Genomic DNA, 127,246 nt, shown 5'->3' with positions numbered 1-127,246 from the left:
AATGGTCATGTAGTCCAAGTCATTCCTGTTGTAAACAGTTTAATATTCAACTGAAAACACACACAAGGAGTGATGATATCAATGCTAGGGAGCATTTAGACACTGCAGCCCAAAGCAATATTTCCCAGAGTGTATTTTATGATGAACAATGAAGAAAGAGAGATTTGAGGTTGGTCTTGAAAATTATTCCAAGGCTAACCAGCTTAGTAATCTCAGTCTATTTGGTAAAGCTTTTAAATATGTATTTCTTTTAAGGTAGATTCTAAATTTTTGTCTATGAATGAACTAAATTAATTATTTGAAGGAAGCCTGAGCAGAAGTGCTTTTACTGGCTCAGGACCAGCTTATTAGGGAGGGAAGAGGACAGTGATAAACTGAAGAAGAAAGACGTGTTGGATGACAAGAAACATGACTGGGGCAATGCTGAAAATAGAATCATTGCAAAGTTTAAAAATTCAGATAACAAAGAAAGTACCTCTGCTGATGCTAAGTTCTTGAATCTGCAACTAGATTCTTCTGTTAACCGTTATCTGCGTAAGTTCATTACTGTGAGCTCTGGCATGTGTGTATGCATAACAGGAATCCTAGAAAACTTGTCAAAGGAAAAAGAAGGCATTTTCTTATACAGCCAACATAGCAACTTCATCGCCTGACACTTGTATTGGTAATGTGCCAGTGTGATGTCTGTAACAGTGCACCTTAGATCATTAACTTAATATGTACAAAATACATAACATCTTATACATTATTTAACAAGATGATGTTATCTCAAATTGCTTTTGGAAAAACAGTCCAGGGTGGACAAGAGGCAAGTGGATAGAAGGTTGATTAAGATAAAGGAATAATAGCCTTAACTATTTTAGGTAACTAAGTCAGGAAGAACAATCAGAAGTGTTAGCCAAAATGTGTTAAAATAGGTGCACGTAACTGCTTAGATGTGAACTGGAAATGAAAAATCATCTTCGAGTTTTAAAAGTTGTTGGCTCCAGACAAAATCAGAAATGTTTTTTCTAATTGTATCCAATCCCCCATCTCAAAGGATCACCTAGAAGAAAAGCAATGCTTGTGGTAGCCTCCTTGGAATAACAAGTAATAATAAGTGTGAAGGGTAGGGCACAAGAGAGGGGAAGCAGAGGTTGAGAACTGAGGACAGCTGGGTGGGTGGATGCTAACCTGAACCAAGAATTACCATCTCTGACACTTAGGGGTTCTTAGCCATGTTTTATAAACTCAGATAAACAGTTAGAGAAGAATCTCATTAAGCTTAAGCTAAAATTGCCCATTGTATCTGATTTATTACAAGGCTTTTCCTTCAAATTGTGGAGCTAAGAGATGGAAGCCTTTCTTAAATGAATCCTCTGTGCTGTACTGTTAAGCCTGTCTGTATTGTCGGCAAGGTAAATCTGAGTAAGCCCTTTAAACTTATGTTGCTGTATTTGCTATCTGTGCAGAGATAGAGCATGAATGTTAACTCTAAATAAAGCTGTGAGCAGAACTTGGAAGTTGGGAGAAATTTCCCTGCAAAGCTTCAAAGGTTATTGCTGTAATGCCAAGTGCTGAATGTTTGGAAAGAGTTGCCTTCAGCAGATAACACCCCTCCTGTAAGGAGCAGATGGCTGAGAGATAGCTTGCAGCTCTAAGCAGATCCAAAATTATCAGAGAAGGATGAGTTCTCTTGCACTTGCACTTTAATGGTTTTAGTTCTTTCTGTTTGTAAAAATAATTTCTCTTTACTTGTATCAGTTCATATATGTGAATGGTAAGTGAACTTATCCTTTCCAAAACAATAAATTGTTAACATTCTTTCTCTAATCAATTCTGTCTTTAAAGTCAAATTCCAATCTTCCTTCAAATTGTAGGTTGTGTCACTTTTAACTGAGCTAATGTTCATCTGATTTAAAACAACTCTGAAACTAATACCCAGAAACATCATTAAGGAATATCATTTTGTGTAGGAAGACACAAAAAGACACTTTGCTAGTTCCACTTCAGAATGAGATATTCGATTCTATCCCCCATCCCTATTTTTGACACCAAATAAATAGAAATAAAGAACCAGTAATGGTCATGTGCATTTCTTTGTTTCAGTCATTCTGTGTCTAACGTTACAGCATCACGAGAGGTTAAATTTATTCTGCTGGCAGCTCTTTCAGAAAACTGAGTGGCTTTTGGGTGGCATTTGTTTTCCAAAATGCTTTTAAAATTTTTAGAGGGTATTTTTTAAACTGCCATGTAAATGTACTCAGCGTTGACAGCCTGTTTAACTTTCAGGAGTAATGACATCTTTAGTATATTTTAGCCCTTAATTCTCTTTTATATTTGACCTCTTGTATATACTGTATTTGACTTATGTAGTAAAGGACTTTGGTATAAAAATCTAATGTAATTTGGTTTTGATAAGCAGTGTAAGGTTTAATGTAAATCATAGGAAATTGATCTCCAGGGGTTATTTAGAGCCAAATAAAATCAGTCTTAGGCTTTCCATTAATTGTCTTCGGATCAGTCCCTTACTCTTTTATTATTCTCAAGTATTTTTATATTCTTAACTCATAGTCTATCAGCTGTATTTATCCAGAATATTTTGAACTCTGAGAAGTCCCTTGGCTAGTGGAATAGTAATGGAATAATCTTTGTTTTACCCATACTGAACTGTGGCACTGACATGTAATTACATTGATCAGTTGAGTGTGATACAATTCTCAATTACTATTTCTTCTCTTTCTGTCTCCCATGCTGTTTCTCTTTGTGTGTGTACAGTTTATTTACTTGCAATTTTAAAAAAGCAGGACACCATAAAATTTGTTCCTTGGCTTTTATAGAATAAATGTTACTTGAGTAAGGTACAAAATATTGATCTTATAGGTAATAGTGTACATCATATTCAGTCTTCCTTACTTTCACCTGTTTGTATTTGCATTACTATTTTTTGATACTTGTGAAATAAAAATTCACATTCCTGAGTAAAAGCCTTGACTAAGTTATGTGCTCTTCTAGGATGCAGATGAGAAAAAATATTCTTAAAATATATAACCTATTTAGATGATGAACAAATAATGAAATATTTTTCTCAAATGCTTGCATTACCTTTATTAGTATCAAAGGCTTTGTTCGTGTAAACATTAAATCATGTTTTAGTAAAATCCCTCAAGAAGAAGGGGGATTAAAAATCTCCCAATCCTAGTGCTAAAAGCTGCGTTCTTTCTTTCTGGGCCTATATTTTCTCTTTCTAGCTTTTACTTTATATATGGTAACAGCTTACTAGGTAGCAAGTCAGTAAGATCACAGAGCAGCCAACTCTAGCTGTGTCCAAATACATGGCACATCCTTTCCACATTCCATGGCTAATAAATAACCTTGGCTGTCTTGGCAAGTAAAGATGCATTCACCAAAGCAGGAAAAGCACATTCTTTGCCTTTTTTTTATGAAAAGATCTCTGTGGTCTCTCAAGGAGAGAGTTCACAGCTGAGGATCATAACAGGAAGCAAGTACAAGCAGAGGATTCCTCAGCTTTTACTACTGCAGTAAGTTAGTCTGTGTCTTTCCGGAAGCCTTTGCCTGCGTTGTAGGGAAAAGCAGTGTTTACTGACTTAACGTAGGTTGGGATGGTAAGAACTGATGCACTCTAAAGGAGCAGAAGCACAGATTATCAGTTAGCTTTATTGACTGAGAATCCATTGGTTTTTCTGAGGATTTCATCCGGCATGACTCTTTTCAAGTGTATCTTTATATAGTAAGAAAAAACTGAGAAGTGTCCTCATAGAGAGAAGCAGATGTGATTGTTTTCCCCCTTTGCAGTTTTCCACTGGGCTTTGTTGAGGCTTTAAACAAAAATTTTGAAGAAAACAGATTCCCCTGCCTCACACTAATGGAATATATGTTTCCTGGCTGCTCCCCAGACAAAATTATGTCTTTTCCTCGGACAGGAGTAAGATATCTCACAGCAGATAGCTTTTTCTTGGCACTGGAAGTTATGAAAATGGTTTTTATCATCTGTAGTTTGAAGAAACTGGAAGGACAATGTCTGTCTAGTGCCCTGTTAACTTCCCTCTCTGATGGTTTGGCCATCTGAATTTTCAATTAAACATCATTGGTTTTTAACATGCTTAAAAGAACAGAGCATGACTTGGTCTGACAGAAGTGTAATGACATGGGATCAAAGCACAGCCCTTTTTTTGGCATAGAAATGAACAAAATGTTCAAAAACTCTTTTACAAAATCAGGCACAGTAGTGTTGCTAGTTGGATTTCTAAAAAAATTGACTCGTGAAAATCCACTATAAAATTATTACAGTAGGACACCAGATTTAAAATCCTAGTGCTAAATTAATTACACGGAACTATTTTGAGGGCTGAACTATTAATTTCAAGAAGTGTTAAACATGATGCAGCTACAGTGTCTGGCTCAGGAAAACCAAAGCATCAGACTGGACAAAAGTGAGAACAGGACAAGAAATTATTTCACTTGTGTTTTCTGTTTTCTCTAATCACTCTTTGGTCACACTCAGGCACTATGGAGTAATATATAGTTTGATTTTTCTTATGTTCTTAATCTTTATTAAAAAGTGGAATTGCAGAAAAAAGGATGCATAAAATTACAGGGTAAATAGCTACCTAACCATTGCCAGATTTACATGGGAAACCTGGTGAATCTATAGCTAAGGTTTTGAAGCTAACAATAGGAAGGAACAGAAATATTATGAAAGAAAAGCTCTACTGAGAGAAACAGCAAAAAAAAAAAATCTAAATTAGATTAGTTTAAAATATTAATTCCCATTTTATTGGCAGTATAAGTAACTTTGGTAAATGCTATGCAATTTTTTTTAATTGACTGTCTTTTTGGCATAATGTTGATTTAAGTACTCTTGCAATACTATTGAAACAGGAAGATGCTGTTTCATTACCTTTCTTCCTCTATAGTTAGGAATTTTGATGTGAACTGTATGAGATAATGAAATGGTTTATGGGGACAGACCTTTGAGTAAGGATAAAAAAAATTAACTTCTGTATTCGGATGTTTAATATTGTTAGTCATCTCAGAAATAGATCATAAATAAATCCGAGAATGAAAGCCAGATGGTCAGTGGGAGAACAAATAAGTCCTTATGGCATCTTTTTTTATGATACAAGTTTTGTTCCAGTGACTACATAGGGCAAGAATGAATCAAACAATAACTTCATCAATAGAATCTAGACAGACATAGTCCTACTACTTATTTAAAGAAAACCCAACAAAACAGCTACTTGATTTCTTCATCTACCACAAGGCTGTAGTGTATGGGTTTCCCCAAGTTGTCTCTCCTACACAGCCTATCTGTAGGCATTTGTCTCTGCCTTAATCCTTCCCCAAACCCTATGATTATAACATAATTTCTTTTTTTTCTAGTTAAAATGCACCCTTTCTGTACCACAGTTGTCTGGCTTCAGAGCTGCTGTTATTATATCTATGGTCCTGACAAAGGGAAATCATGGCTGACTTGTTACATTTGGTAGTGTATTGTTTGTTTTTGAGAAAACATGTAAGCAGATGAGTTGAGTGAACTGCTTCTTTACATTCCTTAAGCAAAGACTCATTCCAGCCTGTTGTAGCAACTTACCTCCTTTGTTGTAAAGAAGATTTTAATTTGACTTCATAAGTGTTACTTGTATAGTGCACTAAATATTTTGTAGGGATATAAACCCCTCTGTTTTCTATGAAGAAATAGCAAAGTATTACTTAAATAAAACTAATTATTAAATAAACTGATATATAAGTGTACATGTATGGATATATAAACAATAAAGAGAAAGATATTGAGTGCCATTGCTGGAATGGTAACATTTTATTTTACAGTATGTTACTTAGTATCATACAACACTCCTTCAAACTTGGAAGTATTCAGAAGTGTCAGCAGCTTGTGCTTTTTGTGGAGTGGAAATGTATTTTGACAAATATGTGAAGGTTTTGATAGGTGAATAGAACAAAGCCATGAACTCCTCTGTCTTTTCTGTCAGCAGTGGAAAGGCTGCTGAAATACAGACTTATTTCCTGTCATATCTCAATTTTCAGTTAAGTGAAATTCATCATCTGGAAGAGCTTTGAGCTGCTGTGCTTTAAGGAGCTACAAAATTAATTTTACTGTAAGTCATAGAGCATCATACTCTATTCGTATTCTAAGTGTTCATCTTCGTGAGCCTGAGGTATGAAAATATAAAATTAAATAAATGTATCTTTTCAATAATAATCTCCTATTAGACCTTTTGGTCTATAATACTGTTCAGTTTTCAACTCCTTTTCCATATGTCTCAGAGACCACCCATGGGCTTTGGGAATACTTTCAGCTGGTCATTCCTGAAACTGTCACATGAAATCAACATAAAAGATACCAGAAAAAAAACTCTGTAAAAATCAAAGCCAAATCATATTGTTAAACTGCAGCAATGTCTGATTGCAAGTTGGGGGAGAAAGGTTGAAAAGAATGGAAAATATTGGTTGTTGTAATAGTCCCAGTTACACTGGTGGGCCTCACTGAACTACATGACTTTGTACTGGTAAAAGTTGGCTGTAGGATTTATATGATTTTTATGCAATTCTAGTAATTAGGAAAAGAAGGCTTTGCATTTAAATGGGTTTTGTTTCAGTCCTGCCTGTGTACTTTTTGTTTTCCATTGCATATAATACTATTGTAGAATCGACTATCATGAATTTAAAATATAGTCAACAAATATAAAAGTAAAAAATGAGCTCATGAAAAGCACTGGATAATAAAAGTTCCCATATCTTCAGTAGTCCTCAAACACCTGTTAAAAATTTGTTTTGTAACCTGCCCTGAAATGTGATGGAAATGAATGCTTACTAGTCCCATGTGAAAATGTAAAATATCACAATTTAAAGCTTCACGTACAGATTGATAGATGACATGTATCTCAAACACATCTACTGTGTCCCACCAGGACTATTCCAAGCTGATGCCCTCTGCATTCCAATGAAAAGAATATTATTCTGGTCAATGCTGTTCTTTAACTGTCGTAAAGCAAATGTGATTTGTTTAGTTACGAAACTAAAGTGATTATTGCTCAGAAATGAGGATGTATAGAAGTAAAATCAATCAATACAATGAAATATTTCCTTTCATTCTGCTGTATTTAGACTGGTGTAAGCTTACATATATAACAGGTTTTAAAATCTGTTCATTTTTGTCTTCTTCATCATAGGAGAAGAGACTGTCAATTAAAAAGAAGAAAGATAATACCGGCGAGGCAAAAAAATTACTCCATCATCATCGTGGCTGGGCTTCGCGAATGAAGATTTAGGAAGGCTCTATCCACGTTTGTTACAAGCACACTGGTGGCTTATGAGGCCAATACGAGACAGACATATCCGATTGCAAAAGGCACAGCAGAAAGACTCCTTAGGTGGTGTATTCAGCAAGACACGATTCTTTCTGCATTGTCTTTTCTCCTCGAGAGTGATCCTGCGTGCGTTCTCAAAGGAAACGGCAGTGTATAGTGGCAGTCTCAGAACTAAGAACATATTTTTAAACAGGAGATGTCCTCTGTAGCATTTCTTTCCCTCCCAGTCCCCAATAACCTGCTTGGCTTCTTTTTTCAAAGTGCCCCCACATATGTAGAAGCCAGCTCATCTGTATTTTGTGGATGAAGGGTCATTTTAAACTTCACAATCCATTAACAGGAGGTTTAATTAAGTTAAAACATTCAGTCTTTAAGCCCTCTCTGCAAAGGCAATGTAATCAGTCAGACCTTATTTCACGTCTTTCCTCTTTGATGATACAGATTTAATCTAGAGTTATTACACTTGATGGTTTGTAAAACTAGGAATTCCCCTTCTACGGATCTGTGACTCTTTGTGATGTTCTTACCTCCCTGTTTCCAGACTTGCTGCTATGCTAAGAACAGACATCCTGCTGTTCAACTGGAGCCTTAGCATTGTGTATTTGAAGATAATCCCTAGACCACCAGCATCTTTTCGGCATCTGTGAATATAAAGGTTATGACAGTTGCCCCTTCTGAGTGTAATCTTTGGTTTTACAAGAATTCTACTAAAAGATTTTCAAGCTGTGATTATCTTATCCTTCTTTGTGTGGTATTGCTAAGGAAAAAAATTGAAAGTTTTAATAGCAATACATTCTGCTGTGTTTTAAGACCTCCAATTTGCAATTAAATTATATATTTAGCTTTACACACTTGACTTCTTCAGACTATTTAACAGCTTACACTGCAGCATGTTTTAGTGTTTGCAGGATCAAGATTCACATCCTCTCTGTGCCATTAAATGTTTTGCAGTTGAAGAGTGGCTAGATTCCCCAAGGGGTTGTCTTTTATATATAGATGGAGAACATCCATGGCTTGCATCTGGGATTTATCATCTTGTTTGAGTGATTGGATCTCCTTAGTGTGTATGTGTGTACTCATGCACTCACATATGTAGACATGATAATAGCAAGAATAAACTTGCTTGGGGGGGAAAAAGTAAACAGGGAAAGAAATTGCCAAATATTCCTTAAAACATTTCCCCCCATTTTGTGAAAATTTCAGAATATTTTACTTTCTGTCCAGCTCTATAAACTATCCACTGCTTCCCTGTATTCTCTCTGCACAGCAACACTCAGGCCTTTTTCAATATTCCGCACCATGTACCAGCATGGAGTGTACAAACTAGAAAACAGTTAAACCCACCAAATAATCCTTTTCCTTTCATTTTGTCATCTTAAATTCCATCTGTACTTTTCTGTGCCTCCATTTAGTGTAGGTCTGAAGCAGTTCATCATAACTTACATGTGTGTATATGTTTACAAATTCATTTAAAGAGTATGTGTCTTTGTGTGTCTGTGTAAATACATGCACGTGTATCTTTCACATATAAAGGATACCTAATGATATTAGTGGATATAAGAAGTTTATTGTTTTGTCCTATGGTTTAAACTGCAAATCTGCCTAAAGCATCTATGCACAATTTTTACTGCATGATGCCATGCAATTTTGTGTTCAGTGTAAGTCATGTTACAGACACTAAATTTTAATATATATGGGGTATTTTTCTTCATTTGTAACCTGTATCATCTGATACTATCAATTCTCTGCAAAGATCTTTTAAGTCCTCCATAAGAAAATTGCTGGTTTTTACTATGCGTAGGCTTTAGGAACCACAAAAAGGTTACATGGAAGGTATTGTCCAGTCTTATCACAGAACAGAGGTAGCACCATGGAGCCAGTCCAATCTTCCTCTCCTTGTTACTTGCAGTCCCACAGGTTGTCCACTCTGAAAAAGTTCCCAGATCCTTGGGTTTTAAGGGGGTAATGCTCAGTTAAATGTCTCTGCAGAAAACAAATTTAAAAGACTTCCAAAATGATCATGCTAAACAAAGGAGAGAAATAGGTCCTCCACTACTGTTTCAGTGTTTGAGCACTGTTAACTGCCTGTATTTCAATTTGTGTCAATTACTTCTTGTCCTTTCTATAAGCACCATTGAAAAGAGTCTCATTCTTTCTTCTTTACTCCCAGTCTATCAGGTATCTCTACACATGGAAATTTCCCCTGAGCCCTCCCTTCTCCAGATTGAACTGTCCCAGGTCTCTCATACTCTCCTCACCTCAGATACACCAACCCCTTAATTATCTTCCTGTCCTTTTTTTGACTGGACTGACTCCAGTATGTCCATGTCTCTGTTGCATCAGTGAGCACAGAACTGGACCCAGCACTCCACATGTGTCTCACCAAGTGCTGAGTGGTGGAGAAGGATTACCTCCCTCATCCTACTAGTGACACTTTGCCTAATGCGTCCCATGGGCTGTTGACTGCCTCTGCCACAAGGGCATGTTGCTGGGTCATGTCTAGGTTTTTTGTCCGCCAGGACCCTCCATGTCCTTTCTGCAAAGCTGCTTTTCAGCCAATTGTTCCCCACTCTGTACCCCCTAATGGAATTATTCTTCCTAGGGACAAGACTTTTGCATTTCCCTTTGTTGAAAATGAGATTCTCATTTACCCATTTTTCCCCAACCTGTTGAGGTCCCTCTGAATGGCATCACAAGATCTGATCCATCAAGAATTCTTCCCAATGGAAAGCTGCTAACAGTGCGCTCTCTCCCATCATCCAGATCATGAATGAAGGTATTCAACACTGCTGGCCCCAGTGTGGGCCCCGTGGATACACCACCAATCAGTGGCTTCCAGCTGGACCTTGGGCCACTGATCACAACCCTTTGAGCCCAGCAGTCCAGATAGTTTTAAGTCTTCATCACTGTTGTTTATCTACCTCATAATTCATAATCTTGTCTCTAAGGTAAAAGGAGACAGTGTTGAAAGCTTTGCTAAAGTTGATGTGTACAAAATCCACTGCTTTCCCTTTGTCCTCTGAACTAGTCATTTTACTGTGTAAAGCCACAAGATTGGTCAGGCATGATTTCCCCTTCATACATTCTTGCTGACTATGTCCAACCACCTTCTTGTCCTTACTGTGTTTGGAAATGGTTCCCAGGATGGTTGGCTTCGTCACCTTCCCAAGGTTCAAGATGAGACTGACCAGCCTGTACTTTCTGGATCCTCCTTTCTGTACATCTTGAAGACAGTGGAGACATTTGATTCCCTCCCAACTTTGGGAACCTTTCCTGATGGCCATGATATTTGAAAGATGATTGGGACATTGGTCAACTCCCTCAGCACATCTGGCTGCTTTCCACACAGTTCCAAATTATTTATGTCCAGTTTATTTAGGTGTTCCCTAACCTAATCTTTTTACTGAAGAGTGTTTATTCCGAGTGATTCGACCGGTTTTATTAATTAGATTTTCAAAATTCAGCATTTTTAGTATTTTCTACATTTTTTTCTGAACCTTTCAGTATCTTTAGTAGAGCAGTATCAGTTGTTGCAAAGCAATCTTACTGATGTTCTACAAAAATCTTCAGGTTTCTACTTCAAAATTTCAAATACTGCAGTTGCACTGTCCAGTGGAATAAAAACATTAAACCTGTTGATCCAGAAACCTTTCTTTTCAGCTGTAATTTTACACTGGAGCTGTTCTCTGTACAGTAAATACTAAGACTGCTTTTCTAATCTGTGGAAATGTATCTAAATAAAAATAAAATGCAGCTAATAAGATAGTGTCAGTCTAGTAGGACATATTAGTGACTTAAAATGGTGAAAAACTTTACTGTATGTAAATGCAATAATCAATCTTTATATGAGACCTTTTGTCTCTTTCCATGGCAAAATCCACATCTTTCAATGAACACAGGGAATTGCTTATGGTTTACTGTGAGCTTAATGTAAAAGTGTAAATTCATTTTAGTTTTAACGATGTGTATAAATCTGATTTTTCTTAGGTATTGAAGAATAGCAATAACACTCTAGGCAGATCTTCATGAATGAAAATGAGATACTAGAATACACCTGAAAATGCTTGTTTTTAAATAAACTGATCATAAATCTGTGGGTAGGTTTTACAGATTTTCACTAACATAGGCACAATGAATATACTGTTTTACCTTCTCATGAAGTTTTCGTAACCATAACCCACGGGCTCTAAAGGAGCCAAGGGCTTAATAGATATAATCAAAACTATTTAGAAAAACATTTCTCAGCTGCTTGGGAACGGCACGTTTTGTCAGCAGTTCAGTATGAAGACGTGCTTTCTGACCTTGGCTCTGTGTTCACCTTACACTCTGTAGCACATTTGGCACTGTGGATGTGATTGAAGATGTCCCACACTATAACTCTGCAGGACTGAGAAGGCTGATGTGTGTTTGTGTGTGCGTGCATGTTCACTGTTATTTCACCATTAGTTGAGGTAGTTTTCGGTAAAAAGAGTTCCATAAAAGCTTACTGAATAAACATTACAGCCATTAAAAAAACCTTAGCTGAGATAGCTGTAAGCCACTGAGACTCATTTGCACTAGAACATAAAAAAAAACCTGGGTATATGCCATTGCTCATAGCAGTACTTCAATGAAATAAAAGCTACATTTCTGTTACTGGTAGGATAGGGTTTTCCTCCTTTTAAAATGTTTGTCTCCTGTGTATATTTATCTGTAAAAAAATGTAGGAGATAAAAGAGCCTTTCAGACAAGAAGGTTAGTTGTCTCTAGGAGTAGTTGCAAAAAAATATCTCAAAGACAATTGTGTCATGTTTTCTCAAGTAGACAGAATGCTATAGGCCCAAATTCTACAAAAATGTAAGAGAAACCATTCTAATTGCAAACTTTCCAAATCATATAAATCATGTACAGAGCTGCAGCAACATTCTGCCATGAAATATTTCTTCCTCCCTTCTATATATTATCTCCTGGAGGATCCTCAGGCTCTTTAAGAGCTACCACAAACCTGGAAAAGTATCTGTGGGTTTCACACACACACACACCCCCCTTGGTATTTAGATTATTTCACTGTAGACAGTTATGGAGTAAAATATCCTCATTTAAAAATGGAATATTTGAAAGAATCGTGAAGACCAAAAATCACATTAAACAAAAATCTCATCTCTCTCGTATGTGAGAAAAATGTTTTTTAATTTTATGACTCAGCTTAAAGATAAGATTTTAAAAGTTTCACAGACAAGACCTCTATTAATATACGTATAGGAATCACTCTAATTTTGTGTGACTTTCTAAACTAGGTACAGGTGAAAGCAATGACTGGACACGGAAGTCAACCCATATAGTGATTTCCTTTTTCTAGGAAGCAAAAACATAATTACTCTAATTGAAATTGATTTTTATTAAAGTCTAAATACTTGGTGGATGTGAAAACCATTCCTTACATATTATAACATTCTTTTACCTAGATGTCAGTACTTAACTAGTTGAGGACCTTATTCTTAAAAAAAAAAAAAAAAAAGGCACATCCTCTGACAACTTTTCACATATCTCAAAAGCTCCTTCTAAATAGGACTAAGTACAAATGCGGAAGCATGGGAATGTAAGGATTTGGAGCACAAATAGCTATTTGTGAAGGATGCAATTTAAAAACTAATTTTAATTATGATCTTTACATAAGAATGGTGGCTTTGAAACCGGCTTGTTTTTCTTTACCCATTCAAATGCAGAGTGTTGCTCCAGGGTAGGTGTTTTCAAATCATCTCTTCTTTTGGCCATGAGAGTACAAACAGACTAAATGGCAGTTTGCTTCTACCGCTGGTGAAAAACAGTGTGCTGATGAGGGATTGTAACACAGGGCTTAACAAGTGGGCAAACCTTCTTACTGAATGAAGCAATGTGATACTTCACAGCTTATCTTGCCATTCAGCTCTTATTACTCCAAAGGAAGTGCATCTCTTAGTCACTGCTTGCCCTTATGACAACACCAGCAGCAACTGAATTTATTGAGGACAAAATTTTGTTCAGCCTCTGGTGCCCCTGTTAAAAGATTCTATGTATTGTAGTGCTTGTTGTCTCCACGTTATATAGAGTCCCTTAAAAAAGAAAACTGTTCTCCTGTTGTGCCACTCATGGACATTATAGGCTTAATTTGAATTTTGCAGCAAATATAATCTTAGAAATATCAATGGGCAAGTTAAGTCCTTTATCTGCTATGAGTCTAAGAATATCTTTTACCTATATATATATAAGAAGAAACACAAGCACACACATACAAGAAAAAGCAAAGTTGTACAAAATACATCTTCACATTTCTTATACATGCTAAAAAAAATGGCTTTAGAGTGAAACTGGAAATAGCTGAAGGGCTAGAAACAACTGTAAAGTTTTCTGTAGCCTCTACTCAGCCAAAACTTCTCTCTGATTTTGAGTTCTGTGGTAAAATAAAATATCTTTATGGAAACCTGATTTGTACCTTTGTTTGTAGATGGCTATATACTTCTCTGTCTTTGAAATCTTTTGGTTTTATTCCTGACTTCAGCTTTGGATATTTGTATTTTAATTCCACTTGGCCATCTTAAACATGCATCTGTTGTCGCATTCATTAGTAATGAATGCATATTCTTGTATATATTTCTGTTTGAAAAAGAACTTAATTAATTGTTGCTGTATGTGATTCATGAGGACATACACAATGTGGAGTGTCTCCTTTGTTAGAACTGTTATTGCCTTTCATATCCAGAAATGCGTGGAAGGGGAAAAATCAGACCCCAGGACATCACTGCATGTTCCTTCATATCTGGCATGGGTGGGATGGCAGTGGGCTCAGAATTTTATTGGCCATAAAACCAGATAAAATATTCTGAGGGAATGACATAAAAGTCCAATGAGGTAGACATAACTATGCCATATTAATTGTAAGGCTCTCCAAAATATCAACATGGTCAGATCTGTAATTATGCTGTGATTAAGTCCCCAGCCGTGCCTGTTTTCAACTCATTCCTTTTCCAGGAGGTCTGTGAATGCATGGCACAAGAAAATCTAGTCCAAATTAGAGCAGGTTTGCAAAACTTCCAACAAAACAGTTTGCCCTGATCAAAAATACCTTAATTCCAGTGAAATTTTAGTGAAGCATTAATCTGGTTCTTTTTCTGTCACGCTGCTTAGGAGACAGGTCTTATAAGTCTGTGGTCCCCCAACAGTTTCATCATGACTTCTTCTGAGACTGAGACTCTTAAATAATAAAACAGTGAAGCCAGAACTACAGAACTCTTTTGTCTAAGTGTGATGGGTTGACTCCAGCTGGCAGCTAAGCCCTTCCCTAATAGGGTGGGGGAGACAATCAGAAGAACAGAAGTAAGAAAACTTGTGGATAAAGACAGATTAATAGGAGAAGGGGAAAAAGAGGAAAAAAAGAAAGTGATGCAAAAGCAATCACCACTAGCTGACTGATGCCCAGTCTCTGAGCAAAATTTACATTGGAAAAATTCTCTCCAAGTTTTATTGCTGAACATGACATTATATGGACCCTCTAGCCAGTTGGTTTCAGCTGTCCCAGGTGTGTTCCCTCACATCCTCTTGCCTCCCGCAGCCTACTGGCCTTTGGTGGGGTAGCTGGAGAGAGAGCCTTGACACTATGCAGGTGCTGTTCAGCTACACCCAAGGCATTGATGTGATAACACCACCACTTCAGTCACAAAACTAAAACATGGCACCATAAGAGCTACCATGAAGAAAATTCACTCCATCCTAATGAGCCCCTGTACAAGAGGATTTTTAGTAAGTGTTTGGCCTTGCATTCCACAAAACAAATGCCTTGTCAGTTATAACTCTTTTCTAGGGAAGGCAGAGTATTTTTGTTAACATCTTAACTCCTTGAGAAAATACTAAGATGTTACATCAAAACACTCTTGCCAAGGGACAGCTTCATATTTGCAAATGACCTTTTTCTCAGTCATAATTTCTCCTCGTACATGCAAGATAGGAAAATGTTCTTATATTTACAACTTTTAGGTTTAGATGTTGTATGCTATTTGCTATTTTCCCCCTGCCTGAGTTTCCAAAACCCTTTTTTACATATTCACTGTGTAGCTGCATAACTTGGCAGTGTAGAAAGGGAAGGAATGCAGCATGAGTCATTTCTGCAGAAGTCAGCATGAGGCTTTTATATCATTAAAGTTACAGACGGATGGCTTAATAGGACTTAAATGTTGCACTGGCTTTGCACTGGCTTTCACACAGTAGAGACTGTGGGACAGACTCTTAAAATTATAAATATCTAGCTAAATATAAATCCCTAGCTCTTCACTGAAAGTTAAACAGCTTCTGGGGATTTTAGCATCTCATTTATTTTTGTGTCTTAAACATCTGGTACTATGCGGCTTTCAGATTTGGGATGTTAAGATTATTGTGTTCTTATCTTAAAGCAGAATTAATCTCACTTGAAATCTGGTGAAGGCAGAGGTGGCTATTTAATTTGTAGTTAATTCTCTCTCTCCTTTCCTGAATTAGGGGTTATTGCACCCTTTTTAGGTATATACTAGCAACATCTTTTATAAGAAACAAATTGATGCTTTGGGGTTTTTTTAAGATTGTTTTGTCAGAGAAATGAAGCTCACAAGTGTGTCACAAACACACCCTGCAGATGAAAGGCTCTGTGTCAGCTACAGATGCATTGCCAATTTCCCAGGTGAGCAGCCAATTGCACGGGGAGAAATGGTGGGTGGCAAAGTTAGTTTGCTGCCTCACACACCAGCTTGGCTTTTCATTCTCTTTATAATTATATATGAGAGCACATTATAAAAGCAATCAGGCTCAGGGGAACTCCTCTTATTTATTACCTGAATAAAATACATTGACATTAAATAACTACCATGAAGAAGCAAGTCATTGTCTCCCCCAGGAAAGCAGTTCTTTTATCTTGTCTCAGAGATTGATCATTTCAGAGCCCACAGACAGGTCTCATCTTCTTTTCCATGTTTTTCCATTTACATATGCTAATGGCTACTCTGTAGATGGTACCATTTTCCTAAAGCCATTCCTACAGAAAATTAAATTTCTCAGAATTGATTGATGACACAGATAAAAATGTAACTTTATTAAAAAATATAATTAGTAACGTGAGCTAACCTTGACAGAAAAAAATACAGCATGAGGAGTAGACTTAAACAAGTACATCACAAAAATAAGGTAATATAATACATGGAGTTACATTTATTATAATCCCTCAGATCCCATACTGGATGAACAGAACAGCTATTCTACCATTATAAAGATGATGAGAGTTATTCTCCTCAAGGAAGATAAAACTAGTCCTTGATTCTCGTAAGTGGAAACACAACTGTCTACTTCAAGTTTTATAAGAGTATTTTAAGGTTTCTAGTGTGCTGGTCAGAGATGCTGATACAGTTTATGTTGTTGAATGAGGAGGAAAGAAACATAATATGCAGAAATGCCTCCTTCACTACTCTGTAATGTAATGTCATGTTTATTTCTTGTGGAAAATGCTGTTCATTAGGGTTTAACCTTCTCAAATGCATATCAAAGAGCAGAAAAAGAGGAAAGTAGTGTCTCTGTGTACAGCTGAATCTTCTACTAAAACTTGTATGGCACATACATGAATTTCCAGAGTCCAAAGAAGGTGTTGGCATGGAGAAGATAAAGTATTTAATGGCACTACACTTCTTCCATCTGTGATGATTTGCTGTCTACAGCTCTTATATTCAAGTCTCTTAAGTTGCCCAGCTCTACAGTTGAGCAGGGTCAATAACAGATTCAACAATATTTTCCTCTTGACTTTGCCAAGTGCCAACTCAATGACAAATCAAAATTATATTTTATTTATGTACAAAAGCTGAGTTTGTATTTAGAATCAAGATAGCAAATTACAAGATACAGGGAAGAAGAGAAAGTTCTAAGAAAAGAATAGATAGCACTGTGTAGGAAATATCCAGGGAATAGAAGGAAGAGGGGACAGGTTTAAACTTACATCTAGAGCTTCTACCAATCTAACATTACATCTACGTGTAAATGGCATGAACACATTTGAATTAACCAATCCTGAAATGGAGTCTCTCAGACAAGGTACTTAACCAGGCTGGTCTTCATGTTCCAAAGGTGGATGTTTGTAGATTTAATCATAGAACCATAGAATCGTAAAATGGTCTGGGTTGGAAGTGACCTTGGAGATCAGCTAGTTCCCACCCCTCTGCCAGGTACAGAGGCAGCTTTCACTAGATACATTACATATTAACACAATATTCCACATCCTCTCTTTGACTGCATACATAACAGATATGGCACTATTGATTCCGGGTATTTGAAGAAATATTAACACAGTTTTTATGGACACTAAATATGAAATAAAGACACTACTTCACCTGGGGCCTCAATCAAACACATTTGAGTTTCTTTTGGCTATGGCTTACTGACTGACAGTATTAGGAACATGGAGGTTTTAGTGTTCACAGAGTGGGCTCCTTTCTTTAGAATAGAGTTGCCTTACAGGTCTAATTGCTGCAGGGAAAGTACAGCTTGTAGACTTCACTAAGTTGCCAAACTAGATATAAAGAAAGCTCAACAGTCTCTGTAGGGATTACAGTCTTTGGCAAAAAGTTTATTTAGCTCTTCAGGAGGAAAGTGAGTTCCTAGATTTTAAGGTCACCTTCCACATCTTCCTAAAGACAATATTTCCAACGTTTCTCCTCTGTGTCTAGGTCTAAAAGTGTGTTGTGAATCTTGCTGAAAGAAAGTCACTGCTTTCACTTCCTGCAGTAAGAAACTAGAAACAAAAAGTTAACCCTCATGACCTGAGGTTTAGAGTTTTTTGTCAAAAATGCGTAGAAAAGTTGTTAAATTCCAACAGTACTTCAATGGAACCTCATTTTTCTCAGCTGTTTTTCTCATGCAACCTGAGGCAAATAAAGTTCCAACACTTCATTGAATGACAAATTTCATTTTGTCTATAGTGAAGTATGGACATATCTAAGAGTACTTTCTGCTTGCTGTTGTTTTTGTTGTGAGGCAACTTTTTGGATTTCAATAATAAAGTAGTGTTTCACTCCAGCTTAAATTCACTCAGAGTGAACCTAACAAAACAATTACTATAAAATTGGCCCTAGTCTGGATTTAATTTGAGAGTAAATGTCAGACTGCATCATCAATTAAAGGAGGAAGGAAACTTGAACAGACCCCACCAAGTTACTGTATTCCCAGATGCTGTGTGTCGGCAGGTAGAATTTGTCTTAGGAGCTTAAGGCACTTTCTTTCCTGGTTATGCCTTTGTCTTAGTTAGTGACATATGAGCACTAGCAGGAGGGACACTCGGAGTTTTTAAAATAGCTTTTCACAAAGGTGTTTTTGTATCGTTTTCTTCAATGTGTGTCAAAATTTTCTTCAAAAATGAGTGTCAAAAGCCAAAAGCCCCAAGGTTTGACAATGCAGGAATACAAGTGACTTTGTTCAAAGAGATTAAGACAAAGTACTTGACAAAATGAGTTAAAGTTGTTAATCTAACTCTAACATACACTATCCTAGGAAACAAGAACATTGCAGATGAAAGTACACAAGACATAATTTTACATCAAGATGCTAGCATGTGTATTTAAAAGTTTATACTATTTCACAGGCTGAATTCTGTCATACTCATTTTCCCATAAAAAGTAAAAATGGTCAAGAGATTGGTTACCCAGAGTGGGGCCACATATTTGTCAGCAGCATTGAAAACTGTGAAAACTAGGGCTCTTTTCACTGTTCAACAGAATTTTCCCTTCCGATGATGTTGATAAAATTAAAGTTGAGTGCTACTGCTAAAAGAAGTTTAATCCTTTTTGCTGCATTGCATTCACATGGCAAATTTTTATAGCTATAACTACTCCTGCTTTATCTGTTATCTCAGCAGGGCATGGCTAAGATATAACAATATTGCACAGCAGGACTGTCTCTTTTCACAAAACATTTCATTGAGGCTTTTGAGCTGTCTCCTACTAATCAGATTTCTCACTGAGGTGCCCACCCATCCAAATCAAGTGTGGTCAGTGGACCTGGCAGGTTACCACGTTCCAAACAGTTTAATGAATATCTACCCATTTAATTTTGCTTAAGAAGATCCAATGGGGTGGCTTCATAGGGTAGGATTATTGCCTCTGCATCCTGATGTTCTTGACTGTAGGTTTAATTCCTGCTTCTCCAATATGAGTTGGTAATTGTAATCTAAGATAGCACAATTGATCTTGCTGCTCCTGGCAATGGAATCCCATTGAGCCACCTACTCCAGAATTCTATGTGGAGGTTTCTTATAAACCTAAATGTTGCCTGACGTAAAATAGCCTATCCAACTGCAGAGCAACAGCTGGCATATTGAGGTTATATTCATTGGCAACCTTCTGCACTGCCTCAAGCAGATAGTACTGTACATAAAAGAATTATAAAATGACATTAAAAATATTATTTGTAGTGAGGGTACTTGTTTCCACAGCTGTTTTCAGTCCTCTTTTCTTGTTCATAACATTCTGCAGTTTCCTTCTTATTTTTGTTTCTCTGGTAGTACCGGTGATACAATTTTAAAACTTTCATAAACAATGTTTGTTGCAGAATCTTCCACGTAGAACTGTAACTTGCTTTATAGCTGCTCCAATACTTACTTCTTAGTAAGTATTAGTAAGTTACATCACTTACATCTTAGGCATGCTATCAGAAAGCTTTATGATCTGAAATATCATGAAGTTAAACAAAAAGCTGATGAAAACCAAATAGCAGATAACTTGGATAGGGTCTGAAATATGAATTATTTTACTGTCTGCTTTATGCCTTACACAATACAAGGCAGCCCAGAATTCAGTCTCTTCTCTGTCTATAATTGTAGTTATTTTTGATAGCTGTATTTTGACTTTATCAGTAAGGACTTGGTTCTGCAATTGCTTATGAACAGAGTTCCCTTTTAAGTCCCTGAACATGCATTCAGATTACAAAAGGGAAAAAAAAAGCCTCTAAAAATACGATTGCAAATACATCTATAAACAATGGGCTGCTAAAAGAGTAACAAAAAAAAGGGCCATTAGCCTACAAGTTTTCATCTGATCACAGGTTCCTGTAATACAATAAGAATGATATGGCTGGCTTGCTTGCTTGCCTACTTGCTTTTTCTTTTTTTCCCCCCAGACTATATGGTCCAATTACATTTATCTCCACTGTATCACTTGTTGTGGGATTTGCAAGTAGTTTCTTTACAGGCACAGCTCACAGGCATTCCTTAGCTCATTGTCTCATGGAGAGAGAGTTTGCTTTATTTGTGACTAAATATTAAATATTAAATTATTAAATTATTAAATATTAGAAAATTCAGAGCTGCACTAGACCTTTTAACTGCCACAAGCAGCCCTGAAGCCCTGATGCAAGAAACATTGAAGCTGCATGGAGAGCAAATTTATCATCTACACACTGATGAGATCTGCCTGAGCTCCTTCTCCAGGCTAAACAGTCCCAGCTCTCAGCTTCCTGTCATATTAAGGATGCTCCAGTCCCTTAATCATCTTCATGGCCCTTCACCGGACTTGCTCCAGTGTGTCCACGCTTCTCCTCTATGGAGGACCTCATAACTGGACACTGGATTGTTAGTAATAATTAGAAGGCAGATAGGAAGGAAAATATAAGAGAAGCTTCAAAGCAACTTTTCAAAATGATCACATGTGACCACTAGAATATATCAGAGCTGTGGTTTCAAGGACTGCAAAACTTACACACAAATGACTATTAGAAAATGTGAAATAACTGGCTTTTTTTAAGAGAAATAATTGCAAACCAGAAATCTGCTTTTATATTTGGCATTATCTTTCCAATAGAAATATTCTGAAATTATATTATAGTGTTGTGGTGCTGCAAAAAAAAATAATATTTTAATCAATCTTTTTACTCAATATTTTCCCTTTTCCATGTGCAGGGGCCGAGAGCTAACCTACTGTACTCCAGGAAGCAAAACCTGAGAGAGGAATAAAATGGAGTTATTCAATTAGTTAATGAGTATGCTGAAAGCATCTGTCTTTTCATTCTGTTTATAATTTTTCAAAAGAATGCTAATACATTTTGATATGACAGAATGAATGAATAGAAAAAACAGCAACACTATTGCACTGGCAAAAAGGAAACTCGAATCTCAGGAGGAATGGGAAATGCGAAATTTTCATGTTCTTCCATAAAGAGAATCACTCCATCTAAATTCCGAAAGCCCATATTGAAAAGCATAAAGTAATACATTCAATTTCCTGGCTCTCGGTAGTGGCTTGTAATAGACCATTGTGGGTTGTATTTCCTGTTCATGTAAATGTTGAGCTGCTGGAATAAATCAGTACTATTTTGTCTCCCCTTCCAGGACCATTTTCAAAGGAGACTATTGACAGATGATGTCAAATTTTAACGTTTCTTTTCTCAGGACTTAAAAATCAAACTCTTTATAACTGCATATATCATCAGGGGGGTAAAGATAATGAATACCAAGATTTTTAAGTTCTCTTGTTTAAGAAGTAAAGCTGAATCTTTCGAAGTCCAAAGCTTTCTAGCTTTCTCCTGAATGCTCTGTTCAGCATCAAGGCAAATCCCAAGTTAAGCTTTCAGAGACAAAAACCAACAATATTGTTGCCTTATCTACAATTTTCCTTCAGAAGATTCAGAAACATTCAGTAAACATTAACAAATTTAAGTCATTCTCTGTGATGAAGATAGTCAGAATTTTCAAAAGTCTGTAAGCACCAGGAAATCCATTAACTCTCTGTTATCAAAGGGCATTCCAACAGTAAGCCAATGAAAAATAGACTATGTTAGAAGAAAGCCACAGATTACACAGACTCTTACTGTCAAAAGAATGTAACTTGACAAAGAGCTGATGTATGCAGTTAGTTTCTTTCTTTTTAGGTTCTGCTTAAGTGCTCATTAGTGTTGATGGGAATTCTCTCATTCATTTTCAAGAGACTTGACTCCCACACTCAGAAAGATTTCTGAAATCTGATTTGTTGATTATGATTAGAGCATCTGAAACGGTGACATTTTTTGAATCTAGAACTGAATTCTCACCCTTTGTTGTGTACAGTGGAGTAGTGACTTTGAGGTAGGAACCTTCCAAAATTTTGAGGTCTCTTGTGTGCAAGCCTCTGCTGAACTTCAATCTTTACATCATGATCAGACACTGGTTAAGAGAAACTCAAACACCCATCAAATCTCACTGTTTATATAAAATCAATAAACAACTTTTTAACCTGGAAACTGAACTAAGTTTCAAGTCTTATCACTTATTGTTCTTATTGCACATTTCCTTGATGGGTGGCTGTTTAAATTCAGCATCTGAAATCTTTTAGCACAGTGTAAATAACCTCTCTAGTGAGCTGTCATTAGACATATTGGTTTTACTCCCCCACTATACCTGGCTGGTATAAAATAACACCATCAATCTCGTAAAAAGCACCCCTTGTTTTACTCCTCCAGCCCAGTTACCACTGCTGTCTCTCTGTAAGTCATGAATACTCCTTGCACAGCAGGAACACATTAATGATTTATTTTTTTCTGGGGAATACCCTTATTACAAATTATTTTGTTACCTTGCTGGGTACTCTCACTGCAGGACATTGTTGCTAATAAATCCCCTGGAGCATTTGCAGCCTACATTCCTCATTTAACTGGATCCCAAGTGCTATACATGTTAAATACCTCATCTATAATCTCTTTAAGCGTGAGATTTCTGTCTCAATCTCTTTTGTTGACTGGGCAGTTTCTTGCAGCAGTAAAAAGAGCAGAAGGCTTTTCTAAAATTAGTGGGAGAAGTTGCTAGTTGTTGTTATTCATTCACAGTTGCATGCAGCAATGGGCTCATATTTAAGGAGAACATCAGTTCCAGTACCCCTTATCTCTGCCACTCTGTATGACTTTTCAGCTTTCTGAAATACTGGATCACTTCAGACCCTCCTATTATTTTCTTTTACATCTCTCAAATTGTGGCAAAAGAGATTTGGGCACATTAACACTTGAGTGAGTTTTACCATAGGCCGCGGTAGGGACCAGACTGATCACTTTTAAAAATTCCTAGTTTTCTTGCCTTCTGCAAAATTTTTTTAATAAATCCCTACAAAAAGACAGAGGAAGTCCTTAATTAGCTGAAGTAAAAATTTCAGAAGTAAAAGAACATAGGAAAAATGTCTGGATGGGTGGTAGGTCTGGCATTGACACAGTCCTGCAAATAGTGGGGTGCCCTGGATTTTGCAACATGGAGATTCTCTCTGTGCTGTTGAAAGGAAAGATCAAAAAACAGTAAAATGTCATTTGGGTTGGGAATGAAGAATGGCTCTGTGTTGTGGTAGAGGTTGGTACCTGCCTAGTAAACTTCGAAGTTGCTATGTCTTTTGCTGGTTATATAGCAGGTGTGCAGAGAATATCTAGCCAGTGGTGAAGTGTTATGTACCATGTATATGGAGCAAGAATTTGGAGCATACAAGCCTTTTGGATTGTATCTCAAATGGATTGCAAACCTTGAACAACCTGGTCTAATGGAAGGTGCCCCTGCTCATGGCAGGGGGAGTTGGAATTAGATGAGTTTTAAGGTCCATTCCAACCAAAACCATTCTGTAGTTCTATGATTCTATATTTCTTAAGGAAAGTAATGTTGTGAAAGGTCTGTGCTTTATGTCATTTTTAATAAATAAACATAGAGAAATATTATTTTTGGAGATACCTGAGAACTTACTTTATAATTTTTCCCAGGGTACTTCTTTCTTGTCTATTTTATTCTGTGCTTTTGCATACTCCTATATAACTCTAATTGTAGATTGTAGATGACGCTTGTGTGTGATTAGTCAGGAATGAAGAACCAAGTTCCACTAATTTTTTGATGTGCATTCTTCCAAAATAAGTTCTTAATAAATCTAAGTAAAACTATTGGAGCATGGTTCTATATTGCTGGACATGTTGAACGCCTTGCACTTTTTCTTCCTTTTTATAAAGAATTGGAAAATATAAGATTAATTCAAAACAACTATGGGGAGGTATGTGGAAACAAAGAAATACAGATTAACATCATATTGGCACTATCTATAAACAGAAACTGAATGACGGGCCTTCTGTTTTTCCAAGTAGATGGTAATTCAAATGACCTATTCTGGTGTTTAAAATATGGCAACACATCTGTTTGTATACGGAGAATAAAACATAAGGTACCATGTTTCATTCACAGTGTAAACAAGAAATATTATAAGGAAGACTCCTCAGCTTTGCAGTTCCCACTGAGAAATTGCTTCCAAGGTTGTCTGGGCACTTTATTTCTGAAGTCCTTATACTCTACAACTTTTGTCTTGCAAAGACACAGGGAAAAAACCCCCATAATCAAAAAATCAAATGGATTGTGGAGCTATGGAAAGCTGCCTAAGAGGAATTCTTCTTGCTTGTATGCATAATTTACAGGTTTTATGCATTCCTTTAGAATACATCTATAGGGTATACAGCAGATGGGCCTCATATGTCCTGCCGAGCATTTTCTCTCGCTTGCTGCTCTGAGCAGATAAAATAGGCAGGAATGGCTGGCAAGAGAGTGCACTGCTGCTCAGCCAGGCAGCTTGCAACTGGGCAGCCACAGCTGATGGCAAAGCAGCTGAGTCAGACAGTTCTGTCTCTGCATGCTGCATAACAGGCAGACCTCAGAGCTAGGTGACTTCTGTAGATGAAGAGGAAATGGGCAGCCAGCTTGCGGCTGCAGGGAAGGGAGGGAGGGGCTATTGTATTTTGTTGAAAAGAAAGGTAGTGACAGGGGGGGCTAGCAGGTACTGCAGAGGGTGTTAGCTAGAGACATGGGAAAGAAACCCAACCAAATTACTGCATCAGATCACTACTGATCTGTGAAATTTTCTGACTCCAGAACAGCAGCTCTTTGGGGGCTGTTACACAATAATATGTCTCAATCAGGAACACCTAAGCTAGGATAATTCCCTTTATGGTTGTATTTCTGTAGCGGTAATTATCCAGCTTTCTTTTCCAACAGAAATTATTTTCCTATCATTAGTTAATTTGCAGTATATTTACCTGATACGTGCTAATCTGCAGTTTCTGAAATGCATCACAGTCACATGACGTCACAAGCTGTAACCACAGAGAAGCTATAATGGCATTTATGCACCATCTTTACAAACAAGGAGCTACACTGTGGAGCTCACTGGAACTCCAGGTGTTGGTACATGTCCTGAAACCAGGATAGTAGGTCAAACATATACTGGTTTCCTCCTAGACTCAGAGCACATAATCTTTAAATCATTTTGTTTTAGTACCATTCACTAAGGTCTCTAAATCTTCGGCAATATTTGTCGTTTTTTCTCATTCATAAGAAAAGCTGATCTACAAATTGTATATATTATCCAAAAATTGAAGAGTATTGATAGTGCCTCAGGTATATAGCACAGCTTGGGTCCCCCAGCTCCAAAAATTTAGTTGGAAAAATTGTACTGAAATAGAATGCAGAATAAGTTTCTTTTCTGAGATGTCAAATACACTGGCATTATTGAAAACAAATCTGCAATTCTGCACTTATCCTACATAAGTGATATCTAATCTCTATTTAGTGAAAGCAGACATTGACACCGATGGCAGGAAGGAACTTAATAGACTAAGAATGTTTGGTTTGGATTAAGGTGTTTTTTGACTTTTGTATAACCTCTTTACCAAAGAAAAGGCTCATTGCGTGAGTAATGTTTGCTGGGACAGAATCATTCTTTTTGGTTGAAGATGAAAGAATGAAAGGGATTAACAAAGTAGATGGACCCCATGGTTCTCAGATAATGGGTCTATTTTACCAGAATACCACAAGAGTCTACAGCCTGTTGGACAAACAGTATTTGTTCCACTGAACCGGGCCCATCCAATGCAAAATGTAAACATTTAAAATGGAAATTAGACTTTTTAACATTTTTTGTAACATTTAATAAAAAACAGCCCCTCGAAACTCTGACAATCTCTATTCCTCTTCCCTTCGGTACTGGTTTCATGTTTCATTTAATGTTATGCCAGCAGGAGAGCAAGCACATCTCTGCTTCCATCAAAAACATTGCTCTTTCTAAATGGAATACAGGTAAAAGGTATAGGCTAAACTTCTGGAAATCAACAGAGTAACGTAAGGGTAACCCTGGAATACTGCTGAATGCTGTCACAGTGCTGGCTGTGGCACTGTGCCTGAAATGTCTGAAAGAAAAAAAACACATGACTCTTCTGCATGGGAGCCATTCATTGAGCTTTGAGTCACTGAGAAACACTGAAAACAAAGCTTTGTCTGAAAAACCTTATGATTCTAGGGATTAGGTCCAAGCCTGAGTTTACAGCCGATGATTATGTTAGCGCTCACTTGAAAGCACCTGCTCCTTGCCCTGGACCTTCCATTACTTTTTGTCCCATGGCATACTTATCATCCACATATTTATAAAACAAGAAGAAAAAATGCAAGAATACCTTCATCTCTTAATTTGGCCCCATACTGAAAGAAAGTGAAATCTGCTACTGAATTTTAAAGGAAACCATGTCATAGAAGATTATTAGGCACATGTGAGAGCATCTAGCAGATAAAACCACCAAGATTATATTGATTCTTAGTGGTGTAGGTGTATTGATTCTGTGTTGTGGACTCTGATTTGGACATCCAACTGATTATTTCCAAAAGGAATGGGAAAATTCTGACATAAATTTGTAGTCTTATTGGTGTTTGAAGATGCTTGGGCACATAGGAGTATGTGGTGATTGAAGCTGAGCGCAGAGGTCTTGTGATTGATGTTCTGGTCCTAGATTCAGGGGTTCTTGCAGGAACTGAGGTTTTTATGGAATAGCAACAGTTTAAAATAGTTGAAAAAACACTGCAGAAGTTAGTTATTATAGGAGGAAGAGGTTATCAGTGAGAAAAACAGAAAGCCACACAGCTTTTCAGTACAAGAACAAATGAGCTAGGAAAAAACCAAAGTGAATAGGAAGATGACAATTTGCTGATCATACGAATAATTCAGGGTAGTCAAAATGAAATGGACCATGAAGAAATATAGGGATTGTCTGGGTGATAAGCTGGTGGATGAAATTTGGTTTTGACACATGCAATGAATGAATATGGGACAAAGCAATAATCTTAACTGCATGTGAAGAGCTCTTCTCAGTTATTGCCTCTCAGAAAAGAGAACATATTATTGCAGATGGTTCTCTGAAAACATACTTTTAAGGCTCAGTTGCAGTCAAAAAGCAGCAAACAGAATGCTTAGCTTTATTGGGAAAGGAAGATAAAACATTGCTGTGAGCCTTCATGAGCCTGTGGGGTGTGTGGGGTGCCCATGCATTTCAGGGACTGTGTGCATTTGTATACAGGGAAAGGTGATGAAGACACATGTGATAAGGAGTGGTTTCCAGATCAGAAAAGAGCCTCTGTGAGGCTAAGACTCTTCTGCTTGGAGAAGTGACTCAGGTGAGGAACATGATAGGGATTTGCCAAACTTGAGTGGGATGAAGAAAAGATATAGGAAAAAAGAATTCTTAGAAAACAAGGACTAGAGAGCATTTGGTCAAATAGTAAAGTTTCTAGTTTAAAAAAAAAAAAAAAAAGAAAAAAAGGTCTTTTTTTCAAACTGCATAATTAAAATGAATGTTTGGCATACCAGATGTTTAAATCATTCAAAAAATGAATTCTAGAAAATCATCAAAGAAAGACATCTGAACATCATTAGAGATCGAGATCCGAAAGATATCTGCAGCACCCAATGCCAAAACTAGGAGGGTATACCAAGGAAAGTGCCAGTCTAAATTCATCCCACTCTTTTTTGGTTTTTTTAATGCAACTTGTTATTCCTGCTAGAAACAAGACTTTTCTGCATATATCTTTAATCTTCCTGAAAACTTACTTTAAACCTCACCTCACTGTATGCTTTCAACTACTTTACCTGACCATAGCATTCTGTGTCTCAAGTGCCTTTAAGTAAAATGTAGGCAGAGATACCCTACGTTGGAGTTCCTGGTGACAATAAGGTGCGAGACAGTCAGACACTACGGTTGGAAACACCAGAAGTGAATGAGCAAGCCCACATGGCTGCTGTTTTATTCTAATAGGGATCCAGACTTTGGTTGAGATGATCTTTGGTGAGAAAGTGCAGATTGTAATCTCAGTGACATGTGATAGGAGGTGTCCTGGTGAGACGAGAAATGCCCATGTGTTGAAATATTAAAGAGAACGGAAAATGAGTGAGTCTAGTTCTGGAAACCCTATAGTGGCGCTAGTGTGATGCTCTCCTCAATCCAAACTATTCGTGGTATAAGTTAGGCACCTGTGCTCCCTCCAACATTTACTCATAAAAGCAAACAATGGCTTTCAATTTGGAAATGAAATTTAACATTCCCATTTTTCCTCAGACTTCCTTTTATTTTCTCAGATATGAAATTATTTTAATATGATCTGTATTTTATTTATTTTATTTATCCATTTGTAAAGGAGGATAACACTTTTTATTGAGGTAGCTCACCTTACAGTAGACACCAAAATTTTCTAACAGAAAATACAAGTAGCTCGAATAGGTAGTAAGAAAACAAGGAAGTTCTTGAGACCTATTTATGTAACAGGTCAAATTAAAGTGGCTTCTCCTTCCGTTAAAATACAAGCATGGTTAAATTTTGTAAACACAGCTGGAAAAATAGACATTAGAAAAAGGAAACTATGTTGTTACTCTACATAATTAAGATAGAATTAGGGATATATTAAAGATATATTTATTTCCAGAAATCACCAATTCTTTTATACAAAACTAAATATGGCTGAGTTGTATCTTAAACTGTATTTTTCTTGTCATAATGTATGTCTGCAACTTTGTTAATAAACTAAAAAGTGGCCTCCGGAAGCTGAGAAAGCAAACCACAGATGTATCATTATTGTCACAAACTAAGTTCACTTTTAACAGGTGTTCCAGGTCAGATCAGGCAGGGATGTTGGTTACTGAGAACTAATTTTTGAAATGCCCTTTCCTGTGGAGCTGTAAAAAGCTTTCTGATATACACAAAGCTTAGTTATGTGGATTTCAGCTATGTAGACAGATATTCAAGAGCAGAAATTATTCAGCTGTAAACTGAAGTCAGTTGTGAACCAGTGACCTGTCATAAATCTTTTAACAAAAATAATTAATTTGAAGGTCTTTGACATAGGGAAGTTTTGACTATTCAAGTAATCATGATACACCTAGAGAACTTTTTAACTTTGAAAGAGAATGGATAGTTGATCTATTTCAAAATTAACAGTTTTACACAGAGTGTAAACCTGTGTGAATTTTAAAGGAACAAAAAGGTTTTATTTTGATTTCCGGATGTATAATTCAGGACTTGGGTTTTGCCACAGATCTGAAAAGCACAGTCCTACATGTATGCATGTAACTTGTCCTTAAGAGTATTCAACTGAAATACGTTGTGTGAAATTCTGGATTTATTAGTCAATAGAAAGGAAGCTGTAAGACTTGTGTGACACGAAACAAGTTATGCTCTTTTTAGAGTAATCCTGTTAATTCCTGATATGGTAAACCATAATTTCATGATATGTTGACTTAATAAATTCCTGCCTATTCAGTTATTTGAGACAGCTGTTTGTGGGATCTGGTTAGACTATCTTGTTTGATTCCTATCTATCACTGAGTAATCACATGGGAAACATATTTGACTTAGAACTTGTGGTGGGCACAAGAGAAGGAAGGGAAATGTTTCGAAGGTGGCAAGAAGCGTACGAAAGATGACAGAGACATTTGGACACTGACTGATGCCTTAAAACCTCATCATTCCAGACAAGATAAACTGACTTTACTAAAGGACAGTTATAGAATTGTTAGTGCATGGCTTGAAAAGCTTTGTACCCCAGTTTTATCGAATTCTAATAGGTTTATTCCCTCATGTTCTATTCCTTTTTTCTGATTGGCTAGAATTTACTGCATTGCAGTATTTCCTTATTTGGTATTGTTCCGCCCCTAAGTGCCCTTGTTTGGGTATTTCTCCTCCCCTTTACCCTAATAAGTCCTGAGTCCCTCCTACCTTTTCCATATATGGTGTGTCTCCACCCCCAGTTCTGGAACCTTCCCCATCCTACCCTATATAAGTGAGTCCCTGACAAGAATACTTCTACTTTGCTCGAACTCCTGTGTGCTGTTGCGTGATCCTTTCCCTATTCCGGACCGTGGCAAGAAGTAACACAAAGTCCTAAACCTTGGACCAGGAATAAACTGGTTTTGCTTAAGCACAAATCTTTAAAGAGCTTCAGTTCCCTAACCCACATTCTTTTTACTGCACTTGTATGCCTGGCTGGGACAGACACAAGAGGAAGAGCACAAGAGAAGGCATACCCTCTGGTGAGGCTGAGTAATGGGCATTGGAAAAGATTGCTACAATGACTCATATGGAGAAGTGGTTGTGGTAAGAGGACCCACAATTCCGTCTCCCAGGACAGTGACCTTCACTAACTGATGGAGTCAGCCCACTACTTTTTATTCTCTAACTTGTGGTTCTTCCAGGAAAAATGATTTCTTAGTGGTCACGCTTCACTAGAAGTAACAAATAGCTCTTCTGCTGCCTTCTCGTGCAGCACTTCTCTAAAAATTAGGAACTACAGCTTCAGCTCTGCTGTTCTTTTCTCCCTTCCACGTGGAGTGGGTGCATTACAAGTTCTTTGGTGGATGCTGCCTTTGGTCTTTATGTGCAAGTCAGCATCACATCTGTAACTGCACTTCTGTCTTGAGCTGAACATGGCACAGAGCCAGGTATGAATGAAATGAATTAGGTAAGCTAAGGGTCTCCGACCTTCTGAGAGGCTTAATCACAGCGTTACATTCCTCTTCACATATCTCATCATACCAATAAAATGTGTCTTCAGACTTGAGAATCCTGTAGCATACATGGGATGGGAAAGTGAGAGAATACCCCTACCCCAAAAAGAGGTAACATTTGTTTTAATCTTATGACTTTTTTCAGTTTTGTTAGAGGTCAGGATTATGTTCTGAAACCTAGACACCAAGGCAGGAAATTGGGCAGAAAGCAGACTATTAACAAACAGACTGAGATCAGAAGTCAGTACAAAAGGGGTTTTTGTGTCTCTTTTAAAAAGGTACAAGCTGATTTGGAAACTCAGTCCATCTCTAGTTTGCTTTTCAGGATTTATAGATGAGGAAAAACATCTCTACTATTCCCTGTAAGGAAGATACCAGCATTAACCCTAGGAGGTAGCTGGAGGCAGAGTGATACCATGTGATACCATGTGGAGCAAAGTCCCTGTCAGTCTGAAGTAGATCCTCAGGAATACTACATTGACCAAACAATAAAAGTAACTTTCTGAGGTGGAAATAAAATCTATCTGGCCATTGTTAAATTAAATCAGTATCAGTCATGTCATTAAATGAATTTATTGTCATTATGAGTTATGATTGTCATTATGAGTGAGATTAAGAGACAAAAAAGATTTTCCTGTAACTTCATCCTGGCTATTCTGAGGTATCACAATTCTTCCAGAATGGAAGGTAGCACATTTCTTCTGAATGTTTATAATATATCTATGCCCTCCAAAGTTATCATCCAAAGGAAAACTGGACCTTTCTGCATCCTTCAGATTTGTGATACATAACTTACCTGTGTACTGTCTTCCATAAATACTGCTAATTTCTAACTCTCTGGCGTCTCTACTGTTCTTCTGTGCCAGTTTCCTCTGATCAGGCAATGCATTTTTTCCTCTCAGAAACTAAACACCATTATTCTTGGGAAAGTGAACTAAAAATAAAAATGAGGCTTTGAGGTATTAGTATTCATTCTGACAACAACACTTAACCACATGGCCATGCTCACAGCTCTTTTTAGCCAGCTCTCTCTGCAGGCGTACTGTGCAAATGAAGAGTAGTTAATCCAGTCGAAGAGACCTCAGCACAAAAGTACATAAAAGAGCACTTTCACCTTTGCTAACTTCCACTCTCTCTTTTACTTCATGACAGTAGTTGTGTTTCCACTTCATCTCAAGATGGAAGCATCTGGCTCTTTTTCTTCAAAGCTCTGTCAATAGCTTATCCATCTGTACATTCAGTTGTCCTGATTCAAAGCAATTTGAACTCAGAGAGGCTTTTGGCAGTGTTCTCTGCCTTACCAATCCTGTTACAGAAGTTCTGCATAAAGCCTGTCATGAATTTCCAGATGGTTATTGACATGTAGTGACTTCGTTGTTAGCGTTGCCACCTATTTTTTCAAGATGCAGCGCTGGGGAAGTATTCCAGAATATCTGCTAACTGAGGGACACATTTGAAGCGTCCCAGAACAGGAATTGCTTGTCTTTTAAAGTGAGGGGTATTTGGAGCTGATCTCTTGCTTAAAGAACAGCAGCTCAAATTATGTCTAGTGAGGGATATGCACCCGGATAAGCCTTGCCTGCCAGATGACACATCCCAATCTGGATTTAGGAGTTACTTTCTTGTGGTTTTACTCCTAAGCTTTCACTGAACTCTGCTTCACTGCCATGGTGTTTAGTATCTAACCCTCTGCATCAACCCTTGCTAAGGGAGTTTGTCTGTCAGTCAGCTGTATAAGATCTAAACCTTCTTGTTACAAAAGAATCTTGATTTTTATTTTGATCTGTATTAGTATGAGCATGTGTCATCATTTGGTTTGCAGTGGAAAATTTTAACTTTACTTTCTGGACCATAAATATGCAGTACTGTGAGTGCCAAAGAGGTTGTACTGTTTTATTTTTACATAGCTAGATTTCATAAAGTTGCAAAAATAAAGATGCTCACTGGATAGCTCTTCCTTCTGAATTTTTCGCTACCTCTTGGCCAAAACAACTAAGAGTCAAACCCTAATGTATTTCATTGCATTTGCAATAGAAGAGTTGCATTTGGAACCAGAGAATGTACCTAGATACCACGTACAATATGCTGTTACCAGATTTGGCACAGCTCTGCACTGTTAGGTTTTAATGATGTACCACACAGGTCCATGTTTTAGGTCAAGCATCTCAATTCAGTAAGGCCCTTATCGATATAAGTAAACTTATACTATGCAAAGAGTCTCTTAAGCACATACTTACATTTCACCAAGCAATGGGGTTGGTATCTCCTTTCTCAAATTGGTGGCTAATCAATCAACCCTTAGATAAAACAGTGGATAGTAATAAAGTCTTTTTGAGCATGTTGCTGTTATAATCAAATCACAGACTACTCTAACAAGTGGTACCTCCTTTCAATGAGAATCAATGCAAGACATTTAAAGGAGGAAAGTCAGGAGGATACAAGGTGATGGTGTAGTAGATGCACAGTTTTGTGTACAAAGCAGTATGTACCAGTTCCATGTGACATCAACACCTTTGAGATGACATGAAGAAGGATTGAAATTGAACAGTTTCAGACAAAGTTCACTTGGGAGAATTGTAGAATCTGGGTCTTCCTTTGAAAAAACTGCATTGAACAGGACAAAATAAAAATGTGCTACGAAGAATGACTTCTTGCTTTCCCTTCCTGCATCTGCAACAGTCCCTGTACAGTGGGCCATAAAGACATGTACTCGGGAGCAGTTCACTAAACAAAGCTGTACGTCTCATTTCTCAACATTCAGCTTAATCAAGAAAAATGATGTCCAACCTCTGCAGAGCCACCAGCAGATGCTATACAATCCTACCAGCCCTGTTGTGGGGGAGTATAAAGGAAAAGGAGAAAAAACCAAGGGACTAAAAAAGAGACAGAAGAGAAAATAAAAACATAAAGAATGAATAGATAAACATGTTAAAATTTTTATTTCAGCAAAGGGTGGTAGAGGCTACACAAAGGTCTAGTTCATAAGTGTGAGGGTGCTTTCACCAGAAAAGCAAGAAAAATAAATTGAAAATATGACAGAGAGATATTTAAGAGAACAAAAACAGCATCTAGGTGTTGTTAGATAAGTATTTTCTTTTTTTTTTTTCAATTTATTTTATGACTAAATAAATAAAAATCAGGCTTCTTCATGTACTGATCTACCCACATCAGTCTGACTCATTATTGTTTTCTGTTTATTTTCTTGCAGCTAAGCATATTGAATAATGAGAGCAAACTCCATCCACCTGAATATATTTCAGGTCCCACAATGTGACATATTATTGTAATATGGTGGTTGAATTAATGATTTCCATTTATAAATGAATCTGTGATTTAGAGCTGCACATATACACAATCTATTTGAGCTGATATTCAGTCTTTGGAAGCAGTGTATATTTATTAGCACCTTCGTAGTAATGCAAATTATATTTGATTTGGCTTCTGAAACACCGAACAAAGAATCTTGTGAATTCAGACTTTAATTTAAATCTTTATTGTGCATTTTACAATCTAGAACTTTAGCAAATAATTAGTCAATTTACCTGAAACAATCCTGGCTAATTGAAATAATATCCAGTCTCTAGTTGCAGAATTTTTTATTTATACTAAAATGCATTCAGGATTGCAGATCTTCATTACAAAGACAATGATCATTTGGCTGTTTCATGAAACTATGCTTAGCTAAAGGAGTTTAATGACTTAAATGTATTTGGCAGAGTCAATATAATAATTCTCATATATTACAGAAATACAGGTATTACTGGAAAATTAATCTGTAAGAGGAAAGGACTTATTATATAATTAGAGAATTACCTTTATTAAGCAATTATTGAATTCTAGTAAATTTTGTCTGCTGTTTAAGAAATTAGTTTCCTACTAGGAAAAAACATCCTGTAGAAAATTGCTTTCATCTGTATTTGTCAAAAGACAACAAAGTAATGACTGAAAGTGTCTTTCAAAGACAATTTGCTTAGAACATTTATTAGGTCCCTACTTATTCACAGAGGACAGAACCAGTAGGGTTCTTGTGTTCACTGTCTGCAAGTCTGAAGGTAGTGCTAATCAAGACCAGTCTCAGTTCCTCCTTCCATATCATATGTCTATGCCTATGATGCTCTCTGGGTCATGGCCACTCCCCTTCCCTTGTCTTGCAACTCACTCTGTCCTCCCCCAGTTTGCAGCCTGTTAAAGGTACTTATAAGGACACTCTTGTGTTGAAAAGTTCCCAGGATGTATCCAACAGAATGTTTTAGGAACCATTTGCATAACTCTCTGATGCCTCCAGCTTAGGTAGCCAGATATAAAAGTGATTCACAAGACTGAGACAGAGCATATTGAATAGGGAGAGTTGAATTCCTAGGATTCAATTTGCAACTACCCACAGCAAAACTAGATGAGGCTTTTTGTTTTGTGTCATAAAATATCTTAAGGTAAACTACAGTCTAGATGTTTGAAGGTGTAGCCAGATAAAAGAAAAAGTCTATAAGGACTCAAATTTGACAAGTGTTGGTGTTTGTTTTCAGGTTTTGGTTTTCATTATTGTTTGGTTTGTTACTCTAGGTATCCTAGCTGTTTTTCCTGTCAATTGAATTTTTAAGAAATAGGAATTGTCCCTGCCTAGCCTTTGAGACTGTTCTCTCTTTCCTTCATCTCTATGGAAGTAGTGATGATAAGGAATTGTCCTCACAACTCCTTGTGTAGTGCAGAGAAGCCTAAAACAGCTCTTAGCTGGCTTCCATTTCTCAACTCCAGCACTTGAATGCAACAGAATTAGGTTTGCATGACACTGAATATGAGGACTAATTAGTGGCAATGGATGTGTCACCTTGACCTTGGTCCATAGACATTGATCCTGGAGTTAGCTGGGTTATTTCAGAGTTGTATTCCATGGGGCAGACATGCTTCTTATTCCCTCGTTTGACTAACTACTCAGAGTGAGAGAAATGAAACAGTTATTTTAGTGTAAACCAGGGTTTATTCTACTCAGTCTCTAATAGGATTTGAGAAGTAAGAAGTGGATTTATGAAATCTGTAGGCTTGTTCCTTACTTAAATGAGTTATAGCAGGGAAACACTAAGCCACCATTTGCCCTCAAACGCCATTCTATATCCTAGTTGAGGAATAATGAAATATTACCCTGTTATCACATACTGATCAACATTTTACACAGTAATGCAAACTTCTGTGATGTAATCTTTCTTTCTGTTGCTCCAGTAGTGGTTTTCAATAATTAATTCTGACTCACACTGCCTTTGCACTCACTTCAGTGGACATACTCAAATTCTGCAGGAATGCAAGGACTAAATCAGAACTGCCAACACCTAGTCACACTTTCCTGATTTTTTTGAGTTATTGCTGGAGTATTACTATGATATCCCAAATGAGGACTCTGAACTTTTTTGTCCTAGCTGACACAGAAATACAAGAAGAAAATAGGTCACTATCCCAAAAAGCTGAGAACCTGAGGAAAGGAAAGATTCTATTTCTAACATAGGCTGGAAAATGGTGATAAGAATGGTCCATTTTCAAAATCAGAAGTAAATCTCCTTTATTCTTTCTTCCTTTTTTTTTTTTTTTTTTGGTTTTGCTTTCTTTTTGACTCTTTGGAATCAATGTAGCAGAGAACAATTCAAGTTTAAAAAACCCTAAAAATTATTGAAGAACACGACCTGCTCAAAGGGTCAAGATAATGCTCCTGTTAAGCGATATGTATTTCTTTCTGTGCTAATGGTGATTGAACAAAACATTTTTCATCCTTTTTTCTTTTACCATCTATAAATAATGAATGGGAAGGTTTTATTTTCTTTTTTTTCCCCCCTATTTTTTCCTTGTTTTTTTTCCTCTTTCTCTCTTTTTTTTTTTTTTCTGAAATACCTTCTATCAAGGTATAAAGCATAGATACTGTTGGCTACGGTTTTCAAGGTTAAATCTGGGTATAATATTCCATCTGTGCTTGCTTGTCCCTAAGACGATTCTGCAGCTCAGACTAGAATCCTGACTAGCTTTACTGCTTTTTCTAGCTTGTACTCTTAAGGTCTCTTAATCTTATTTAAGTCTACAAACAGCTTACATTTAGCTGAAAACATGAGGTGGTTTTGTGTAGGAAAATGTCAAGCCCTCATCCGATGCTACGATAGAGCAAAAAGACTTGCTACTCAGCTTTCCTGGGTTTTAAAACTCTCTTATCTTGTAAAGTAAGTAACATGCTGCCATCTATTGGCAATGAGAAATTATTTTATTTCTTCAAGTGATTTAAGGAATTCAAATCCTCAAATTCTTAAGGAATTTTGTTAGACGTTATTTTCTCTTCAGTCAAACTACAGGTATCTGAACAGCATAAACTTGCAAAGGACCATCCAATTATATCTTATTTACTTTAGGATCACAATGAGATCTTTCTTGTTTGAACTGATACAAAGTCCTACCACAAAGCTCAACTACAATCTCCAAACTTTTCAACTAAAGGCCTAAAGAAATGTCAATTTCTTTAAAAACAAAGAAAAGGTAATGTAAGAGTATACCCTCTCAAAGGGTTTTGAATGTCCTTCAAAACCAAGCAAACAAATGACAAAGGTATTTTCGCAGATAGTCTTCTGGTCCTGACTCTGAGCAACTGGAACAACATAAATGTTGAAGCAACTGCATGGAAGTGCTGCAAACTTAGAAATATTTGAGAAGAGAACTTTTTTTTTCTTTTCTTTGTTTTCAAAATAGTCCATTTGTTAGAAGAAAATCAAAGAAACAAATGTGATAACTGTTCAGGGGGCTCTAGGTGATTTACACCACTGAATTTTGTTTCCTTTTTCATCTCCAGTTAAATCCATTATGTACACAGTCATATCACACAGCTGAAGAATATCTCTTTATGATTTCACGATGGAACACTGAAAAGGAAAGAAAAAACAACCTCTTTTCTCATCTGAGAACTATAACTTTGTTCAAACTTGGCCTACCTGGCTGGAGTGCTGGCCAGTTTCAGTGGTGCAGCGACATTCTGCAACCAGAGGGAAGAGGTTTTACAGTGAAATAGCTGATTGAACCAATGTAATTTCCAACAGCATGTAATGACCATTTGTTAAGGTGAAAGGGTATATAACGTATTTATAATTTATACTTCACTTGCACATCAGTAAATGTAGAAAACAGTCTGTGTCCATGTGGTTAAGTAGTTGCTCCAGTTATCCAATCCATGCCATTTTGAGTGACCATTTCAGAGTGCGTGTAGCAACTATAAACTGCTCTGTTGGTACAGTGCTTGAAAACCAAAATACAAATGGAAATTAATTCTGCTATCCTGACTCTTGTGTTGTCACTTATAATGAACAATTTGAATATTTAGGATACTAGTGTAAATACTGATGCTGCTTTGTATTCACTTGTTATAGTCAATATGAACCTACTCAAAACACAGGTCAAAACACATCAGACCTCACAGGTCACAAAAGTATGTTTAGTAAAACACAGTTCCACCCCACCCCTTAGGATAATTGGTGATACACTACCTCTGTTTTATTTTCAAATTACTGTTTTCTTTGTCTCAGTCGTGTATTTTCTTTTTAAGCCCCTTGTTTTCTAACATGTAAGAGAAGCACAATGAACTTGTAGTCTTGTTGCTAGGCTTCAAGCTGCATTTATGCAGTCCTGTGAGACACTATTCTCGTTTTTGAATTCTGAATCAAGTCCCAAGGCAACAGTGCCTTGTTTCTTAGCAACACAGATGGGTAGATTGTTTATTCCAGCTCTTTTCTACAATGGAAGAATAAACAATTCTCTGAGTAAGGGTGTGCTGCAAATTTGTCCCTTCACTTAACTTCCCCTAGAAGAGAGGGAAGAGAACCCTTCTGTGGTAGAGCATATGAAGTCTGTCTGGAAGTCCCCGTTTTTGCAGACTGGTGAGTCAGTCTCTATCTTTTTTTGTTCTTTACTTCTCTTTTGTGTCCTTATTCACCACTGTGCGTATGGATCTGCAGGTATTTTGGATCAGTGAGTTCTAGTTCCTAGGATACAAACATATACATGGAATATCAATAGTAACAAAGGGGGCAGAAGTGGGATGTGTGAAAATACACAGACTTTTTGCTTTGGTGAAATTAATGGAGAATCTTAGAATAGCTTTAGAAACTTCCTCTGCATGCAAAACCTTGGCTTTAGGAAGAAAATCAGGGCTGGAGAAAATAGGTTGAGGATTGAGAGGTAAGGAGGAATGGGTATTCATGTAACTCGTAAATTAGTAGTGTATGTTACCCAGTGTATGAAAAGAGTTTGTAGGAACTTAATTTATCTCCAGTGAGCTGCCTACCCAAATCCTTTTTCAGAAACAGGTTTGTTGGTAGGGACACATTTCCGTATGTTCTTATCCTTCAATGGACCAAAAGCTTATTCCATAAAAAAACTCCAAAACATTCTATCCTCAGAATGAATAAGCACAAAGTAGAGGAAGTTGTAATGTTATAGCTTTCCTTCAGGTTTCCTGAGCATTGAGTATTAAACAAAGTAGGAAAAAATTGTTTGTATTGTGTTGGGACCTGTTGCAATATCCTTATGGTCTATGTATTTCTTCCAAATTTTTGGGGTGTACAAGGAACTCTTGTGTAAGACAGGTAACAGAGTATGGGAATGGCTTTTAGATCATAGAGACAAAACAGAGATAACAGATAGCTTGTGCAAAGAGTTAAATACTTTATTGCCTATTTAGGGTGTTAATGCTGCTCCAGTGGTTTTTCACCCTGCCCAGAGGCATCCTTGGGTGTAGGAAAGGGCCTCTCTGTACCTCTGGGCAAAAGGGTGAAGCTTGAGTGGCACTGCTGATGAGATAGCCCATGGCAGGACATAACACCTGGTCCTATACCAGGATAGCAATGGGGCAGCTCTAATGAACGTTGTGGCCTGGGTGTGCCCAGGAATGCAGAGTAAGATGAAAGTGCATCAGGAAGCATGGAGACCAGGCCTTCAACATTTCTCTTATTTAAGGTTCATTTGTTCACTTCTACTTGTGCAATGTGAGACTAGTGTGGGTCCGCTGCTGCCCAACTAACCCCACCCCTCCCTGCCATGCTGCCCTGCATGTGCACAGGTTTAGTCTCCTGTCAAGGTTGTACTGCTTAATGAGGCAAGAACAAAAATGTGGAGAGGGTGTATTTGTGTTGTTACTTAGCGATGGGTATTTCAGACAAAATGAAAGCCAGAGCTTCAGTTCCTACAGGCTGGAATGAATGTGTAAATTCCTGAACATCCACGCTTTTGGCTTCAGATGGGTTTTCTCTAGGTTACTTCGCAGAAGTGAAAGAAGGTATCAAGAAGCAATACTTCATCTAAGCACAGGGACAATATAATGTTAAAGTACAATTACACATTTATCTTCAATGAATGCACTAAGTTATGCAGACAGGACTAGCTACTGAAAGCAGCAATCAATAATAAACATTCTGTTGTATATGTGTGTTCATCCTCCACCAAGAAGAGAGAAAAATTTTATTTGAAAGTCAAAGCAAACTTTCTTCAAGCCTTGACTAGCCTTTCTCCCAGCAACACACTGCAGTGCAGCAATCCAAAGCCAATACAGACATATGGCTAAAGCAGCCTCCTAATTTTAGCTTCCAGCTCTATAGATCATCCAACACTTCTCAGAAGCCATAAGGAGGGAGGAAAGAGGAACTGAACCCAAAAAGTACCTCTGAGACCATAACCATGCAAGAGCTTTGCGGCATTGGTCCAGGCTGCTCCTTCCTCTTCCAGAAAACAGAAGAGACTCACTCCAGCTTGTCACTCGCTTTCAACGGATCAACTCTTATGAGGCCAAAATACTCTTTGTGAAGAATACCAAACATAAGCCTGGTGTGTATGAAGACCCCAAACCACACAATTATAGGCAGGTAAAGTGTCTGCCTCCCAGACTTTTATAAAGCAAATACACTGAAATAAATACGTGCTTGAGGATTGGTAAATGAAACCACTAGATGTCAGTCTCATTAGCAAAAAAAGTCTTCAAACCCTGCAGTTAATACTGCAGTTGAGATCTAGCTTTTGATAGTTAACTGCGTTGTAGGCACACATTATTTGCCAAAAGATTCCATAGGTATGCTGAAGAATGCAGCCTTAGAGCTCTATGTTTTAATGTACTTTGTAGTTTTTATTTGGTAGAGCAGACTGAAATAGGGCTAATCAGTTCACCTTTACCTTGTTCACCACGACATGTCTGCCTGTACTTTCTGCTTTCCTCAGATAAATAGGTAGCAGTTGAATTGCTTGACATGCTGGATGGAAGTATTGTATAGTAATTTTTCCATTTAGCAGCCCTAACTGAGACCAGCATCTCACTGTGCTAGATTTTTGTTCGTAATATATGGCAAGAAACTGTCCTTTCTTCACGACACTGATTGTGTACAAACTGCGTACAAAAAAGTTGACAGGAAATTTAAAAGTTCAAGATACAATTTGAATCAGTGCATTCCCTCACAATCAGTGAATTTAATGTTAAATCTGCTAAGAAAGAGAAATCTTCAATCCAAATGTGCTTTTTTCATAGCAGTTATTTGGTTTGGTTTATTTGTTTTTGTAGCATCTTTTAAAAGGAGATTCATTTTTCTATCCATATTCAGTTAACCTCTCACTACGAATGTTCCTATCTCCTCTCCTCTGAGCCTTTCAAAGAATCCTACTCAAAGAGCAATTCAGCAAACTTACTATTTCTAGAATAGGAAAGAAAACTGAGATAGTAAACAAAATCCTTTCTGTCCTCCAAAGCAAACATTTATACCTGGACATGTAGTTTATTGAAGAACCACACAAATGGCATATGGCTAAAACTACATTTCCATGGAAAACAATATTTTCTTCCCCCTTCTGTCTTCATAAGAATATAAATCTATAAATCATACCTTTATTTACTTGCCATCTGCTATAGCAGGATTTTAACTTCCTTGTTTTTCTACTATAGCAGGAATTTAACTTCCTTGTTTTTGAGTTTACTTAAAGTAATCAAAAACAAACTTCTAGTTAGCTGTTACAGCCAAAAGAAATTTGTCCAGTAATACTCTATCTCAAGGAAAATTTTCTTTATTTCAAGATTATCCAATTTTGATAATAGCAATTAGATGCTAATTTCTCTTAAAACCTACCAAACAAAATTTTCTCTTTAAGTAAATATGTCTTTTTTTTTTTCTCAAATCTTGACCAAAAATACAAATTTGCAAAATCAGCAGAAGGGAAAAAAAAAGTATATTTGTCCCACAACTCCAATGTTGTGTTTTCTAATATCACCAATTGAGAGGGCCTGACTATAGCAACCATATCTTAGGAAATGTTCTCAGGGTTTCAGAACCTTCCCCACTTCATATCAGGAGAAAACTAGTGCTTTAATAATTTGAGTAGCTCCAAAATGTAATTCCAGAAAGTCCAATAAGTATACAACCAAATTATTTAGCTGTGCATGTGAAATAGAGTTTCAGTTTCATGTTATGAATCAGGTACTTTAGGAGATTTTAGTATCACCGATCACTGCTCTAATCTCAGGACTAATGGTTTTTTGGTGGTTTTTTTCTATCTGAGGGAAAAAAGTAATTACAAGTCAGCATTTCTGAAAAGAAACAAGAAAAAAGCAAAAAAGCAAGTTGAAACCAAAACTTCACAATATAAGTTCTGATAACAACAAAACATTTTGAGGTTCTTTTCAGGACTTTGTCCAGAGGTAGTGCTGATTTTCCCTATGAGGTCTGGAGGAAAACTGTATGTACTGTCTAATTGCTTTGACATACCATTAACTTTTCAGCTCACTGAAAAGTTCAGGCTATGTAACTTTAGCAGGCTGTAGACTGTACGGTGATTACAAACTCAGTAGAACTGAGGACTTGCCTCTACAGGGAATTTAACACTGTATTTTCACCTCCACTAAAATGTCCCCTTGGGAGAATCCTTAGTGACATATTGCCAGGAGTTTAAAAGAAATTGATCAATCTCACTGGAAGATCTCTATGTAAAAAATGTACCTGAAGACTAGCTGCACTTGTCCAAAATTCTTAAGTATAGATTTGATCTTACATACACAAAAAAAGGCAATTTCTATGTTCGCTTAGAAATGTTCTCACCCTTCAGGCCAATGGGAAACGCTTCATTAAATGGAAATCAGAACTCAGTCAGAAAGAAATTAAAAAAGGCAAGGGAAAGGCAACAAGTAAAGTATATAAATTACCAGTGTACAATATTTTCTCCTCCTTGTGGCATTCTCTCCTATGCAGTTCTCATGTGATCACATCCATCAACCCACAGTTAAATATTCATTACAATCAAATATTCAACATGTAACTTCACACACCATTTTTGTTCCCTCCATGGTTTCACAGGGCATTCATCCAGCTGCCTAACCTTGCCATTTTGATTTTATCTTGTTCAATTAATCAAGGAAATATATCTTCCTATTCATGCAGATGATGCTGATACCTCCAGAACATGATGGTTATTGATTTTCCATCTTGTATCTCAGAAGAAACCACATAGGTTAGTCCTTGACAACATGCACATTCATTCTGTTAAAGAAATTAAGAACCTGTGCTTGAACAGTAGGGAGCAGGAATAAGAGCACTGAACCCATAAAACTGGCTTAAATGCCTCAGGTGAAGCTTATAGACCAAATATCAGTTTTTCCCCTCAAGTTTCAACATCAGGGAAAGTCCACTTCCTAAAAATAACAGACTCAGATTATAGAAAATAGTTCACTCATGCAAAGACACTTAGATTTAAGATATCTGATACAAGCAGGATTAGTAGCTGAACTGCTTGTCAATGTTAATGTTTCTGATAAGACTGCAATTTCAATCTTGTAATGGGGGTTTAGTCCCAGGCAACTGATTCATGTCCAGTGTCTGCTGTCATCATGGTAGATACAACAGTCTGTGGTGGATAGTTCACAATGGGATGCCTGCCCTTTAGTGTAGTTTCTATAGCTCCACCTCTTGTAAGGATAGCTTTTTAAAAAATAATTTACTACACACTAGTTACAGTACACAGACATACATATCATGTAGCATAAAACACTACTTTCTTTGTACATTCATAGCAAAGGCATGGACAGAATATCTTTTTGTTATGATGTTTACTGTATATGTCTTTGTGTTCCTTTTTCTAGATCCTATCTGATTAACAATAAGCATAGCTTTTCAAATCCTAGAGTCCAGACAGTTTTTCCTATAGCTTATAAATACTGTTTGCGTAATATTTTCAGATCCTGGACTTGATTCACTGAAAGGAAAGCAAAAGGACTCTGATAGGAGTTTTCTTACATACAAGCCTTGTGCAAGCAAATGGGATTCAGAGCTGCTACTGTTAAAGAGTCCCTGACCATCTAAATCTACTTCATTTACAGTTAGTGACATTAAAACAAAACTTCTAGGTTTGTCTGCTTAAAAATATTTTGAAATAATAATAGTAATTCTTAATTATATTTCTTTCCTGATATTTTGGATCATGCAATCTTGAGAGCACAGCTGGCATATTCTAAGGGAAATGTCATTTTACTGGAGATCTAGAAACATGGACCATTAATTTCCTTTAGATTTTCAAGAATGTAATTCTGTTTCCACCTCTTGTTGACTTTTATGGAGTTGGAGAGATAGCCTCTTGGGGAACATTTTCTTATTTCAGCCTTTAGCAGAAGATTATACAGCATCGTATGTGGTAATTCATTTGTAGGAATTAAGATGTCCATATTAGACTGTTCAAAGACACAGACTATTTCAGAATATGAAGGTATTAGGTGCATGCCTTAATGGTTTGTATATATGTACCAAACACTTAAATGTAGAGATCTCCAAAAGCAGAATACCTCTATTTTCATTATAAAACAGCTGCCATTTGGATAAAAAATTAAAATGTTTGGGGAACTGGTGTAGACGGTGACAGATTCTGAGTTGTGAATGTAACTCTACCAAATAGCAGCAAGTCAATACGCTTGTTGTAAAACACATGAATTGGCTGAACACAAATGTCTCTAGGCATTTCAACATGTTGTGCTCTGATTCGACTGAAACATGTCTGAGAATGAATTCTTTGATAAACTTGTTGAAGATCATCCGTATGACAGCCACTCCTGTTTTATTTTGTAGGTCTAATGTACCTGTACTTCTCTGCCCCCAGCAGCACAGATGGCAGCATTGTGCTCACACTGTGTTCTTGGATCGTGTGGAGGAAAAGCTTTGCCAGCTGCATCAGGCAGGTAGAGATGCAAGTGTTCACTCTGCTATGTTAGGGACACTGGATCTAGCATCATCCAGAGGGCAAATTTAGATAACAAAGGATTGATGGGTGCTGGCAGAATCCATAACTCCATTGTTTGGAAGGGTTAGGAGGACACTGATGCCCAATTAAACTGACTAGACCCAAGCCTTCATTTGAGAGCAAAAAATGGAGATAGCTGGGCTGGCTTGCACTATTGAAAGGTTACTACCAAGTGCAGCATCCAGAGTGATCCTGGCTTACATGGGCTCAGGATATCCATGCAGGCAATGCAGCATTATCTCAGAATCTGAGTTGCAATGCTGATAATCTGCATGAGATGAAAAAATGAAAATGTGCTGGTCACAACACTGACCTTAGCTGGAATAGCTTGTCCTTCTTGGAAAAATACACTTGTCTGAGCAGAGTCCTCTGCTGCTATAGCCAGAATCTATATTGCTGATTGTCAAATCTCTAGACAGAGATCATCCTGGGGAATAACCGCTACTCGAAACAGGGTCACGGTGGGTGGCTTTCTAAGGCAGGTAGAAAGTAGGACTGCTTTTAAATGTGTTAGGAGACACTTTTTTAGCTTCCAACACACCTTTCTTTCAGTGTTCCTGAGCGGCTGACACTTGACAGTGCCCTCCAACAGTCCCCATGCCTGGTACCCAAAGTCCCGGGAGAAAAAGAAAAATATCCACAAAAACCAGAATGTTCTGCTTCTATCTTATCTAAAACAAACTTCTCATGGGGAAAATCTTCATCTTTTCTCCGATGAAACCAATTTTCTGTAAAACTGCATTTTCTCCCATCGTGCCTGATGTGACCTTACAGGATGATGACTATTTAAATGCCAATGTCTTTCCTTTCACAGGAACTCCAGTCTAAGCAGCAAGAATAAAGCAGTGTGATATGGACTCCACGTCATTATCCACAATGACCTACCAATTTCTCGGTCCCAAGAAATGTGTTCATCTGAATGTGCTACGGAAGACTAGTGGTCCTGAGATGTGTCTTGCGTCTATCCTGTGAGTCAGGAATGAGCTCTTTGAGAGACCTGACACACTTGTAACAAAGGAGGCCTAGGTCCTTCAAACAGTACAAAACCTGGCACAGACGACAACAGCCTTTATCAATGATGTTCAAATGTTTTAGCAAATATCTGTTTCTTAGTGTAAATACCAGCATGGAACAAAAACATAGTAAATGCACTTTGTCTGGTTTATTAGTATTTGTTCTCTTCTCCTTAGGTCCGGATTTTTGAAATAACATGGAAATTAACATTATTACCTCTTTCTACTTAACAAATTCCTCCCTATATAGATTTCTCTCTATTGCTAAAAATTACTTACCAATGCTTCCAATTAATTAATTTTTTTTCTCTAACCAGTCCCTCAGCCATCTGTAAGTAAAAGAAATGGCACAGCCCATCACACCTGGTAACTAGAGGTGCTGAATGCCATCATGAGCTTACTTTGGAAACTCCCTGTCCTCTGCACTCAAGAACTGGTGATTAGCAGACTATGCCAAAATAGAAACAGCTGCTTTGCTCTTGACTCTTAATTACTAGGAATTGACTGCTGAAAGATCGACACAGTCAGGTAGTTTCAATTTCTTTTCTAAACATAGTGTGTGGATGTTGAGTGTAGCAGGGGGAAGCATTTTTTTGTAATAGTCTGCATTGCTGAGGGCTCTGGAGGTACATCCAGAGCTGGATTTGGACTCAAACCTCTAGACCGAAACTGTAAGTAAGCTACATGGTAAATGCACACCCAGATAGTGATTTAGCACCAGAAAATTGCATACTGGATCATTTTGCCCCTTCCAAAAGACAGTGAGTTACATACCACATTGGAAAGCTTGGGATACTAGTAAGAATCCCTTAAGCAATGATCTTCTAGCTCTATCTGCACTGTTGTGGAGTTCAGTGTTCCTCATGGATTTCTCAGATGCAACACTTGTGGGAAGAAAAATGTGTAAGATGTTGACAAAAACAACATGTTTTATGTTAAAGAGAGCTTCCTGCCAATTGCGTTGTATCTACAGGCATAGTTTGAAGTTTGCAGTTCCCCAAATTTAGGTTGGAAAGAATAAAGTCCCCAGTCTTCCTGTAAATTACCCATTTTCTTAATGCCAGACAAACCCAGCCAAGTGAAAGCTGCTTTCTCTGTGCATGGCAGATGAAAGACTTGGGACAAATAAAATTTCAGAGGTTGTTTGGATCTGGAGCTCTTGTTGGTGGACATAATCATAATATAATAGCGTTGTATCTATACTAATCATGGATAATGATAACATTCTAGCTGGGCTTCACCACAGTAATAGGAGTGACACTCTAATGAAGTGCCACATGTAGCAGTCCTTCAAAGGAATGCTATTGATCTGGTCTTTTTAGAGATGGAAAAAGGAGACACAGAGCTGGTAAATTGATTGGCCCAAAGGCATGAGGGAAGAGTTAGTTTCAGACAAAGTCTTACACGTAAACTTGATCTCTTATAACACATGTGAAGGCACTTCCAGTGTTCCCAAGGAAAAGAGGAATGAATTGGTCTTTAACATCTGTACATGACACCTCATCTTTAAAAATATGGATGTCAGAGTTACGTCTTTCTTCTGACCCACAAGATGGGGGATGCCTCTTGCACTTGCCTGCAGTGGGGAGGGAGACACACGGACGTGTTATAGACACTCATTTCCTGGCTTAGGCATCTTCACTCTTTCATTAAAGAGTCAGGAAAAAAACACAGGGCTACTCTGCAGTGAGGAGAGTGCAAGTTGCTAGAGCCTCTAGGCTGCTAAGGAAAAAAAGGTACCTGCAGTAAACCTGTGCATGGAAAATCCTCTTTACTGGCAAATATATAATAAGAGATATCCTAAGAACCTAAACTGAGAGCTGTGAACCTAAGAGTTTCTTGAAAATGTTGGCTCAATTTGTTCACCTCTTTTGAGTGGCTATTATATACTAAATACCTTTACCATATGTGACATATATAAGAAAGAACAGCTGTTCCTGTTAAGAACACCGTGAAGAAGCATAAAGGGTTTTTTTCTTTGAACAGCACATCCTTGCAATGAAGCAGCTTAAAAAGCATTACTGCTAGTGACAGGACAAGTACATTCCTTCCAAATTCCTACATGGGTATGACATCCAGCTGTAGCTGTTGTGAAAGGCAGCTGTAGAGCTCTGTAGTGGGTTGACCCTGGCCAGATGCCAGGTACCCACTAAAGCCACTCTGACTCTCCCTTTGCAACTGAATAGAGGAGAGAAAAAAAACAGCGAAGGATTCACGAGTTAAGAGCTGATTACCTTACTGATTATCTTCATGGACAAAACAGACTCAAAGTGGGGATATGAATTAAATTTATTACTAACAGGATAAGAGCCAAAGAGTGAGAAATAAAACAATCTTAAAAACACTTCTCCCCCCCCTCCTTCCATGTTCTCCCTTCTCCCTACCAGTGGTGCAGGGGGACAGGGAACGGGAGTTATGGTCAGTTGTTGTTTCTGCTGCTGCTCAGGGAGAGGAGTCCTTCCCCTGCTCCTGTGGGGTCCCTCCCACAGGAGACAGTCCTTGATGGACCTCTCCGGCATGAGTCCATCCCTCGGGCAGCAGTTCTTCCCAAACTGCTGTCCTATGGGTCACTTCTCCATGGGGTGCAGTCCTTCACAAATGAGCTGTACCAGCGTGGGTCCCCCCACAGGGGCCACAAGTCCTACCCGGGATAAACCTGCTCCAGCGTGGGCTTCCCTCTCCATGGACTGCAGGTCTCTGGCAGGACCCTGCTCCATCTTGGGCCTCCCACGGGGTCACAGCCTCCTTGAGGCATCCACCTGCTCCAACATGGGCTCTTCCATGGGCTGCAGGTGGGTCTCTGCACCCTGATGGTCCTCCATGGGCTGTAGGGGCATAGATGCTCCACCATGGTCTTCACCATGGGCTGCAGGGCCTCAGCTCTGGCACCTGGAGATCATCCTCCCCCTCCTTATGCACTGACCTTGGTGTCTACTTTGTTGTTCCCATGTTCTCACTCCACTCTTCCCTGGTTGGAATTCTTTCTGCGCAACAACCTTCTGTTCTTATATATGTTACCGCAGAGGCATTAGTATTTCTCCTGATTGGCTTGGCCTTGGCCAGTGGCAGGAAGTCCATCCTGGAGCCAGCTGACATTGGCTCCATGGGACAGGGGAAGCTTCTAGCAGCTTCTAACAGAAGCCGCCTCTGTAGCTCAGCCCCCGCCCCCCTGCTACCAAAACCCAGCCACAGAAACCCACTACAAGCTGCCATCCAGCTGTTCAGCTAGAAGCCCCCATTAACCTCCCAGGCTTACCAGTACAGTGCCTTGATCTGAAGATGCTGGTGATGCTGCTATACAATATGGAGATTTAGCTCTCCAAAGAGCAGTTCTGTTTCCACTGCAATATTGGCTTGATGTATGCCAGCATCCAGCAGAGCCCAGCAGGAGTGCAGTGTCACTGACCTTTTGCATTGTCTCTGTACCATTGCCCATGGCACTGGCTTACAGGTGCACATAGAAAAACTCAGCTCCCAAGCAGAGTGCTGTGACAACTCTTCATGTCGGCCCCAGATTAGCATCTCCTTATCCCTCTGTTGCACACTCAGGTTGTTCCAGAGCCCAAAGGAGCCCTGCAGAGATGTTTGCCATTCAGGCTAATCTCCATCTCCTCTGACACCTTTCACGGAGCTCTTAAAACTTCAAAGGAAGTGGACTGTGGTTTTTGTATTAAGGGCTGGCTAAAGTGGTGCTCTCATGCCTCAGCAGTTGTAGATACATGCAAAATCTCTTCATCCTTCTTACTTTTGCACTCTCATTGTGGGGGCGAAAATGCACAATAAATCTTGCTGACAGCTATGCCAGCATTTGCGGACACAGTCAACTGCAGTGTGAGCACCTCTTAGCCCAGCTTATGAGGAATGAACAGTATCCATTACCAAAAATTTCACTGACCTCAAATCTCTTCCCATCAGTCAATATTTTTCCATTTACTTCAGTGTACTTTGAAACAGGCTTAATGGAGGTGAATTCTTTTGTTTTAGGCAGCACTATTGGATTGTTCCTTTAGAATTGCTAATTGCTTTAGAATTGAAAATCTCTACAGCCTGTATAGATGTAGAAAGTGAATGTGGATACTTTCTGAAATCTTAAAAGGAAGAAGCAGGTTTACAGGTTAACTGTAAATACTATGATCTCACAAATGACCAGAAGAAGCAGGTGTTACACAAAAATATGTTCAGATCTTTCACCCACATATACTGATTCTAGAAAGACAAATAAATAGATTCTGTACATTACTAATATTAGTATTTTCCATATGTATATATCTTACCCTACATATATTTATTATAAAACAGACAGTAAGATTTCAAGGTCTCTGCTCAGGATATCCTCTGCCCTGCCACTCCCCTATATACTTCAAATTCAATGTTATCTCTAAAACTGTTGTACTTTGGGCTAGATTTAACCACATCCCTTGTGATTTCTGGAACTGAGAGCCTACTCATGAATGATTACCATGCAGATTCAGTATTTGAATTATACACAAGACTCCTAATTCTGATCTAAGATCTGTCAATAGTTCTGCAACTTTGTTTATATTTTTTCCATGAATTTATGCCCAAGTTCAAAAAAAGACAACTTTCTATATCCTTCCTCCATCACAAACTGATATATTTGAAAAATAAAGCACACACACATGGAGTATTCAGGTGGTCAACAAACTTCAAGTACTTTAAATAGTTGTATGATCATACTGATCATGCTGAAAGTGCTAATATCCTTGTCACACTAAGCCTTTGAAATACCAAATTTTATGCCTTTCTTGTGGAACAAAATCATAAAAAGACACAAAACAATCAACCTAACAATAGATTAACAATCTAATGTCTAAAGAGTTATTATTCATTTATTAAGATCTTTCTGAGACCTGATTTATAAAATCTGGTAAAGAGAGGAGATTGGTTTGCAATAAAAAAACCTGGTATTGGCCACAGTTAAAATTAATATACTGGAAAAAATGTAAAGAATAATGTGCTGCTAGATACTTCCCTGCTCCATTGAACATTGCTTTGAGCATTGCATTATACCTTATCTCGTTGCAGTGATAACAGTAGGGTAATTTTATTACCTTAATAACACAACTGCAGTTAGTTAACACTGCACAATTTAGTTCATATAAGGAAGAAAAATATTAACTTGTTTTAAGTAAGGGGCTGTTTTTAAAAAGGCACTAACTGCATCCAAAAGGATGCATAAGAGACCTGTGCAATGCTAAATAAAGGAGTGAAGCAAAATGAAAAATATTCTGGGATGCCTCTTTTCATTTAGATAAAAGTAATACCTTCTTTTCCTTCAACACCAACCACTGGAACAGCTCAGTAAATGCTGGAAATGTTCTGGATTAATTTTGTGCACATGACTGTGAAGGACAACAAGCAGGGATAAGATGGGGAGAAGGGGGGGGTGGAGTCGTGGGGAGAGGGCTTTGGAGGGGGTAGTGGGTTGTGCACAGCAGCTGTGGCCGCAGGACGCCTCTACGTGGTTCTTTTCATAAAGAGCCAGTTAAGTTTTAGTACCGTGGGATTTCCTCACATTAGAAACCAACAGGCAGCACATGAAACACAGAAACTTTATTCTGTAACTGTTTAAAACACTGAAGTGTGCTTTATAACACTGAAGTGCTGCTTTTCCTTCACAGAGGCCTCTTCTTAGTTGGAAAAAACAAAACCAGAAAGTGCTCGTCATGGAGGTTGTACCAAAATTATGCTTCACGCAATAAACTTATATGTAATAATGTGTTCTTCAACTGACTCTTTACCTATCATCTTTTACTTTGTAAAGAGAAACAGTTTATTTTCACTTCCTTCCTATATATTTGAAGAAGGCTGTAGCCAAGCAGTGATGGCATTCCTTCTATGTTCGTCTCAAGAGATGGATAGGAAAACTGCAATTGCCTGGCAGCCAGTGAAACTTCAAAACACGGAGCCATAAACAGCTGTGTTCCCGTACGTGTTTTCCTGTGAGGATAATTGTTCTTGTTGATGGTTATGTACCTTTGAAAGTAAATAACAAACAGTGTTACTAGTGAAAATAGCTAGAAATAGAGAAAGTCAGAGGATAGAAATGGGATTTTTCTGCTCCCAACAGAGGAAATTTTCTGACCTTGTGGAGAAGACAAGGAAGGAAAGGGAATATAATGGCCTGATGTATTTTAAACAAATGTTTCAATATGTACCCTTCCCTCTGATTACGTCTTTAAGGCCTGGCTGGCATGCTCAGTGCAAAAACATGAGCCTTAGCACATAGGGGCTGTGTAATCACCTAATGTTGGTTACCTTGGACTGAGCAAGGAAAATACTTCTCTTGAACTCGAGAAGGACAAAGCCTTAAGTGGCTTCCAGATCTGCAATTTCAAGCACACAGTCCATGCCCATAATCCTTTGTCATTCAAGAAAAAAGAGCACAAAATTGTAAATTTATTTATTGATTTTATTGTGCTGGGATTTGGGGAGTTTGATTGTTTGTTTTGGTGTGATTTTTTTTCTTCCTAGCACCACGCAGTATATCACAGTTTCACAACATTATAGTCCTTTAAGACTAGGCACCACCCATTCTTTTGTGGTACTGTTAAGGATTTTATTTTTAGAAATAGAAATTTGATAAATATACTCTCAAAAGTCATATAGGAAGTGGGAATGGTTGGGATAGAGATAACATTTATATTTGGCTTCTAGCAGATCTAGTCATGAAGGCTTGGAGCCAAGCTTGGAAATATGGGACAGGAGAATGCCAGGGCCCTCAGAGTATTGCACGGAAATGAGGGCATGGGATTTAAGTTAGCGGGATAAACTGAAGACCAAGGGAAAAAAGGTACCTAAACTACTGATTTTGGGAGAGAACCTGAAGGTTGCTTTCCATCTGTTAAAGAGTTTTATTCTGTAAGGAGTGAATGTTGCAATTCTATTTGGGAGAATAAGTATAAACAGTATTATTGACATGAAGGAAATAAGGGGATGATAAGTATTGGAGACATTAGCTCTTTTTTTATTTTAGTTAGAGCATTCATTCATTCTGGGAACTATGTCTAATGCTAGCTTAATCAAGAGTGTGTAAATAAACTCCCCATTTCACTGTCTCACATCAGTTATCTCACACTTTATTTTATCTGGTATCTGCCCTTTGTCAGTGGACAATCAAATAGGAAGAGGAATCAGGAGAACAGAGTTTGCAAAGATAAAGCACTGTGTCCCTGAGGACACATCTTCTCTAGGGTAACAGGCTCCTTAAAACAAGATACGAAGAAAGTGGACTGAGGGACTGAGGGAGTTATGATTTACTGATCAGAATTCAGTTGATATGAAATGCGTGTTCTTCAAACTTTCTCATGAAAAAATCTTGTCCCTGATAAGTGGCAAAAAAGCTTAACAATATATTACTCCTTGTCTTTCCTTGTCACTTACACTTATGAAATCAACTTTGAAATAAATGTTAACAGTACAACATTTAATGTCAAGGCAACTCCATGCTTTCCTGGTATAGTGGCAATCAGAAACCAGAGGTTGGGTTCTTTTCCAGTAACTATGCCTCATAATCTTGAAACAGGAATTGGACTCAAGCTTTGATTTAAAATAGATCTTTCTGTAGATCTCTTGAGCAATATCAAGGTCCCATCTTGAACACATGCTACCAAAAGATGACTGTTTTAGAAGCCGCCTCCAGCAGGTTTGCAGATGTCAGCAACTTTTTAGCAAATTAGTATACTTTCAATAAGTCAGATAAAAGGAAGAAGTTAATTTTATAAATCTGGTGATCTTGATGAAGAAGCAAATGTATGAATGCCTTTAGACAGCTTTACATTTAGATCTCCTAAATTCAGTAGCTGATTCCCAATAACCACCGGTGATCTTAGAAACTACTCACTTAATTGGCTAAGGTTGATCAAAAAAGGGGTTCCTGTCCTCTTAAAACAAGCAGTGCTGAGACTATTAAATTTAAAATGCTGTGATGGGACTTTTGTTAGCGATCTTAGTGTTTTGTGCTGGCAACTTGGCTAATACATAAAGACAGACACACAGTAACAAAGTTCATGATTCTCAAATGTGTTATTCTCGGAGAGTTTAAAACCACATTTGACTAGTGAAAGTATAACAATACACTTTGTGCTGTAAGAAAACAAGTACGAGGCATAAACACTTTCCTATATGATCTTGGTAACAACTGGATGTTTTGAACAATCTAGAAAATACTTATTTTTCCCAAGTTGGTGTACCAAATTCAAGAAACCTTCAAGCAGACTTTTTTCAGGAAGTCAGAAAACAGGTGGTCTTCCTCTTCCTTCCCTCCCCTTATTTTCTGTTTCATATATTTGAGTGACTTAGGTAAGTGCTCATGGCCAGTGAATTAAAAGCTGATAGGACGTGTTAAAGCTGTTAGAAATGCTGTGTGAAGGTCAATAAATGTTTTTAAAAAATTATTTTCAATACATGATTCATATATGCGATTTGATGAAAAAATGTAACTTTTTGTGTTCAGCTTAGTACTTGCAGATATCTATTTACGAGGAGCTACTCTGTATTTGAAAAACAGCCGTACTACTGCAATGAACTGTGTTATTCTGAAAATCTAAAGCAGCTGAAATCCTATTTTTATTCATAGTTAAATTAATTTTACAACTGTTTGACCTGGAATAGAGAATCTGGCCTATTCCATGCACATCTACCACTGAAATCAGATACAATGATCAGATACAGATACAATTCTCTTCTCAGAGAATTCAGAGGCACTACTTGCTAAACGGGGGTAGAAGATGCACATGCTTTGAGTACTCTGCTTTTCCCACACACAGCCTTTAAATACATAAAGATGTCTTCATTCAATAGAAAAAACTATCTCAGAATAACTTTATTTCACCTGCAATCAGAATCTTATGAAAAATATGCTTTCCTTAGGATCTTAATTTAATGTCACACAAAGATTTTTTTTCTTATATTAAATTCAGTAACCTTCTCAGGCAGGTTAGCATCAAGAAAACAATGAAGTAAACATCTTCTACTTAAGAACGCAATGAAATAAATTAAACTGATATCCTACCTCAGTTTAGATAACTACTAGCAGTTTTTCTTATTACCACTCTTCTAGAGATCTGATTGTTCCCCCTTCCCTCTGTGTGAGATGTCTAGAAGAGCCACTGGTTTATGCAGATGGAGAATCCTGTTTTCCCTGGGTCCCCTGCACTCCTCATATTACCATATCCAATATTTTAGGATCTCCTGTTGGAGAGTTGATCTTTGAGCTTAATGGATGTTGCATATTTAATTAATAGGTCCAGAAGATGATTGTGCTTTCTTCAAATTGTTCTTGATTTCTTGTTTCTGGGTAAAACTGTCTTCCTCAATTTTACTTAGATGCTTTTAACTTTAATTACTGCACTGATGGTACATGGCAGCGCAGCAATTTTCTTGTCCTTTATTACCAAGTATTCAAAAATAATTTAAACCATCATCAAAACCTTTAGCTGCAACATACAACAAAGAAACTTCGTTTATCACTTCTTAGCAAGCAAAAGATCATCCTGAAATTACATTCAGACCAAACTTAGAGTGATATTTTCAAATGCAAGATGGATAAACATCACTCTGACACTTACAGAATGTCAATCCATGCAGACACATTCTGTAACTGCCTTATAGCAGTCTTTTTAGGCTATGTTTTTGAACTTTAACCAACAAATAAATAAATAAATATGTATATAAATCAGAGTTTAATTCCCTTCCATCCTTTGTAATGTTTCTTTCACAAAGTAGTGTGCACCTGAATCCCAGTAATACTGTGGAAATTGATAAAAGCAAGTGAAAGAGGGTTTGTAGCAATAATCAAAGTTATTACCTGATATAAAATAGTCTTGTTTTAATTATACTTTCTGAGTAACAATTTTTGGTCATTACCTCTGAATCTTTCTTAGCAAAAAATGGCCTTTCAATTTTTCTAGTGTCAATGAACGTACACTGATTAATTCAAAACTTTAAGTCTTTGAAAAGAGCTGGAGATTTTCCCCATCAAACTTGGGATCACTAGATCTAAATATAAGGAAGTAAACTTAAGGATCAGTGGTACGATCTGGATGAAACTTACTGATCCATGTAGAGAACAGCATGATTCATTCCTTTGGTATTTATTCCTTGCTTTTCCAGGGTAGGAAATGTGGACAGGCTGACTGATCATTGATGGGAATAACGGCAACATTTTTCTATCTATGTAGACAAGGTGGGTAAAGTGATGAGTCTGAGAATATATTTTTCTAACTCTTGTCTGGTCCCATGAACATGAAATAAAATGAAATGTCATGTTGTGTGAACACAGAGGATACCTTCTCTGTTTTGGAAGATAGGTGATTGTTGAAGAAGTGCTTCAATTCTCTCTCTCTGACTCCTTTAGATACAATATACTATGGCCTGAGATGAACTTAAATAATAAGAATTTCTTGATTAAACATTTATGCTGCTCATTGAATAGTTCAGGGGGAAAACATAAGAAAAATGCAGGGAGCTATAACATACTTAATAATTAACACTTCACTTCTCATTATCGTGTCAAAAACGTTTGCCTAGATTCTTTCACTGAAGCAAATATTCGGATCACTTTCTCTGCATACCCTACTTAGCCCCATTGCTGAAGAATGAATTTGAAGAGTGAGAGCTTCTCATCTGCTGGATGTGTGGTGTCCTTACCTGCATAGATGAGAGTGGTGGGTGCCGCTGAAGAATCCCTCATTGCCTGTACCAGAAGCATGGAGATGGTCATAGGGAGTGGGAGTGCTCCTGAAAGCAGAGTAGAATGTAGGTAGGAGCCAGCCAGTTGACAAGTGGAGCTCACAGTGTAGCTGTGATTCTGCCCTCTCTATGCCTTAGACAACTGCCTCAAAGCTATACACTAAGGCCCTTTATTTGCTCTGGACTTGAGGAATTAAAACCAGATTCCTCTCTTGAAGGTAAAGGAGGACTTCATGTTTATATGTCAGGTTCTGCATATGTCTCATCGTGCCAGTAAGGAGGAAAGCTAGGTTTCAGTCTTTCATCAGCATGTTCTGGCTTTGCTAAAACCTTTCCAGTTGAAGCTGGGCTACTGAGCAGGATGATTTGAAGGACGATTATCACAGAATATTCTGACTTGGAAGGGACCCACATGGATCATCAAGTCCAATTCCCTGTACAGGGAAGAACTCCATGACCTTAGCCTCATGCTCTAACCAACTGAGCTAATCTCAGGGTCATGATGAGAGAATGGAGAGAATTAGCAAGTGGTAATATAATTCTCTAGCTTGTTTTTTTTAACTTGGCTGTAAGAGCTCTATGGTCTGAATTCTGTATTCTCCTTCAGCTCACACAGTATCAGTGAAAAAAAAATTTTTTTAGATGTATATTGTAAATAAGAATTTAGCTCAGATCTCTGAACTGACTTCAGTCTGAAATAACTGTTGATTTGTAATTCAGCAGCAGAACAGATGAGAACACGGGTCAACTTCTGTGACTGTTTGGACAAGAGTGTGCTTTTGACACACATACTCTGCGTACAGCAAATATTGTCATGTGAAACTTGAGGCAAAACTAAACATCTGTAATCCCATTGTTGAGGCAGGGTCATAGAGTTCAGGAGGATACTTGGCATGTGTGGTGAAGAAGAAATAAGCTTTGTAGAAGGAAACACTTGTGACACTTGAAAATACTCTCTCCTTGCATTCCTTTTAATTTCTTCCATTGTTGGTTCCTGGTCCTGTAATTCAAGCCTTGTAGGAGAACTTAAACCTTAGACTTAATCTATACTGAAAGTAATTCCTGCTGGGAAAGATGCTGGGGCTTAACTTCTGAGGGCCCTTTTGAGTTCCTTGTATATATCACCTGGAAACAACCACTTTATGTTTTTACAAACCTTATTATTGATTGGGACAAAAATCAGAACTCAGGACACTGCATTCTGTTTTTTTTTAATATATACACTCCCTGTATATACGCAGTATATGACAACAGCACTTTGAGGAAAAAAGATCCCTTACTCAAGATAACAAAATACATTGGAAATAAATGAGCAAAATTAAATGGCAAAGTTTTTCATAAATCCTTGAATTCCCTGAGTCATCCCAAAGCTTTAAACTCAATACGTTTGAATCTGCTGTTTTAAGGATTAGATGAGGAGCAGGAACACCTTCTAGCAGTCCTGGGTGATCTATCATGACTTGGGAAAAAGACAGGGCATTTAAAGATGGCCATACCTCCCACAGCGCAGGGAAGTAGGCAGAAATCTACATCCTTACTCCATGACTGTGTTCCTGGTCTGTGACAGCAGCCAATTGATATATCCAGCCTCCCCCTATGGAAAGAGTGTGAGGCAAAATTATTTTCCCTGAACAGCTAAAACAGTGCTAGAACTTTGCCATCCCTCTGAGAAAGCCATAGTTTACCAGCAAGATATAATCTTTAGTAAATTAAGTAAAGTAGTCTGAAAGAAGTCTGAAACTCTATTACATAGCAATTTCTAATGAGCATAGCAATTACAATTTGACCTCGGACTTCTGAGTCATGAAAACAATGCTATTTTCAGACCTTTCCACTTCAATTACTATATCAAAGGACATGCAAAAGCACATAAAAAATAATTTTAAATATTGTTTCGGAATGTGCGAATCCTAAGATACTTCTCATTTTTTTCTCCAAAATTTCACTTTTGAATAACCATGTTAAAAAGATTTTGTTTATTCCAGAAGTTATGAAAATCTGTGTAATGTTAACAATGCTAGCCTAATTTTGCTACCAAAAAAAGTAGATGGAAATGGAAGAAGACAGTACAATTTTCATTAGGAGTGAAATTGCAAAAGCAAGACTTGCAAATAGTCAAAAATTAATGTTGAAGAGTACAAACAAGTATCCTGGCACTTAGGACACAAATTTCAATCCAAGGTTTTCTTTGCTAGGAGCCAAATGATTACATAATCCTAGTAAGACAAACTCGGGCATGAGAAAACTCTGCTCTCAGTACTAACATCTTTTGTGTCTGAGTGGTGCCACAGACACTGAGACAAAACAATTAAACTGTTCTTGTGTCTTTAACCTTTGTCCATTGGTGTGTGATACTGGGAATGGTCAATGCTAAACAAATAGCATTAGCATGAGTCTCATGCCAGCAATGGGGATTCTGCTTACAGTAGTATTTAATCTGTAGACTGAAAATTTAAAGCTAGGATAAGGAGATATAAATTTAACAAACCTGTCCTGTGCAATCTGTGCACAAACAATTTTAGCTTGGTGAGACAGGCAGAACAGGCAGGAGAAATGAGGCTTCATAACACTGAGCTGGTTTGAACTCCCGTATGGGCAAAACTCAGCACAATTCCAAAGTGAGTGCATCTTGCCAACTTCAGAAGAAATAGTAAATCCATACAATTACAGAGTATGTGGGAAGTTCTGTCCTCACTGACTAAAGCAAACTAATGCACAAGAAGGCAAAAAGGCATGCAATTAGAAAAAAAAAACCCAAAACAAACAAACAAACAAAAAATCCCCCAAAAATGTGGTTGTGTAATTAAGTGAGTAAAAGTGAACAGAAGACAATATTGAAACTGGAACTGCCAGAATTTTTTGGCTACTCTTCCTTGAGTTTTTTTCTTCTTCACATGGTGAACATCTAGAGAAAGATATTTCATTTGGGAAGCATTGTGCTTTATCAAGCAGGCTTACTGCAGCCCTGGCAGAATGAGAGATAAAATGCTTGGCTGTGAACTTGTGAAGGTGAGCTGTAATATGTTCAGCTGAACCTTAGACAAAATAGAGCACTCGTAATTTCCTTTTTTAAACAGTGAGGATAAAGCTTAGGGTGCCTGTACACCTCTATCTGGAAATTGATGAGAGGGTGCTCACCAAAATGGGAGAGAAGAGTGGATACACATTGTGTAACATCATCTTTTTCCTCAAGACAGTATAAAGAGAAGGAGGGAAGATAGTTAAGCAAATTTCTTAGTTGTGGTGTGTTTTTTTTAACTTTTTTTTTTTTTTTTCTGCAAAAATGCTCTCCAACTGATTTGTTGCATTTAACAGTGCCTCTCCCAGTTACTGAGGCAGCCCAGTTCTGAGCTCTTCTGCTACTAACTTGATAAAACCACCCAGTGGGGAAATCATGAGCTTCAAAACTCATTCAGGTGGATAAGACGATGAAACTAAACAAAACCCTTTCTGAAATGTATCTTTTGATATATTGACAGCTTGATCTGCATCTACCCGTATTGTACCCAGACTGATCTACCTCCTGTCAATATCAGATGAAAACAGTTGTTGCAAAAAATCCTGCAATTGCCATGTTGATATACCAACCATTTATAAAGGACAAAGACAAGTAGGAAATGGGTTTAAATCTTTTGGGTTGTTGCATAGTGTTGGAAAAAAGGAAAGGAAAAGGAAATTTATACAAACTCCGGGCTTCATCTAAAATCTTCAAAAATATTTTTCCCCCTAGAAAAAGTTTGCTAGCCATATTGGACAAATGAAATGGGATTACTGGGCAAATGAGAGCTGTGTTCTGCCATTCCAGCCCGGGGTGAAAAAGAGCCCAACCACAAGTGCAAGCTACGGAAACTCTTTGTATTCCGGTATGAGCAGCTTACAGAAACAAGGCAGATATGATAATTATAGAAACACACTGCACAGCACTTTAACACCCGTAGGTACTGGGTTAGCCCGATTGTACTTCACTTTCTTGACTTTTATGGTTTTTTTTCTCTTATTACTTTAGAATAAGGAAACATTCTCTGCTTGCAGTGAGGGAGGCTGATTTTTTTATATATATAACACCCTTGCTACGACAATAGGCACAGAAGGAAAAAAGGACGCCAGGTGAGTTTTGCAGGGGTGTAAAAAAATTAATAATTAAACAAAAGCTCCGCCGGCCCCGGGAGCAGATGGAAAGGGGTGGGACAGGCGCATCCCACCACCCACACCACGCTCCGCACCCGTCCCGGGGCCGGCCCGGCCCCGCCCCGCCCCGGCTGGGCACTATATAAGTGGCCGCACCCGTCTCCCTAAAGGCGATAGTGGCCGTTGTGCTGCGTTAGTTCTCCGTGTCCCGCTATGGCTCCCGAGCGGCCCCCGCCGGCTTTCGCCGAGGCCGGGCGACAGAGCGGGCTGCAGGTGTGGCGCGTCGAGAAGCTGGAGCTGGTGGCGGTGCCCCCCGGGCTCCACGGCAACTTCTTCGTGGGGGACGCGTACCTGGTGCTGCACACCGAGCGCCGCGGGTCCGGCGTCGCCTACCGCCTGCACTACTGGCTCGGTAGGAGCGGGCGGGGGCCGGGTTCGGGGCCGGGGGTGAGGTTTGTCGTGCCCACTCCTGCTGCCGTAGGTTCTTGCTGGGTTCCGGGGGATTGGGAGCTGGATTTTCCCTGCCCTTCTGAGAAGGGCAGCGGATGCGAAGCTTCTGGGTGGAGACAGGAGTAGAGCTGCCACCAAGCATCAGGGTGATGTCGAGCTTCACCCCTTCTGATGGTCACGGTCTGTGTGGTGGGACAATGGGGTGCGGCAGAAAAGTGAACACTTGCTCTGTCATGTTAGTTTGGAAGTGCTGAAGGGTTAAAATCGAGTTTTGGGTGCACTCAACAGAGACTTACTAGTGAAATCCTGCTTTCACTCACATCAAGAGTTTTCTTGTGTTTGTTTCCACTTGGATGAAAATTCCTTCTTGGCTATCTCCCTGTGGTGTTGTTGACCTGGTTTGTGTCTGGGTGTTGCCTTTTTCAGCTAGACTAATTCTGCTTTCTGATGATACAGGGATCAGATGCAAAGTCACCAGTTTTTTTGTAAAACCTCTTTAGTATCAATCTGACAGCCTACTGGGAACACTGGAACTGGGCTGATGTCTTTTGCTTTCCACCTTGACTAGCATACTTTACATCAAAATAGAAGTCTGACATAAGGATGCATTTTCTGTGACTTCCTCATTTCCTGGAGGTATCTTATGACTTCGCTGTCTGGCCACCAAGTCATCCAGTCACAGTGATTGCAGTGTAGCTGTCTGATACCTATTACTTTGTTCTCGTTTCACCATCAAGTTTGTTTTTAGGCAATCATCTCAATGAATGTACACAACGATAGATTAATGTGTATTAACATTAATGTGTTTGAATTGCAGTGGTTCTCATTGCACTTTTGCATGCACTGAAAAAAGAATAGCATATAAAGCTGGGATTGCTTCTGTATAAATGCTTGAAGTGTGTTTAGTTTTGCATGTGTTAGGAGTTTTTCAGATGGCAAGCAGGATTGTGTGTGTCTCTGGTGAGAGAATAATCACAGATGGCAATGTAAATGAATTTGTGGCAGTTCTGTCAGCAGTGCTGCTAGTTAATAGCAGAATTTGGCTGTTCAGACCTTCATTAATGAATCTAGAACTACTTATGTTGTAGTTAAGGTCTAGTAGACATTTCCCAGGGAATGATGTAAGGACTCTTTGCAATTCTTTGGAAGTGAAGAAAAACAGTGACTGACATTTGCAGTAATTAAAACCGCTTTACTGTTGGCAAAAGAGCTTTAGTTGTACCTGCTGATGCACATTTCATGCTGATGTTGTGATATGCAGCTGCTGTAAATGGCTTCAGGTGATCCGGGTATCTATTGTTGTTGTGCAGCTGGCAGGGTGGCAATAGGGTGGCTCACTGCTGGGAAATCCCTTACTATTTGCAAGATACTTCAGTAGCAGGGTGGAGAATCTCAAACACTGCTGCACTCATAATATGAACAAGAGATCAGAACTTCAAACAAGATGTATGGGGAGAGCCAGTCACATGCAGGGCAAGAACCACAGAATCACTTTGGTATTTTTAACTGATTTGCACTGCTAGTATGTACACCAGACGTTTCCCTTATGACCAAAGACTGCATAACCTGTGGGCAGGAAGACTGCAGTAGGGTTTTTATGAAGACTTCCCATAAGCTGTCTCTGGACAGATACAACAGTCATTATCAGACTTTGGGATGTAAAGAAAGAATCACACAATCAGCTAGGTTGGAAAAGACCTCTGAGATTGAGTCCAACCTATGGCTGAACATCACCATGTCAACTAAGTGCCACATGCAGTGTTTCCTTAAACACCTCCAGGGATGGTGACTTCACTGTGGAGCCCATTCCAATGCCCAATAACACTCTCTGTAAAAAAATTCCTAATGTCCAACCTAAACCTCCCCTAGTGCAGCTTAAGACTGTGCCCTCTTGTCATGCTGCTGGTTGCCTGGGAGAAGAGACTGACCCTCACCAGGTTACAGCCGCCTTTCAGGTAGTTGTAGAGAGTGATAAAGTCTCCCTTTGTGAACTCTTGTGAAGTTAGATAGGTGGAAACCCTGCTGACTTTGGGTTTAGATACTTACAAGGGCCTTGCCATTTGGTGACACAGTTCTGCTCCTGCCTGTCATCTGTTGTGTGTTATTGTGGGAATCACATATGGTGGCTTTGAGTGTGAATGGATTCTGACTTCAGCAACCCCCCCCCCAAATTCAGAATAAAAGCAGAACATCTAATTTTCCTGTTACAATGTCCTCCTAATACCTTGCTTGGGGGTTAGAAGGAGGACTAGACCATGGGAAGATGGTCTGTGACTGACGTGCTGACAGTCTTGAGTTGTGGTTGGCACCCCAGCGTTAAAGTGACCCAATAGTTGTTCTGTCATCCTGAAGTTTCCTACGGGAAAGCCACTGTTTTACCAAATATCACACATAGAGTGAAATGATGTTGAGGTTGGATCATTTCTGAACAAGCTAACTCAGGTGCTGCAGCAATGTTGGCATGGCTGAGCAATCAGTGCAGATCTGTGTCATGGTAGCTGTATCCATTTTTAACTTGGCTCAGATATCCTGGCTCAGTTGTCTGTACTGGCACTTGAGAGATGCCTTAGTAGCTAAACTACCAAATCTAAGGGAGCTGTCTGGACTTGAAACTATCACTGTTGGAAACAGCATGTACTGTGCCAGTATGAGGCTACTTGTGGAAGTGAGACTGGCTATACCCCACTTAATATCTTTAATAAAATCATGCATAGTGTTTTTTAACTATTTTTTTAACCCTTCTCCCCAGAGACATAGTCATAAGATCTGTCCGTGTGACCTGGGACTTAATCTGGTAAAAATTTGTTCTTTTTCCTGTATACTGTGCCTTATTTATGGCTGTTTGTGCATCAGACTGTGAGGTAAATCTGTTTTTCATACAAACTTGAATAACCCATGCTTGGACTGATGCCCACTTGATTTTTTATTTCTTTTTTTAAATGGAGTTTCTCTGAGTATTTTATTGCATAGCAGCAGTGAGACTAAGCCTGGTAGTAACTCTTATCTCTAAAACTGTTCAAAAACCATTTTTTGTCAACCCTGAACCCTGTTATTTGTTTGCAAGCAATAAATCAGGATCTAGTCCTAATGGATATGAATAACCTGTTAAAAAACAAACAAAACATCCCCCAAACCCCCAAAACTTTGCCACCAGCTTTAAGGTGGTACCCAGGTCTGAAAAAGCATATTGCCAAATAGCAAGATATTCTGTTATTGAGTGATGGGCATTTTTTTCCAGAAGTTGTCTTACATCCTGCTTTCAGTAACTTATTTTTTTACCTTTTTTGGGTAGGCCTAATGCTCTTTGCTTCCCTATGCCTCCATTATTCTTTGAACCCCTTCCCTATTTCATCCTTGGTGCTTTCTGGAGGCTTCCATATCACCTGTGCCTCCACAAAAGCTGTGGTGGTAGTGGCATTGCTCCTGGGAGAACCATGGCTGTTGGTGGGAGATGGGAGACTTGTGGCATTCACACTGCCGGAACATGAATAGGGCAATTGTTGTCCCCAGCAGAGGGGCCTGCCCTTAGGCATTCCTGTCCCTCCTCTCCCATGCTTTATTCTTTACCAATACCTTACTGACAAGCCTCCTGTGACACCAACACCTCACTACACACTTCCCATTCTTCTGCAGCCTGTGAGAGGTATCTCTGTCCACACTGTCTGGGCTCTATGCTGCTTTTCTGTTGAGTCACCTAGAAGCAGAGAAATGGTTAATGTAAGTGAGAAGCTGCTCTTGAGAACTGCTGCTTGTATACCAGCTTTTCCCTCTTATTTAGACAGAAAAATAAATCTAAATGGAAGACCTCACTTTTCTGTATTTTTCCAAAGTTTTTGAGAAGCTTGTTTTTTTCAGACTTCATCCTCTTTGTGCTTTCCTTGACACAATCAAAACTGCTGAAAATGTTCATCAAAAATGTATAGGCACATGTCAAAAGCTTTGGTTTAATATACAGCCTGATTTGTGGCATGATTAAGCCATCAGCACACTAGGTAGAGGCTACTTTGCCACAGTCTTGGGAAGAGGCTAATCTCTGAAAGGTACAAAACAAAGTGTGACCTCATGAAGCAAATATCAGAGCCCCATAGATGCTGTTCTTTCTCCCAGCTGTACTAGGCAAACTATCTTACTTGCGTTATTGCGCAAAGAGGACTGCTTTTGAATTATTTTAGCTTTATAGCTTAGAGAGCTGTTCTTAGCATAAATATCCAGTTTACCATCCAGACAGTCCTTTGACATGACCGTCCTTTGTCTTTGCACTTCAACTCAAAGTCCTAAAATCATTGTGACTGACAGTTACCATGCTAAACTCAACTGAAATATTCTTTTGTTTAAAGAGGCTAAGAGAAGACAAACTTTGTTATTTTTCACCTTTCCCCTCCTCCCCCATATAAATGCAGTTCTACTACAAATGTAGTCAAGAAATGGTCTGGAAGATCATGTATTTGATGGTGAACAAGGTTATGATGTAGTGCTTTGTTGCCACATAAACATTGGCTGTACCACCTGCTGAAGGCAGTGCCTGATTGTCACGGAAACAATTTCTCCAACATAATTCAAAGTTATATTAATGCTTTATAGACATAATATTTCCTCTTATTTCAGGAAAAGAATGCACACAGGATGAAAGTACAGCTGCAGCTATTTTTGCTGTTCAAATGGATGACTATTTGGGAGGAAAGCCTGTGCAGAGTAGAGAAATTCAAGGATATGAGTCTACTGAGTTCGTGGGTTACTTCAAGGGAGGAATCAAATACAAGGTAAAGACTTGTCAAAATGAATTCTAAAATTGTATGTAACATTGTCCCCCACAGTAAAAAAAAAAAAAAGCTTTTTCTTTGTAAGTGGAGAGTTTAAAAATTGTTACTTAGTGCTTACTGGGCTTAGGTCTGAACTACCCAACTTAAACTGTAGGAGTCCCAGTGCTTGTACAGAAAGAAGCAGCTAGTTTGCCAGTGCCTCTTATGATATGTGAAAACCTTCCCCAATTATTTTTTCTCCAAAATAAAGCTCTTCTGAGATTTCATGGTAGTATGTCTAAGGGAGCTCAGAGCAGGGACTCTTTATGTTTGGGAGGTATTAAATCGTGTGGAAATCACTTCTGTGTTGTAGACTGAATCATTTTGTTCAAATGCAGAACCCAGTGTGCTCAAGTGGTTAGAAACATGAATAGAGTGTAAAAAAACCAAAACCTCACTTAAGCCTAAAAATGGTGCTTTTGCAGTCCTACTGCAATTTTTTTTCTAAGGTAGATTAAAAAAACTCCCAAATACTTCTCACAAAAATTTTATATTTTTAAAAGGTAGTGTCAGCATTCTTGTATCACTTCCAGAAGCTGAATATTTGAAAGGAATTTTTTTTTTATTTTATTTTGCAGCATCTGTGGGGGTTTTTAAGTATAAAGTAATGTATCTCCTGAGAATCTTCCCATAGTAGGAGCTCGGGGAAATGTGGCTCAGTCAGCCTTTTTTTCCCCATTGTGGAGGCTTGTAACTTCTCACAGACTACAAAACCAATTTGAAGCTTTTAACTCTGCTTGCATAAAAGAGTGAGTCATGTGCCCAGTCTTTTACATTTTATCTTTATTTGTACTTTCAAGAGCTAGTTTCTGTTCCAAACCGAAGTCTAATCTCCTGGAGGAGTGGAGAACACTGCCTCACAGAGACAGACAGCCAAGCCAGTTTACAGGATTATGTTTATATTTATGACTATAGATTATAAATCAACAGTTTGGTCTCACTTTCCCAGTCTGGTACTCCTTGCTACATTGTCTCCTAAGTTGCAGATATTCCTTTCATAAAATTACAGAGCTGCTGTGGAATTACCCATACCTCTACACATAACTGGTGACTAAAACCACCTGGACCTCTGAGAGTCAAGTTTGGAAAACTTAAAAAGGAGCTGCGTATTTCTCTGCTTTTCCCCTGTCCTTATTTGACAACCTACTGACTTTTGTCCTAACAATGCAGTTCAGTGTTACCTCATCCTCTGCAGGATGCAAGAGAGTGCTGTAAATTCTGTGTTTTTCCTTTCCTTGTTTATCTGAAAACCCTTTGAAGCACGGTGACATCTGCTCCCTTCGCTAAAGGCTCACACCTGAGAGTTCAGCATCAGCAGCAGTTTCTGTCAGGTCTGTGGTCAGTACTAGATTATTATCAACAGTGGATTATTTTGGCTTCCTTCTTGCTGCATAAACTTTTTTCCTCTGCTAGCTTCTCATCTGTAGCAAAAAAAGGTAAGTTTGCAGAAATCAAGCTGAAATAAAGCTGGCTGCTTTGTTTTGTTTTATTCAGGCAGGTGGTGTTGCCTCTGGATTTAATCATGTTGTTACTAATGATCTGAGTGCCCAGAGGCTGCTGCATATCAAGGGCAGGAGAGTTGTAAGAGCCACAGAAGTCCCCCTGGCTTGGACCAGCTTCAACAAAGGAGATTGTTTCATTATTGACCTTGGAACTGTAAGTGTTTCCTAGAGCAAAATACACTGAAAATAAGACATACAGCATCCCTGATAAGGTCTGAATCATCCCAAAAAATCAGTTGTGCATTTTAGTCACTCATGCAAACCAACAGAAAGAATCTGCTTTACAAAATCAGTTTGTAATTTGGAAGGTTTGAAACTGCCCTAAATGTTTCCTGAAGTGTGCACGGATTATCTTTCAAGAAATAGATCTCTTTTCCATTAAAGGCATTTGGATTTTTCAGTCCTGATGTTTGAATAGCTTTAGCTGTTCACAGTAAGTCCAGTCTGACTTTGATGCTATCTACTGACTCCCTGGGATCAGTGCTAGTGTTCAAAGCAAAACACAAATTCAACCTTCACTTAAGAGCATTTCTTCATAGGTATAGAACTTTGATCATGACAATTCACCCTAAAGAAATAGCTACAAAAGTGGTTATGAAACTATTTGAATATTTCAAGAGTTCACTTGAAGAGCAATCACTTGCTTTAAGACTTTCTGCTGAGAGCAAGTAGAGACAGCACAGAAGAATATGGACAGAGATGGGAAGATAATTTTGCTTGCTTTAGATGAACTGTAGTACTGTCACCTCAGAATACATGTTAAGACTTTGATACTAAAAGTAGCATCTAAAATGTAGTCCAGCCTAGATGCTAGATACCAATTTGAAATTATTCCCACACCTGATATGTCAAGTGTATAAAATGGAAAGCATGTGAAAGAAAATAGTATCTGCAGTTGTTTTTAATTGTAGTGTTTGTCAAGGAAGTGGTGAGCTATTTGAGATTTCAGAGTTCCCCTGACCTTTTGAAAAATGAGATGAGCTCTTCTGAACTCATGTTGCACATTTGGCTTTTTCCTCTGAAAAGCATCCACTGGTGTAACAGTTGAAGATAATCGATGTAATTACTTGATACCAATATGACTTTGATTTATTATGATTCACAGCCTTCAGAAGGAACACCAGCCAGTGTTTTTTTGAACAGTATCCTATTCCTCCTATATCAGTGTGATCTAATCATCTGAAACAGTCAGGTGATCAGTATCCAAAGTTATCTCTCAATGTCACTTTGCAAAAAAGACTCAAATCGTCTATTCCCTTTCAGAGTTAACACATGGGAGATGGCAGAGTTGGAATTAAACATTTCTAGAAAATGCTGCTTTTGCATTCAAGCTGTATGAGTTTTCTGGAGTTAACCTCCCATGGGCACCCTGTGAAACTGGGTGTACTTCATGAATTCAACTTGTCCTGGCCCTTATTGTGCCACAGTTACTTAGTTTTACTCAGGTCACGCTGCAGACATGGCTATGATACTGATGAAGTGCACTGTGGATATATTGCAGTGTTAACCTGTATAGCCTGGGGTTCATCGCTTTTGGTGAGATTTGAGAGTGCCGTGACTAAACGATTTAAATGTTATATGGCTTCAGAGTCTTTATCTAATGCTGAGTGTACATTATGAGCTTTTTTCTTTTTTTAGTATAACATCACTCTGGTTTCTGACTTCCTGTTTGACAAGACAGAGGTCAAGCAGCAATGCAACCCTGTGCCTTCATAGGAAGAAAGATTAGATGTGGATTTTTTTTTTTTTAACCACTCTATGGGAAATGTCAGTCAAATCACATGACTAATAACAGTTCTTGGTCTTGTCATGTCAGTTGTGTAAGAGGGATGTTTTTTCTTGGATGTATTGACAAGTTAAGGTAAAGAGTGTTTCAGCATCCAGACACTAGTAGTTACTTCACCGTAGGTTATTATATAAACCAGACCATGCATGTGGGAGATGAAAAGGCAACGTGTGACATAGTTTAGGATGAAGTGCCTGTAGATAAATGGGTGTGGTAGAAAATGTATTGTCACAGGGGAAATCTTGAGCAAGTTTTATATGAACTATATTTCAAACTAGAATAACTATTTCAGATTGGAATTTTCCATTACTATGGGTCCATTGTAAATAGATGAGTCTTTACAGGACCTCTTAATTGAATGTAAGGGTCATTTAAAAATGAAAAGGATTTTGGCTCAAGTAGATTCCTTTACTTAATAATTGAAATAAGTCATCTTAAATAGGATTGCTCTTGAGTCTTGGGATTTATTGCAGGGCACTACTGACTCATTATCTGAGAATAGTGGGCAGTAATTGCATAAAATAATGAGCTTATGATCAGTGCTTTTAATATCGAATTATTGTATCTCAAATAAGAAGAATTTCCAAGATTTACTTTCCCCAGTCTCTTAACTAACCAGAAGGATGACCTCCATGGCACTGCAAAATTGCTTGTGCAGTCCATTTCCTGTTAGATTTTATCAAACCACTTATCTAATATAACAAAAAATCACTTCAGTTTTCCCACTGAGCTCAATTACTGCAGTATTTTAAACCCACGGTTTGAACAGATGAGGGGAAATTACAGAAGGTAATAATGATCAGGAATAAAATTGTTACTGGTCACTAAGGTTTCCCTCATGTGGATAATGCTTTAAGTAAAAAGTATTTGTGTGCATTTCTAACTACGTTTGCAAATTTACAGTTCATGTTCTGATGGTCACCTCATACCTAGATCACAGAATAGTTTGGGTTGGAAGGGACCTTTAAAGGTCATCCAGTTCAATTCCCCCTGTAATGAGCAGGGGCATGTTCAACTAGATCAGGTTGCTCAGAGCTCTGTTCATCCTGACCTCGAATGTTGCTGTGCAAGTTATTCTACCTTGATTCAGAGTTCTAAGTTTGATATCAGAGTCAAACCTCGGCTGGAAATAAGATTGAAAAATAGTGTTGTAACTCTTTCTTGTTTTGTTTTTTGTTTGTTTTTTTTTTTGAACAAGAATTAATGTTGCCATATTTAGTGCCATTCATTTGAGTGCAATGTGGACTTCCCATCCATTGGCAAATCAAAAAGCTGTTGCTGCAGCCCTTCCACAACCCTGGGAAACCTCTTTTCTGAGCCTGACCCTGCTCTTAAATGCAGTTGGGATCCTGTGGGTACGTCTTGCATGTGCACAACCCACACAACACCCTTGGTTGATGTGTTACCAAGCCACATTTACAGCACTTCAAATACCCTGCCCAGGTCTAATCTTCCCTCCTTTGAACTGTTTTGACTGGAACAGAAAATATCTGCAGAAGGCAGAAAACACTGATATATGAGGGGAGTAATTAGCTGCAGGTAATATGTGAAGCCTCTTGTTCAAGCAGTCTTCTGTAACATCATGAACTGAGAGTGTTGGCCACTACACTGATGTTCCTGTACAATGCATGATCCAGGAGAGTGCCTGGAGTGCCAGACCCTGATTTAAAGATTTACTTTTTTTTCTACAAGGGTTTTCCATGACACCCCTTTAATTAACCCAGGGATCTCTCCAAAGAGAGCCTTAGGGACAGGGCAGGAAAGACAAGTGCAGGGCAGTTGCTGAGAAGGCCTGGAGTAGAACACACCTTACTGTGTCAGGTGCTGCTTAGTGTGTCCTATCCTGGCATAGATCTGCTCAAATCCTCCCAGAAGCTGTTATCTTCTGCCATACTTCCTGTCCTGTCCTGAACTATTCTTGGTATCCAACCTGAGAGGTGCCAGGATGAGTTTGACAGTTGTTGGCCACCATAAACTGTCTGGCCTTGCTCTGTATTTCCCCTTTACCTCCAGATGCAGCTCTTCCTCTATAACACCATCCTCCAGCCACCTTCCGTCGGCCACATCCATTTTTCCTCCTTCATCTCCAAAACAATTCTCAAAACAGCAAGGAGCATGGGAGGGCATGGAAAATGACCACAGAAGGTGAGGAAAAAAGCTGAATCATTGTGCCATTTAGTGAATAACATACACACAGTTTCACAGGCTATTTTAGGATTTATCTAGATGCATATGTAAATATACTCTATATGTTTATATTTATGATAAGATGTGCTGAAGATTTTCATCTTTTGTCAATTTTCTTGGTTTAAAGTAGGAAGGAAAGTTGTCAGTATTGTGAAGTTCACCCTATGTACATTGTTGTATGCTGGTGACTTACAAAACTGAAATGTTGAGATTGGAATGATAATTTGTGTAGTTATGAAAACGTGAAGCAGAAGTAATGGGAGTAACAATACAATAAAACAACATGAAGTGATCAGCTGATTTTATTGAAAGCTTCTCAACTCAATTCAGGAAGCTCTGCTGTATCAGAGCTGTTTAAAGTTGTATCCTTAATGACCAGCAAAAATATCCTCTCTGCATTTGTTTGGATAGAGCTTTGTAAAATGTGAGACTTGATTCTCTCTGTCTGACTTACCTCTTGATGGGAGGCAGCAGCAGTGCCATGAGCTAAGTGACTGCAGAGTGCAGGGACAGGGTTGTGCACCGCTCAGCCTCCTTGAAGAAATTAAGAGACAGTTGTTAAAATAAGGGTGTGAGGAAGGATGTGTGATAACTACCAATCAGTTTTGAGCTTGGGCCTGATTGCAGTTGAAAAGTTTTGTCAGTGCAATAAAAGTTCTGCGGGTGAGACACTACCCTTCTGCCAAAGGAAGAGTGCAGATGGTGAGGTGATAACTGTAGCTCAAACTAAGTGAAAACTGAAGGTAAACTATATTCAGTTGTCCATTCTTCTCATTCCTACAGTGGTGCTTATAAACTGATTTATATACAGCCAAGAGGTTGCTGATTTGAAAGCATGTACTTTTTAAGGGCTCCAAGGGAAAATGATGATGCTAGAACTCAAAAGTATGAGACTGAATAGAGCTGTTGTGACATATCTGTCAGTATCTTCTTATTTTGAACTCCTGACATAATAGGTATGTCAAAAGAAGACAAAATTGCTGCCTTGCACAGATACTAGAAAAAATACATCAAGCAAAAATGTTGGCTTTTTATGGCAGCTGCTTTTCATAAAAGCTGTTAACTTGGTATGGATTAAATTATGTTTACAGAAAGAAAACTAACTTCTGCTTTTTAACAGTAAAAGACCAAGAGAACAAATACTTGCTTTACAATTATGACTGGGGTATGATTCAGCACGTCAACCTTAAGCACAGTTGTTTTGCTTGCCTCTAATCTCCTTGCCTTCTTGCCTGCACTATCTCTTTCAGTGGCTTTGCTTCTCTTCCATTGGAGAAAACAATTCACAATCAGCGCATTAACTGCTTTAGTAAAGTCACTTTAGGTGTAAACAGGACTGGAAGAGTAGATTCTTGCATTTTGCAGTTCATCACTTTAAGTTTCTAGTTGCTTTCCCTGGCACTAACAACTGACTCAGGTAATTTTTCCATGTTTTTCCATTCACATATTTCTCCTACAACCTCTTCCCCAGTTTCCTCCAGCTTAGGGTTAAACTATTGCTCATACTGTAGCAGGAAGCTGCTAAACAAGTAGCAGAGCTTGAAGAACTGAACTGATTTCATTCTTTATTAACTTTATAGACTTATTAACTTTATGAACTTATTAACAACATTAAACTGTGGCTGTACCTATACAATGTATATCTTGATAAACAATTTTTTTGTAATTTTTCTGTAATTCTGTGAACCAATTACTTTTACAACTCTAGTAGTGTTAAATCCAGCATTCTGTAAATTGCTATAGTGTCAAAGTCATCAGATGGAAAAAGAAATATTAAACCCTTTTCTACCCCTATACTTCAGTTAGGCTATTCAGAGTATGGATTTTTCCTTCATACTCTATGGACTGGAAAGCTTCTCCTCACCCCTGCTTGTACACAAAAAAATGATTGGACCAGAGACCATCCTTTAAGCTTCAGGTGGACAGGACATACATGCATGCACAGGGGTTTGGTTAAGTTAGTTTACTTCCTGATGTTGTAGAAATCCAGATGTTTTGCTGATTGAGCTGCTGTTATCTAGAATTGATGCCCTTCTGGCATTCACCCCTTAATGCACTGTGGTATTGCACCAGCTGTTCTTAGTACATACTAGCAAAAGAGTTGTGAGAGGAAAAATGAATGTACTAACTGCATCACTGCTATAGCTAACTTTATTTTTAGTCTGAAAATTTGTTCCATTTGAGTCAAATGGGATATTCCAGGACTGGTTACAAAGTCACTATTGTAATTATACTAGGACCAGGCTCATGGTGGCTTCAGCAGCATTCTGGCTGAATGAATCCAGAGTTTGTTTTGGATTATCAAAACTCCACAACTTTCAATGGTTCACTATATTACAGTTTCAACACATGTCAGAGGCAGATTTGATGGATATGTGAAATGAGGTTTTTTTTCTTCTCCCTCCCTGTATCAACAATTCAACAATCAAGACAGGGAAGAAATTGAATAATTTAAGAAGACTAATGTTTTTGGAAGGCTATGTGAACTTGGTTGAATTCAAATATTCTTCTTTAATATGTATCATCAGTTCCTAGAAAAAACCTGAATGTCAGTGAACTGACAAAAAGTGCTGTATCCTAGTAATTTTTATTCAGTTTTACAGTTCGGTTATTTTCCCCACTGTGTGGACTTTAAGTACAAAAAAGTAAATCAGGAAAAGAAAAGCTCCACATTCTTGTTTTATTTCTAAACATTTGGTGTTTGAAATATGAACACCAAGGTAATATGCAATTGTTTTACAAATACCTGGAATTGGGGGCATTGAAAGCATTTCTGTTGCTTGTAGTTTATATGTAAACTTTTTTCCAAGTTTGTGTTTTGTATTGGCATTTTTTTTCCTTTAAACCTGTCGACTTTAATTAAGGGACTAGACTTTAACAAAGAAGAGTTTCAGATAAAATTAACTCATGCCTTATCTGAACAGCTGTTCATCAATGACTATGAAGAGAATGGAGTCTCAGTTGAGTGCATGCCAATCATTTTGATAGTAGAATGATATATATAAAAGCTTTGCCAGTATTTATGCATGTTCCATCTGACTGTAGCTTTGCTGGGTTTTTTTTTTCTGCTTCCCTTAGAAGGTGAGCATTAGAAGTGCTGGGTCCTTTGGGCACTTCAACATCACAACTTCTCTCTGACCCACCTTTCTTTACAAACCTCATCAGCCTTTCTTCTACCTGCTGTGAAACCACTACAGTGGCTTTCTGTATTATGTGGTTATTTGTCTGGACTCTGATCTGCTTCTGAATAGCAGATGAGCCAAAGAGAGAGAGGAATTAAGGCAGTTATAACTTTACAAACATTCTTTTCTTGCTTTTAGCCTTTTTGTTTTGGGTAAAGCTAATGTAGTAAGGTGTTTCACAGGAGTGAGCAGATTTAGCTGAAGACCTTTCTTTTGTGCTAAGTCCTTCTGCTTTGTAGCTGAGCCTCTGATGCTCCTAATGCTGTGATTTAGAGGAAGAGAAGACAGCGTCCTGACTGACATACATTAAGTCAACATGAATTATGTTATGTTGATGTGACAGGATCCACACTATAAATTTAGCTATCTCTGAACTAAGAGTGGTAATTCTTATTATTTTCTTATTTTTTTTTTTTCAGCTGAGGTGCAGTTACATTCTGGGAGCATATGCTGGTGTAGATGCAGACAAAGGTGGACAGGTTGGGTGTATCAGGGCCTGCAAACAGTGAATGGAGGCACACCAGCTTATGTGCTTTCCCTAATGAAAGATTGAATTTTTATTTTAATATTTTAAGATTGAGACTAAATCTCTTAAACATTTCATTATTTTCTACAAAAATTGAAGTTTTACCACAAACTTGCTTCAAGTTAGAGTTTTGAAACCTATTTAATTTGTTTAGCTTTGTAATGTCTCTTAATTTAAGAGAATGCAAATCAGCAATTACAGTAGGAGCCTGGAAATTAGTAGGTATTTCAACAAAGATATAGGTCTAAAACACTTGCATGTCTAGGACATGTTTAACTAGAGCAAAAATGAGTTCTTCATGGATTTAAGCTTCTTGGGTTTTGCTGTCATTGTCCTGGCTAATGTCAACAGAAAAGATGTCACGATGCAGAGTTTGTTTTCATTTGCCTCCAAACTGAGCAGACTGCCAGTTGAATACAGAGGTGCCTATGTGTTTAGAAGGGGAAAATTGGTTTTTATGTCACTTGTGAAATGAGTGATTTTTTTTTATTTGTTTGGTTTTCCTTCTCTTGCTCTACGTGCCATTTGGGGCTGGACCAGGAAGCAGGAGGTGTACTTTCACAATCCCCTCCATGTAGGGAAAAGTGCCAAGGTGCTCTTTTTCAGAGTTACATGAGCCATGCATAATCATGCTGCTGCATGCTTCTGTATAGTTGGGTCATTTTTAATGAGCTGTGGAAATATCATATGACTTCTTCAAGGTCATTTTGTGGGCCGGAAGCTACATGGTGTGACTCTTGGGGATGGTCCTGTGCAGGGCTAGCTAAGAGTTGGACTCAATGATCCTTGAGGGTCCCTTCCAACTCAGCATGTTCTGTGATTCTGTGAGCAGGAGCAGTGAATCCTGATGTTCTGACTGGAAGACCAAACTGTGTCCCCAAAATGACAGATGAGGACAGACCTTGCTATGACCACAGTAGTCATGGCACAGAGCTTCCCAGCCCCCTCAGGAGCTCTGGGGTGGTCATTGTGAGTATTCATGATAACATTTTCTCACTCTCAGCTGTTAATTGTCCTACTGTGATCTGACAAGCATAATTATATCAATAACCATTAATAAAAGGTGGCAGAATAGCTTTCTTCCATAGCATCTCTCTCAAACTCTGTTAAAGAGATTTTAAAAAAACCAAACTGCAAGTACAAACTTCTGAAAATAAACTGAGATTGGCACAGGAATTACTGATGAATGAAGCTCCTTTTATTTTGAGGCAAGTGAACACTTGAAGTCTGTTTTCATTTTAATGGAAACATTTTTTTGGCAGCCCACTAACTCAAAATAAAGTTAGAAAAATAAGCCTAAAAATAGTGAGTGTGTCATACAGCTAAGAAATTGTGAAAGCACTGAGTGAGCTAGAGCTAATATTTTGACCATAGTTGAGCCCTTTATATGTCTAAAAATAAATACAGGAATACTAAAATACAACCCAAAAGCTCAGTAGTTAGATAACTAGCTGTCTTTATTTTGGGTAAATCCAGATCTAAATATTAACCTTGTCAGGAAGTGGCTGTAACTTTTAAAAATCTTTTTCTGATTTGAAATTGTTGAGAAACCCAATCTGTCTAGAAGTTGAAATGGGTAAGGTATATCAGGAAGACAAACTTGTGAATATCAAGCTGAGCTTCTCTACCATGAGGCCTCAAAATTAGATGCATTACAAATGAGATGATTTTACTTCAGAAGACAAAATTAATGAAATCTAAGCTCCTGAAAGCTTGTAGCACTGAATGCTTAAGCTATTTGTTTAGCATTCATTGAAAATACAGTAAACTATTATATACTTGGGGACATTTTCATGACTTGTGGCTGCTCGTTTCCTTTTATTAGATTATATAGTAAATGAAGTTTAGCTTTCAGGCTTTTAATAAAGAATACTGTCTTTATTCTCTAGTGCTGAAGAGAATCAGATTCTTGTTTCTCTAGCTTTTAAAATCAGGATTTTTTTAAATAACCAGGAAAGAAGAAGTTTGTAAAATCCAGATCAAGGATGTTTCCAGATACTGCTTGTTGATCCAAGCTGTTTTGAGGGATTTTTGTAGACCAGAAGTCTTACAACAAGATTGCTCAAAGTTACAGCTAATATAAAACACTTAGTTTATGACAAAAGTATTTGGGCTACATTATTATGTGCAAATGTGGACTCCATAAGGAAAATAATGAAATCTGCAAATCTAAAAATCTGAAGTCCATTAGTGCAGATTTTTTTTTTTTTCTCCTTCCTCAGGCTGATTTGAAGCCTAGAGCCAGTGGACTGTAGGAGAGCTCAGTTTAGTCACTTGCTGACTGAAGGCAAACTGGGAAAATAAACTATGAATGTGGGGTAGCTTGGGTGCAGTGCACCAGGTATATACTAAGAAAAGAAAATGTGAACTTATTGTCCAAGAAGTAAAGGTCTTTGTAATTTCACAATATCCTTTGTGGTCAGTACATCAAATATGATTCATTTTGTAGATATGACTGCTTGTTTGAGGTTGCATGGCTGTCTGCCAAAAGACCTACAGAAGACTGATAGGCACAACTGAAGTTGAACTTTTAACGTTGCTGAATGAGTAATCTCCACAAAGTGCAGCATCCACAGTGAGATAAGGCAATAGCTGCCTCACCTCCTCAGCTAGTTCTCTATTATGACTTCTTTCTCTTCCTTATTGCTTCTATAGATTGTGGGAAATAAAGAATTCCTGTTTATTGCTGCACTATCTCTAGTGACTCCTGTTTTCTCACATAATTGCAAATAAGATCAATTAGTAAGAAGTAGGCCAGGATGAGAATGAAACTGAGGAGTCTCTATGAAAAGTTTCCCAAAATTTAGAAGATGGCTGAAGAAGTGCATGGCAATAACAACTGTACCAAAAAAAATCTACTCAAATTGAAACTTTTTACTTCCTCTACATTAAATTCTTTAGAAAATTCTGTTCCCTAAGTACAAACAGTATCTTTTTTTCTGGGTAAATGTGGAAAGTCAGATTTAAGATAAGGTTCAAACCTGAAGCCAAGTATGTCTCCAGATTCTGGATACTTAGTAAACCGCCAGTATTTAAACCAGAACTTAAGCCTACAGTCAAGTTGGTAAGGGCAAGCTGAAAACTTCACAGCTTTCATTGCATAAACATCTTCAAGTTGAAAAGGATACAGTTCTGGGAACCTGTGGTGTAATTCTAATGAAGCTTAAAACTTTGTCTTTGAAGATGCTTCTGAAGGGAAGGGAACTTGGAATGGAACAGTGATATCACTGAGCTTGTCAAGAATAAATATTGGAAGTTACTAGCACTGTTTTGCATACAGATTGCATCAACATGAGTTATCTCCTAAAAATTTGCGTCTGCTAGTACTGAGAAGCTGCACTTCAGCTCTTGCTTGTCTCAAACTACCATTTCAAATACTATTAAAGAACAATAGTGATCAGCAGAAATAGCTTAAAAAGGTATTTTGGATGAAACGTTTTTGTCTCAAATGCAAGTTTTATACAGTTGTATATGCATTGCAAAACTAACCCCCAGTAACTTAGTGAGAGCTCTGATTAAATCCTTATTTGCATTTCACAAACCAGTTCAACTTTAAATAAAAGTTGAAAATTACTGTGTAATTTCTACTATTTGGGCTATTTGATAGAGTTGTGTGAAGAATCAAATTGCTTCTTCCAGGAGAAGCAATCAGCCAAGATCAGTTATTTCATTTGACTAGCTCCTTCCAGCTCAGCCTCCAGTGGCTCTACAGCTTATGTTCTGCCTCTTGGTAATAATTTTCATCAAGACTGAAGTCTAAATTCTTTATTTTGAAATGATTTCGAGTTCACGATGAATAATGAGAATTGCCAAAATTGGGGTCCTTGGTCTGTGGTATGACTGAATCAGGTGACCTGTCTTAGGCTGATTCTGGTGGCTCTCCTTTCTGAGAGGTGCCTTGGGCTTATGCTCCATTTTGGCTGAATTGCACTTTCCTTGTCATGTACAAATCTTACCCATTCAATCTGTGAGAAATAGAAACCCAATCGGGCAATTTCCAATCAGAATTTATTATATGATAAAAGCAAAATCAGCGCTGGGTGATCAGGGAAGGGGTTCAACAACTCCCAACGCCTGTCACACCCAAAGAAGACAGTTGTTCTACATTTATTTCCAGCTACTACATGAATATTCATTATACATAAGTATAAACATTATACATTGTTAGGTACATGAGTATAAACATTATTTCTTAACAAGAATGTTATCTATAAGCATAATATTGTTAAATCAGACATTCAGCAGATGTTTGCTTGTTATCTATAAATTTTAAGAAAGGAGCTATTATCTAGCTAACTAAACAAAATTCTCTCACTATAAATCCTACACGAGGTAAAAGGGAGGTAACTTGTTTTACCTCTTTGTAGGGGCCCAATTAAGTTTTACAATTTGTTTTTCTTTTCTCTCTCCAGGTCATATTGACCTTACACTGTTTTCTCTTAATTAGCTCGAATCATTTTCTCAGTTTCTCACAATCCCTCCTCTCTTTCTATAAAATTATTGATTCGAGTTTTTTTGCTCTAATCTGGACAATATTAATTTGACATTTTCTTCATCTTGGGAAGGTGGAGTTCTGGTGACTAACAGTACCTTGGCACTTTGAGCCGTCTTTGGATCTGTCGGCATTGTTGATATTTGCATTCTTTGTACTACAGAAACTATCAATCTAATGAAACAAGGGATTAAACATGGTAAAAATAGTATACTGGCCAACGCGCATAATAGAAAGAATCCTACTTTCTTCCACCAAGCTGTTCCTAACAAGTTATCCCACCACTGGCTGTCGAGCATAGAGTTCCATTTTTGTACAGGTACATGAGTCAGTTTTCTGATATCCTTTGCAATATCCATAACTGCCTGTCTATTATCATCAATTTGTAGACAACAATCTGAAGTGTTGAATTTACCACACACACCCCCTTCCTTGGCTAGCAGATAATGTAAGGCAAGCCGATTCTGATACACAGCTGCTCGAGTTTTTGATTGCTGACTTGTGATTAGATCCAGAGTTTGAATTGTCTTACTGGCTACTATTTCCATGACTGCTTGAAGGCGGATAATTCTATTTAGTATGTACATGGGGGTTCGATAACCCCAGGTCCCATCTTGGGCCCAAGTAGCTGGTCCGTAAGTAGCAATGATTCGTTCAGGAGGCCATTCATCATCGTACCACTTTTGGGTTCCTCCAATGTCATCCCTTTTTTCTCGGCGTATGGTTCCATAATCATCATACAAAGGTACACCTAAACTCATACCTTTTTTGGGGGGCAGTAAAAAGAACCCCGGTTGGATTATACCTAGTGTACAGACTCCTCTCCAGTCTTTAGGGAGCTGTGTATATGCTCGCTTTCCACATATCCAGAATAATCCTTCCGGAGCTACCCATTCTAAATCGGTACTACCTGCTTGGTCCCAATATGTTTTTAATTCTCTCATGCTCTTCAAAAGGGTTTTTTTTTAAATTTGTTTCATTACACCACCAGCTTTGAGCTTCATCATGCCAGGTACAGTCTGCAGTCATATTGTTAGTCCAATACCCTAATGGTTCTTTTGGCCACCAGTATTCTCCTGTGGTATTGATTATTTTCACTGATAGGCATGGGGACTCTCCTACTTTGGTTTTATATATTTCCCTACCTCTCCGTTCAATGCATTCTTGCCCAACCACATCAGAAATTAAAATCCAACCTTGGGGCCTAGATTCTGATGCTTTCTGGGAGTGATTCCATTTTAAAATTTCCCATGGGGTGAGACCAGTACCTTTCCAGGGCCACTCTTCTGTCATCAAAGGTCCACTACAAATCCAGCACTTGGATAAATTTAAGGTTTGAATAATATGTTCCATTAGATCAATATATAGGTTAGTTCCATAACCCGGGAGTTGCCAATCTTCTCCTAGTTTGTCTTTCAATTTCTGGTATAAGTCACCTGTGTTGGAAGGCTTTCCCTGTGTTCTTTCTTTTAATGTAGTTTGCACCCTCTTTTTTATTATTTCCTCCCTTTTCAAGTCCTGCATTCCACCACCGTCAGAAATGTCCCAATGGCCTTCTTGAGTGAAACAAATCCATTCCTCTCCCTTAGGACAACTAAGTCCCAGCCTGGTTCCCCCTTTTCCTAAATTTTGTGCTACCCATAGTTGCCGAGAACCCGTGTTGCAAGTGTTCAGTTGTCTATAGTCATAGCAGACTTTGTTGACAAATGAGTGATAGCTTAAGCTTTGAATCATACGGCCTTTATATCGTGTAGTTTAGTAGCATTTTGTACACTTGTCAGACAGGACGTGAGCCCAAAAGCAGCAGAGTATCCAAAAGGGTCCAGCATAACTTAAGCCTCCACGGCCCATGCCCGAACGGGGTTGCATCCCGTGGCTGGCTGTCAGTGGCAGGTTCAGAGGTTAACCTGGTCTTGCCCCTTTTAGGTTTTCTAATTTAATTAAGGCCCAGTTTTTCGTTTCCAGGTGAAGGTTCACTTTATCTCACAACAACGGATTCTGTCAACAGAATTATTATTCCCACTAATTAATCAATATATAAATTGTTAGCCATTGTGACATTCTTTACATGGGGTCTATAAAGTTAAAGTCATCCAGCGGGCAGTCAATTTGGGCTGTTTCTCCAGAAAATTTCATCATACTGTACCTTAATGCTGCATACCAGTCAGTTTCAAATATTTCCCAATTTACTGGTAATAACAATTCCCACCCACAAAACAGCTTATTTATCTGTACTGACTCTAATTGGGGTGGATCTCCCTGCGTGTCACGACACTCAGGGCAATGTATATGTCTTCTTTTTCAAGGTCACAAGCTAACACAAGGATGGGGTTAACTAAGCGATTAGTAAAATATGCACCTGACCCCCCACTCTGCCAGGGGATGGCTCCTTCTTTCCAGGAAACAAACCGCTGTCTCCTAAGAATTTGTCCTGGGACTAACTGAAACCAAGATCTTTGGCTAGGTTTTATACAGAAACTTTCAGGAAATACCTCTCGGGCCTTTAAGTCTCTTTGTTCTGGGGATAACTCATTCCAGCCTTCGATATGTCTTCTCCATTCAGGTGATGAATTCATAAAGGTCTTTTTTGGAGTTTAAGTCGTAGGTCCCCAGGCGTTGATGACACAGTCCACTCTTTCAGGGGTGGTGAAGCAACAGGTCCTTTCACTCTGGTCGTGTGTGCTCACCCTCGTTCTGCTGTATGCACTGCGGTCTCTGTCGTGAGCAGTACCTGGAAGGGATCTTCCCAAAATGGGGTTAAAGAAGTTTCTTTCCATCTCTTTATTAGGACCCAATCCCCAGGGTTTATTTTATGTATCTTGAAATCTAATGGTGCTGTTTTTCATTTGCAGTTGAGACATTTGTCTACTCCTGCATAAAAGTTGTTCTCATGACTTCTCAGCTTGAATTTTAGTGGTACAGCTTCAGGTCTGGTTGCTGGAACAAACTGTCTGTGAACAGCTAACTTCTGACACATTGTTAGTCTATATTTAAGACAAATCAGTATTCCCCCCTTACTGAGTTAGGGTAGAAATGTTCTTTCACAGGTTGTGAGCCTGTGGCAGTTTTAAAAGACAGAGGATGCAAGGGTTAGTAGGTAGTTTCTTTTCCCTTAGACTTAGCTCCCACAGTTTTCAAAGCATCACCTTATCATCTTATGGCATATTTTGCACCGGCGGGTTTTAGTTTTTGTGTTCGCCGGGAATTTACACTGATTTTGTTTTCCCCTCCCCCCTTTCGGCCTGATGGGAGGGCACGGATTATGCAGGTTTGGGGGGGCTGGAGTGGAAGCAACAACTCCGTCTTCGCCCCCAGTGGCGCAGCCAGAGGGTCCTGTGTTAGGTTGGGCTGGGACTCCAGCCACAGACACCATTCTAGGCTCTCTTGCAGCCTCTGCACCCCAGCCGATCTCTTGCTCGCAGCCGCTAAGGTGTTATGAGTTGCTCCGCTCGTGCTGGCCACAGCCAGGAAATAATTTGCCTTTGCCCCCGCTGCGGCCCCCGCTCTGTCTGCAAAGGCGGCAGCAGCTCCTGTATCAAACCCAGATTTTGCCTGTCCCGCAGTTGGACCCATTCTTTCTGTGCGCGTGGTTAACGCTGCCCCGGCACTCGCATCTGCCGTCTCTGCCTGGACCACACTAGCAGGAACTAAAACTTCTTCACTAGTCAGAGCAACAACTAGGACTAGCTTTTCCTGTCTCCGCTTTATTGTGCTCGCCACAGTTTTAAACTTCGGGATCGCTCTCTGCTCTAAGTTCGCTTTCTCTGTCCCCGGATCTTTTCCTGTCACACGCATTCTCACTGTATCACACACAGGTAACACTTTTTTCTTCACGGCGCCAGCCAGTTCCGTCGCCGTGGTAACGGCCATTCCAGAAGCCTCCCCTGCTCTCTGAGCCGGGAGTTCCGTTGCCGCGGCAATGGCTGTTCCTATAAGCGCCTCTCCGCCCACCGTACTAGCTTTCTGCTCTCTGTTCTGATATACTGCCCAAGCTATCTCTAATAATTTCCTCTTTATATCGTTTGTGGGCTGTCCCACAAACAGGTATACCAGGTGTCTCTTTCCCAAGTCTGATTCTAAATCAATATCAATATATTTTCTAACAACATCTTTCAATCTGTTCGAAAAGTCTGGGCAACTCATTTGCTTTTTGCCTGGTTTCACACATTTTGACCCAACTCATTTCTCTTGTCTTTGTTTCTACAACAGCACAGTCCGCCGTAAACTTTAGGGTCTGTCTTGCACTCGGGGCATGCAACTCCGTTCTTACAACTCTCGTATTGCTATCGCCACCGATTAAATCAACTGCCTGAGCACCCATCTGTGGTGCTGGGCTACTCGCTCTCACAAACACCTCTACATTTGGGGCCGTCACCCCCCCTGGGGCCGACGCCTTCGCTTCACTGTCACTGTCTAGATCAGCGACTCCTACGCCTTCTGCGTTTGCACTGGCCAATTCTGGCGGTGCTTTCGCTGTGACTTCTAAAATTTCTCTTGTTTCTACAACAGATGCCGCATCTATAATAACTTTCTCTGATGTTACTACATCAAAAGCAATCTTTCTAAAAGCTGAATTTTCAGCCTTCACTACTCCGTTACCGATACAACTATCAATTTCAGCTGTTACTTGTTCCTCTACTCCCGAGCTCACTTCTGCTGTTGCTATGACAACTTTATCTGCCCCGGCAAAGCTACTAGCTGCTGCAGAGCTACAGACTGCTTCCCCGCTCACTGGAACAGGCAGGGCAGCTTCCGCAACCATTGCCCCTGTGGGGCCAGAAGTTTCTCCTGCTATTACTCCTGTTGCAACTAAACTAGATGTTATCTCTGGGCTAGCCAGCTCCGCCGCATCTGCATAACTCTCGCTCTGCTCTGCCGCGCTGCAAGCAGCTTCAACAAAAGCTGATTTCACCTGCACCTCTGTGCGTACTCCAGCCAAAACGACAGGACTTGCTCCCGCTGGACCCGAGCTAACTTCTCCAGAGGCCTTAATTTGCCTAATCCCTCCCGGTGCAGCCATATCCACACCAGGGGGTCCGCCAATGGCTCCTGCCGGCTCAGCAGGAGCCGGTCCCGGGGCCGCTCCTCCTGCAGCTCCCGGGCTATTTTCTCTCCCATCCGGTGATATTAACACATTTACATCACCATTCTCCATGTTTTTAAATAAAACTCGTGAGACGGGGGTAGTTTTAACTCGATCTTTTCCCTCTTTTTCTAATTCTACTTCTGATCTTTCTGCCCTTTCTGAGCTCTCGTTTCTCTTATCTTCCACCCCCAATCCAGGGCGTGTTAATAGGAATAAAAACAACTCTGCGTATCAAATTTCCCGCCACCTCTGTTCTACATGTAAAAGCGAGATTAATTGAAACACTGCGTTCAGTTCAAACGGTCCAAATTCTGGCCATGCTACTCCTCTCATTTGTCCAAACAACGGCCAGGTATTTATAGACAGCCTACACAGTTCTTCCTTCTTTAAAGTTGTTTCAGAACCAGTTAAAGTCTTCCAATGTTTTAAAACCAGACTTAGGGGGGATTCTTCAGGGATCTTAAATTTTGAATCCACACAACCCATGCTTGCAAAACAAAAACAAACCACTGTCACACAACTGAGATTCGAATTTGTTACCTTGGGGTTACGACGCTGTTAACGTAACCTCTCAGCTATTTACCGAGTCACACTGACTCTAGAGCCCCACCGGCTCTTCCACAGTGTCAGAGCACCGGAGGGCGTCCCCTCCAAACCAAACAGCCCTAGGCTGACTGGTTCTGACCTGGGATGGCGAACTACCCGTTCGCCTCCTGAAAAGTGACTTTCCGACTATTCCGAGGGCCCAAGTCTTTTAAGCAAACTTTTCAGGAACCCGTGTTCCCTATCTCCCGGAACACAAAACACAAAACTTTCCCGCAGCTGCTAACTAACCCAATAGGTACCACCCCTAGAGGACTGTCTAAGGGTATATCCGGCAATGCCTGCTTGCTCCTTTCCTTCCTGGGGCAACTGAATTTACTAATTCCCTGCCCCATATTCCTGAGGTCCCTTCTAAAGTTTCCTACCTTCCCACCGATCCTCTGGGATCCCTTTTAGGATTTTTCACTGACTCAGCGGTCCTTCCTGAAAAACTCTCACCGACCCCAGAGGTCCCCTCATCAATTCTTCCGCTTCATCCCTTCACCCGCTGCTCTCCTCGCGGCGAGACAGAAACGAGGTTAGAAGGACTCCACTCTTGATTCACAGCTACGCTGCGTCTCATTCACTCATTCACTCCGACCTTTTTATCCGCCCCCCCGAAGTGATACTCACAGTCCGTTTTTCTCACTCGGGTCTTCGTGCACAAGAATTATGGGCTTTTTGCTGCAGCACTCCAGGAGCTTTTTAATTCCTTGCTTTTATCATATGCATGCGTTACCCTTGGCCCTTGTTGAAATATTAGGCCTGTGAATAGGCCGCTGAAAAACAGCGGGCGCGCTCCTATCTCAGGCGCTAAGTATCTCCCAGAACACAAAGGGTATCACGTCGGGCGAAGTCACCAAGTTTTGTGAGAAATAGAAACCCAATCGGGCAATTTCCAATCAGAATTTATTATATGATAAAAGCAAAATCAGCGCTGGGTGATCAGGGAAGGGGTTCAACAACTCCCAACGCCTGTCACACCCAAAGAAGACAGTTGTTCTACATTTATTTCCAGCTACTACATGAATATTCATTATACATAAGTATAAACATTATACATTGTTAGGTACATGAGTATAAACATTATTTCTTAACAAGAATGTTATCTATAAGCATAATATTGTTAAATCAGACATTCAGCAGATGTTTGCTTGTTATCTATAAATTTTAAGAAAGGAGCTATTATCTAGCTAACTAAACAAAATTCTCTCACTATAAATCCTACACGAGGTAAAAGGGAGGTAACTTGTTTTACCTCTTTGTAGGGGCCCAATTAAGTTTTACAATTTGTTTTTCTTTTCTCTCTCCAGGTCATATTGACCTTACACTGTTTTCTCTTAATTAGCTCGAATCATTTTCTCAGTTTCTCACAAATCAGATGAGAGGAAGGCCTCAAAGGCCCTCAGGATGATATCTGGTGGGGCTGCTGTCACCAGAGCATGCAGAGCTGCTGCTGCAGTGTCTGAATGCTCCTTGTAAAGCTGGTAAAGCTGGGGTGGATGGTCCCTTAGTCAGCAGCTTACTTGCATATTACAGAATCAATTAGGTTTGAAAAGACCTCTGAGGTCAAGTCCAGCCTTTGACCGAACACCACCACATCAGCAAGACCACAGCACAAAATGCCATGTCCAGTCTTTTCTTAAACACGTCCAGGGGCGGTGACGACTCCACCTCCCTGGGCAGCCCATTCCAATGTTTAATCACCCTTTCTGTGAAGGAATGTCAAACCTAATGTCAAACTTAAATCTCCCCTGGTGCAGTTTGAGACTATGTCATAGATACTACAAATATCTATGTGATTTAATGCAAATCTCTGCTAGAAAGTGTTTCTGAAAGATGTTCACTGATGTTCTGGTGGTTGAGATCCAGTAAGATTAAATAAGTTTTATAATTTTGCTATGTTGAATCCTATTGCTAATGTGTGTCTTCTATTCATTATTTTAGGAAATCTATCAGTGGTGTGGCTCATCATGCAATAAATATGAGCGGCTGAAGGCTACTCAAGTTGCTGTTGGTATTCGGGACAATGAACGAAATGGAAGGTCTAAATTAATTACTGTGGAAGAAGGGAGTGAACCAGACCGGCTCATAGAGGTATTGTAATATGCAAACCAGTTGCTGATATAGCTATGAATAAAAAGTTTTTACACCTCAGGAACTAAATTGGATTGGGCTGAGTACAGGAAAACAGACATAGGCTATAGTAGACCAGTTTATTCCTTTACCTTCCTTATCCAAGCAGTGTTAATTGGACATTACAGTCTGAGATAATTAATCATCTGAGAGTACTTTTTCAAGAACTTAATGTTTGGGTTTTTGAGTTTACTGTGGGGTGACTGACACTATCTGCTCTGTGTGAGAAATGAACATCAAGCTGGGACAGCACCAAACAAGGAAAGATGCAGAATTACTGTGTCTAGACAGTAAAAAAAAATGTAGCAAATTGCATGTTTATGCACGGTGCCAAGCACACTGCTTTGCATACCCACTTCTATTCCAAGATCGTATGCACCTAGCCTCTAAAACCCTAGTAAGGCCCTTCCTCATATGTTTAGAAAGTTTAACCATTTACTTTAAAAATAGATTTTAGATTTCATAACTGAGCTGATCAAAGTAGAGTGAAAAAAAAATCCCCAATTTATGAATTTTATCAAATCTTGAATAGTTGTTGCAGGCCACATACTAATAAAAGCATTGTCATTTGGCATTCGTGTCCTAAATTAAGCTCTTCCCATTTGTTCTCTAAAAAGCAGGAAGAGGAAAGCAGGGTCATAAAGGAGTCCTTCAATAAAATGGAGTATATAGAGTTAGAATATTGCCTCGTATTTCAGGAAGTAATGCTAGCAGTGCATGCAGGTGTAACATTACTTTTGGTGGTGCTTACACTTGGTGTGGTCACATGCAATATAACTAGTTATTGCCTAGGCAGCAAAACATGCCAGATGCTGAGCCACCAGCCTGTGGACATGCTGGCTGTGTTGACCCCTTTGAATGGTCTGCCCATATCCTTGCAAAGACTTTTTTCCCTGTGGGTCTGAGTACAGACGTGGCTGTGCTCAGATGGGGAGGTAGCACCCAGTGCACTGGAGATTTTTGAAGGATAAAAACAGTCCTGCATCTGGCTTTTTACTTCCTTATACAGACTTTTCACATTGGCTCTGATGTGGCACATTTTATACCTATAACTTTTATGAAAAGAACACAGGTTGACAATTAGAGCCCAACCTTCTGCTCCTGATTGGAATCACAGCATTGGGTTGCAGCCCGCTGCAGTTGTGCCAGGCTGGCACTGTGGGAGCCTGCTGGCATGGTCCCTTGGCCCCAGCTCCTACTGCCAAGCTCATCCTGGGTTTACCACTGGAGGCTTTGCACGGGGATTCTGATAAGCTTATGTGTGAGCTGGGAGCATCGATCAGGGCAGCTACACTTTGCACCTCTTATCTGGCTAAGGTGCAATGCAGATGAGTCAGACTTCTATGCCACCACAGGGAGGACACAGGCCAGCTGCAGGGATGGCTATTGGGAGCCCAACTGCTACCCCCTTCACAGGCTCTGAGCGGCAGGGATGTGCTGGCCTCGCTCCTGCATCTGTTTTCCAGACTTTTCATCTGTGTGCAATTGTTGTTTTGTAGCAACCTTGACACACGATTAAGAGCAGGAAAAACACCAAGGTTGCATTTTGATCCTGTAGTGCAGGATACAATTGTTATTGTATCAGGGAATAAATCTTTTCTTCACTTGCACAGCAGTATATGAAGAAGTTTCTGCTTTTCCTTTTGGATTGTGAGTATAGAGGGAACAAAAATGGGTAGTCCAATGCAACTAGATTCATTGCTTTTATTGCCACCACTGTAATGAGCCCAATTTGACTGAGTGTGTCTGCAGTAAGGGTTTACCTTCTAGTCTGCATCATGCTAGGTAGCTTTGATTTTTAACTGCTGCTTGCATAACGAGGTCTTCAGCTCAGCTGTGGCTGTCCCAGTACAAGCTCTGAAATGTGCTGCTAATAAGCCACAAGAGTAGTTAACCTCGCAAACATATAAAACCTATTAATCGCTATTCCTGCTTAAATTGTATCCAGTTCCTGGTGCTCTTTGTTTGGATTTCTCCTTGCTCCCACAAAATTGTCTCTTAAATGCTGTAACACTTTCCTGGGCTAACTGCTCTGAAGTTAACATTGGGTTTGTTTCTTCTCTCCATATCAGGAAGGATGGATTTTTGGCATCTCCATCGTTCTTGAAAAAGGTTGATTTATTTTCCAGGGAAAATAGTTATGTACTTTAAATATTCATTTTGTCATCCAGTATGCCACTGAAATCAGAATGAGATTTCTTAAAATTATCTCCTCTGAAAAATGTCAGGAATTGTTCCCCTTCCTGTTAGCTAGAAATCTGCTTCCATATCAGTGGCTGCACTTGCTCACGCAGTGCGAGGAGGAGCGTGTTAATGTGCTCAGGCAGGGGCTGACATACCCACCGTGAGTACCAACGTAAAAAGCTGATAGTGGTCTTACTCCTACTCCATAAGCACAGAGTTGTGATTCCCAACCAGAAAAGCAGGACTTCTGTGCCTGCACCCCACCATGTAGGCAAGACAGGCTGATTGAACTCACCCTGCCACACATCTGTCTTGCTACAGGATTAGCAGAGGCAGCCATGGCTGTGATGAGGTGGTGTTTCCTGGCCAGTCTCTTTTCCTGTTGGGAGCTGTGGCACTGCAGGGGAGGTAAACTAGTCTGACAAGTTGCCTGCTCCCAACAACCATTTTTAGCAAGAACTGAGAACAGGCTGGTACTGCTTGAACAATTTGCCCATGGGAGAGAACTGTCTGGAGCACGCTGTACGACTGGGTGTATTGCTGTGGCAAGCCAGTAAGATGCAGCTCACTCGCCCTGGGAAAGGAAAGTGGCTGGAAGCTGGGTACATAAGTAGTCTTGACAGCAGCAAGCTCTTTTTTAATCTGCTGTAGTGACCAGGGGCCACTTGGGAACACACAGCGACCATCCTGTGCTCACACTCAGGAAACGCAGCATGGAAAGCTTAGACCTGCAGTGGGTGCACAGAAGTTCTCATAAGATGCTTCAGGAATCACTAGAACTCTGAGTGTGAAGATGAGGCAAAAGCTTTCTGTGCAAGCACACTGAAGGTATTTAAATCTATCTAGTTTCACCTCTGTGTTTGCACTTTAGGTGAGGTACTGACTTGCAGGTTTAAATAAGCAGTGCTGTATAGGGTTACTGCCTTGGAAATTTAAATAATAAGCAGACCACCTTGGACAAATTGCTGCTATTGCTCTGATTGGTCTCCACAGTCACAGCAGACCATAATAAAATTCACCAGATGCCAACTCAGCTCTGATTTTCACATGTAAACAGCTGAATAGTTCCCCATTCTGCTGAATCTTGGGCCTGAAAGTTCTAATTGTGTTACAGAAAATTTTTCACCTCCATAGGACCAATCCAAAAACTGGTCTTAGCAATGCTTGAGTCAGTTTGGGAGCTCTCAATTGACTATGTTAGGGTTAGACCTAGCTACATTTTTTTTTTCCTTTTAAGTTAAGGAAGACTAAATATGTGGTTTCAAAGATATCCTATGACCAAAACCATCTAGAGTCAGTTGCTAGCCCTGTATGACACCCTTGGGCCCCCAGCACCCTTGTGCTGACACTGATGCTCATCCATCTGACTGCTTGCAGTGGTAAGCAGAGATCTCACAGCACTGTATTTGGACACCCAAGAGATCACTGAGACCTGAGAGAGCAGCCAAAGTAGCAGGTAGCCAGGCTTAGGACAGACAGTTTTCCAACTGTGGTTGGAACCTCTGCTCTAATTCTGAAGGGAGGACAAAACTAGAGAAGCTAAAAATAGTTTCCCATGATCTTATTAATTAGCATTATGGGAAGTGGTAAGCAGGATGAGTCAATGACTTGTTGCACCCTGCTTCCTTTCTCCAGTGAAGTTATTGCCCACTGTTGGACTAATGAATGTGTGACCTGTGCTTCTGTTTTCAGAGTAGTGGCAAAATGGAAAAATAAGGCGTCAGAAATGTCTTTTATCTGTGAAGTTTTGTAGTTGGACAGCAAGCTGAAGGTGCTTGCAGTAATACAGGAAGCAGAAATTGAGTTCTGAGTCACCCAAGGGAAAGATGTAAAGCATCCAATCCTCCAGAGAGGAGTAGAGGGGAAGAGAAAGTCTTAGTATATTTGCTTTCCTATATTTGTGTAATTGGAAATATTAGACACCCTAAAAGATTTTTAGATTGATAGTACTGTTCTGTCTACATAGACTCATCTCTTTGTCATACATTTTAAATATCTCAGGCAGCTGTGACAGTCTGTCTGTATGGTATAAAAGCCAATGAAAAAGTAGGATAGACTGAGTTTTACCAAAACTAAGTGTTGAGCCTGCATCTGTGCCTTCTACTTAATTATGACAGGTTCAGCTAACACTTTTAAAGATAGTTCTGTTCTCTCTACAGTCAAACCTGTCTGATTCATAGAACTGCTTTATCATTCCCCTGCGAGTTACTCCCTTAAAACTGCAGCTCTTTGTACCATGTGATTGCTGCAGGTTTCACTGCTGAGGCTTTTGGCTTTTGTTTTATTTTCGTAATTTTTGATGTTCATGTTTGAAACAACGAAACCTGAGAAATGCGATGGCTGAGGTGTAAAACCACAAGAAAATGAAGCATCGTGTCAGTAGGCATCTTTGAAATTACTCCTCTGCCTTTAAACAGAAAATGCCATGACTTTTGTTTACTCAACATTTGCAGTTGTCGCGTGCCTGTTTTTTTTAGCTTTCTAGTGGCCTTACAACAGGTGGGTCATGACGTCTCATAAAATACTTGTGTAAATATTCAGTGCTTGTAAATATTGAGCAACAGGGGGAACCTCTTCGTCCTTTCTGATAACACAGCCTTTCTCCTCCTCCTTTTTCTGTAAAGCCCCTAAGCAATGCTTAATCATGAGAATTCCTGAATGCCATTGTGTTCAGTGATGATTGTTTTTGCCTATGGTGTGAATAAATACCATGCATGAATGATTTGATCATATTACAGCCAGTCACACTTTTCTGCCTTTGTGACTGAAAAGGGACTGGTAGCACCACACAGTGCTAGCTCAGTCCTGTGGATAAAATCCCAAGAGCACAGGCAATAAAGAGATCCTATTGCAAATGCAAGTTACAGAGGCTGTTTCTCTAGAGACCTCAATAATGCAAACATGTTGAAAAACCTTAAATTACCTGGATAGATATCTGCCCATAAGGACAGAAGAGCAAGATGACTTCTTCCTTTCTTATTAAATTCAAGCCCTTAAAAATCATATGTTACAAACCAAAGATGATTTCCAAGGGCAGCATGGAGCACAGTGAGGTAGCTTGGAGAAAGTAAGTCTTGCTTTGACTTGCAACTAGCATACGTGGGTGTGAGAGTGCAAGGGCATGCTCCTCTGAAGGAGCTGGGCGGGTTCCTGCAGTCTCTGGTCACATGGATCATTACATAAGGCTCAAAGACCAGCGAGTGCCCCACCGATGGAGGTATCGGTTTGGTACCTGCTACTTTCCCAAAGCCAGCAATGACAGGATCTGTCATCGCAAATCTGTGAAAGCAAAAACTGCTCTTGCTGCTCTCATAACATTTGCATTTCTTCTTGTTTACTTAATTTTGGTTGTATTATGAGCTCATCGTGCTAAGGGAAGGCTTGTTTTGTTTATATACAGATGAGTAGAGGAACAGTGGGAGTGAGGGTGATGCAGGAGGAGGAGGAGGAGGGGTAACTTCTTAGAATAATGGTCTGTTCTAATCTTTTGTAGAATACAAACTCCAGGTGTTTGTTAGAGTTAAACAATTGCTTAATCATGTAGCTTGTACACATTTTTACTCAAATGTGACATGGTTTTAAGCTTTGAATTGCATGTAACTATTAGGGTCCAGCCTGACCTGTTCACAACCAAGAATATACCCAATATGAAAAATACATTAATGAAGTCCTATCTATGGCTTTGGAAGTAAGTAAACCAAAGTATTTTATTATCTAAATTAAGACATATGGAAAAAAATGGACATGATTTTGGGGAATTTTGTGAAATGAATAGTAGAAATGAATTTCAGTCCCAGGGCAGAGGCAGTATTGAACAGTATGTAAAAAAAGAAAGTGAATGCATTGAGAGAGGGGTGAGGACAATGGAATTTGTACCTGTTCCCAGTGCAAAGACTCAGTGACTCAGAGAAGTTAACTACATTTTCATGAGAATGCGAAGACTTAAGCAAGCTAATGCACAGAAAATAGCAGAACTGATAGGTCTAATTTCTATCAATAGTTGCATTGGCTGCTCAAATGAATAGCTTTCTCAGGCTGCTTTGAAACTATGGGTCAAATTTACTCCTCAGGAAGACTAATATGCTTCTTCACTGAAATGGTTTTGGATATATGCAGCAAGAATTTGGGTCATTTTGAGCAGTAAGAGTTTGTAGGATACAAACTCAATAGTAGTCCAGGGGGAAAAATCCTACACGTGCTTGTGCACCTTTCACAGCAACACCTGTCCAGTCTGCAGAGTGGTAGTTTATTAATCTTTACACTGTTTGATTAAAATTTATGATGGGCTATGAATGTGCATACGAAGTACAAACCCCTTGCCCTGCAGGATACCAGTTTCAAGCTGTCAAAACCAGCCATCCTTTCTATTTACTGAGCATATCTCCTTCGTTAAGGACAGTCCTTTTTCTTGATGCAAATTTGCATTTAAAGGAAGAGTTACACAGCCTGTACTCAGACAAAACATGCATGGCCTGGATTTCAGTACAACTTTGCTGCCTTACCCCAGCTGAGCATTTGGCCCAGTGTTTTCCCCACACCCAGATAGAAAATCAGGAGTTTTGCCCAAGAGTAGCAGAGGGTGGTAAGGAGGACTCTTCAGGAATGTTGGGAGTTACCCATAATGTTCTTCAAGCTGAAGTTTTCACTCTTGGCTGCTTGAAGCCAGGTACTTAAATGACAGGGAACTAAATAGTAGCTGCAGGTGGCAAATAGATCTGAAAGCCAGGCTTCTATTTAAGTCTCTAAATACAAATTTCAGTGCCTGCATTAGAAATTTAACTTCAGAACATAAAATGTTCAGGTGCATCATACTGCATGGCATGAGCTAAATCCTTTATGAACAGCTCTACTATGATTGAAAATCTAACTTCTTATGCTAGGAAAGTTGCTTCTATACTAGGTATTTTAGTGAATTTCTGAGATCCTAATGATTTTCTGGAAGTGCTTGTGATCAAATTATAACATGTCATTTGCACTCTTGTGAGTTAGAAAACCACTCATCTTTATTATGTTTCCTTCTTCAGCAGCTGTAGCACTTGCAAGGTTACCACGTTAGTCAATTACAATCCTATAATTACATGTTAGAATATTAATGGAGTTTGTAATGTCTTTTTTCCATTCTGTGCTAGACTATCAAGAAATCTATTGATGAAAAAGTACTATAATTTTCAGTTATTAAATGAGCATAATTAAACAGACCAGGAAAAAGACAAGAGTTGTTAGCAGTTATCTCCACGTGGAGTTGTTTGAAATTATTTAAATGTACTTCCTCGCAACAGGGGAATTTCATGGAGAAGACCTGAAAGGATAGATTTTCCTTGCTGTGTAAAAATCTCAGAGCTATGATCTTCCTGGAATCCTGCATCTCCCCAAGACAAATGCACCTTGAAGGGATATGGGGTTTTTTTCCATTTTTTCTGCAGGTCTCTCTCATCCCAGCCTCTGTGCAGACCAGCTGGGATCGGTGCACAAGGTTGCCTTTGAATTTTCTTAAGTGAAAGTTCTGTAGTGCAGGGAAGGGCTCAGGGAGGAAAACTTGGTATTTGGGGTTTTTTTTCAGAGGAGTCTGCATATGCACAGACTGGTGTTCCCTGTCTAGGCTATATAAGACTGGAGTAAAAGTCCTCTCACATCTGGGCAAGAGTGAAGAACAGCTGTATAAAAGAAAGCTTTCCGTGTGTTGTGGGATCAGTTCAGTATTTTCACCAACACTGAGTGCGTAATGCTGAAGGAATCTGTAAATATAATTATTGTATTTACGGCAAATTAGATTGTCAGGGCCAGGTCTTCTGCTTACATAACTCCCTATAACTTTGATACTATTTGGTTTTACCTGTAAAAACTAAGAGGTAGGTAAATTAAGATGGATTAAAATACTGCAGTTATCAGTGCTGCAAATTCCAGCTCTTGAGACCTGTAAATCATAGCCGCTTTGTTGCACATTTTGGCTCCTTTACACAAAATTTGAGCAGATGTAGGAACTTAAAGACAGAAATCAGTTAGTGGAAGGCACCTAAACTAGCAGGAGGAAATTATTTTCAAAGAGCCAAGCAGGATGTATCTGCTAGAAAAGCCAGGTGAAAGAAACATCCTTGTTCTCTCTCTTTTTCTCTCTCTTAATAAATATTTCATTTATTTCAAGCATCTGCAGGAGACATTAGAGAAAAATCTGTCAAAATACCCTCTGATTTGCTTTTTTAAACATTAAGGTCCAAATCTGTGCTCTGTCTTGGATGCAGGAGTTTGGGTGTCATACCAGAGAAGATCCTCTGGCATACCTGGTCCATTTGCTCTATGGGACTAGAAATGCTGAGCTTGTGGATACAGGCAGTGGTGCACTGGGAAAATTTTCCAATGCCTCGGGTAGCTTTTTCCACCTTTCTGTCTCATTGACCAAGTGCTGAAACACCTTACTGCAGCTCCTTCTGTTCAGCCTGCTGATGCTATGTGTGACAGCTGCCTGCTGCTCTTCCAGCTGCTGTGCATCCCTTGGGAGCACTGGTTCTCTAGCGGGGTCTCAGGCTGCCAATGGCGGGCTGCTGCCTTCAACTCAAGCTCCATGGAGTGTTTGCCATACTCCTCTTTTTACTCCAATATTGCTATGGTCCAGCCTGCCAGCCTTGGGACCAGCCTGTCTGGTGGCTCTGCAAATTCCCAGCTGCAAAACTGGAGGCACTTAAGGAATGAAAAGCTGAGAGTTTTGTGGATTTTATCAGGTAAATGTTCTTTGTGTCTGACGTTCCCTGTTGGCATTAGTTACTTATTTATTTCATTATTATCTAACACATAAGCACACACTGTCAATGCAGCACATAAGATATTTTGTCCACAAGACTTTCAAACAGAGATCTGCAAAGCTACAAAGACTTCTGTGTGTGCCTAAATTTATGTCTCAAGAAAGCAGAAAAAGATGTAGAGGTGAGGTGATTGCTTAGTGCATTTTTAATTCTGCTGCAGGTAGGCAGGTCACTGAGCAGCTCAATTTTCCTTGTTCATTCAACAGCAGTAATGGCTACAAAAAGGCTGCTGCGTTTGCATAGTCACTGCCATTCACCCTCCTGGTTTCTTTAGTGTGGGATCACTGTTCATCTTGGAGGCATCCTAAAAGCCGGATATTTGATGACAGTGTAGGCTGGGGATTTCCTCAACTCATTTCATGCACACCCAGTCTCAGAGTAAATAGATACTGCCAGCTGTGCAGTCCCAGCAGGACAGAAGGTAGCTTGTTTTACTTTGGAGGCAAGCTATTGAAAAAAATTGAATTTGTACTCTCACGCCTGATCTAGATACTTCTTTTGTGTATCCATGGCCAGTTTCACAGCGCAGAAAATTAATTTCAGAATATTGTAATCATGTGAGTAAAGGTTTTATATTCAAATTATCCCAGACAGATATGCAAAGTTGCAAATATTGTATGAAAAGCTGCCAAAGCCTAATGCCCTATTTTTAGGAAGTTAAGCATAGAGCTTTGAATAAAATTATGATTTGCATTTGAAATTCCTGAGACAACAGAAACTGGCTAAGAATGTAGGCCATAATTTATGTATCAAAAGTGCCATGAGTAACTGATGTGTTTTGCTATTTTGTAGCAATCTGAATTCACACGGATCAGGTTTGGACCTTAATGCCAGAAAGTCCTATGGATAAATTAGGTGGTAAACCCCAGAAGTCAATAGCATGCCAGAACTATTTGTTAACATAAACCATCCTTTTGACCGCTTCTCCATGCATTATGGCTGTTTCCCTCTTATTTTCAATCTGCGTTCAGACGGGTGGTAGGTCATCTGCTCAAGGTGAACATGTAATGACACCTTTTGTTGCTGGAATAACTAGTGAGAGGCAATTTCAGGCAGAAACCCTGGGAGCAGTTCAGTGAAAGGATAAATCGTTTTTCCTGTTGGGAGTGTAATTTTTTGTAAGACTATGAATGTTTGCTCAGATTGATGGAGAGATTTCCAGGTTACAATAACCAGTAAAATAGGCATATTTGGCTATTCATAATGTGACCAATGTCAAAAGTAATTTTTGTCTGGCCCAGAATATCCTCACCAGTGGTTGTGCTCTGGCAGAGGAACCAGTAACCTAAAATAATTAGAAATTAAACTTTTGCCAGTTTAGCAGCGAAGCCCTAAAGCCACTTTTGCCTGATGATCTTCTACATAGGTACCCAGGGTCAGCCAGGTAGTTACTAGCCTGTATCATATTCATCCCTTCCTCTCTGTGATGGATTTTTTCCTTTTACTGGCTGCTGGAGTAGATACTTGAAACAATATTTACTTCAGAGAGACATTCCTTGTAATACTCTTCTCTGCTTTGAAGGTTAATAAAAATCTAAGTCTTTATCTACCAACGAGTTCACACCGTGCCTGTCTTTCAGATGTGTTGTCCTGCACAGAGGATTTATTCTGCCATAGCCCACATGTGTACCTTGAATTTGTGGAGCAGGATATACTTGCTTATGTCAAAGCATGCAAGACAGTAAATGATAAGCTACTAACCCTGATTGTTTTCCAGAAGTATTAAGTAATAAAATGTCAGGCCACCTAGACAGCTTTAAGCTAGTTAAATTTCTTGCTTTTCTTTTTAGGATATAAAGAGAGCAGTTTGAGTGGTTTTATGATCTGACATTTGGGATCACAGCCACAACAAATAGTTCAGTTTCAGACCCAGAAACCTAACCCAAACTGTGTATATTAAGAAGAAACTCAAATACAGTGCTAGTGTACCCAAGTTAAACTGTATAAAACTGGTTTTCTCTCTTAATTAATCCTAACCTGACGTGTTCCTCAAGTATTGTTTTCCTGCTTGGATTTTCAGCCTCACTGAACTCCTTAAGCTTCTTGCTCCCATTAAATAAATATCAACTGTTTTATGATGCAGAGCTGGCTTCCCCAGTTATGAAGACAATATTTGCTATTTACCTTGTCACATTCCTTCAGATTAGAAACCTTTTGTCTGTGATTTCTTCTATTCTTTTTAAAGGGTGGAATTTCACTTGTGAGTAAAAACATTGGTTCTGTGTTTTGCACTTCTCTGACAGGGTGCAGGTATTTACAGAGAAGAGCTTGTGCACATGCAATTATGAAACAGGTTTTGCAGGCAGGTTAAGCTACATCGCACTTACCATTAGAGTGAACTTGGGCAGTTGTTGTAGATGATCCATTGGTTTGCATTATGATATTCTTGTGCTAACCTAAGAGTTTCAACACAAACATCTAACAGAACTTAGGCAAAAATTTTAAAATTAATGCAGATTGACTTCCTGTTATGTCCCCCAAGACAGGATCTAAAGGTGTGGAGTTAATGAATACTTTTGCTAAAACAACACTAACTAGCAGTCTGATGCTCTCACTGAGAGGTCAGCTGGCATTAGGCTGTAGCTGTGTAAAGCAAGGTAGGCTTTGCTGTAGCCAGCTGTAGATATCTTACTCTGAAACAGCTGTGAAGCAGATTAAGCTGTGAGTGGTCAAAACCCCTCAGGTATACCATGAGGTTAGAGTGTACACAGTGGCAGTCACTGCAGAATAGAGGCACTACACCTGTGGGCACCTTTGCTGAGGCCAGTGTTGCTTGTGCTTTTCTCTTGATATACTGCACGAAGGAAGCAATGGTGGGGAGAGGATAAACACTCTATGGTGAGTAAACAGAAAGCAAGGAGTGGTTTGACACTTTAAATTGTCAAGGACAGATAAGATGAAGTGATATGAGGAGTCTCTGTGGTTTCGAAAGAAGCTGCAAGGAAGGATGCTAAGCCCAAAGAATGAAGAAGCTGGGGCATCGTGGGTATGCTTTCAGGGCCTCTAGTTACTCTTTAGATTATTTTTATGGTAGCAGTAAATAATTAAAAAAAATAATAATCATAATAATATAATGATGTTGTTATTAAAAGGCATTTCAAGACCTATGAGTGCACCCGTGTATTTATAAGAGGTAAGGTTTGAAGTTTGCCAGTATGAGCAAATTCCTGTGTAGATAAGCTTCCACAGGATTTGTGTGAAACTAGGAGTGTATGTAGATAGGGATCATAAGACAGAATGTCCTTTAAATGGTCTGTAGGTATAAGTCATTGTGTCGGGGGTACTTTGCTGAAAAGCTTTTGGAGCCTTTGACTGCAGTTTCAGCTGGCATGATTTGTTTTCTTTTTGATCCATCACATAAGAATTATCTATAGAAAGGGAGGTGCCCCAGAGAGCTGCAGCTCAGCCAGCTTTATGCTTGCATAATGATACAACCCAATTCCAATATACCAAGTAGCTGTTGTTTAAGTAGTATTGTAATCTTCTTGATAAAATTATCAGTTGTCATAACATCCAGGCATATGCATGTGGACTCAACCATAGCATGGGAGTCTGGCTTAGAAGGAAAAAAGATCCCTTCTCTGGAAGGCATTTCTTTGGGAAAGAACTTCATATTTTTTTAACATAAACTTCTTTCTGTTTAAGCACAGAATTTTTCCTTCTATGATCTGTCTTGTCTTCCAGTCTATAAGACAAACAGGCAACAAATGCATGTTGGAAATTACCTAAGTCGTTCCTAGCAATACTTATGTTTACTGACTGTATTTCATACAGCATCACTTAATATATTGAGTATATATAGTGAATGCTGCATATCTTCACAAATTGGTGTCTTTGCAGCCTTAGGTCATTTATCTTGTATCATCTTGGGTTTTGATACCAACACATGAGGGTACCCACTAGCAATTCAGTGCAAGGCTTTTTTCTGATGGCCATGTAGGCTGCACAGCTCTCCTCACAAGTCCTAGATTTTCTCACCTGGTAGGAGGATCAGTGTATCGTGTCCCTTCTTAACAAGGGTCACCAGAATGCCAGGATCTACAAGCAACTGAGACTTCACATGCAGGAGAAAGAGGCACCCTCAAGGCCCTTCTCCATTTATTTTTGGGCTCCTCTGAGAAGCTGCAAAAGAATTACAAAAATGAGTAATCTATCTTTTCTGCTCCCCTGCTGAAGCACAGGGCTACTTTTGGCCAGAGAAGCTACTATGTTTAGTGAATTGTGAATGGATTTCCCTTGAACCACATTTCTACCCTTTCCAGGGCACTTCATCTCATACCTGTAACTGCACCTGCACAAAGGGGGTTCTGACCCCTCTCTCTGTGCCAATGAACTGAGATTTCCTAAGATCAGACTTTGTGAGTCTGACAATAATTCTCTACCTAGCTCAGAAAAACATTTCTACATGCAAGTTTAAGACATGAACAGGTCAGGCCAGTGATCTAAACTGTGCTGGGCCCAATTTTAAAGCCCAATATTTAAAGCATAGGGTCTGCTTGGTTTAATTGCCACCACAGTGGAGCACCTAGACTGTGCTGTGAATAGAGAGGCTTATTGTGACAAGATGCTTTCACAAACACCAACAGGCACTCTTTGTTTAAAAATATTCAGAGTGACACTCACATAGCTAAAAAAAAAAAAAAAATTATTTTATATCACTTTTGATGACTTACAACAATGCTGTAAAATAATTTTGGTACCACAGATATTCTGTGTGCACAGCAAGGGAAAACACTGACTTTAATTGCATCAGGAATCACAATTTTGTGTTGGTGTTTTGTTTTTTTTCTGTAAATACCTAATTAAGCAGACAACTAGCGAGTATGGACTTCTGGGAGTTTTATTAAAAGAACTCTTTTACCCTCTGAATTGTTACTGACAGTCAAATGTTACAAACCCCTCAAACTTGTTCAGTGTCTATTCAGGCAAAGATGTATGCCTGTTATTTAGCAATTTTATGTCCCTGGCATTACAAAAACAACTAATTCTTGGAGCTCTATGGCTTGTGTGCAGACTGGTAGGAAGGGAAACATTTTCAGAAACCTTGTGCCAATAAGCCCCATATGCCCCCTGTTTTAACCATTCACGGTAGTACTCTGTTATGAACATGTAGCCCTACTTGGCCTGTAATAAAGTAAATCTGCAGCCATGTAGAGTAAATTCAGGAAATGCTGATTGATACCTACTGAAAAGCTACTGATAGCATCTTTCTGAAACACTCAGGGCATGGCTTTCTTGTCTTCAATGAGTCACAGCCAAAATATTTTAGCTTAAACTGTAGCAACCACACTTGGTAAGGCTATTTTTATTTAGGGGTTTTTTTTTTACGGTTTTACTGACTTTACCAGGTCAGAAAACTCCACAGATGGCAGATTTCTATTAAATATTTATTCTGTATTGTTTTTCTTTCCAGATTCTTTGCAGCTGTATGCTTTGTCAGGCTTTCCTGTTATCAAATATTTACAGTGTTTTTGCATGTGACTCCATGTTATATGCAAATGCACGGCATATTTAACATATAATGATCAAGTTAATAGGGAGGCTGGCACTGCCCTTGTACTTAATGTTAATATTTAGCCACTCAGACATATCAATTATTACCTTCGCTCTGGGACATAATTTCATAGAAATCCATAATATTCTGTATGTAACATTAGGATCTGGTCATATATGAATCATTGAGGAAAGACCATTAATAAAGTGTAACTAGGATCTAATCATGACTACTGACCCAACATATTCTTGATGAACCTCTGTAAATTTCTTGCAGTGATAGTTGGTATAACATTGTCCATACCGTAAAACTACCATGATGAAAAACACCCACAGTAGTGGTAGATCATGAAAATGTATTTCTCACACCATAAATTAGACCCTAGCTAAATTTTCCGCCTTAAAATGAGATTAAGAATCTGAAATTTTAAAGATTAATTAACTCACAATCTGATATTTTATATCGTTAATTGAAATAATTTATAATTTTAACTAATATATTTTGTTCTTTATTTTAATTTTAGTATTGTTAGTATTAGTTATTATTAATTTAGTAATGTTAGTATTGCTCTTTAATTTTAGTATTGTTAAACATTTTAAGAATAATATCATTCCAAAAATTGTAAGATGTGTTTGCTGACAGTTTAGAAGTTACTGTTAAAAAAAAGGGAAGATAGACATGAACACACACATAGGATAGGATCACATAAACCTTTCTTTGTGTGTGTGTGTGCTATCCCAGTATAGATGACCAGCAGGTTGGCCTGTGGGAAAGACATCATGCAAATATAAAGCTGCTGGAGATCTGACACAGTTTTTAAAAATTATCCATATGTTGGTGAACAAGTTATCCATGTGTTTGGTTTTAGATTGGATTACATATAAAGATGATCCCAATGATTAGATTACTGGGACAACACATTAGTGTTTATGTATTTATGCTACTGCACCTACTCTCTCTGCATTGAATTTGTTATTCTTCTGTACAGGTTTTAGGGAGCAAGCCAAAGCTTCCTGAGTGTGGTGATGACGATGATGAGCTGGCTGATATTACAAACAGGAGAAGCGCTAAACTATATATGGTAAGTTGTTTGTTTGTTTGTTTGTTTGTTTTATAGTTAGGCACTCGCAATACCATGCATTTATTCATTCCTTGTATGCGGAGTTCTAGCTTCATTTACAGAACTGCTGTTGTTTTAGTTAATTTGCAGCCAATGGACAAGTTTCTCAAAGGATGTCAATGAAGACAGCCCAGGTAATTTGAGGGAAAAAAATGAATTACATTTCTGTTTACTCAGGAAACAGGGCCTATAAACCACTCAGTGCAGGTCAAAGAAGAATTAACTGGTCTTAAATCATCCCGTCTTCTTAATTTAAATAGTGAGAGTTTTAGTAGTCATATGTGATTTAGTTATTCTTAGCAGACTTTGAAAGATAGACAGTTACATTATATTTTATATGTACAAAATCAAAGGGATTTGAATGCCAAATTCCTTTCTTTTGCAATGCCCTTTTTCTCCTTTCTCACCTGCAATGGTTTAAGTGTCACTGCCAGAAAAATTACCTATAAACAAAATGGATAAATATTTGCTCCGTTTAAATCAGTGGGAGTTTTTTGTTACATTCAGTAAAGTTATGATAGGCATACTGCTGTTTCCTAGAAGAGACATGGAATTTATTCTTGGATGTATCAACACAGTATCTGATCTATATATAAAGTTATGGAACTATTTCTGAAAAGCAAACAGACTCCAGGCCTCTATTTTTCATCTTTTACTTTTTTGCCAAAGCTCCTCTTCCTTTCATATTCTCCCACTTGAGAAAATATTTGGAAAAGGGGGATGTTTTTAATGAAATCCAGAAAATACTTTATCCTCCTCCCCCCCCCCAGTAAAAAAAATAAATATTTTCTCCTGAAAACTGCAAGAAAACTTTTTTTACAAGCAGCTCTCACTAGCACTGAGATCTGGACCTTTCTCTTCAGCACTTTGTTCTCTGGCTCCTGCAATGAGATTGCCCAGTGTGACAGAAAAGAATCTCACTGATATAAAATGTGCTTTATTCTCTTCCCCATTATCACTCAACAAGGAGGATTTGCCCAACAAGTGGCAACACTGACAGCACATAGTGCTACTGGATCCCCATGTGTGTGACCTTTTAGGTGCCACCTATAGTAGCCTTAAGCTGCTGTGAAGTGTGAGAGAGGATGAGTCACTCCCTCCACGGTTCCTGAATCCCACAGACCACAGCAGGATGGAACCACCTCTCTCCCTGCCTCTTACGTGGTTTTTCCACTACCCATAAATGTGGCTGGGGTTTACAAGAAGCCTGTGTGAGGTGATCAATGTTACAAGGCCATTTTTAGTCCCAGTTGTCTATGTGTTTTGTTTACTTCACATTAATCATTCCTTTCATGCCAAAAAATCTGGCGCATCTTTATAGCAGGGTTTTAGGTGAAAAAAATGGAATAAAAAAGAAGGCCTGCATGTATGATCAGGACCACTGTAGTAAGACATAAATAGAGAAGAGAAAGGGCTTGAATGATTTTTAGAATCCTAAGAACTCTCTGGAATTTTTGTGGCTATGTAATAAATTCATCTAAGTACACAGTCCTGCTAACAGAGCTCTATTAGCTAGATTTAAATGTGCTGCAATATAACAGTGAGTGCCAAAGGCAGGAGACAGATCTATGGTGAGCCCTCAGAGTAGGTATAATAGTTGATTTTTATTTGTTGTGTGCAGTGGTACATTCCTTCTTGTGCTTCTGTAATATATATCTTATATATATATCTTATCATAATATATATCTTACATTGTAATGTAAGATATAATGGTGTATTTAAAATTAATATTTAATTACAAAAGGAAATAAAGACTGCTAGAAAAGTTATTACAATGGTAATAATTTATTTTCACTAGCAATAACTGGTTTTTTCAGCTATACAGGAGTGAATTTTAAAAGGTTTTAAAGGTTTACATGAACTTACAGTGGTGGAAGGGGTTACAAAGCAGATTCTGCAACAGGTTTTATATTACAGTTTCCAATTAAAGAACAGTAGGTTATAAATGTAGGTATTTTACTTGTTAATGTCAGTGTAAGACTATTTTATTATTATTTCAAATGCTGTTTTTCAGGTTGTACATGTATCTTTGGCTTCAGTGTGGGTGGTTTGGTAGCAGGGAGTCCACCAGTTCAGCCGAGGACATAGAAGGGACTGAAGAAAACACAGATTTTTTATCTTTGAACAGTTGAATTAAAATGGAAGAGAAACGAATTTAAAGAAGTTGTGTGACAGGGACTCAAGAAACTCCCTAAAATTAACACTACATCTCCCTCTATTGGATGTAAAATGAAATGAAACAAAAAATAATCATTGGCCTACTTTACTTTTCAGCAGTACACAGATTTCATATAGCCATATATATAGGATTGGCAACTGATTTTTATGGTAATTTTTGGAGCAGAAATTAATTTGGTTATAAAAGCCAGAGTTGATGTAAATTTAAAATTATTGCTTTCTTAGGTGTCAGATGCAAGTGGATCCATGAAGGTTTCTGTGATAGCAGAGGAAAACCCCTTCTCTATGGCTATGCTTTTGTCTGAGGAGTGCTTCATTTTAGACAATGGTGCTGCCAGGAAGATCTTTGTGTGGAAAGGTAAGAGGTCACTTCATTGGAAATGCAGAAGCTATGCAGAGATACCTAAGGACTTGACACAACACCCTTGGGACACTAGCAAGAATTTAATACTGGCTGCTCACAGTACCCTGCACACAGTTCTTCCCTGGTGTAGTCTGTGGATAAGGATTGCTCACTTGTATAAGGGCCTCAAGACTGAGTCTTGTCTAAGGATCCTGGCTATTTTTGAGGCACCTGTAAGCTTGAGTGCTTAAATGCTTATCTGAGTGGCAATTACAAAGCAAACATAAATAATTCTATAAGTTCTCTATATTGTCATCAAATCCCTATCTTCTGGGGCACTGGACACTGAATGTTCTATATGGGTAGATATCTCCATACATTGCTCCACAGAGGTGTGAAATTGAAAGATGTGCATTCCAGGCATCAACTAAAAGCTTGCAAATACTTTGATGCTTCTCTTCTTTTAGTAAATATTTCTCTGAGGTATCATCAGTGTGTGTAGCAGTGTCTACAATGGTTTTGTCTGAATGTTTCCCCGGAGAAGAATACTACTACTGGGGAATTAGGTCTGTTGTGGTGCTGCCATTAAATCCAGTGCTGAGTACCTCCTTTTTTTTTTTTTTTTTTTTTTTTTTTTTTTTTTTTTTGTCAGAGGTAGTGAATTAATTATTCTTTGGCATTTGCATTTTGTTTTACCATGTGAAATAGCATATAATTAATTGATAACCTTGTCAAGACTCTCAAGTCAGTCCAGGAAGCATTGTAAGCATTTTGCTTGAAAACTTCATTTACAGTTAGGGAAACATCCTTTAAAAGAAAATATTTTGGAAATGTTATGCTCAGATGGCCTAAGGTTTATCTGAATCCCTGATTCCTGATTTTTGCTCCATGTTACAGCTCCTAGAAGAACCAAGCCAACAGGATCAGGCATAACATAAATAAAATATGATTTAGGCCATTTGACTGTGGCCCTTTGTGCTCCTGTGTGTATCCTCACTTTGCTGCTGCCGGTAACAATAATGTGTGAAAAACCCTTACTAGACTGTGAGTCTCACCCTTGCACGGGAGACTGCAGTGTCTCTGCTAGACATCCTCAGACCACTAGGCTGAGAAGTGTGAATTACTTCAGTAACAGTCTCATTCAATATGGGATACAATGTATAGCTTATCAGAGCATCTGATCAGATTAAGAGTTCTTTGGAATATAGTCACTGACAGCCAGCTGGGATGCAGACCCTACACAGTGTCATCCCACAGGGACTTTCAGAGATGTCTAACACTGAGTAAAGCTGAGAAAGGAGCAATGGATAGATAGGGAAGGGTGATGGTAAATTGCACAGCCTATCCAGACAAAATGGAAGTTTCTAGTACTCAGACTGTGGCACTGCCTGGAGAAGTGAAGGCAGTTCTGGAGGGCAGCTTTATTTACCATATTGCAGCCCAGCAAAGGAAGAGTTAGAAAATGCCCGCGCCCCCCCCCCCAATAATTTATCTGTTTTCAAAGTGATTGAGGTACTGTTTCAGTCATTCAACTTTGTGTGAATCTTCTTGCTCATGCTATGTCTATCATTTGTGTTTGTTCAAGACTGAGGAAAGAGCAATGTCAAAGAGAACCTGGCTCAAGGACATCTTGTGTTTGCAGGTTCTGTGAGCTCATTGCCCTTCCCCATGTGTTGTTATCCTTCTGTTTTAATCAGGCAAAGATGCTAACCCTCAAGAGAGAAAAGCTGCCATGAAGAATGCTGAACAATTCATACAGCAGATGAATTATCCTGCCAACACACAGGTGTGATCTATTTATGAGGTGATACCAGGACAGCATGAGCTCTGTTAAAGACTTTGTTTTTAAGTCAGGAAAAAAAAATATTTTTAAGGGCTTATAAGACATAAGGGCAATATTTCGTTAACGTATAATTCAGAAAAGTTTCTGTTTGAGTAACTGTGTCGGTTTTGCTTTCTTTCCATTTCATGTGTCTTCCTTCATTTCAGATTCAAGTCCTTCCCGAAGGAGGCGAAACACCAATTTTCAAACAGTTTTTCAAAGACTGGAAGGATAAAGATCAAAGTGATGGTTTTGGCAAAGTATATGTCACAGAGAGAGTGGCTAAAATTGAGCAGATTGAATTTGATGCTACCAAGTTACATGAGTCTCCACAAATGGCTGCCCAGCATAACATGGTAGATGACGGTTCAGGGAAAGTAGAGGTAATTTTTGTGTTGTATTAAATTGTATCCTATCTACTTAATGTGTTCTGCTACTACTACTGGGATAAGCTGCTACTCTGTGTTTTAATTTTTATACTGTTGTTTAGAGTAGCACTACGTTAGTGGCAATGTTACTTGTACCATCAGAAAAGGTGCTTTGAAGTAGAAAGCGAATCTCTTTCAGCCGTATGCTGGGTTATGTTCTTGTGGTGCTTATGATGAAAGACATACCAGTCATCAATAGAAATCAAACAGCAGAAATATTCCCCCTTCTACACAATACCGTATAAGTATGTATTTTAAACATGATCCTTAGCCTAGAGAAAAACTTCCAGCTGATATCAGCTTGAAATCTGGAGTGGGAAGACTTGCCCTTGGAGTCCACTTGCCCGTGGATACACACGTCTTTATGTGTGTATCCAGTCTGGTTTCTAGAGGAGCCTTCTTTGTCCCTACTGTGTCTCTCGGGTAACCTGGATTTGAAGAGAAAAAGATGACTGTACAGCCTTTCTAGATCTGTCCATATCCCACTTCAGGACTATCTTTGGACAACACAGGCCTGGCATGGCATTGTATCAGCTTGGCCTGTTGAGTGCAGATTGCATATTGGGTTTCTGGAAGAAAAAGAAGGGATGAATACTTACTCATTGGTCTATTTTCTGGGTTTCTGACCTCACACTTGGGTTGGTTCATAGGCTTGAGCCAAAGCAGCTTAGATCTGAAGCATTTTTTCCTGTACACTTTTAGCAGTATGTTTTTGGAGAGCAGTTATTAACTGAACTGGGCTGTAGAAATCTGCGTAACAATATGTTATCTGACTGTAGCATGCCTCTTCAAAATGATATGATAGTTTTAGGATGAATAATAGTGTTGAGCCATTCATGTCACCTTAAGGTGTTAAGAAAATAGGTTCAGCATAGCATTATGAGGTGATTGTGTGCCACTAAAGCATAAAGACAAAGAAAAGTGTATTGCAATCCATTGTTGATGGTCATTATTCATTCATTCAGTGGGCACAGGGTGTATCTATCTACTTCATGAAGTAACACTTGAGAATATAAACAAAGGTCACTCAAGGGATGGACAGTAAATTGCTTCATGAAGAGTTTCAGGATGAAGTTCAACATTCTCCAGTGACTTCCCTGTTTCCCCAGATCTGGCGTGTGGAAAGCAGTGGCAGAGTTCCTGTGGGACCTGAGACATATGGACAGTTCTATGGGGGTGACTGTTACATTATCCTCTACACCTACCCCAAAGGGCAGATCATCTACACATGGTATGTTTAGTTGCCTTTGCACAAACCTCCAGCACATGGATATTATTTTATACTGACTTTTTGTCCTTTTGAGTAGAACCATGTGTAAGTACAAGATTGTTCACTGTGCATTTGTCATACAGTATAAGCTCTGGGTGATGTTGAAACTGAACTTAACCATTGCCTTTCTCCTTGTCTTCCTCAGGCAAGGAGCACATGCTACAAAAGATGAACTGACTGCATCTGCATTTCTGACTGTTCAGCTGGATCGGTTGTTGAATGATCAGGCCGTGCAGGTTAGTGTCTTCTGGATAAAATTCAACAACAACAGAGCACGTGATATATGCACATTTCAATGAGAATTGGAAGGAAGAGGTTGCATTTAAAGACTTTAAATGTCAATTGCTTGTGGTCTGTATCATGACAAGCACCATGGGCTCCTTTTAAAGTCAATGGAATTTTCCCATTTGAATCATCCTTTCTGTATGCAGATGTCCAAAAGAACACAGATATACTGAAACCTAAAACTGCCTTTTCTTTCCTTTGACTTTCACTGTTTAAAAATTACGTTTCAGTCCTCCCTAGACTTACAACTCTGTGCATGGCCAATGAAGACTGAATGATAAGATCCTCCTGGAGCGACTTGCTCTGAAGCAGGTGTCTGACAAATCTGTAGCCTTGTCAGAGCTCCCCTGTCTCCTTTTGATTATGGTGGAAGTTGCGGTGTTTAGCACAGACAAGACACCTGACTTTTAGAGGGCCAAAACTGGGAGATATGAAAGCTACCTGACTACCAGAACAGGAAAGCCTGCTGGAATTGTACAACAGGGTCTGACTTGTCCTTGCCTCAGTGAGGAACGTAACTTGGGTTTTCCCATCCCATAGTGCTTGCAGCTCCATGAAATACACTTCCTCGTGTACAGAAATGGGGTGGGCAAGGCGAAGCACAGGACATTGACAACTAAAATGCATAAGGAGATAAGCTAGTTCCTGGTTTGACTAGGGTGTGCTCTCCTTACATCAGCTGGGAAAAGTGGTGGGTAGGTGAAGACATGTGAGGTCTCCTCACAGAAAAGGTAGAGCTGTAAGTTGGCAAGGGAAAAGCAGAGATTTTCTAGGCAGTAGGAGATTATTCTGTGATTCCCATTTCTTGAATACAAAAGTATTCCCCACCCACCCACCCACCAAGGTACACTTAATTCAGATGGCAGACCATACTTTTAGCCATTAATCGGTTATGATTTATGATTGAAATTATATTAAGGAAGGATTAGAACACTTCTAGGTAATTACTGCTTGAAATATTCCTAACATGTGTTCTATATTTGGACAGAGTCCAGCACAATATGGTCCTGCCTCATACCTAAGGCTAATATTAATACTAAACTTATAACGATATTGCTACTAACAACTGCAATAGTAAGGTGCCTAAAAAGTCTTTTTATTAAAACTGCAATAGATATGATACATAAAAGTACCTTTAGCCTGCAATGATTTTAGGAATATATATGTATGTATATGTGTACATATACATAAGTGTATATATACATGCATGTGTATTTATGTATGTGTGCATTGCTATGCAAATAAATAGAATGTTACCTGTGCTTAATGTCTGTATCAGCATTATTTGAAAGGTTTAAGTGTGCTATTTCGTATGGTCACTAGATGGCACGACAGTACAAATGACTATTAAAAAGTCAGGCTTGTAGGAATATGTTTCACCAAGCGGTGTTTGGAATTTTGGGTTTCTTTCGAGTTTGTTTCGGTTGTTTGTCGGGTTTTTTTGTGGTTTGTGTTTTTTTCCTGTTTGTAAAATCCTACTGCACTTTGTCATCTACAAGTATATATATCCTTTGTTATCTTTATCAGACAGTCTATCCACCTGTGATACAAGTTAAAGCACCTGCTCCTGCCCAGCTGCAGCCACCCCTTTGGGCACCCCAGCTCCCAGATGCCCCAGGCCTCACCAGGGGCTCTCTAGTTCTCCTGCTTTACTGGCTACACAGCATGTCTCATTCCCTTTTTTTCCTTTCTTTCTGGGAGTGAAAGACAGGGAGTTGCAGCCTGCCACCTTGGTGGGTGGTACTGTTAAAGGAAGAATAAATGGTTGTATACAAATAACTTTTATCATACATTAACCTGAAAACAGCTGTTCTTCATAGTGCAATGTGGTTTTTTAGATGGCAGTAGCATCTTTTGCATCTGTAATTGAAGTCCGTTTTTGTCATCCATGTTATCCTCTGGAAGATAGATTTATGCTCAGCTTTTTCATCCCTTTGCAGATAAAATACATATAAAAATAATGAATAAGTTGAATAACCATTCTCTTCTGCTTAAATACAGGGTACCTAAGCTTCCAAGATAGTTTTTCAGGGGAATTAAGTCATTGTATAAAACACTATGAAATGACAGTTCTTCTGAAAAAGAGTGATTTTCTTCTTAGCAGCCATTTTAATTAGCTAAACATTATGTTGGAAGTTTGACTCTTGTCTTTGTGTCAGCATGATTGACAAAAAAATCTCATAAATGCTCTAACTCTATATGTCTGGAACTATATTTTTAGAACTTCTCAGCTTGCCGCCTTTCATTTGTGCTGACATACTTAGCATTATTGGCTGACACCCCCTATGCTGTTCAACAAAGACCGAAAATAACTACCTGTGTCCTTTTGTTTCTTTTATTGTATTTCTTTACATATGTACAGATCCGAGTCACTCAAGGCAAAGAGCCTCCACATTTACTGAGCTTGTTCAAAAACAAACCACTTATTGTCTACAAGGATGGGACATCCAAGAAGGAAGGTCAGAAACCTGCTCCACCCACACGACTCTTCCAAATCCGCAGGAACCTGGCAGCCATTACTAGGATTGCAGAGGTATGGTCACCTGCTAAGTAAACCAACTATTCCCTATGGGAAACAGTATAGTTGCCACGAGCCTCTCTGACTAATCTTTTCGGATAGTCACAATTGATAGGAACACAAAACTCCAAGTGCAATCCACTGCTCTATGTGACCAACCCATCTCATAAACCAAAGAGAATATGCTGTAAATGGCTGCAACCAATCTACATCATTCAGAGGACACTGTAAGAATACACATAGTTGACAGTCAGTTGACAAGGAATAGACAAGAAGTCAGCAGCCCCTAGGAGACAGTCTTTATCCTATTTTATCCTGGTTTATGGGATAGTCTTTCCTACTGCAAACACTCCGAAGTTTTCCCTGCCAGTCAGTTTTCCCTGTCTTAAGTTCTTCTCTAATTTTTATCAGTATAAAACTAGGGAAAAATTGAAGACCAAAAGCATAGCTGATTAACACTTCTAAATATTTTATATAAACATGCAAAAATAGTGATTACATTATTTGAAAATTTGAAGAATAAAAGAATTTCTTTTTTAATCTAGGTTGATGTTGACGCAATGTCACTAAACTCCAATGATGTCTTTGTTCTGAAACTGCCAAACAACTCTGGCTACACCTGGATAGGAAAAGGAGCAAACACAGAAGAGGAACTAGGAGCTCAATACATTGCCAGCATTCTTAAATGCCAAACTGCTAAGATTAGTGAAGGCCAGGAACCAGGTTAGTATGAGGCCACGTGGCTGCTAATAGACAGCTGAGAATACACAGCATGCACGGTGATGCCGTCTAAATGGTTTTTGTAATCTTATATTTTGTGGGCAGAAGCATATGCTCACACTCTGCCTTTGAAAATCCAACCTGACATTTACTATGGAGATCCATCCAGAACTGGCTGATGCACAAGCAATGCAATGCCTTAGAAGTCTGTAGGACAGTAGCAGGAGCTGCAGAGGAATGGGGTCCTTTCTTTACCCTGAGTACCTAAGAAGGGAGAAAGATAGCACATTGCTAAGGCTAAGAGAATTGGGATTGTTCAGCCTGGAAAAGAAGAGGCTTTGGGGTGACCTAATTGCAGCCTTCCAGTACCTGAAGGGAGCCTACAAGAAGGGTGAAGAGAGACTATTTACAAGAGCATGAAGTTACAGGAGAAGGGGAAATGGCTTCAAACTGAAAGACAGTAGGTTTAGATTAGATACTAGGAAAAACTTCTTTACTGTGAGGATGGTGAGGCACTGGAACAGGTTGCCCAGAGAATTGGTGGATGCCCCATTCCTGGAAGTGTTCAAGGCCAGGCTGGATGGAGCTCTGAGCAACCTGGTCCAGTGAAAGGTGTCCTTGCCCAGAGGCACTGGAACTTCCAACCCGGGCCATTTTATGATTCTATGATTCTTGCTAGGTTTGCAAGTTATATTGTTATTTTGACAAATTGCAGGAAATACTGTAAAATGCATTCATCTTTGAGACAGAAAATAGATTGTTTGAGGATACCCGAAACACTATCTAAGAAGCTAAAACACCAAATGTTAAATCCAGTGGTGAATAAATTATATATTGTGTATTTCAGAGGAATTCTGGAAAGTACTTGGAGGTAAAAAAAAATATCAGACTTCATCACAGCTCTTGACAAAGGCTGAAGATCATCCCCCTCGCTTGTATGGTTGTTCTAATAAGACGGGTAGATTTATTGTAAGTATCTGAAGGATACTTTCCTCTCTGTTTTGTAGTTTCTGATGTATTTTGCCTTGGGAATCAGTGGACATTAAATGAATTTGGGGATCTGGCTTAGTTAACTGTGCTTGGCAAGAGCTAGAGAGTTGACATTTGGTGCTTTAAACAATTCAAATGCAAAGGATGGGCAGAATAATTAATAAGGCAGAAGTTTGCATGCAGAGCCTGCTCTGGTCTGGAACTATAGGCTTGCAGATGCAAAAATATAAGGTGCTTGCCCAGTCAAGAGCAATTTAATTCTTGCAGAGCATCGCCAGATTGCTATCAATTTGCTGAGAAAGTGTAGGTCAGTGCCTTGCCTCTTGCATGTTTGGTAGTGATGGTAAGGAAAAAAAATGTTGCTTGCCAAAAATCCCTAACAGTCTGAAATTTTCCATAGAGATTTAAGATGTGTAATTATGCCTTTAAGGTACTGGCCTGTGCTCAAGGAGGTAGGAAGACCTATTTCCTTGGCAGAAGTACCCAGAGCTACTCACTGGGTATTAAGTCTGTAATTCAGGCTTAATTGCGTACTGTATTCTGGGAGGGCAACACTGTGTCACTGTTTGGCAAGGATGCACTCATTTTTAGGTAGGGGACATAGTTGCCTATCATCTGTAGTCTCCTTAAAGCACAGTCATTTGGAAAGGGATTAAACAAACAGGATCCTTTAATAAGGACTTTAAAATCTTATGAGAGTAGTAAAAAGTGTATTTTTCTAACAAGCTTCTAAAATACTCCTGTGAAATACAGTAATAGGAACCAATCTCTCTTTAATAGTCTGCTGGGAGCTATGGACTTGCTTTTTATCTTAAATTCCCTCCAAATTCTGAGAAATCCCCTCTTCCTGTAGCATTTCTCTAGTAACTGAATCACCACCATTAGAGATCCCAGAAGAGGCAGGTCATTCTGACCTCCTGGCCACTGTAACACAGGGTGGGGAAGAGGAAGGCCTTTTGCACCATCTGCTTATCGTTCCTTTAGCACTCCTACATGATCATGCGTAGCCAAAGTCTTGGCAATCCTTTAAAAGTAGGAACCACTAGCTACATTATTATCTCCCCTTCTCATACAGAATAATGTTGAACTGCCTTCCTATCTGCCTCTTCATTCTTGGAAGAAGCAAGCAGTCTGCCTTTCCTTTGGGTGCTAATCCTCAGTGGCTTAGTCAACTGTTACATCCCATTGTCTAGTGACTGGGAACCAAAGCAGTTTCTTTTTCTTATTAATGAATGTAAGCTGCATGAATATATCAGCTGATATCAGCTTGATTGGTTCAAGATGCTCTGTGGAAACATCCCTGTCTCCTTCTTCTGGCAGACCTGAGTCCCAGCTTAACAGTAGTCAACAATTACAATGTAAACCTTTGCTTGTCCTGAGGTTATCCTACCAATTCTACAAAACCGAGAGGTGCTTTTGTAGGACATGCCATTATGTGATTTGGTTTTGATCCTTTAGGAGTAAAAAGAATGGCTCACCAGCCTTTGCACTTATCCTTTAAAAAAATAGCTTTGGTCTGTGCATAATTGTATACCTTGACAAATCATTAAAAAACAAAAAAAAACCTCAAAACATAATATTCTTTTTAGATTGAGGAGGTCCCTGGAGAATTCACTCAGGATGATTTGGCTGAAGATGATGTCATGTTGCTGGATGTTTGGGAGCAGGTGAGCTGTGTACTTGACTACTGCTTTTTGTGAGAACGAGGATAATTTATTTTTAACCACTTAGTTCGTGAGATGGGAGGAAAAACCATATTGTGAGAATGGAAGCAGTTTTGTTTTCTTTAATTTATACCATGTATTATATTTTTTGAGCTATATGATGTGCCAGTGTGAATAGCATGATTGAATTTCCAAGCATAATGTGAAACCATGTCAGGCACTTCCTATTTAAACCAATAGAGCCTGCAAGAGTATAAGCCCCAGCAGTGTTCTGGAAGGATTCTCAATAGTGCTCATGATTTTATCACTAAAATTTATTAATTTTTTAAAAAATGTTATTGCATTAAAGATATTTAGAAGCCACAAAATACATGTAGCAGCAGCATCTACAAAAAGTCCTAGTAGCGAAACAGACAAACACTAGACCCTTACACAAATTTCTTCATGCTAGAAACTGGGTGGAGGGTGACAGAAACAATCTCCATCCTTTCCTGGGTTCACTGAAGCTGAAAACGTGGAGAGCTTTTTGAATGGCAGACAAACTCACTGTGGATGCAGAGAGCACATCTGTTTCTCACAGTATATTCTCTCTACCCTTCCTCTCCTCTTGGAGGGAGAGGGGAGGAGGCCACAGATCCCCTGCTTTTCAGCCTAACCCTTAAGGAACAAAAGGCTGAGGTTTTTGGAAATGAGAAGGAATGTCCAAGGTCCATGTGGGAAGGAGTGATAGGTAAGGTGGGGGAATAGCTGGTTGGAAAGTAGCTGGGACATACTGACTCAAGTAAGAAGAAAAGAAGTCTGGGACACGTAACTGGTTTCCAAAAGGATCCTGGGCAGAAAAGAAAAAAAAAGAAAGGGGTGTGTGTAGGGTGTTGCAGATCTAGGCTCTGGTTGTTGGGGTTTTCAGTGTATTATCTAGCAGTTGCCTAGGGAAGCACTGATCACAGGGCACAAATGTTGGTGCACACACAGAGCTCAAACCAGAGACAGTATTTCTACCTGCAACCAAAGGGCAATTTCCTGGGCAAATTGTAAAAGATATCCATGGAAAAGATAATTAGATTTCCTTTCATCAGAATGCATAAAGGTCCAGCCTTCCAGTGTCATAGAGAGCAGTGAGATTTCTGAGGACATAAGTACAGTCTTTCAAATGGAGAAAAAAACATCAGTTGTGGTTTGTGAGAGCTGTGTATCTCTGCAGTCTTTTTCTTCTCTGCATTCTTTCTCCTAGTGGAATCAACTATTTTGTACTTTACCAGCTGTACACAACTTCCTTATAACAACATGGGATCTGTATCTTTCCTCTGTTTGCAGGTTTTTGTCTGGATTGGGAAGGATGCTAATGAAACTGAGCGACAGGAATCCGTTAAATCTGGTAAATCAAATAAATTTGGCAGAATTCTGAGTGAGGTTGCATCAGTATTACTTAAAGAAGAGAATAATATGATGTAGAAGAAATCTATTTACATTTACAGCGTTTAAAAGTGTTACTGAGCTTATTAAGATTTAATACAAAAGATGAATATTTTTACCTTTAAATGTGCTTCAAAACTCTGTAAGTTTATGAAGGATAAAACTAATCAAGATAGCATTACTAGGCTGCAGAGATTTTTAAAATATATATAGTAGAACTCCATGAAAAGAAACTGAACTGAAAAGAGAAAGAATTTAAAAGGAGGTCCCTACTGAGCTGTACCCTCACTAATGTATATAGAGATAGGAATGCCAGCAAGTCCCTTACACTGCCACCCTTCACTAAGTTAAATTTTCAGGAGGAAATTCCAGTTGCAGAACAAATCAAGACAACTTACATGGAATGCACCTCCTTGAAAAATCATGTGTAACCTCTGGTGTGACTTCATATAGCTGAGCTGTTCTGATATAGTTTGTGCTGAAAATGCTTGCATCTATTTCCCTGGAGCAGCCGGGGTTACCTGGCTGTGTTCTCGATATGTACTAATGTCACATTTTGATGTCAAGGGAAACTACTCTGTCTCTCACATGGGAGAAATGAAAAGCCTGTGCATCCTCACAGCACCAGTAAATTCTTTCTCCTGTTCAAGAGCCAAAACCTAGCTGTATGGCAATGAACTGATCAGAATAGAAATCCCTTTCCCTCTGTTTTAACTTCATGGAAAATTCCTTCACTGCCAGCTGGGAGAAATCAGCAATTACCTGATCATTTCATTGCCTTTGAAATAATTAATTGAACACTGTATTATAGTAGCCCTGGGCTCTTTCACTATGGCTTTTAATGTATTTTTTATACCACAGGAATGAATTAATATATTACATGTTTTATTTCCTCTCTGCTTTTAGCCAAACGCTATATTGAAACAGATCCTTCTGGCAGAGATAAGGGGACCCCCATTGTAATCGTGAAGCAGGGGCACGAACCCCCAACATTCACGGGCTGGTTCCTGGCTTGGGACTCCAACAAATGGAAGAACTGATCTCTCCAACGAGACTCCAGCTTCAAGCCAAAGAATGATCAGAGCCCAGCTACTTTCTAGTGTTTTTAAGCATAAGCTTATGAAACAATATGATGCATCTGTTTTTTCACTTTCTTGAGCTTTTGATATGTTTCTGTGAATAACCTGGAAATTCTTAGCACTGGAAAGGATAAATGATAATTGTAAACCGACCAAATGGGATGAGTGGGGCTTTTCTAGTAGTAAATACAGAAAGTGCTACCAATCTTTAATATTTAAAGAAAGAAATCTACTTTCTTTAATCTATTGATTATTCAAACAAGCTGTGGATCAGTTTATTTTAATGAGCTAAAATGGACCAAATTCTACCTTCACTTAAAAAGCCAAACTAATACCACAGAAATTCCTTTAGATTAAGGTCAGCATAATATTGTGCAGAATTTGGCCTGATAAAGGAATAATTCTATATCTGTTGCAAGGGTAGGACTGGACCTGATTTAATTACTAGGCCAGTGTATTGCTACACTTACTTAAAATTTCAGATGGTGTCTGATCCACAGTGGGAGCTGTGGCTTGCAGGGGGTATTTTGAGAAAGCTGTGCTTAACATGTTTACTTGCTCCACATACATACATGTGGAGCTTTGGACTGAATGCTGTTAGAAAATGAAGTCGACAAAGGTATTTTTGAGGGACTGTCTAGCTTATTGTTATGAATTCCTTTAGATTTGTCTTTGTGAACCAGCTCCACGAGGTCTTTTTATCCAAAGTTCTTAAACATGTTGTAGTGCACTAGTGCTTTGAAGTGGAAGCAGAAGAAGCAACAGCTTCAAAAACACATACTCTGCCTTAACCAGACTGCACTTAAGCCATACTTTGCCTCAGTTGCCTTACTCAGCAGTACTCAGTTCTTTTTGAGCATGTGGATTGTTCACCTTGTCAGGTGCAGGATATCTTTCTAATTTTCTGTGCAAGTCTTAGAAAAATATCAAGCACATCAAAAGCAAGGAAAAGTAGCATTTCTGGGAATTTGGATGAGTATGCACCATAGAATATGACCTTCTCTTTTGTCTTAGGCACAGTAACTTGGGCTTTTTTTTTATTCTGATGAATTTAAGAATACATTTTCAAAGTGGCTTTTATTTGTAACTTAACCAGAAAAGTATACTTATGGGCAGAGGGAAAACTTCTTCAAATCTTGAGCATGGCTTTGATCACTTACTCTGTAATGCTTGTTTTAAACAACAATTTGTACAGCTGTAAATCATGTCAATGTGGCTTTTTAATGACAGCATTTCAGCGGTTTTATTATTCTTATAAGTGAGGTTGGAAAGTGAAATTTTAGACATTTTTGTATTTTTTTAACATGACTGTGATTTTGAATCTGGGTAATGCAAAATAGCAAATTTAGTCTGAGCTGATAATATCAATGATAAAAGAATTGCAAAGCTAAGAGAGTAATTGTAGGAGTTTGTTAGCTTTAAACATTTGTTTAAATGTCTGCTAATATAACTAGGCTGTACTGAATGTAATTTCATTTAAAATAAAATTACGAAAACCAATATTCTATATGCCAAGCTGATCTTCCTCTCTCTGACATATTGTTAGTCAGTGCCTCCACTGGTATCTAGCAAGACTTCCTAAAAAAACAAGTAGAAACCTTCCTTTTTAGACAATGCAATGAGAAGTGATTTGTTTTTACTTTGATGCCATTTTACCCAATGGAGGCTTAACTCTTCCCAACAACTTGAAAGTTACAAACCTAAGTGAAAATCAAAGAACTGGGTGCTTATTAGCTTGTTATTTTCATCTTTAAGAAAAATTACCGTTGTTATCAAACTCTTTGGTTTTATAACTTTTTATTTGCAAAAATGATTGACTGCAGAAATAACTGTTTTTTAAAATAGGAGGAAGCAGGTTTATGTTTGTTTTTAAAGGATAGATCTTGCTTTTTACTTGTACGAGTAGATAAGATGTCCTTCTCCTGCTGGAATGAGCACAAAGACCTTTTCAGTTCCTCAGTCACTGAACAGCCTGTAATTATCTGATTGTCGTCTTCAACACATACATATGATTCTTCTCATTTTTAAAAAATAACAGTTATAGTAGCTTCTGAACCAAGGATTAGACAAGATTTGCCCTCCTTGTACATAAATATCTTCCGGAACACTGAGGGCTCTGAACTGGCACAGTCTGCCAACATATTCTCCAGCACTATGAAAGCCTCTTTTCAGTTCCCCCACACAAGACAGAGGAGCTTTTGTGGTCTCCTGGCCTGGGCGTTTGAGTTTGTAATACATTGTCCTGGCACATTGATTACTGATGTTGAGAAGAGCATTGAGAGCTCATAAGGGAACAGTGTTCTCAACTGGGCTTTAAGCACAACAGCTGCTAGCAACATTGTTCTTAGGTTTACTTGCCAGTGGGGAAGTTTATTTTTCATACATATATGTGCAGTACACACTCTTGAGGGAGGGAAGGAGGACAGACAGGATGGACTATGAGTGCTTGGAAGTGTTAAAGATTAAACTGTTTTCAAGAAAATATTTAAGTACATAACTAGGAATACACATAGCAAACCTATGTGCCTTGATCTCAGAATAAATAGAAAAAATTCTGTAGATAAATACAGTCAAGTTTAGTCAAGAATAACCTACATGTGGCACTATTATCAAACTGCAATAGCATGTTCACTCTATTTGTAAAGGCAAAATGAGGCCCCGATTTAGCAGTTTCATTATGCTACTAAACAAAAAGCATTCATGTTCTATTGGTTGCAAATGCACCATAATTTTTCATCTTTGTTTTATTTCATTGCAACAGAAAGATGTTAGGAATTCTTAGAACCAACAGAACATCATAGTACTATATAGTATTTACATGACATAAAATACAATGAGCTTAGAATATAACTACAGATTGTGCACAGGAGAAGAACCAATTTATGGAATGACTGCTCTAAATACCCATTTTGACCATAGCACATAGTGCTATATAGCACCAGATCTGCTGTAAATGATTATGTTAAATGTAGCTAAATTAAATTGAACAGTTAGATTTCTTGCCAGTGTAGATTCACACAGGCTTCACCTGCACCAACAAGAAAATAATGGAGATGGGAGATGGTGGACAGTGGGGTTGCAGTATTATCCCTCAAAGGCGAACTAAAGAATTATGCAGAAAATGTTTTGCTCACTGGACTATAGCAGGAGGTGCTCTCAGACATCTGTATAGGCTGCATGAGCAATTCTTGTTATGAACTTTAGAATCTTCTTGTAGTCTTCATTTTTACTGGATCTAAGAGGGCTAATAAAGAAAACAAACCCAGCCCAAACAAGTCTATACTTTTCCATGGACTGAAATTGCTCTTCAGTCTTTTCTTTATAGGAAAGCTTGGGAAGAACTCTTTTCTTTATAGGAAAGCTTGGGAAAAAGCCTTTGAACTTTGCTTTAGGATACAACTGCTTCCTCAGAATCCCACTAAAGTTTTGCCTTTATGGCTTAATTGAGCCAAATATAAGTATATAAGATAAAAAAATTATTATCTAATGAAACCAGAGCTATATAATACTTTGATGTGCTGACTTTACAAATACTTGCTTCTTCTTTTTTAAAGTCAACAATTTTGTCTATAGATAAAGAAATAGTACACTTTTCCCTTCTTATGGCTAGGACTTCTGCTGCTAAAATCAAAGGAACTTTTCAGTTAATTGAATGGCATGGCAGTGAGGGTGTGGCACGGCACTTTGCGTGGCAGTTTGCGCAGGCGGGGCGAGCAGGAAGGGCACAGCCACCCTGCCCGCTCTCTCTGCTGGGTTGTGAGGTAGGTGTGTGACTGTGGGTTTGGTTTTTTTTTCCCCCCCGCAACTCAACTCAACCCAGCAATGGCTTCCAAACAAGCAAAAGCCGTTGCTGCTGCTTTCAGGGGGAGTGTGCTAACTCAGACAGAACTCCCCAGGAAGGATGCAGCTGTTCAGGTCTCTGGCTGCGCTGAGTGGCTGAACCTGGCGTCAGTACCAGAGGACAGTGCAAGAGACGCCTGCGTACGATGCGAGCAGGTGAATGATTTGCTGTGCTTAGTGGCAGAGCTCAAGGAAGAAGTGCAGAGGCTAAGAAGTATTAGGGAGAGTGAAAGGGAAATAGACTGGTGGAGTCATACCCTTTCGACCCCAACAGAAGTCCAGCAGGGGACGGTGAAGCCCTGCCCCTCCTGCCATCAGGCAGATGGAGCAAACCAAGTAGATGGGGGGGAATGGAAACAGGTCCCCCATTGAAGAGGTAAAAGAATCCCTTCCCAACCCCCATCACCTCCCACGGTGCCCTTAAAGAACAGGTATGAGGCCCTTGGCCCAGAGAGTCAGGCAGAGGGCAGTCAAGAAGGTTGAGTGCCTGTGGATCAGAATCAGGCGGAAGGCCAAAAAGGCTGACATCCTGGTGGAAGTCTGTTATAGACCACCCAATCAGGATGATGAGGGTGATGAATTATTCTACAAGCAGCTGGCAGATGTCTCAAAATCACCAGCCCTTATTCTTGTGGGTGACTTTAACTCGCCAGATGTCTGCTGGAAACTCAACACAGCAGAGAAGAGGCAGTCTAGGAGATTCCCAGAGTGTATGGAGGATAATTTCCTGCTCCAGCTGGTAAATGAGCCTACCAGGGGTGGGGCCCTGCTGGACCTGCTGTTCACAAACAGAGAGGAGCTGGTGGGAGATGTGGTGGTTGGAGGCTGTCTGGGGCACAGTGACCATGAAATAATAGTTTTCAATACCCAGGGATGCAAAGAGGACCATCATTAAAACTTCTACCCTGGGGCTTCTGGAGGGCACATTTCAGCCTACTCAGAAGACTGGTTCACAGGGTACCTTGGGAAAGAGCCCTTGAAAACAAAGGGGTCCAGGAGGGATGGACATGCTTCAAGAAGGAAGTCTTGAGTGCACAGGAGCAGGCTGTCCCAGTGTGCCAAAAGGAGCCGGTGGGTAAGACGGCCAGCCTGGCTGAACAAGGAGATTTTGAAGCAATTTAGGGTAAAAAAGAGAGCTTACTGACTATGGAAAAAAGGGCTGGCTACTCATAAAGAGTTTAGGAATATAGTTAGGTCATGTAGAAAGAAAATTAGAGATAAAGGCAAAATTCAAACTCAATCTAGCCACTTCTGTTAGGGATAACAAGAAGTGCTTCTACAAATACATCAATAGCAAAAGGAGGGGCAAGGAAAACCTCCATTCTTTGTTGGACATGGGGAGGAACACAGTCACCAAAGATGAGGAAAAGGCTGAGGTACTTAACACCTTCTTTGCCTCAGTTTTCAACAAGAAGACAGGTTGTCCTCAGGACAACTGGCTTCTGGAACTGATAGACAGAGACAGGAAGCAAAATAGCTCCCCTGTAATCCAGGAGGAAACGGTTAGCAAACTGTTGAGCCACTTGGATCCTCACAAGTCTATGGGGCCAGATAGGATCCATCATAGGGTGATGAGGGAGCTGGCAGAAGAGCTTGCCAAGCCACTCTACGTCATTTATCAACAGTCCTGGCTCACTGGGGAGGTCCCAGATGATTGGAAGTTGGCGAATGTCACGCCAATCCACAAAAAGAGCTGCAAAGAGGACCTGGGAAACTACAGGCCTGTCAGTGGCTGGCAAAGTTATGGAGCAGATCATCCTAAGTGCAATCACACAACACCTACAGGATGGACAAGGGATCAGACCCAGCCAGCATGGGTTTAGGAAGGGCAGGTTTTGTCTGACCAACCTGATCTCCTTTTATGATCAGGTGACCCACCTGGTGGATGAGGGGAAGGCCGTGGATGTGTCTACCTGGACTTCAGCAAAGCCTTTGACACCAGCTCCCACAGCATTCTCCTGAAAAAGCTGGCAGCCCACGGCTTGGACAGGGGCGCTCTGTGCTGGGTTAGGAACTGACTGGAGGGCCAAGCCCAGAGAGTGGTGGTGAACGGTGCTGCATCCAGTTGGCAGCTGGTCACTGGTGGTGTCCCCCAGGGATCAGTGTTGGGCCCAGTTCTGTTTAATATCTTTATTGATGATCTGGATGAGGGGATTGAGTGTACCATTAGCAAATTTGCAGATGACACCAAGCTGGGGAGGAGTGTTGATCTGCTGGAAGGCAGGAGGGCTCTTCAGAGGGACTTGGACAAGCTGGAGAGATGGGCTGATTCCAGTGGGATGAGGTTCAACAAGGCCAAGTGCCAGGTCCTGCGCTTTGGCCACAACAACCCCCTGCAGTGTTACAGGCTGGGGACAGAGTGGCTGGAGAGCAGCCAGGCAGAAAAGGAGTTTGGATTGACAGGAAGCTGAACATGAGCCAGCAGTGTGCCCAGGTGGCCAAGAAGGCCAATGGCATCCTGGCCTGGATCAGGAACAGTGTGGCCAGCAGGTCCAGGGAAGTGATTCTTCCCCTGTACTCAGCGCTGGTGAGGCCACACCTTGAATACTGTGTCCAGTTCTGGGCCCCTCAGTTCAGGAAGGATATTGAGGTGCTGGAGCAGGTCCAGAGAAGAGCAACAAGGCTGGTGAAGGGACTCAAGCACAAGTCCTATGAGGAGAGGCTGAGGGAGTTGGGGTTGTTCAGCCTGGAGAAGAGGAGGCTCAGGGGAGACCTGCTCACTCTCTACAACTACGTGAAAGGAGGTTGTAGCCAGGTGGGGGTTGGTCTCTTCTCCCAGGCAACCAGCAGTAGGACAAGAGGGCACAGTCTTAAGCTCTTTTTTACAGAGAGAGTAATCAGCCATTGGAATGGGCTGCCCAGGGAGGTGGTGGATTCTCCGTCCCTGGTGATTTTTAAGATGAGACTGGATGTGGCACTTAGTGCCATGGTCTAGTAACCACAGCGGTGTTGGATCAAGGGTTGGACTTGATGATCTTGGAGGTCTTTTTTAACCTGGTTGATTCTATGATTCTATGAAAACACAATCAGATCTTTAAACTACTATACGTCCTTAATGTCTAATTACATCCTCTCTTGACTGACCTAAACTTAATTTGACCTCCTCTGCCTATTAGCACATTACCTTATGCTAAAAATCAATATACTACACTCACTTCAATTAAAGCTTCCAAAGTGCAAGAGGGAGAAGGGCAGACCAATGGGGAACTGGGAAAATTAGTGGATGATTGTTCTAGCCCTTCTCTCCTTGCATGTCATTTTCCTCTTAGCATTAAAGCATATTTGCATTGCAGGGGAAAAAAAGTATTCTCTACAGAACAGAATACATAAGCTGATTTTTATGTTTTTCTTTTAAATAATACCAGGTAGAGTTATTCCAGGGTAACAGGCAGAAGGGGAAACAGTCCATATGCAGCTTCTTCCTAAACACATCTACACTTCCACCCTCTGAGTGCTGTCTCCTCAAAGAGATGATATGAGTATACTGAGAACCACACAATTGGACATTTTACCACCACATTTAATCAGTCAGCAGTGAAATGTGGGCCTCCATGCACATGAAATGAAAGCACTAAGCGAAAGCATTGATTTTTATTGTTTGTTAGACTGCAGATCATTTCCTCAGAGAATCACCTGCATGGGGGCAAGCAGGGACAGTAAAGGTATGTGCAATGCTTCTTTGGGAATGTATCAGGAACCCAAGCAGCGAGGTTGGGACAATCTGAACGATATCCCATCAAAAGGCCCAGAGATAGACACATTTGCTTTAGCAACAACAGTGCTTTGATCATCCTAACAAAGCCTCTTGACCAGTGCTGAAAGAGTACAGTTTTCTCCCTGCTGCTCTTTAACAGATATAAAAGAGGTGACTCAGGATGATTTTACAGCAGTTGGCAATATTAACATCAAGGCTGGATGCAATCAGGTGATTTTACTATCACTTACCCAATAGTCTACCATGTTTTTTGTTGTCTGATGCCCTTCCTACAGAAGAAACAGCTACAGAAACAATCCTGATTAAAATAGATCACTGGTAGGAGGAATGAAAGATAAATTTCCCTCTGGGCTTAGATCTTTACAGAGGTGGCTCTGAAAGGTCACAGGCTTCCTGTAACAGGCATGGCAGCACAGCATTTAACCAGTTGAGTGGGGCTGTAGATCTCTCTAGATGGTGGCAAAGATTGCTGTCCTTCCCAACTCTAACCAGCTGCTCTTCTACTGGATTTGGGCGAGAAGTTAATTGTAGCAACAGTGAGAATGGACAGGAGTGTCAGTGAATGTCTCAACCAAGGACAACAGGCAAAAAGCCCACTCTAGCAATCCCCTACTCTCTTGCTAGGTAGGCCCAGTCAACATTAGCTATCTCATGTGCCTTCTGCTGCCAGACCCTGTCTCATCCTGGCATTTGCAGATGCGCTCCAGCATCCAAATAATCCCACGTGTGAATTCCCAAAGCTCAAAGTGATTTTTTTTAAGATTGTGTGAGGAAAGATGATGAAAATTTGTCTGCTATTTAAAGCAGGAAACAAGGATTCTGCTACCTGTATTTCCTGTGGTCTGTGAGAAGTAAATCACTGAATTTCAGTGCTTCTATTCTCTACCTATTAAATGAGGATTTCTTTGATCCTTTCCCTGTTTATTTAAGCTGCTCTGTCTCTTACTGTGTGTTTCTACAATGCTTGACCTAGTGAAGTCACTTCTCAACACTCATCTTGTAGGTACTGCTCATAATCCAGACAGCTGCCCGGGTTATTGGTGCCAAGCTGCACAGACTTGCTCAAGGCAAGATTAGATGAGATGAGTGTGATACCTTGGAGACCTGTTGAAGCATAGGTGCAGCTCCACCAGTAGTGACATTGGGGCAGGGGCCAGCTCAGCTGAGAAGTAAAGCTTTTATGTTATAACACAATGTAAGCAAAAATAGATACCTCACCCCTGCAGCAGTACTGTGCAGGGGTTGCTTTGTCAGGACACTCCTTTAAAGCTGTAACCATGGGTGCATCTGCAGCAGGTCCTCTTCAGATTGGGGACAGCTGCTCTGGGGATTATACATGTGAAGGGAAGACAAGGCTCTGCTGTATTTACAAAGGAACAGCAAAATCCTCAGGTAAAT

The 127,246-nt window shown here is 39.2% G+C and overlaps 1 protein-coding gene and 2 long non-coding RNA genes across 3 annotated transcripts; 2 read left to right on the top strand and 1 right to left on the bottom strand.

The window, feature by feature from the left end:
• Positions 1-38,869: 38,869 nt before the first annotated feature.
• LOC116780631 lies at positions 38,870-46,902 on the top strand. The gene is made up of 4 exons (XR_004354544.1): positions 38,870-39,030; positions 43,561-43,630; positions 45,235-45,356; positions 46,221-46,902. It is a non-coding gene; the product is annotated as an uncharacterized LOC116780631 (long non-coding RNA).
• Positions 46,903-61,428: 14,526 nt separating this feature from the next.
• On the top strand, positions 61,429-119,789 carry SCIN (scinderin). The gene is made up of 16 exons (XM_032706820.1): positions 61,429-61,672; positions 66,316-66,470; positions 68,004-68,165; positions 87,800-87,949; positions 103,452-103,544; positions 105,987-106,119; positions 107,802-107,890; positions 108,094-108,309; positions 109,464-109,585; positions 109,770-109,860; positions 112,272-112,442; positions 112,973-113,150; positions 113,995-114,116; positions 115,727-115,804; positions 117,116-117,176; positions 118,121-119,789. The coding sequence occupies exons 1-16, from the start codon at positions 61,474-61,476 to the stop codon at positions 118,252-118,254; spliced, it is 2,154 nt and encodes a 717-aa protein (XP_032562711.1). The 5' UTR covers positions 61,429-61,473; the 3' UTR covers positions 118,255-119,789.
• Positions 65,046-66,086, bottom strand: LOC116796318. The gene is made up of 3 exons (XR_004360320.1): positions 65,928-66,086; positions 65,284-65,404; positions 65,046-65,148 (listed from the first exon to the last, which is right to left on the bottom strand). It is a non-coding gene; the product is annotated as an uncharacterized LOC116796318 (long non-coding RNA).
• Positions 119,790-127,246: the final 7,457 nt, after the last annotated feature.

This window comes from Chiroxiphia lanceolata, chromosome 1 (genome assembly GCF_009829145.1).
Source record: "Chiroxiphia lanceolata isolate bChiLan1 chromosome 1, bChiLan1.pri, whole genome shotgun sequence".
Lineage (NCBI taxonomy): Eukaryota > Metazoa > Chordata > Aves > Passeriformes > Pipridae > Chiroxiphia > Chiroxiphia lanceolata.
The sequence above is the reverse complement of the archived record's forward strand: the minus strand, read 5'-3'. Positions and strand labels throughout refer to the sequence as shown.

Coding starts and splice junctions, on each gene's coding strand:
- SCIN (XM_032706820.1), top strand. CDS start 61,474: ATGGCTCCCGAGCGGCCCCCGCCGGCTTTCGCCGAGGCCGGGCGACAG. Junction 87,950..103,451: donor AACCAGACCGGCTCATAGAG/GTATTGTAATAT, acceptor TCTTCTGTACAG/GTTTTAGGGAGCAAGCCAAA. Junction 114,117..115,726: donor ATAAGACGGGTAGATTTATT/GTAAGTATCTGA, acceptor TATTCTTTTTAG/ATTGAGGAGGTCCCTGGAGA.